The sequence below is a fragment of the Capricornis sumatraensis genome, chromosome 2, assembly GCF_032405125.1.
Source record: "Capricornis sumatraensis isolate serow.1 chromosome 2, serow.2, whole genome shotgun sequence".
NCBI classification, from domain to species: domain Eukaryota; kingdom Metazoa; phylum Chordata; class Mammalia; order Artiodactyla; family Bovidae; genus Capricornis; species Capricornis sumatraensis.
In genome coordinates, this window is record NC_091070.1 from 166,469,598 (window position 1) to 166,613,776 (window position 144,179).

The following is a 144,179-nucleotide window of genomic DNA, read 5'->3' on the forward strand; positions in this document are numbered from 1 at the left end:
TCCTTCCTGGTTATCCTCCTTTTTGATGAATATGAATTTAAGAAGTCAGTAAGCCACTTTGATTTATTCCCTCAAAAACCAAAGGATACAGAATAGCATTGATGATTGTTAGAATTTGCATTGTCTTATGGCTTACATATCTAGAATTTTCCTTAAATAGTATCTAAAATAGTAACGCTCAGAAAAGTGTCACAAATTATAAGAACAACGAGAAACTATGTTCTGCTTATCAACATCCTAGCTTCCCAAAAAGATATTAAATGATTTCAGTAAGTACAATATGCAAGAAGTTTTGTCTCTAGCTAAGACAATTTGCAAACCATTAAATAGGTTTTTATCCTGCTGTAGATCTAAACATGCTGTGGAAACAATTCAGAATGAGTTTCTCAAATGTATTTGACCAAGGACTTTTGTTTATATATCAATTAACAATCTTTGATGTGTTAACTTCTGAAGAAGTTAGTATATTCACCTAGAAATCCTAAAGGCACAGAATATCAAAGTCAGAAAGAAAACATGGATATTGTACCACAGCTTTTCCCAGTGTACAAGACAGTTTCCAGATCTCTAGGACTGATTCCTATAACAGCACCTTGCTCTCCTGCCCCAAGTGCTGACATGGTCAATTCTTTGTGATTTTTCTTTAGATAACCATCATCTGCCCCAGTGAAAGAAAGTGGTAAAAAAATTTTTTAAACTGGTGATTTATAAGCTTCTAGCATCTCGTTGTTTGCCACAGTTTGGTAATTCTCAGAATAAAGTCTTTTAACGTTCCCATTACTTTGCCAACAGAGGTCTGTAGAGTCAAATTTATGGTTTTTCCAGTAGTCTTGTACAGATGTGAAAGTTGGACTATAAAGAAGGTTGAGTGCCGAAAAAGTGATGCTTTTGAACTGTGGTGTTGGAAAAGACTCTTGATAGTCCCTTGGACTCCAAAGAGAGCAAACCAATCAATCCTAAAGGAAATCAACCCTGAATATATTCATTGGAAGAACTGATGATAAGCTGAAGCTCCAATACTCTGGCTACCTGATGTGAAGAGCCAACTCAATAGAAAAGACCCTGATGCTGGGAAACAATGAGATCAGGAGGAAAAGGGAACAGAGGATGAGATGGTTGAATGGCATCATTGACTCAATGGACATGAGTTTGAGCAAGCTCCAGGAGATGGTGAAGGACAGGGAACTATGGCGTGCTGCAGTCCATGGGGTTGCAGAGTCAGACACAACGGAGCAACTGAACAAAGTTCCCATGACAAAAATTAACTTAGATCTCACGGGGAGATTGACTATCTTTAGATTTCTCTTACCTGCCAAATATGACTTTGTTAGTGCAGTTATCCTAATAGTTTTGGGAGGTTTTGGAGGGAAGGGTACTAACATAATTCCCCACTATATTAATATTTAATAGTAATGTTATGGTATGATAAATACATAAAGCCTCTTGGAGATTTACAAAGCACTTTTTGTTTACTTCAGTTTCATTGTAAAATAGTGACAGTAATATATGTCTAACGGGGTTTTCTTATTTGTTTGCACTGCTGCACACTAACTTTCTCTAGTTGCGAGTTGGGGTACTCTTTGTTATAGAGCATTGGCTCTAGATTGCTGGCTCAGCAGTTGTGGAGCAGGGCTTAGTTGCTGCATGGTAGGTGGGATCTTCTTGGACCAGGGATTGAACCTGTGTCCCCTGCACTGGCAGGCAAATTCTTAACCCCTGTACAACCAGAGAAGTCCTCAAGGGGTTTCTTTTGAGGGCTAAAACATGTCCATCAAGTTCAACTATTGGAGTGAAGAACACTCCAAAATGTGTTTCCCACCCCTCTGTACACACACACATATATCCCCCTTTATCCGACTGCCCACTTGCAACTGGTGTAGAAGTATATGAACATCAGTAATGTCAAAGGATGTTATTAACCCTAAATTTCTAAGAGCCAATTATTAACTGGAAATGAATATTTCTTTTTTAAAAGGTACATTCATCCTGTACATAAATAGAAAGTATTTATTGTTTTTTTCTAGAAACCATAAATAAAATTTGTTTATTAAATGTACCTACAATGCAGAGTTTCAGTTTAGGAAGGTGAAGAATTTGAGAGATGGATGCTGGTGAGAGTTGCACAACAATGTGAATGTACTTAGTGCCACTGGACTGTATGGTTAAATATGATTAAAATGTTAATATTATGCTTCATATTATGTGACTACTGTAATTAAGAAAAACATTTAAAACATAGGCATAGCAGAAAAAATAGATGGTTGAATATATTTCTAGAAGAAAACAAAGAAAGTGGTAAAATAATGAACTGAATGGATCAAATTCAGATAACTGATAAGCTTATAAACCTAAAATTTCAGACAAGAGAATTTCATTTTCAGAACTTGATACAGAGGCCTCAGTTCAGTTCAGTTCAGTCGCTCAGTCGTGTCCGACTATTTGCAACCCCATGAATCACAGCACACCAGGCATCCCTGTCCATCACCAACTCCCAGAGTTCACTCAGAATCACGTCCATCGAGTCGGTGATGCCATCCAGCCATCTCATCCTCTGTCGTCCCCTTCTCCTCCTGCTCCCAATCCCTCCCAGCATCAGAGTCTTTTCCAATGAGTCAACTCTTCACATGAGGTGGCCAAAGTACTGGAGTTTCAGCTTTAGCATCAGTCCTTCCAAAGAAATCCCAGGGCTGATCTCCTTCAGAATGGACTGGTTGGATCTCCAAGGGACTCTCAAGAGTCTTCTCCAACATCACAGTTCAAAAGCATCAATTCTTCAGCGCTCAGCCTTCTTCACAGTCCAACTCTCACATCCATACATGACCACAGGAAAAACCATAGCCTTGACTAGACGGACCTTTGTTGGCAAAGTCATGTCTCTGCTTTTCAATATGCTATCTAGGTTGGTCATAACTTTTCTTCCAAAGAGTAAGCGTCTTTTAATTTCATGGCTGCAATCACCATCTGCAGTGATTTTGGAGTCCCAAAAAATAAAGTCTGACACTGCTTCCACTGTTTTCCCATCTTTTTCCCATGAAGTGATGAGACCAGATGCCACAATCTTTGTTTTCTGAATGTTGAGCTTTAAGCCAACTTTTTCACTCTCCACTTTCACTTTCATCAAGAGGCTTTTTAGTTCTTCTTCACTTTCTACCATAAGAGTGGTGTTATCTGCATATCTGAGGTTATTGATATTTCTCCCAGCAATCTTGATTCCAGCTTGTGCTTCTTCCAGCCCAGAGTTTCTCATGATAAAGAGGCCTGCTGCTGCTACTGCTAAGTCGCTTCAGTAGTGTCCGACTCTGTGCAACCCCATAAGACAGCAGCCCACCAGGCTCCCCCGTCCCTGGGATTCTCCAGGCAAGAACACTGGAATGGGTTGCCATTTCCTTCTTCAGTGCATGGAAGTGAAAAGTGAAAGTGAAGTCACTCAGTCGTGTCCAACTCTTAGCAACCGCATGGACTGCAGCCTACCATGCTCCTCCGCCCATGGGGTTTTCCAGGCAAGAGTACTGGAGTGGGGTGCCATCGCTGTGGACAAATTCAATTAGTCTCAGAGCACAAGCATAATTAGGGGCTTCCCTGGTGGGTCAGAGGTAAAGAATATGCCTGCAGGAGATGTGGGTTCAATCCCTGGGTTGGGAAGATCCCCTGGAGAAGGGATTGGCAATATATTCCAGTAGTCTTGCCTGAAAAATCCTATGAACAGAGGAGCCTGCAGGGCTATAATCCATGGGGTCACAAAGAGTTGGACACGACTGAGTATGCAGGTATTCACAAGCGTAGTTATTGATAAATACATCTGAAAAATAGGAGGGGACTCAGAAATCTCAGAGAAGGTTAGATGGTTTATTGGATTACCCAGATCTCCAGAAAGGACCCACTAAAGACAAGATAATGAAGAACTTTGTTTGTCATGCTAAGTAATTTGGACAAATTTGATAGTAATGAAGACGAAATAATTTAAAATCAGTTTGTAACTGTTGTTCAGTCACTCAGTTGTATACAACTCTTTGCAACCCCATGGCCTACAGCATGCCAGGTTTCCCTGTCCTTCACTATCTCCTGGAATTGGCTCAAACTCATGTTAGCGATGTCATCCATCCTGTTGTCCCCTTTTCCTCCTGCTCAAAGTGTTTCCCAGCATTAGGGTCTAGTCTAATGAGTCAGCCCTTCACATCACATGGCCAAAGTATTAGAGCTTCAGTTTTGGCATCAGTCCTTCCAGTGTATATTCAGGGTTGGTTTCCTTTAGGATTAGCTGGCTTGATCCCCTTGCTGTCCAACGGACCCTCAAGTCTTCTCTACCACCACAGTTTAAAAGCATCAATTCTTTGGTGCTCAGCCTTCTTCGTGGTCCAACTCTCACATCATACATGACTACTGGAAAAACCGTAGCTTTGTCTAGACAGACCTTTGTTGGCAAGGCGATATCTCTGTTTTTAATACACTGCCTAGGTTTCTCATGGCTTTTCTTCCAAGGCGCAAGCGTCTTTAAATTTCATGGCTGTAGTCACCATTTGAAGTGATTTTGGAGCCCTAGAAAATAAAGTCTGTCACTGTTTCCGTTTTTTCCCATCTATCTGCCATGAAGTGATGGGACCAGATGCCATGATCTTCGTTTTTTGAATGTTGAGTTTCAACCCAGCTTTTTCACTCTCCTCTTTATCAAGAGGCTCTTTAGTTCCTCTTCACTTTCTGCCATTAGGGTGGTGTCATCTGTATATCTGAGGTTATTAATATTTCTCCCGCCAATCTTGATTCCAGCTTGCGCTTCATCCAGTCCGGCATTTTGCATGATGTACTCTGCATATAAGTTAAATAAGCAAGGTGACGATATACAGCCTTGACGTACTTCTTTCCCAATATTTAACCAGTCTGTTTTTCCATGTCCAGTTCTAACTGTTGCCTCTTGACCTACATACAGGTTTCTCAGGAGGCAAGTAAGGTGGCCTGGTATTCCCATCTTTTTCAGAATTTTCCAGTTTTTTTTTTTTTTTTTTGTGATCCACACAGTCAAATGCTTTAGCATTGTTAATGAAGCAGAAGTATATGTTTTTCTGAAATTCTCTTGCTTTTTGCATGATCCAGTGGATACTGGCAACTTGGTCTCTGGTTCCTCTGCCTTTTCTAAATCGTTTGTACATCTGGATGTTCTTGGTTCACGTACAGTTGAATCCTATAGCGTGAAGGATTTTGAGCTTTACCTGGTAGAGATTTTCCCTAGTAGTCCAGTGGTTAAGATTTTGCCTTCCAACACAGGGAGTATAGGTTCCATCACTGGTCAGGAGATAAGATCCCACATGCCTAGCAGCCAAAAGAAACAAAACATAAAACAGAAACAATGTTGTAAAAACTTCAACAAATAAAGACCTTAATTATGGTCCACATCAAAAAAAACAAAGGTAACTAAAATAGAAATATTTTTAAAAGGAAAATTCCACATTCAATGTAAATGGTTAAAGTGGTTATTCTTTGTGAACAAAGTGGTTATAAAAAAAGTTAGGCAGACACAGATCAGGTGAAACATGATACTTGATTGCAGTGGGAATTATAATGAAGAGCAAGATTTTAAAACTTACATGTTGGGACTCAACAGCCAACTACCCTCTTACCCTCTCTTAATCATCAGAGCAAAGAATGACTTGTATTCATAAAGAAATGTGTCAATGGGCAAGTGAACGTCAAACCACACAGGCTCAGATGGTATTAATAGTCATAAATTTAATAATGAGACTCTCACTGACTTGCAAAACTTTTCAGAATTACAACTGAAATGCTGAATTTCAGGGGGTCATCATCTTATAAAGAATTACTGGCATTGCTTATGAGAGTTGAATTATTTCCAAGGGCAGTGTTGTAATATGATGGTGTATCATCATCCATTTCTCTTTTTTAAATTAACTTTTTGGAGTATAGTTGCTGTACAATGTTTATAGTTGCTGTACAATGTTTCTACTATGCAGTCTCTACTATGTATAGTATATATTCTGCTATAGTCTCTACTATATATATATATATATAATCTCCTCCCTTTTGGGCTTCTTCCCATTCAGTTCACCACAGTGCATTAAAAGTAGAATTCCCAGTAACCCACCAGGCTCCTCTGTCCATGGAAGTTTCTAGGCAATGATACTGGAGTGGGTTGCCATTCCTTTCTCCAGGGGATCTTCCTAACTCAAGGATTTGACCCGTGTCTCTTGTGTCTCCTGCATTGGCAGGCAGTTTCTTTACCATTAGCACCTTCTGGAAAGCCCAGTAGTATATATATATATATATATGTCAATCCCAATCTCCCTATTCCTCCCACCACTCCACTTTCCTTCTTGGTATCCATACATTTGTTCTCTATGTCTGTGTCTCTATTTCTGCTTTGTTATTCTTCAGATCTGCAGAAGATTTTCTTCTGAGGCTAGAGACAATAAGATAATTCTTTTCCCCTGATGCTTACTTCTCACTAATTAAAATTCCAAAAACGTTCTAAATACCTACAGGTGAATGACCGCGATGCCAGAGCATAAACTAAGAGATTGATGCAGCTTCATTAGGTCAGAATGAATTGCTGTCTCACTTCTGAACTGAATCACAACCCATGATAGGGTCTCTTGACAGGTAAAGGCAAGCTGGTCCATAATGTCTTTCTATTTTAGTCATACATAAACTGTAATGCGTTTAAATCAATAGAGGGCCAACAATTTATCATCAAAGGCAAGGAGGATGGACTAGCAATGTTTAGGGAAAAAAGCCAATTGATACCTGTTAGCGATAGCACAAAACCACGCAGATCCAAGCTGCTCTTCACCTCTTCACCTCGAGGCCTTGGCACGCAGAGTTCTTGGAACACCCTTCCCGATCACAAGTTTTTGATTAATGCAATTAATACAGGCTGGGAGATGAGTGCCGCACACCAGAAAGAGGGTAAGACGCACAGGAGCCACAGTGAGATCATCTGGAGCACGGTCCTTCATGGGAAATGCCACTGTTTCTTAAGGCGTCACTAAAAGCATCACCCAATGACAATTTTAACATCTGCTTAACCACAACTTGGGAAGCAAATAGCTATGTAGTGCTTCTAATTTTAGCTTCTTTAATTCTCAAGACCTGTTTTACTCTGTGTAGCATTTTCTTTTGAGCGTTGCTGTGAGGAAATCACTAATCTTATAAAATAAAATCATAGAGTGATGACAAATGTCACAATCTTCAGGAAACTGCATCCAGTTGCTGTTTTTCACTCTCTAAATAGTGCCATGTTTTACAGATTAGTCTATTTGGCACTGAGATTTCAGAATGATATATTTATTTAAAGAAGTGGCTACTTAAAACCTGTTTATCTGTGTTTATGTTACTTTGTAAGTCTCCCAGTAACCAATGATATATTGTTCTTCAGAGGAAGGGGATCTTCCCTGGTAGAACCTTGCATGAAAAGGCACAGCCTAGGCCTTTGCTTCTGCAGTTTTTTCCCTTTACCTTAGAAATACCATTTATTTGGTCTTGCATAAAAGACTTTGTATTTTAACGCCTTTAGAATGAGATTTTGTGTTCAAGTATTTTTATTTAGTTTTGGTCTGCTTATTGTCTATGGTTAATCTAATTTAATTAACTTGACCCCAAAGCATTAGTATTATATTTTATTTGGAAACTGAAATATTTCAGTACCCGCTGGGAAGCCAAAAACTGACTAAAGATTTATTTGACCAAAGCAGCAAATTGTTTTAAGATCAACTGATCTCAAGCAAGAGTGGAAAATGTGAGGATCAAAGAAGACTGGAAACATTGGAAGTGTAGGCAGGAAAATACAAAATTTATCCAAATAGCCTTGTACAAGGTTTCTGGTTAGGGTTATAAAGGGTAAGCCAGATTTTTGGACTACTATGGGAATTTTGCCAGTGTACAACACAAAACTTCCTTTGACACCGGTAAGAAATTTATAACCAGCTAACTGTGGCCTCTCTTATGTCTGCTTTGTCTTTTTGAATATGATTTTTACTGTCAATCTATATCATCCCATATTCTCTTAGCCTCTTTCTGCTAAGTCTGCTAAGTCACTTCAGTCGTGTCCGACTCTGTGCGACCCCATAGACGGCAGCCCACCAGGCTCCCCCGTCCCTGGGATTCTCCAGGCAAGAACACCGGAGTGGGTTGCCATTTCCTTCTCCAATGCATGAAAGTGAAAAGTGAAAGTGAAGTCACTCAGTCGTGTCTGACTCTTGGCGACCCCATGGACTGCAGCCCACCAGGCTCCTCTGTCCATGCGATTTTCCAGGCAAGAGTACTGGAGTGGGGTGCCATTGCCTTGTCCAGCCTCTTTCTAGATGGCTCTTAAATTTTTCAAGGCAAATTTTTTGGGATTGGGGCGATAACACTGTTTATGAAAGGAATTAAACTATCTGTACTAAAACAGTGATACCATTTTGCCCTTTCAAAAAGTTGTTTCTTGGTTTATTGTGAGTAGTTGATAGACCAGTGTGGTTCTCAAAGTGTGGTCCCCAGACCAGCGTTGCCTAGGGACCTTCCCCTGAATCTTGTTGCTACTGCTGCTAAGTGACTTCAGTCATGTCTGACTCTTTGTGACCCATGGACTATAGGCCAACAGTCTCCTCTGTCCATGAGACTCTCCAGGCAAGAATACTGGAGTGAGTAGGCATTCACTTTTCCAGAGGACCTTTCCAATGCAGGGATCAAACCCTTGTCTCTCTCCTGCATTGGTAGGCAGGTTCTTGTTCAGTTCAGTTCACTTGCTCAGTCATGTTCGACTCTGTGACCCCATGCACTGCAGCACACCAGGCTTCCCTGTCCATCGCCAACTCCTGGAGCTTACTCAGACTCATGTTCATCAAGTCTGTGATGCCATCCAACCATCTCCTCCTCAGTCATCCCCTTCTCCTCCTGCCTTCAATATTTCCCAGCATCAGGGTCTTTTCCAAATGAGTCAGTTCTTCACATCAGGTGGCCAAATTATTGGAGTTTCAGCTTTAGCATCAGTCCTTCCAATGAATATTCAGGACTGATTTCCTTTAGAAGGACTGGTTGGATCTCCTTGCAGTCTAAGGGACTCTCAAGAGTCTTCTCCAACACCACAGTTCAAAACCATCAATTCTTTGGCACTCAGCTTTCTTTATAGTCTGACACTCACATCCATACATGACTACTGGAAAAACCATAGCTTTGACTAGATGGACCTTTGCTGGCAAAGTAATGTCTTTGCTTTTTAATATGCTGTCTAGTCCGGTCATAGTTTTTCTTCCAAGGAGCAAGCATCTTTTTATTTAATGGCTGCAATCACCATCTGCAGTGATTTTGGAGCCCCCCAAAAATAGTCTCTCACTGTTTGCATTGTTCCCCCCATCTATTTGCCATGGAGTGATGGAACCAGATGCCATGATCTTCATTTTCCGAATGTTGAGCTTTAAGCTAACTTTTTCACTCTCCTCTTTCACTTTCATCAAGAGGCCCTTTAGTTCTTCTTTACTTTCTCCATAAAGGTGGTGTCATCTGTATATTTGAGGTTATTGATATTTCTCCCAGCAATCTTGATTCCAGCTGTGCTTCTTCCAGCCCAGCATTTCTCATGATGTACTCAGCATAGAAGTTAAATAAGCAGGGTGACAATATAAAGTCTTGACTTATTCCTTTGCTAATTTGGAACCAGTCTGTTGTTCCAGTTCTAACTGTTGCTTCTTGACCTGCATATAGATTTTTCAGGAAGCAGGTCAGGTGGTCTGGTACTCCCATCTCTTTAAGAATTTTTCACATTTTGGTGTGATCCACACAGTAAAAGGCTTTGGTGCAGTCAATAAAGCAGATTTTTTTTAAATATTCTCTTGCTTTTTTGATGATCAAACAGATGTTGACAATTTGATCTCTGTTCCTCTGGCTTTTCTAAATCCAGCTTGAACATCTGGAAGTTCACAGTTCACATACTGTTGAAGCCTGACTTGGAGAATTTCGAGTATTACTTTGCTAACATGTGAGATGAGTACAATTGTGCAGTAGTTTGAGCATTCTTTGGCATTGCCTTTCTTTGGGATTGGAATGAAAACTACCTTTTCCAGTCTGTGGCCACTGCTGAGTTTTCCAAAGTTGCTGGCATATTGAGTGCAGCACTTTCACAGCATCATCTTTTAGGATTTGAAATAGCTCAACTGGAATTCCATCACCTCCACTAGCTTTGTTCGTAGTAATGCTTCCTAAGGTCCGCTTGACTGCATTCTGGGATGTCTGGCTCTAGACCAGTGTTCACACCATTGTGGTTATCTGGGTCATGAAGATTTTTTTGTATACTTCTTCTGTGTATTCTTGCCACTTCTTTTAATATCTTCTGCTTCTGTTAGGTCCATACCATTTCTGTCCTTTATTGTGCCCATCTTTGCATGAAATGTTCACTTGGTATCTCTAATTTCCTTGAAAAGATCTCTAACCATTCCCATTCTATTGTTTTCCTCTATTTCATTGCATTGATTTCATTGCATTGATCACTGAAGAAGGCTTTCTTATCTCTTCTTGCTATTCTTTGGAACTCTGCATTCACATGGGTATATCTTTCCTTTCCTCCTTTGCCTTTTGCTTCTCTTCTTTTCTCAGCTCTTTGTAAGGCCTCCTCAGACAACCCTTTTGCCTTTTTGCATTTCTTTTTCTTGGGGACAGTCTTGATCCCTGCCTCCTGTACAATGTCATGAACCTCTATCCATAGTTCTCCAGGCACTCTATCAGATCTAATCTCTTGAATCTATGTGTCACTTCCACTGTATAATCATAAGGGATCTGATTTAGGTCATACCAGAATGGTCTAGTGGTTTTCCCTACTTTCTTCCATTTAAGTCTGTATTTGGCAATAAGAAGTTCATGATCTGAGCCACTGTCAGCTCCTGGTCTTGTTTTTGCTGACTGTATAGAGGTCCTCCATCTTTGGCTGCAAAGAATAGAATCTATCTGATTTTGATATTGACCATCTGGTGATGTCCTTGTGTATATGTTGTGGAAGATGGTGTTTGCTATGACCAGTGCATTCTCTTGGCAAAACTCTGTTAGCCTTTGACCTGTTTAATTTTATACTCCAAAGCCAAATTTGCCTGTTACTCCAGGTATCTCTTGACTTTGTACTTTTGCAATCCAGTCCCCTATAATGAAAAGGACATCTTTTGGGCATGATAGTTCTAGAAGGTCTTATAGGTTTTCATAAAACCATTCAAGTTCAGCTTCTTCAGGATTACTGGTTGGAGCATAGACTTGATTGCTGTGATATTGAATGGTTTGCCTTGGAAATGAACAGAGATCATTCTGTCGTTTTTGAGATTGCATCCAAGTACTGCATTTTGGACTCTTCTGTTGACTATAAGGCCTACTCCATTTCTTCCAAGGGATTCTTGCCCGCAGTAGTAGATATAATGGTCATCTGAGTTAAATTCACCCATTCCAGTCTATTTTAGTTCACTGATTCCTAAAATGTCAATGTCCACTCTTGCCATATCCTGTTTGACCACTTTCAATTTGCATTGATTCATGGACCTAACATTCCAGGTTCCTATGCAATATTGCTCTTTACAGTGTTGGACTTTACCTCCATCACCAGTCACATCCACAACTATGTGTTGTTTTTGCTTTGGATCCATCTCTTCATTCTTTCTGGAGTTATTTTTCCACTGATCTCCAGTAACATATTGGGCACCTCCTGACCTGGGGAATTTATCTTTCAGTGTCCCATCCTTTTGCCTTTTCATACTGTTCATGGGGTTCTCAAGGCAAGAATACTGAAGTGGTTTGTCATTCCCTTCTCCAGTGGACCACGTTTTGTCAGAACTCTCCACCATGACCTGTCTGTCTTGAGTGGCCCTACACGGCATGGCTCATAGTTTCATTAAGTTAGAACAGGCTGTGTTCCATGTGATCAGATTGGTTAGTTTTCTGTGATTGTGGTTTTCACTCTGTCTGCCCTCTGATGGAGAAGGATAAGAAGCTTATGGAAGCTTCCTGATGGAAGAGACTGACTGAGGGGGAAACTGGGTCTTGTTCTGGTGGGCAGGGCCATGCCCAGTAAATCTTTAATCCAATTTTCCGTTGATGGTTGGGGCTGTGTTCCCTGCCTGTTGTTTGACCTGAGGCCAAACTGTGGTGGAGGTAATGAAGATAATGGTTACCTCCTTCAAAAGGTCCCATGCACGCACTACTGCACTCAGTGTCCCCAGCCTGCAGGAGGCCACCACCAACCCACGCCTCCACTGGACACTGCTGGACACCCACGGGCAAGTCTGGGTCAGTCTCTTCTGGGGTCACTGCTCCTTTCTCCTGGGTCCTGGTACACACAAGCTTTTGTCTGTGCCCCCCAAGAATCTGTTTCCCCAGTCCTGTGTAAGTTCTGGTAGCTCTCTGGTGGGGTTAATGGTGACCTCCTCCAAGAGGGCTTATGCCACACCCAGGTCTACTGCACCCAGAGCCCCTCCCCTGCAGCCGTCCATTGCTGACGTGCACCTCCACAGGAGACACTCAAACACAGTGCTGGCTCAGTCTCTGTGGGGCCTCTGGGTCCTGGTGTGCACAACATTTTCTCTGAGCATCTCTGGCAGGTATGGGGTTTGATTCTAAATGTGATTTTGCCCCTTCTACCATCTTGCTGGGACTTCTCCTTTGCCCTTGGATGTGGGATATCGTTCCTTAGTGGGATCCAACATCTCCTGGCTATGGCTGTTCAGCAGCCAGTTGTAGTTTTGGAATTCTCACAGGAGAAGATGAGTGCTCATCCTTCTACTCCACCATCTTGTCACATCTTGTTAGAAATGTAAATTTGGTGGTTCCTCCCAAGACCTACTGAATCAGTCAGTGGAATAGAGTCCAGCAATCTGATTCAGCAAGATGTTCAGGTACAAAGGTCTTTCCAGGTGGCAGAGCAGTAAAGAATCCATCTGCAGTGCAGGAGGCCTGAATGCAGCCTCCATCCCTGGGTTAGAAAGATCCCCTGGAAAAGGAAATGGCAGCCCACACTAGTATTCTTGCCTGGGAAATCCCATGCGCAGAGGAGCCTGGTGGGTCATGGGGTCTCAAAAGAGTCAGACATAACATATCAATTAAACAACAGCAAGGTTAATGAGATCCCCAGGATGGGCCCTAATCCAATATTACAATATTATCCTCATCAGAAGAAGATATTAGACACAGACAAAAGACCATGTGAAGATAAAGGAAAGAGGGCGATAGGCTTCATTAGAAATCAACTTTACTGACACCTTGGTCTCAAACGTCTAGCCTCCAGAAATGTGAGGAAATACATTTCTGTTGTTTAAGCCACCTAGTCTGTGGTGCTTTATTACAGCCCCAGCAAAGTAATATACCTCCTAATTAACCCATTTAACCACCTGGAAACTATTGATGGTCATGGAATACATATGGCAAACAGGAAAAATGGTATTACATAAATATCTTTACTCAAAAAACAACTCAAAGGCTGAGTCCTACTAGTGGTAGTGGCATTGTTGAATACTAAGGGTAGTATTACTTTTATTATTGTGTGGTCTAGACCACTGTTTCCCATTCTGAGTTAATAATAGAGGCCAGGTGAGCTAAGTGCAATATTTCAAACGGCCTAGTGGAAATCTATCCAAGATAAGAGGTCACAAATATAACTTAGAAGCAAAATTCTGAAATTACTCTCATGATGTGGGATCTATTAGTTATATATCTGGGATTTAGAAAGAAAAGTTAGAGGCCCATTTCACATGACACACAAACATACATTCCATGAAAACTACACAGTTTAAAGATTAAAAACAAAACTTAAATTGTAGACAATGACATAAGGGGATATATTTACAATCTTTGAGGACAGAAAGTCTTTCTAAACAAGAAACAAAAGAAGGAATCCATTAAAGGTTAGTTCTGTCTAAGTGAAAATGTAAAATTCTTATGTGCTGAAAGACACCTTCAATGCAGAAAAAGTAGCAGCCTGGTAGAAAAGCATTTGTAGCAAACATAGAAAAGTATCAATACCTTTTATGGACACAATTGTGTCTCCCTCCCACAAAATTCCTATGTTTAAGCCCTATCTTCCAATGTAACAGTATTTAGAGATGGGGCATTTGGGAGGTAATTGTTTTTATTTTTTAATTATTTTTTATTGGAGTATAGTTGCTTTAAAATGTTGTGTTAGTTTCTACTGTACAGCAAAGTGAATCACCTATAATATACATATATCCCCTCTTTTCTGGATTTCCTTCCCATTTAGGTCACACAGACCACTGAGTTTCCTGTGCTATAACAGTAGGTTCTCATTTGATGAGGTCCTGAGGGCAAGGTCTTCATAAGGGAATTAGTGCCCTTAGAAAAAGAGCCCGGACAATTTGCTTCCTCTCTCTGCCATGTGAGGACATAGCATATAGGATATAGCAAGAAGATACCTAGAAGGAGAGCCCTTGCGAGTTAATTGTCTAACACCTTAATCTTGGGCTTTCCTGCCTCCAGAACAAGGAGAAATAAATTTGTTTAAGCCATCTAGGCTATGGTACTTTGTTAGAGAAGCCCAAGCTGACAAAGATAATATCCTTAATATACACAATCTTCCTGCAAGTCAAGAAGAAAAAATGAGCATATTAAAAATGGATAAAGGTCAGGAACAGGAAATTTACAGAGGAAGCGCAAATGACTCATAAACGTATAAAAAATTGCTCGTCTTCATTAGCAATGGAAAATGCAAGTAACCTCAAGGATGACTTAAATATAATTTATTTTTTGCCAATCAGATTGGTGCCAATAAAAAGATTACTGGAATACAAAGTAGCTAATGTCACGGATAGGGCATTTTCTCTTAAAAGAGGATGGGGGTACACATTGCACAATTTAGCAATGCATATGAACATTGAAAATGAGCAGGCCTTAAGCTAGCAATTCCACAAAACACACATACACAAAAATATAAAGTTGTGCATATAAAAATAACATCATTTTAAAAAGGGAAATAACTGAAAACAAAACCAACTTTCCCTCAATGGGAAAATTGTTAATTTAAATTATAGCATATTTATATTAAGTAATACTATTTAGCTGTTAACAGTATTCTGAATATATTGACAAGGACTACAGGAGATCAGACCAGTGAAGGAAAATCAATCCTGAATATTCACTGGAAGGACTGACCCTGAAGCTGAAGCTCCAATACTTTGGCCACTTAATGTGAAGAGCTGACTCATTCGAAAAGAACCTGATGCTGGCAAAGATTAAGGCAGGAGAAGAGGATGACAGAGAATGAGATGGTTGGATGGCATCACTGACTCAACGGACATGAGTTTGAGCACGCTCCAGAAGATAGTGAAGGACAGGGAAGCCTAGCATCCTGCAGTCCATGGGGTTGCAAAGAGTTGGACACGACTGAGCAACGAAACGACAAATTGAAATAAAAAAGTGCAGAACACAACAGCATGTCTTGTATGATCTCATTTGTTAAAACTAAAATGATGTAGGTGTGTATTAGTGTAAAACTGTCTCCTTTAACATGGGAAAGGTAGCAATATAACAACAGGTGCAGTTTGCTAATTTGGAGTTTTACCAATCAGACATTAAAAATAATTCAGATGAAATTAAACATGAAACTCTAAGATTGAGTTTACATTCAAATCCAAAGTACAGTTCCTTCAGATTTCATTAACTCTACATCTCTTTTTTATGGCTAAGATGCATATAAAACCGATGCGTAGTTTTCCTTTTCCAGCCAGGACAGAGCTGCTTGGAGGCTGGTAGGGGTGGTGAGGCCTGAAGCAGCTGCTGGAATTTCTGAGCAGCCCTGGTCAGTACAAAATGGACCCAGTAGTTTTGAGTTACATGAACTCCTGCAGCAGTCATCCCACTACTGGATCCTCCAAACTAGCTCAATGACCATTTTATTGGGTTTTCCTTGGAATACTTTGCCAACAGTCAATTTCATGACTGCTCTGACGACATCTGCTTCATCAGCCCCAAAGTTACTCAGGTCATCAAGTGGCTGTCAACCCAGCAGAGATCACCATGTTCCTTGAACCCTCGGATCTTCCCAACAAGAAAGTTGTATTTTTTATCCATCAATGATAATTCCGACCATACAGTTGGGGGAACCCACTGGAGGTTGTTGGTTTATCTGCAAGGTAAAAATGGCTTTTTTCAAAATTATGATTCTTATGGTAGCAACTCATTCCATGCAGAGCAGGTAGCAGAAAAACTAGAGGCTTTCTCAGGCAGAAAAGGAAACAAACTGGAGTTTGTGAAAGAGAAACCCCCTGCTCAACAAAAACAGCTGTGACTGTGGGATGTATGTGATAAGTAACACAGAGGCCTTGTGTCAGAGCTCCTTTAGACAACAGCCAGAATCACTATTGCAGCTAAATCTCTCCTACATACATCACAAATAAGAGAGAAGAATGGAAAGATCTCATTGCCAGACTTGCTAAAAATTAGCTGTTGAAAATATATTTGACTTTTGAAGTCTCTTTTGCCTGTCCCCATGCATTGGATGGCTGCAGTCTCAGTGCCTGAGGGAAGATGCCCAGGAAAGGAAAGCTTAGAATGTTTACTTTCCCCTGAGAGAATGTTGTCCTCTGCACTATCCTAATGGAAAGTTTCACTTTAACCCTAACTTCAGAGCAATATGTTCTGTGAAGGTGTCTTCAAAATATTCACCAAAACTGATTAATTCCCTTTTGGGCTCCCTCATCCACACTGGTTTGTTCCAAAGAAAAAAGATTGATCCGTAAAACAAATGAAGAATACATTACATCTAGAAGCAAGAAGAAAATCATAGAGCAACCAAAAACCAAAAAGCACAGCCCACATATTTCAAGAGATCAACTGGCTAGAAGCAGATTAAGACCTAAGCTAATTCAAGATCGAAGTATTATCTGTTACTCAGTTCTATGATAACTCTTCCATTCAACAAGCAAAGGCTTTCCCAGCTATAACCTTTGCCAACACTTGATAAAGATGATGTTAGCCCACAGTTGCCCATCTGATTCCTGGAGCACTTTATAAGTGTATTGAAATGTCTGTCTGTGGTGGACCTCTAGTTTTGCTTCTGAAACTTTGTTGATTTAATTTTGAGATATAAAAGAGAAAAAGTGACCTTTCTCAACTCTTTCACTTAATTCAAAATGCAGACAATGTAATTTTTGAAATGTGGAACCAAGAGTAAAGAAGAAATGCTATTCTTTCTAAATTTAAAAAAATAAAAAAGATGTTTAATTTCACTATTCTTTCATAATCTAGATGAGTAACTAAAAAGTATACTTTAGCAAACGAGATTTTTGATAATGTAAAAACCTTCCAACTATTAATACTTTTTCATAATTGCATGTCGTATCTTTATTATATTACTTTCAGTTGATATTTTTGCAGGGCAAAAAGACAGCTCTGCCAGAAATTCTTTACAATAACTTCCTATAGAATCTTTGAACAAAACATTCGGTATACATCAAGATTCCTAAGATTTCAGTTTTGCCAAGTTTCTGATTCATTTCATATTCTGTCATGTTTCGGTTCAAAATGAAGCGACTTGGTGAAAAAGAAAAGAAACATAGTTTAATCTTGTTCTAGTGCTATTATCCTACTTTGGATTTTCTAATAGTTTGATAACATTCAACAGCAAAGAGTATATTAAGGTATCAAGATATTTTAAAGAGACTGAAAATGCAAAGGTAAAAGTAAATTTCAAACATCTTCATTTATTAGAAAAACAACTATTTCAGACAATGCTGCAACTAGGCTATTCTTGGCATTGTACAGAATGTTTTACTCCCTGCATTTTTAAAAACCAATCTTTTCACTTTTTATTCTATGGTGTCATCTAAAATTTATATTAATTGTGAAAAGCTTGTGGAATATATATGGCATTCATTCTGCTTTATCTTTGTAGATTACAAGATTCTTAAATAAATGAGACCTAAATATTTGTATCCCATGATGTTTCTAAATATATATATATTTTAAAACATTTAAACCTGGTTCCAGTTTGAATGATCCTAGGAAGTCAATAACGGGGAAAAAAAAAAATTACCTAATATGGAAATCACTACTGCTATCTACCAATTTTTTTCAGCCCTCCTTTGTGATATTTCATAGTATTACACTTACCTGCCCTGCCTGAAGTTAGTGGGGCCGTTTTACTTGCTTTGGCCAGAGACATGTGAGCAAAATTAACATGTGTCACCTCTAGGTGGAAGCTCTTAGAGCCAGTGTGTGATTCATCAGGTTGTTTTTCCCTTTAGCACCACAAAAAGCAACATCTAAGATTACTGCTGCTTTGTCCCAAAGTCTCTGAGTGCTCACAGTGAGCAGAGCTCCCCTTCTGAGTGGACAGTATCCATGGCTGAGATACAAACCTTTCCAGATTAATGGCACTGAGATTTGGGGGTTGTTATTACAGGTATACTTGTGCCCCCTGTGTTTTGGAAATGATCAAATTCTGATCAGAATTATACCCTACCTATGTAAGATGAGGCACAGGAAAAAAAACAAGGCAGATGTCACAGAAAAGTAGACAGGAAAGGGATAGCAAAAGGAAAATAAGCTGAAATCCTTCATTTAGGTTTCAGGAACCTAAACCTGAAAGTTTAGGTTCCAGAGTTCCAAATTTTATATGATCTTCTTAAAAATAACCAGTCTTGATAAACACCAAAAGTTTATTTTTTAGAAATCATTTGTTTGAAGTTTTAAACTAGTCAAAGCACTAAAATGACATGAGTTGCATACTGATGGAAGACAAAAAATACACATATCACTATTTACTCTCTTATACAACTCAACAAGTATGAAGAGCATAAAATACATTTATTCACATAACACATTTCATCAACTGTTAAAATATGTCAATGACAAGTTGAAGTCCAACAATATTATTTACCAGGCAGTAGAATAGTCTGACCCCCAGTGAAGCAGGAAAATGTACATTCCCATCCTTTACAGTCTCACTTTAGACAATTATTTTTGAACAATAATGATAATATATATGTGAAGCCTGCACTAAGTTTCACAAAAAGTTCACTTCATTTACTAAATGATCTTACTTGGACTCTGAACTCAGGTTAGGCACAAAACTAAAGCAGGTTTATCGTTTTCATACTGAAAATGATCAAACAAGATCATTTGTTTTACAAGACAGATATTTCTATGTATATGTGTGTATGTATTAACTTAGTATTTTTCACTTCAGCAACAACAGATAATTAGAAGCAACTTTCTGCTTTTATTTAAAAAAATGTTTAAAGAACATATTTCTATCACCTAGTTAAACCCATCAGTAGAAAGTCCGATATTTTTGGATATACTTAAAGCTAAGTATAAAACAGCGCTATCTCACTGGACCCCTAAACACATCTGCTGGGGTTTTTTAGTCTAGTTTTTTAAAGTTCACTAACATTAGAAAAAGCCTGCTATTGTCAAGTAATCTGCCTTGAAACATATAATCCCCCAGAAATAATGTAATCAAATTGTATATGAAGTTGCTTGAAAGTGAAAGTGAAGTCGCTCAGTCGTGTCCGACTCTTTGCGACCCCTTGGACGGTAGCCCACCAGGCTCTTCCGTCCATGGGATTCTCCAGGCAAGAATACTGGAGTGTGTTGCCATTTCCTTCTCCAGGGGATCTTCCCGACCCAGGGATCGAACCCGGGTCTCCCACATTGCAGGCAGACGCTTTAACCTCTGAGCCAGGGAGTTGCTTAGATACTATTTTATCCAATGAGAAGGGAAATTCAGTTACTCTGATGGTCTAATGATAAATTTTAGAGTAGACTGTAAAACTTCAAAAGTGGTTAGCTTGCTGAACACTATTTCCAGTCATTTGAACAAATATCCTTCCCCTTTGAACAAATATATGAAAGTTATTGGTAGATGCTCTACTTTATTACTCACTGCATAATAAACTGTCAAACCACAAGGAAATACATATAATAACAGAAATAAAATTCTGAAGTCAGATATGCATATTGTTATGCTCATTTCATTTCATTTTCTGTGGACAAAAAAGCCTAACACAATGTAAGCACACATATTCTTTGACTATTTTTTTCCCCAATTTTTGGTTGTTTATTTCTTGAGTTTTAACAGCATCATGAAACCAATTTAGTTGCCCTAAACCTAAGCTCAGATAATAGAGATAACCCTTCCAGGATATGCAGAGAATGACTGCCCTGTCACTCCCCAAAATTTTGCATGCTAAGCTCATGCACTCCCATCCACGGCCATGTCACAATATCTCCTCAACACAGACACACATGGCCAGAGCGACATCACAGCAAGAGAGAAACATTTGTCATTTGTCTTCTCAAGGAGAAAAGGCCTAAAACTGAGGGTTTTCTCCTCTACAGATCTCCTAGATCAGGCTCTATGGGACTGTTCACTGAAGCATCCCAACCAGCCCGAGGAGAAAGGATGGAACTTTGATTCCTTCTACCTCAGCTCACAGAACACCAACACTCTCTCAAAGAAATGTAGGAAATACATATCTTCTCTAAACCATCTATAAATTCTTTTAGTCTTTAAGTGCCCCTAAAACATGTGAGAACATTTATGTAATATAACAGCAATCACAAATTGCAATGGCTTTTTAAAAAGTATATACACTGGAGATAGATAGATAGATCTTAAAATAACCAACATGTAGTTGTCAGCTTAAACTAAAAGTACACTAAACCTTTGCACTTCCATGCTCATTTGCACCAAGATATCCTTTCCAGTAGTTCAATTTGGCAAGTATCAAGCATCTACTATGTGCTCTATATATGTGAATGACCTAACTTGGTGTGATTCATCATTTACTGGTCATAAACTAAGAATATCATATACCAATGTGTATATGTATGTTGCCCTACTTCAAATTCATTGGGGAAAAAAACAGTTGTCTTTAAATCTTCACTGAGGCTGTTTGCTTGAGCAAACATTCTTCCAGTGTATTCATTACATTAAGCATACATTCTTTTAATGTATTCATTAGAATTTACCAACATTCACCAAAGTAAACAAGAACAAGAACTTTTAAATTACCAGTCAAAAGCAAAAATTTGTAAAAATAGTAATTTAAGTCTAATTGATCTGTACAGATTTCCTAGAGAACTAGTCAGTTTCACAAGGAAGATTAATATGAAAACAGACCCCAACTAATAAAAAAATGAGTTGTTTTTTTTTTTTTATAGAAATGAATTTCCTGACTATAAAGCAGAACTAGCTACCCTCTGCTCTGACAAACTCAGGACATTTTGAATGATTACTAAAATTCTTCGAGTTCAATTACACAAACAAGCAAAGAAAAAATTTAAAGTATTATTAGGAGATTTGGAGACAGATTTTTATCTTTTGGTTAATCATTATGAGGGTCTCAAAATGCCAGGCTAATTGCCAAACTTCCCCTTGACACTGGTAGTACAGGCTTTGGAAGATGCCATCTTACAGATTTAAGGAATTCTTTTCAACTGAAATTTCTGATGTCCTTGGTGTGTGTGAGAGTATGTGTGTGTGTATAAGTGAAAAGAAACACACTAGCTGCAGATGGTCTTTGAATATTTTTCTCTAGAGGCTGTGTTTCTTTTGTTCCCTGACACTGTGTCAATGGTGCTCAGGTAGAGCACCTTTACCAATGTTCTTTGCACCCATCACTTGGGATTGAACTTCTGCTTGTTTGCATTATCCATGGCTGAGTTCCTTAGGAACTGCTACAGTGCAAGTCACCTCTACACCTGCTCACAGAGACTTTGTTTCTCTACAAACTATTGACTATACATGAGAATTTTCAGAGGAAATGGTGATTACTTGAAAACTGTGCAAATCTATGATGTAACAAGAATATCTTCAAATAAAAACTGACCTTCATATCAATAAATGCAAGCAGTCGTATCTGTCAAATATGACAAAGAAAGGTTCATTCTAAACAAGCTCACAAGATCAGGCAACCTGACAGCCAACCACGTATGTGGAAGTCATTTATAAGAAGCCACGATCAATCCCCTGTGACATGACAACGCATGTATTAACTGAGGCTATGTAATAAGGAGTAAAACAGACCAGATCAAAAGAGGGTCCCCCATTTCACTGTGCCTGGTCTACATAGAGCAGTGACCCCCCTAAATAGCCATTTCACTGTGCAGGTAGTAGACCAAATACACGCTTCAGGCTTCAAGAGAGTCACTCATTTCAAAAGCATCAATAGCACAGATAAGGCCCAAATTGCTTTCAGTTTGACTCCTATGGCATTATTTTATCACATTTACCTCCAGTTGACAAAAGCATGTTAAAATATGTAATATACAGCTAATTTAACAAATTTAAAAGCCAAGTCTGACAAAAGTGCCCCCATACTATCTGAGTGAGGGCTGATTTTTCCAGTTAGACTTTCTCTATTTATACAATTAACTGAAGTATTGCCAACATTTTTTTAAATTTTTTCCTAGACCTACACTGATTTACCATCCTATTCAACTAGGTGCTTGTTTGCTGAGTTACTTTCTCTGTAACTGGTAAATCAGAAATAGCAGCAACCTTTAAAGAATTTTTAATGGAGCTAAGCTCCCAAACATGTAAGCTGATGACATGTACTCCACAACAGCGTCTGGTACACACATAGAGATTCCTAAGGACAGCCTTCCGTAGAAGAATATACACCCAAGGATCTAAGATTTGATTCCATGTTGCCATTCGAAGAGTAAAAAGGGTTCTTTCACAAGAATCCTTAAAATCTTGTATATTCATTCCAATGCTGGCCATTGTCACCTGCAAAATAAACAAAATAGAGAAATCACTTGGTAGACATTTCCTCAGTCCTACAGTTTTTTAACTTAACAAACTGCTACATGGTATTTATTTCACTTTCCACAAAGTGATGTTCTTTTGCAAAATGCCAAGAAAAAGAAATGATAGCAAAATAGCAGAAATAGCAGAAACATTGACATAGACATCTGAATCCTTTGAATTCAAACTGACACCAGAACTATGAAAATGACAACTTATATGGCAAGTCAAATGTGCACAAACAGAATGATCGAAGAGCAAACAAACGCTGATCCTAGGAACAGACCTTTTCTTACTTCTGGGAATAGAAAATTCAAAGCCAGCATATTTATAAATTTCAATGAAAAAACTGAAGTTTATGCAAATAGATTAAAGTATAGATAAGCTAAAGTTTATATAAACTATAGATAAGAGTTTTTAAATTTTTATTTAGAACAGCTATACACTGTCACTAAGTCATGTCTGACTCTTCGCGACCCCGTGAACTGTAGCCCTCAAGGCTTCTCTATCCATGGGATTTCCCAGGCAAGAAAACCAAAGTGAGTTGCCATTTCCTTCTCCAGGGGAATCTTCCCAACCCAGGGATGCTATCCATGTCTGTTGCATTGGCAGGCGAAATCTTTACCACTGAGGCACCAGGGAAGCCCTAGCAATAGATTAGAACTGGTCTAAGCACTGAGCCTAGCTTTAACTTCTCAATGAACATTTGCAGAACAAACAAAATGTCTTTGAAAAACACCTTGGATATAAAAACAAATAACAAATAAATGAACAAAAGGTAAAACTGAAAATTTAAGGGGGATTACACTATTATGTCAGCAGGATTAAGAGACAATGTAAAAGCCTAAAACCCAAAGGGGAAAAAAAAAATCAAGTCTTGGTCTTCTTGATGGGTCATTATCAAGAATAAAATGTTTCAATTTGGCTGGTGATACTTATAATTGAAGGAGAAATGTCCCTTACCAAAAGCCTCATTGTCTACACAACAAAATAAAAACTCCTTGTCTTCCTGATGACGCATCTGAAATCCATCTCTATAACCTCATCTCTCCTGCCAACACCCTACGCTCCAACCACAGTAAAGGCCTCAACTGTCCCACATCCACCATGCCCTTCTGAGCTTTGGCTTGTATGGCTCTCATTTGAACCTCTACTCGCCATTTCTCTGCCTGACAAACCCCTATCCATCCTTCAAGCCCCAAGTCATAATGGGCTCTTCTCCATGAAACTTTTCCCAACTTCACTGACATGAATTGGCAAGTTGTGCTGCCCCAGCACCCTGTCCCTACTCAGTTGTGTCACGTGCCACATTGCATGATAATGATGTATTATTTACTTGCAAATCTATGATAATCTCTTCTTCTTATTTTTATTTCTAATATCTGGTACAAAGTTGGTACCTAAGATGTTCTCAGTAAATGGTAAAATGAGCAAAATTATATTACTTTTTATTCATTGAGGCTGTTTCTAGAAGAACAGCATCTAACCATCAGAGAAACATCTGCTCATCCATCACAGTGGTCTGATATTTTGAGGCCTAGAATGTTTATAAAAGTAAAGGATTCCAAGGCGGTTTGTTGCCACTAAAAGGAACAAGATCTTGCAGTCCATGCAGATCTTTTGGGAAATGATTCTTTCCTTTATCGTTCCTCTTGTAGGGGAAAAAATGATCAAAGTGCAGGTCTAAAGATTCTCGAATAAAATTGACCAAGTCTCACTGCACAGATAAATTAGTCCTCAGACAACAGTATCTGGGTTAAGTCCAGATTCTTCTATCACTTCTCCCCAAGTTAGCTAACAGGATTGAAGAAATAAGCCTATATGAGCCCTGTTTCTCTTAAAAGAAAGAAGGGCCAAGGCCCAATTGGCAATTGACTTGACATACTTTCATTTTATATTTTTTCTTTACTTATCAAATATTTGTTGACTTGCTATGTGCCAGGCAATGTGCTAGGCTCGGAGGACACAGTGGCAAACGAAGCAGGTATTGCCTGTCCTTATGAAACTTACAATCTATTTGCTTCACCTTCTTTTTTTTTTTTTTTTTGGATATGGGGTGGGGAGGAGTGGGTTCAAGAATGAAAGAAGCAATAGTTCTCTTGCCTGATAAATATTAAGTGAATGCACTTCCTGTTAACGACCACATGTGTTCCTAGAGATCTCAGAGCCCAGCCAAGACATTGCTCTCTGTAGCTGGGAACAAAGATGCTTGGTGCACTTGGATGGAACAGCTGGGCCTAGTTTAGAAACATGCAAGCTTGAAATGCTTGAGTTACATGACATTTACTTCTCTGACTTTTCTCCCTCCCTTGCAAACACCAATGTGGTCTCCAGCCATGAAAAAACATTGAGTCCTCTGCTGAAGGCAGCCAGTACCCAGGGTTTTTCCAGAATACCAGGGTAGTGGCCAGACACTCCTCACTCTCCCCTTCCTATGATCCCAGCCCCAGCCTGGAAGCGAGGTTGCTCTAGAACCTAGCTTGGGAGAAGCACCAAACAGTTACCCACCAAGTGGGTGGAATATTTATGTAAAAGAAGGATCATTAGTATATTTTTGACAATAGTATATTATTGAAAATTTAGGACAACCCAAGTATGCAACAAATAATAAATTATGGTAATTTCATGTAGTGAAAGATATGCAAGCATTTATGTTTGTGATTCAGTCTTATTTTAATATTTATTTTTATTTATTTATTTGGCTGCACTGGGTCTTAGTTGCAGCATACAGGACCTTTTCTTTTTAGTTGTGGCATGAAGGATCCTCTTTAGTTGCTAACTCTCAGCTGTGGCATGTAGGATCTAGTTTTCCAATCAAGGATCTAACTAACCCAGGATCCCTGTATTAGGAACTCAGAGTCCTAGTCACTGAGCCCCCAGGTAAGTTCTCAGTTTTAATTTTTTAAGGCAAGTTACCAAATATATTGACTGCATGATCCCAATTTTGAAAAACTTTATGTAATTTTGTGCACACATAGAAAAAAAAACTAGTGTATCTCAATGATTTTCTTGGTTAACTCTAGATAGTAAAATTGCAGAGGACTTAGATTTTCTCCTGTGCTTTGTATCTAATTTAATACTTTGTTAGATTATGAATTGCTTTATAATCTGTACTTTTTTCCTCAAGTAATTTGTTGAAATATACAGGCATACCTTGTTGTATTGTGCATAGCTTTATTGTGCTATGCAGATAATGTATTTTCTTTTTTTTCTACAAATTGAAGGTTTATGGAACCTTGTGTTGTCAGATGATGGTCAACATATTTTAGTAATAAAGTATTTTTAATTAAGGTATATATATACCTTTTTTTTTAACATAATGCTATTGCAAAGTTAAGAGCTTACAGTATAGTGTAAAACATAACTGTGTTTGCCCTGGGAACCTAAAATTTCATGATTTGCTCTATTGTGATAGTCACTTTACTGTGGTGGTCTAAAACCAAACTTATGATATCTCCGAGGTTGTTGTTGTTGTGGTTTTAGTTGCTAAGTCATGTCCAACTCTTGGCAACCCATGGACTGTAGACCACCAAGGTAGGAGTCCGTGAGATTTCAGGCAAGAATACTAGAGTGGGTTGCCATTTCCTTCTCCAGGGGATCTTCCCAACCCAAGGACTGAATCTGTGTCTTTTGCACTGGCAGGTGGATTCTGTACCACTGAGCCATCAGGCGAGCCCTTGATCCCCAAAGTAGGCCTGTACTATTGCACTAAAGACTCAGAACTAATGTTGATTGTTTATGAATGTCTATGTTTATGTGAGTGGGGTTCTACAGAATTGCTGGGGAATTTCAGCCCTGATAAGCCTGATAGAAGGTTGGGAGTTGGGGTAAGAGCAGGAATGTCTACCATTTTCCCCAGGCTCCATCAACAGTCACCTCACAAACCTTGAAAGCATTCTTCTCTAGCTGGCTCATGGGAACTTGGATTCCAGAGAGTTGTGCATAGATTCTCATCACTCATGCAGTCTTTCATCTAGTTTCCAAGAGCTACTTGACACATAACTATGCTGTGTTATTTTCTAAAACATCTTCCTTTAGAGCTTGGTAGGTTATAGTCAGTCATCTTTGTTAATGATTAGAATTCTAACTGAGAGATGGAAAGGCCAAGTGTTTTGATATTCTATGGAAAAACAAATTAATTAACTTGATACTTCTCAAGACATTCAACATTAAGACAATAGAGAAATAAAGAAATCAAATGAGTATGTGGGCCAGAATGTTTGTGTTCATTGCTAATTGCAAAGAGCAAAATAGACAGATGATACAATAAGATCTCCACTTATTTGGGCCACATAGTACAATTAACTGTTAAGGTAATGACATATTTCCTAGAACTAACACGAAAAAAGATGACTTTTTCATCTTAGGGGGTGGGAATAGAAAGATAGGACATCAAGAGACACCTGGAGTAACAGGCAAGTTTGGACTTCAAATACAAAATGAAGCAGGGCAAAGGTTAACAGAGCTTTGCCAAGAGAACACACTGGTCATAGCAAACACCTTCTTCCAAAAACACCAGAGACAAATTTAGATATAGACATCACCAAATGATCAATACCAAAATCAGACTGATTATATTCTTTGCAGTCAAAGATGGAAAAGATCTATACAGTCAGCAAAAACAAGACCAGGACCTAACTGTGGCTTAGATCATCAGCTCTTTATTGCAAAATTCAGATGCATATTGAAAAAAGTAGGGAAAACCCTAGACCATTCAGGTATGACCTAAATCAAATACAGTAGAAGTGACAAATAGATTCAAGGGATTAGATCTGATAGAAAGCCTGAAGAACTATGAATAACTATTCATAACATTGTACAGGAGGTGGTAACCAAAACCATTCCCAAGAAAAAGAAATGCAAAAAGGCAAAATGGTTGTCTGAGGAGGCCTTACAAATAGCTAAGAAAAGAATAGCAGCAAAAGGCAATGGAGAAATGGAAAGATACACCCATCTGAATGCAGAGTTCTAAAGAATAGCAAGGAAAGATAAGAAAGCCATCTTAATATACAAGCAACTTATGCAGCTCAATTCCAGAAAAATAAATGACCCAATCAAAAAATGGGCCAAAGAACTAAATAGACATTTCTCCAAAGAAGACATACGGATGGCTAACAAACACATGAAAAGATGCTCAACATCACTCATTATCAGAGAAATGCAAATCAAAACCACAATGAGGTACCACTTCACACCAGTTAGAATGGCTGCGATCCAAAAATCTGCAAGCAATAAATGCTGGAGAGGGTGTGGAGAAAAGGGAACCCTCCTACACTGTTGGTGGGAATGCAAACTAGTACAGCCACTATGGAGAACAGTGTGGAGGTTCCTTAAAAATTGCAAATAGAACTGCCTTATGACCCAGCAATCCCACTGCTGGGCATACACACCGAGGAAACCAGAATTGAAAGAGACACATGTACCCCAATGTTCATCGCAGCACTGTTTATAATAGCCAGGACATGGAAACAACCTAGATGTCCATCAGCAGACGAATGGATAAGCAAGCTGTGGTACATATACACAATGGAATATTACTCAGCCGTTAAAAAGAATTCATTTGAATCAGTTCTGATGAGATGGATGAAACTGGAGCCGATTATACAGAGTGAAGTAAGCCAGAAAGAAAAACACCAATACAGTATACTAACACATATATATGGAATTTAGAAAGATGGCAATGACGACCCTGTAGGCAAGACAGGAAAAAAGACACAGCTGTGTATAATGGACTTTTGGACTCAGAGGGAGAGGGAGAGGGTGGGATGATTTAGGAGAATGGCATTCTATCATGTATACTATCATGTAAGAATTGAATCGCCAGTCTATGTCTGACGCAGGATACAGCATGCTTGGGGTTGGTGCATGGGGATGACCCACTGAGATGTTATGGGGAGGGAGGTGGGAGGGGGGTTCATGTTTGGGAACACATGTAAGAATTAAAGATTTTAAAATTTAAAAAAAATTTTTTAAAAATTAAAAAAAAAAAGGAAAGCCATCTTAAGAGAACAATGCAAAGAAACAGAGGAAAACAATACAATGGGAAAAACTAGAGATATCTTCAAGAAAAACAGAGATAACAAGGGAACATTTCATGCAAAGATGGGCTCAATAAAGGACAGAAATGGTATGGACCTAACAGAAGCAGAAGATATTAAGAAGAGGTGGCAAGAATACACAGAAGAACTGTACAAAAAAGATCTTCATGACCCGGATAATCACGATGGTGTGATCACTCATCTAGAGCCAGACATCCTAGAGTGTGAAGTCAAGTGGGCCTTAGGAAGCATCACTACGAACAAAGCTAGTGGAGGTGATGGAATTCCAGCTGAGCTATTTCAAATCTTAAAAGACCATGCTGTTAAAGTATTGCACTCAATATGCCAACAAATTTGGAAAACTTAGCAGCGGCCACAGGACTGGAAAAGGTCAATTTTCATTTTAATCCCAAAGAAAGGCAATGCCATAGAAAATTCAAACTACTGTACAATTGCATGCATTTCACATGCTAGCAAGATGATGCTCAATATCCTTCAAGTTAGACTTGAAGTACATGAACCAAGAACTTTCAAATATTCAAGCTGGATTTAGAAAAGGCAGAGGAACCAGAGATCAAATTGCCAACATCTATTGGATCATAGAAAAAGAAATAGATTTTCAGAAAAACATCTACTTCTGCTTCATTGACTACACTAAAGCCTTTGACTGTGTGGATCACAACAAACTGTGGAAAATTCTTAACGAGATGAGAATACCAGATCACCTTACCTGCCTCCTGAGAAACCTGTACACAGGTCAAGAAGCAACAATTAAAATCAGACAGGAACGATGGACTGGTTAAAAATTGGGAAAGGAGTATGTCAAGGCTGTATATTATCATCATGCCTATTTAACTTATAAGCACAGTACATCATGCAAAATGCCAGACTGGATGAATCACAAGCTGGAATCAAGATTTCTGGGAGAAATATCAGCAACATCAGATATGCAGATGATACTACCCTAATTACAGGGTATAAAGAGGAAATAAAGAGTCTTTTGATGAAGATGAAAGAGAGTGAAAAAGCTTGCTTGAAACTCAACATTCAAAAAACTAAGATCACGGCATCCAGTCCCATCACTTCATGGCAAATAGATGGGGAAAAAAATGAAAACAGTGTCAGATCTTATTTTCTTGGCCCCCAAAATCACTGTGGACAGTGACAGCAGTCATGAAATTAAAAGACACTTGCTCCTTAGAAGAAAAGCTATGACAAATCTAGACAGCATATTAAAAAGCAGAGACATGACTTGGCAGACAAAGGTCTGCACAGTCAAAGCTATGATTTTTCCAGTAGTCATGTACAGATGTGAGAGTTGGACCATAAAGAAGGCTGAACGCTGAAAAATTGATGCTTTTGAACTGTGGTGCTGGAGAAGACTCTTGAGAGCCCCTTGGACTGCAAAGAGATCAAACCAGTCAATCCTAAAGAAAATCAACCCTGACTACCCATTGCAAGGACTAATGCTAAAGGTGCAGCTCCAATACTTCGGTCTCCTGTTGTGAAGAGACAACTTACTTGGAAAAGACCCTGATGCTGGGCAAGATTGAAGGCAGGAGGAGTAAGGGGCAACGGAGGCTAAGATGGTTGGATGGCATCACCGACTCAATGGTGTTCTGTAGTCCCTGGAATCACAAACAGTCAGACACGACTTAGTGGCTGAACGACGACAACAACTGCCTATCCCGGCTTCCCTGGTGGCTCAGTGCTAAAGAATCCACCTGCCAATGCCGGAGATGTAGGTTCAATCCCTAGCTTGGGAAGATCCCTTGGAGAAGGAAATGACAACCCACTCCAGCATTCTTGCCTGGAAAATCCCATGGACAAAGGAGCCTGGCAGGCTACAGTCCATGGGATTGCAAATGAGTTGGACATGACAGAGACTAAACAACAATTCTGTATCAAACATTAAGGTCACCAAACTAATCTATCTTCCAGGCCACTCTACTCATACTCATAGAGCTCACATTCATTAGAGTTTTATTCTGGAAGTTACTCCATCATCCCCTACCCTGTCTGTTTTTCTGTTGACTGGTATCAGCATTCCAGTGGCTGCTGCTGCTGCTGCTAAGTCACTTCAGTCATGTCCGACTCTGTGTAACCCCATAGATGGCAGCCCACCAGGCTCCCCCGTCCCTGGGATTCTCCAGGCAAGAATACTGGAGTGGGTTGCCATTTCCTTCTCCAATGCATGAAAGTGAAAAGTGAAAGTGAAGTCGCTCAGTCGTGTCCGACTCTTAGCGACCCCATGGACTGTAGCCTACCAGGCTCTTCCGTCCATGGGACTTTCCAGGCAAGAGTACTGGAGTGGGGTGCCATTGCCTTCTCCGACTCCAGTGGCTATTAACAATTATAAGCAATGTTAAATAAAGAATTATGCTTTTGTTCCTCTGAGTAATCATGAAAGTAATCAATCCATTAGTGAACAGTTTCTTAGTATATACTCTGTCCAGTCCTTACAGTAGATGCTAGTGATGCAAAGAACAATAGTTAGAGAAATCTCAATATAAGATATATTTTGCTTCTTTATTTGGATTTTCTGTCTCTGCAACTAAAATATCATCTTCAAGGCACATATTTTTATCTGGTTGTCTGTTGTATACCCAGCACCTGGCATACATAGGACAGGTCAATATTAGTTGAATGAATTAAATGAATGAAATTCCTATAAGTAGAGACTGATAAGAAAGCAAACAGTTATATTATTGTAAGTAATATAATAGAGACATATAAAAGGTGCCACAGGCAGAGTTATTTGCTAGTACATGATCACAGATGCAGTCATTAAAATGGTGTGTTTTTGTAATTTTTCTAGTACATAAAAACCTCATTTATGGGAGGGGTGTTCAGGATTGGGAACTCATGTACACCTGTGGTGGATTCATGTCAATGTATGGCAAAACCAATACAGTATTGTAAAATAAAGTAAAAATAAAAATTAAAATAAATAAATAAATAAATCATTGGTAATGGAGAAAAGAAAAAAAAACCTCATTTAGTCAGACTTGAATAATTTTGCATTTATGGTGATTCTGCAGCACTTTGTATTTCTCCTTGGCACCATTTTTTTTTAAGGAAATTTAAATGAATATGTAATTAAGAACCCATTTCTGATGGAATGTTCAGCTTCTTTAGATACCAAGACATTTTTTAGAATTTTATCAACATCTGTCTTCAAATGAACAATGTCTATGATGACTACAGACAGTCTCATCTAGTCACTACAGCAGGTAGTTTCATACATAGTTATCTCATTCCAAGAAGCACACCATCCCTTCCTCCTTGCCATCATCAGAGAAGACTTAGTTCAGGGACACTTTTTTAGGGAATAAAAGCATCCAGAGAGGTACAGTCCACTGATTTTCAAGTTATTGTCCCTTATAACATTGTTATCCAAAGACTGATCTTTAGGTTTGGCACTTAAATAATCACAGAGATGAGGGCTAATTCTGATTATGCAACTACAATCCAGTCTTACCAGATGATGATAAAGGTCCATTTGGAAGTTTTTACCAAAGAACCACTTCCTTATACCTCCATGTTTAAGAAGTTCAATCAATGTGTTAATTTGGACAACTAATGATAAAGAATGATGCATAGATGAGTGATTTTTAAATGTCATAGTACCTACAAAATTTCAAAAATTAAAAACTTAATTTTCATTTTATTTCATTTATATTACCATATGGCAATTTTTATTTTTTTATTTTTTTTTAGCTGATGTAATTTTTTTTTTCTTTTTTAATATAAATTTATTTATTTTAACTGGAGGTTAATTACTTTACAATATTGTATTGGTTTTGCCATACATCAACATGAATCTGCCACAGGTATACACACGTGTTCCCCATCCTGAACCTCCTTCCCCTCCCTCCCCGTACCATCCCTCTGGGTCGTCCCAGTGTACCAGCCCCAAGCATCCAGTATCATGCATCGAACCTGGACTGGCGATTTTTAAAAGGTATATAATCACTGAGTATAATCACTGAATCTATCTCACTAGAACAGGTAACTTTTAAAGTTAAATATACTTATGGTGATTTAACTATAGCATTTATGCTCAAAAGAGAACATTTTATCTCTGCAACAGTGACTACAAGAACCTTGAGGAAAAAAAACTTAACTCTAGTTAGAAAAAACTTAACTCCTACATAATATTTTTTAAAAGTAACAAATTGAAATGTAGAAGATCTAGCAGGATATATCTTTAAATTATGAACTTTTTCCATATCTAAATTTTATAAATTTCTACACTGTTGAATATAGAAGGTAATATTTCAATAATTTCCTATTTATTGAATACTCATTAAAATTAAGACACTATTTGTACTTGGTGAATGATGCAGAGATAAGTAAAACAGAAATATTACAGTGTTGGGAGAAACAGACAAAAACATATATTATTTCTTACAACACAACTCTAGAACAGCTGTGAAATGTTGCCTACCTCCTAAGTAAACATTATGCTGCATAATACAAACACTTGTACAAATAATTTTTTTTCTGTTTGATTTGTTGATAGATTAATCAATGGTCCAATCAACAGTGCATTTTGTCTCTGTCTACAGACTCTGACAGTTTCAAAGAAATGAGAAAATAGGGCATAATGCATTAAGACAGCTCCCCTCTGGAATGGGACTGTCCTAAATTATATTATTTTACATGCATCTTTGCTCCTTCCTGACAGCTGAGGAAATGAGGTACAAAGCAAAGAGCAGGAAAAAGTTTCAACTGAACAGTATGTAGAGAAGAAAAAAAGTATAATACTTGAAAAACAAAACTATTAATCTTTCCAGATAAGGGTAATTTGTAGAATACATGTATTATCATTTTGTATTCCAGTACTTTCTGCCAGACCTGTACTTTTTTTGAGTCTATTTAGAAGGAAAATTTATGTCAGAATTTCTAGGAATAATTGTCCACGTAAGGCCCCTGCTGCTAGTCTTTACCCCCGCAAAAGTTGTAATTTTCTGACACTTTTCAAAGAATAAAATATAGTCATCCTAGAATACCAAACATAAAAAAATTATTCAATAAAATGTTTCTATATATATATATATATATATATATACACACATACATATACATGCATGCTAAGTTGTTTTCAGTTCAGTTCAGTTCAGTTCAGTCCCTCAGTCGTGTCCGACTCTTTGCGACCCCATGAATCGCAGCATGCCAGGCCTCCCTGTCCATCACCAACTCCCAGAAATCACCCAGACTCACGTCCATCGAGTCAGTGATGCCATCCAGCCATCTCATCCTCTGTCGTCCCCTTCTCCTCCTGCCCCCAATCCCTCCCAGCATCAGAGTATTTTCCAATGAGTCAACTCTTCGCATGAGGTGGCCAAAGTACTGGAGCTTCAGCTTTAGCATCATTCCTTCCAAAGAAATCCCAGGGCTGATCTCCTTCAGAATGGACTGGTTGGATCTCCTCGTCATGTCCAATTCTTTGCAACCCCATGGACCCACAGCTTGCTAGGCTCCTCTTCCATTGGATTTTCCAGGCAAGACTACTGGAGTGGGTTGCCATGCCCTCCTCCAGGGGACCTTCCTGACCCAGGGATCAAACCTGTGTCTCTGGCACCTCCTGCATTAGCAGGTGGGTTCTTTACCACTAGTGCCACTTGGGAAGCCTATATATATACACACACACACATATACATAGATATATATCACATGTGATCATTTCTCTAAGGAAGGCTATTGTTGTTGTTCAGTTGCTCAGTCATGTCTGACTCTGCGACCCATGGACTGTAGCACACTAGGCTTTCCTGTCCTTCACCATCTCCTGGAGCTTGCTCAAACTTACGTCCATTGAGTCAGTGATGCCATCCAACTATCTCATCCTCTGTCATCCCCCTCTCCTCCTGCCTTCATTCTTTCCTAGCATCAGGGTCTTTTCTAATGAATTGGCTCTTCACATCAGGTGCCCAAAGTAATGATGCTTCAGCTTCAGCATCAGTCCTTTCAATGAATATTCAGGGCTGATTTCCTTTAGGATGAACTGGTTGGATCTCCTTGCAGTCCAAGGGACTCTCAACAGTCTTCTCCAACACCACAGTTCAAAAGCATCAATTCTTCAGTGTTCAGCTTTCTTTATGGTCCAACAGTCACATCCACACATGACTACTAGAAAAACCTCAGCTTTGACTACATGGAGATTTTTCACAAGTAATGTCTCTGCTTTTTAATACACTGTCTAGGCTTGTTATAGTTTTTCTTCCAAAGAGTGAGCATCTTTTAATTTCATGGCTGCAGCCACCATCTGCAGTGATTTTGGAGCCCAAAAAAACTAGAGTCTGTCACTGTTTCCATTGTTTCCCCATCTGTATGCCATGAAGTGATGAGCTTCCCTGGTAGTTCAGCTGGTAAAGAATCCACCTGCAATGCAGCAGACCCCAGTTCAATTCCTGGGTCAGAAAGATCCCTTGGAGGAGGGCATGGCAACCCACTCCAGTATTCTTGCTGGAGAATCCCCATGGACAGAGAAGCCTGGCACACTACAGTCCGTGGGGTCCCAAAAGAGTCTGACATGACTAAGCAACTAAGCACAGTACATCTTAGGAGAAGGAAGGCTATGGATATGTGCTATGCTTAGTTGCTCATTTGTGTCCGACTCTGTGACCCCATAGACTGTAGCCTGCCAGGTTCCTCTGTCCATCAGATTTTTCAGGCAAGAATACTGGAGTGGGCTGCCCTTTCCTTTTCCGGGGGATCTTTCCAACCCAGGAATCAAACCAGTGTCTCCTGTGTCTCCTGCATTGCAAGCAGATTCTTCACTTACTGAGCCATCCAGGAAAAAAAAAACATAAGAAGTGTGAAATAAAATAAATCAAAAGATATGTTCCATGAATTAAATCGAGATTGTATTGAATTACAATGAGAGCAACTTACTCATAACTGAATGAAAACAAACTCTACAGTTAGAAGAAAATTTATTATCAATTGCAGACTCTACCACAGAACTGGACCAGCATCAAAACACATGCCAAGATCCAGTCATAGGAACTGGTCATACTGGTAGTTACGGGATCCTAATTCTCAGGAAAGACAGAAAGCCTGCTGTAAACTAGAGCAACATGCTATAGAACCTAAAGCAAGAGATACGGCCATGAATAATAACAACTAGGAAAGCTTTTATATAGTTGATCAAATAATCTTCATAATGACCCTATGACTATGTACTGTTGGCATCTACGCTTTACAGATAAGAGAACTGAGGTTCAATAAGATACGGGACCAGTCCATGTGAAGTGTTGGGCTTGAATGAAAGCATACTCAGGGGCTGTCCTTCTAATGACTACACTAGACTGCCTTGGGGGCCTGCAATTTACTTGCTCAATACTCTTGCCAAACTTCAGGAGAGTAAAGAAAGCCTCCTGGGGAGAGGGAGACACTGAGAGAGACTCTTACCTGAGGGAACAGAGCTCTCACCACAACCAGGCCTAGGGAAGGAGGCCCCTGAAATCTATTGCTCCAGCCAATGTTTCCATCCACCTTGAGGAAGTGGTGGGGATGGAAGGAGAAAGAGGTTCAGGATTGAAGTCCTGCTTGAGTTGTAAACATGCCTGAAGAAGCCCTTCTCTTTTTCCCTTCAGATTAACACAAATATATCCAACTTGCCACTGAAAGAGGTCAAGAATAAGGCAGAAGCTACAAAATAAGGTTTAGGATTGATGTCTCTGAGTCAGAGGGGTCTGAAGAACTATGTTAATGTTTTTGTGACCCAGATCCACTCATGAGTAAATGATTATGTGTTTCTGTGATCCATGTTAGCTTAGCCACTACAGCTAAGATCCATGTTCATGTTTCAAAGATAGAATTTAATTGATCCCGAGAGTAGAAAAAAACAAAATGCGCTCTATTTATTATATACACATGGAACTGTCTCCATCACTTCACCTGAAAAGAAAAAAAATCACAAAATCTTAGACAACACAGGAAAGTCTTTATCTAGTCCAGTCTTCTCCACAAAGCAGAAATTCCTTAATTAATTGTGAGAAGACTCAGCGTATTACTCATGAAAGAACCTCCTCCACTTCAACTGTGTGGATTGTTGAACATTCCCTATTATCCAAGTTAAAATTTACTCTACGTATCTTATTTTTTTGCCCTCCAAAGCATCATGGATTAAGTCCACTTACTAAATGTCAGCCTCTCACATACTTTAAAAACAACACTGGTTTACCCTAATATAAAAAAGAAATACAAAATACGAAATCTGAAAAAATAGAAAAATAACATTGGTCTTACATTTTCATCAGTTCTTCAACTACTCCTCATACAACATGGTTTGCAAACTCTTGGCTGTCTTTCTCTTATACCCTAGTCTGAATCTTCCTTTTAAAAAACTCACTAGTCAGAAATAAAAGTAATGCTCTATGTATGATCTAATAAGTACAAAGTTCAGCAGAACAATTATTTCCTGGGATCTGAATAAACTGCCCACCTGTGCCTCCAGTATTATGTCAGCTAGTTTCTCCTTCGCCTGCATAAATTGACTTTAACTCCTAGTATATCACAGGAAATTTAATTCCTCCCTGGGAATGACCCATCCTTCTACACTTCCTACTCCATCCTCACTAAGAAGCCTTACCTAAGCTGTCTACAGCTTGGTAATCTCTCATTCTAGAGTCCCATCTTGCTTGGCACCACTTCATAAGCACTGACAGACATAGTATCAGTATAATATGAAAAGATATATCACAAAGAGATAATGACTATATGTATAATAGTCCTTCCCTATATTGTAAAAGCTTTGAGTAGGAATTATACTTTCTCAAATCCTTCTCTCTAGGATACACAGGAGAATAGGGAAAAGACTCTCATAGCTTAGGTAAGAAAGATAAGAAGAAACAGGCAATTTCGAGAACAGAAGCTCAGAGATTCAAGCAGAAAGCAGGCCTGGCAACCCCAGATCCAAGTCAGGGATACAAGGTGAAAAACAACAGATGTAAAAGAAAGCTTATGTGGACTTGTATTTCAAGGATTACCTCAGATCTTTGAGACCATTAATTTCTAGTCTGCCCAAAAGTGTCTATTTACTTAAAGAGACTTGGTTAAAGTGAATTCTAAATACTTAAACTTTTTAAGGTTAGAAATCAAACATCTTCTCAGACACGTATCCTGTCCTTAGGGAAGGGTCATAATCTCAGGTCAAAACTGAGAATGATTTGGGAGGGTGAAGAGGAAAGAAATGGATCAGAGATTTCCAACTGGCCAGATTCCAGAAGGACTAAGGAGCTTGGAAATGGGAGGAGGGGACCTTGATGTGTTAACACAGACCTTGATGTGTTAACACCTTGATGCTATAACACAGACCTCTCTGTCTTACAGGTTAAAAAGCTTATGCTGATTATCATAGTAAGTGAAATAAGTCAGACAGAGAAAGAAAAATCTCATATGATATCACATGTGGAATCTAAAATAATGATACAAATGAACTTATTTACAAAACAGAAATAGAATCAGACATAGAAAACAAACTTAGTTATTAAAGGGGAAAGGGGGAGAGTTAAATTGGGAATTTGGGATTAACAGATACATAACACTATACATAAAATAGATAAACAGGGACCTACTGAATAGCACAGAGAACTAAATTCAAAACCTCACAATAAACTTACACATATATAATGAATATCTGAATCACTTTTCTGCACCCTTAAAATACTGTAAATCACTATATGTCAATTTAAATAAATAAAAGCCAAAAAACAAATACCAAGCAACAAAAAAGAAACACTGCATATCTATACAAGTAGTATATAAAAAAAAAAGATGTAGGACCCTTGACATATCCTAATGGGGCAGTCTCCATGGTACAGTGTTAAGGATAAAAGCAAGGTGCAGGACAGGGCGTTCAGCTTGGTGCTCTGTGATGACCTAGAGGGGTGGGATGGGGGTGGTGGGAGGGAGGCTCAAGAGGAAGGGGATATATGTATACATATAGCTGTTTCACACTGTGTACAGCAGAAACTAACACAACATTGTAAAGCAATTACACTCCAGTTAAAAAAAAAATTAAGAATGAAGGTTGCAGAAAAGCATTACATTTTGTATGAAGGAGAAAAAAGTTTATACATATAAATTTATGTTTGCACACATATTCATAAAATGTCTTTGGAAGAACAAATAAGAAACCAATATCAGTGGTTGCCTGTCAGGGATAGGACAAGAGTGAAACAGACTTACCTTTTTAAAGTTTTTGAACTTTGAACCAAATCAAAACATAATGCAAACAGTAATTCCAAAGAGGCAAATAAAACTGAAACCCCTCCAAAAAAAAACTTTTTAAAAACCCTGATAAAATCATTCTTACTTCATTAAGGTTAAAAAAATTGCATAATCTTTAAAAATTGGGAATCACTATACTGTATACCTGTAACATATAATATTGAACATCAACTTTGAAAAGATCTTTTTTTAAATTTTTATTTTTACTTAATTTTACTTTACAATACTGTATTGGTTTTGCCATACACTGACATGACTCCACCATGGGTGTACATGCGTTCCCAAACATGAACCCCCCTCCCCATAACATCTCTCTGGGTCATCACCGTGCACCAGCCCCAAGCATGCTGTATCCTGCGTCGGACATAGACTGGTGATTCGATTCTTACATGATAGTATACATGTTACAATGCCATTCTCCCAAATCATCCCACCCTCTCCCTCTCCCTCTGAGTCCAAAAGTCCGTTATACATATCTGTGTCTTTTTTGCTGTCTTGCATACAGGGTCATCATTCCCATCTTTCTAAATTCCATATGTATGTGTTAGTATACTGTATCGGTGTTTTTCTTTCTGGCTTACTTCACTCTGTATAATCAGCTCCAGTTTCATCCATCTCACTAGAACTGATTCAAATGTATTCTTTTTAATGGCTGAGTAATACTCCATTGTGTATATGTACCACAGCTTTCTTATCCATTCATCTGCTGATGGACATCTAGGTTGTTTCCATGTCCTGACTATTATAAACAGTGCTGCGATGAACATTGGGGTACATGTGTCTCTTTCAATTCTGGTTTCCTCGGTGTGTAGGCCCAGCAGTGGGATTGCTGGGTCATAAGGTAGTTCTATTTGCAATTTTTTAAGGACTCTCCACACTGTTCTCCATAGTGGCTGTACTAGTTTGCATTCCCACCAACAATGTAGGAGGGTTCCCTTTTCTCCACACCCTCTCCAGCATTTATTGCTTGCAGATTAATAGATGGAGAAATATACCATGTTCATTGAAAAGATTTTTAATGTCTAAAAATTATATCATTCCTTGAACAAGACTGTAGTGTTCACTACCATTAAAAAAAAAAGAGCTTGTGCTATGCACCTTCTACATAATATATTGTTAGATTCAACCACTGTTAAATCAAATTCATGAGAGTCACTTAGCTTGATTTAATTTTAGAGAAGCCACCTAGCACCGCTGGATTGGTACTAAGCCATGGGATATTCCTTTCTTCCACTGTCTGACACTTCCAGTCACAGGAGTGGAACAGGAAGATGAGATCTGCTGGGGTGGCTTGGGCATAGTAGGAATAATGGAATTCTTTTACTCCATTCTGTCTTCAATGAAGGCCAGAAAGAGAAAGGAAAAATCATATCGGCACTTGATATATATTGACAAAACTCCCAAGGAGTTTTGAAACTATTTTTATAGTCTCAAATAGTCAATAGTCTCAAAGAGTCAATAGGGACTATTTTTCTGATACTACAGATAAGAAAACCAAATCACAAAGACATTAATTTGCCTAAGTTTACTCTGCTGGTAAACAGAGAGGCAGGATTTAAATCCAAGTCTACCTGGCTTCAAAGCCCATGACCTTTCACTATACCATTCCCGGTAATGAGAGCAGTAGTGATATATTATGTTCACAAACAAGATGATAAAAAGAAAATAAATAACAGTTAGTGAATATTTATTATGTTCCAGGCATTGTTTTAATAATTTATATCTATTATCATCTATAAGCCTAACAATCCTTTGAGGAAAGCAGTATTATTCTTATATCAAGATAAAGAAACTGAGGCACTGAGAAGTTAGGTAACTTGCCTCAAGTAAAGCAACTAAAGCATGGTTGAGTCAGATTTGAGAAACTGGAGATGATGAGGAAGGATTCATCTACTATTCTCCCTGGCATTGGTATGTCTCATTTTTAAATCTCTAGGTTTCTATTTCTGTCTGCCTATGTCTAGTTGTCTTTCTAGCTGATTCTAGCACTCTCTCATCCAGTATTTCTATTAATATACTTTTACTAGTATCATTTATTTAAATCAGGAACATATGCTAATAAATGCATTGCTCCAAATCTCTTGTGCCCGAAATAACACATGCAACTGACAGGTAAGTCATATGAGTTGAGTACCACACAATTGAGGTGTTCTTCAGAAGGACGGTTGTCAAAAAGATGCAAGAGCAGAGGAGAGCTATCTATTCAGAAAGGAAAGGTATTTTTTTAGTATTAACTAAGCGAAGAAAGCTGAGTGCCGAAGAATTGATGCTTTTGAACTGTGGTGTTGGAGAAGACTCTTGAGAGTCCCTCGGACTGCAAGGAGATCCAACCAGTCCATTCTGAAGGAGATCAGCCCTGGGATTTCTTTGGAAGGAATGATGCTGAAGCTGAAACTCCAGTACTTTGGCCACCTCATGTGAAGAGCTGACTCATTGGAAAAGACTCTGATGCTGGGGATTAGGGGCAGGAGAAGGGGATGACAGAGGATGAGATGGCTGGATGGCATCACTGACTCGATGGACGTTGAGTCTGAGTGAACTCCGGGAGTTGGTGATGGCCAGGGAGGCCTGGCGTGCTGCGATTCATGGGGTTGCAAAGAATCGGACATGACTGGGTAACTGAACTGAACTGAACTAAAGAGGTGTAAAGTGACAGAACAGACAAAGTTCTGCTGTTTGCTGTGCTTAGTTGCTCATTCACGTCTGACTCTTTGCAACCCTATGGACTGTAGCCCACCAGGCTCCTCTGTCCATGGGGATTCTCCAGGCAATAATACTGGTGTAGGTTGCCATGGCCTCCTCCAGGGGATCTTTCCAACTCAGGAATCAAAGCTCAGAATCTTTTTTTTCCCTTTTTCATATCTACCCCATGATGAATGGCATGATTATTATTTTATTAGTCTCTTTCCTCTCATCCTTTTGACTGGTCTTCAAATACCATTTTGGATCTTTTTTCTTTCAATTTACTTTTTTAAAATCCACACTCCTAAATTGTTATCCTTAGTTGATTAGTTTTGTTCTTTGGCAATGATGAAAATTAAAAATTAGTAGGCAAAAATTTCAGGCCTTAGAAAAAGAAAACATCTGTATGAAAATACATATGTTTCTTTATATGTCCTACCTGTTATAAAAGTGATATAATGCATTTTACTTTGAACTATGCTATAGCAGTACTGTAAACTCTGGCTTTTTCTAGCAATGATCATCTATCTCAAACCCATAATTAGACTTTAAAAAAAGGTTATGTTCTAAACATTAGCAGTGATAGATACATAAGGTATTTTCATCCTAAGAAATGTTTATCTTAAATGTCATGACTAAAGTAATTATTAGCAAGTCACCTATGACTTAAAGGGAAAACAACTAGTCACAAATCAATTGTAGTATTGGAGGAACAAAAGACTACTTTGTTTGACTGCTGGCAACGTTTTAATAGCAAAAGCAGACTGTAGCAGTAAGGTGTTTCAGAGTGGGTTAGGGTGTTTCAGTACTCTTGCCTGGAAAATCCCATGGACGGAGGAACCTGGTAGGCTGCAGTCCATGGGGTCCCTAGGAATCAGACACGACTGAGCGACTTCACTTTCACTTTCATGCATTGGAAAAGGAAATGGCAACCCACTACAGTATTCTTGCCTGGAGAATCCCAGGGACAGAGGAGCCTGGTGGGCTGCCGTCTATGGGGTCGCACAGAGTCGGACACGACTGAAGCGACTTAGCAGCAGCAGCAGCAGGGTGTTTCAGTAAAACATCCACCCTGAAACACAATGTTTTTCCAAAGGGAAATTTACAACAGGCAAAGTTGGTTTATTAAGGCAGAAGTTTGGAAAGATTTTCTAAAGCCTCTTTTAGGCTCTAGCATAATAATTCATTATGAAGCAGGAATTTTTAATTTAATGAATGTACCTTTAAAGAGAAAAGATACCCACCATTTTTAAGAGAAAATTGGTCATTGAAAAAGCCAATCTAAACCCACAAACCAACTGCAAAGGCTCTTAACAACTTTATGGGTATGTTTGTCACATACTCTTTACAGATGAACAAACTGAGACACATAACACATAACTAGGTAGTCTGGGTCAGGATTATAACCAATGTCTATTTAACTAGAAAGCATAATATAAGTATAGTTCAAAATGAAATCAACATGTGCATCTGCTCAGGAGAAAGAAAACAGACCTTGCAGATTATCCAGTCAATTTAGTGAAAAATAATTCTGTTTCATGACAGCACTTGAGTCATGTGTCTGTCTTGGGTCTGGTTGTTTAGTCACAAAGATAAGATAAAAATGAATTATCAGTCATTTACTGATAAATATTAACAATAATGTTAATCATTGAGATTTTTTTTACTTTCTGATCTTAATTTTCTGGAGTTATATAATTACACTTTTAATTTTTCTTCAGGATATCTAAGTAGCAAACTGAAATTCATCTTCCTTAGTTGTAAGTCAGTGTATACGATAGCATTCTTTTGACAACAGGCTACGGGCCTAAATCCAATAAAATTCACTCTCTTCTATGTGATTTTCAACACTTAGCCACAAAGCTCTGTTCCAAATCCATTTCCTCTATGAAACAATCTAGTGCAATCATTATACCCCGCGTGGTTCTTTCCCTTGATACTTTGTTTTGTATTACCCAATCATCAACCATTTCAGAAGCATATACCATGGCTTCACTAAGCCATAAAGCCTGCAAAGAAAAAGACTGTCTGTCTTGTAAATCTTTATCCTTATTGCCCTGCTCAGTGTGCAATACATAATAGTGAAAGCCACTCAGTGGTATCCGACTCTTTGCAACCTCATGGACTACACAGTCCATGGAATTCTCCAGGCCAGAATACTGGAGTGGGTAGCCTTTCCCTTCTCCAGGGGATCTTCCCAACCCAGGAATCAAACCCAGGTCTCCTGCATTGCAGGCAGATGCTTTACCAGCTGAGCCACAAGGGAAGCCCAGTAAATACCAAACGGAGGAATGAATGAGAAGAAATTTCATGATCCATGGAAGCCACACAAACCATGACTCTTACTTTACACTGCACTGGGCACATAGTACTCACTAATTGTTAACTGGCACACAAACTTCTCATTAATGCTGAGAACTATCCCAGTTGGCTTCAGTGGTTGCATCAGCATCATAAATAAATGAGTAGCCAGCATTCATCAACTTTATGATACTGTTATGTTCAACATCCAATAGAAGGCAGAGTTAATGAGTTGTAGTGCTTGGGAAGAGGGGATCTTTTAAATTTTATTTTCTTTTATTGATTTTGGGCAAGAGACTAAGTTACTTGAAGTGGTAAACTTGGACCTTGAAAGTCTAGCATAAGTATGTCACTGATGTGTCTCTTTGGCATGATTTTAGGGAATGCAATTACAATGACATTTTGCATTGCATTAATCATTATTTCCCTAAGACTTCAGAAAGGCTGTCATTTACTGGTGTATTAGCATCGCCATCATCAAAAATTAAAATAAAATCTTTTGTTAGTTTAAAATACAGTTAAGATTCAGAGGCCAGCAACCATTGTCTAAAAATTTAACCGTTTTACAACAATATGAAAAATTATTGCTTTACGCCAGTAAAAAGGTTTAACCTTTTATCCCATGGCTTTCTCAAAAGTCATTAAAAAATCTAACTTTTAAATAAAAATAAAAACTTTACAATGCAGTAAATACAGTTTTTAGGTTGAGTTGATACTCTTTCTGAAAATAAAGTAAATAAAGTACTGACTGCAAGAGCTCTGTCTTTTATACAGCATTTTATCTTACCTAAAAATTCATAGCTGATATGAATTGTATGGCTTGTGGGAAAGTATAAGAAGACTTTGAGAATTTGCCAAAGCGGTCTACTAGAAAGGAAACATCCATCATGCTATTTGCTATTTGATGAACTCTTGTTCATCCTTAACAAGAGTTTCACAGCCTTGTGAGATTTGCCTTTTATGAAGCAGATTGAATCCTCTACCTATTTTATGGATAAGTTATGGTTGTCTCTACAAATCACACAAACGCATTCTATTCCTTTTAATGAGTGACTGAAGCCCATCCATTAAAAACCTCCTTGACTCACTACTGACCCCATACTTTTGCTCTTCCAGACACTTCACACCTACTACGATCACAAATCACAGTGTCTGTCGTGACTATTTCTTGCTACACAGTGACACAGGTGGTGATCTCATTCTTCTCATTTGTCCCAAATGAGAATCCATGTTTTAAAGAGTATGCAGAAATGCCGGTGACCCAACTTCATTCTGATAAAATTACTGGTGTTCTTGTCCTGCCCCTCTATTAAAACTGTTGGTGGAACTGTTTGGGACCTTGGATGTCTATGGCAAACTGGATATTAGCGCTACTCACTCACACCACACATTTTGATCATTCCTCACTGACAAATGATGCCACACAAAGCAAAAGGCAAGAGCACTAGGACACATCCAGCAGGATTCAGTCCTCTCACTTAAGATGTGTGGAAATGTATCATGCCTACAGTGGAGGTGCAGGAATGTTCCTGCCTTACCTACTCTCAGTGTGGTGTTACACTTGATGCTACACCAACGCTGCACTTCAGCAGCCTCTCAGAGAAATGTATTGGTTGTCTTCAATTTTTTATCACCACATAGGACACCACTTTGAAATAAAGATCTAGCAATAAATTTTTAGTTTTGGTGAATAACATATTGTGTATAGTTCTTGCAGTACTGGGCAGGACCTGGAATTTTTGTTTGTGTCTTGCTCTTAAAGGCATATTGCCAATCTAATATAAATAAGTCTCAGTTAGATTAAAATCAACTAGAGTACTCCTTGGTGCAAGCATTATGTAAACATTTATTGATATTATACAAGCCTGTCACTAATTTTAGAAGATTGCTTATAATTTGTAACTAGTGAATTGAAACAGTTTCAAAGATTTCTAAGCAGCAAACGAAATACTGTGATACCACCCTTGGTACTATAGTATAATAAAGAATTTGGGTGGCCATTGTCCTCTGGTTCCTGGGCAGGAGCCTCTAAGCCCTTGAAATTTCCCCAATGATAGATGTGTCTATTATTCATGGTGGGCCCCTGGAATCAGGCCTGAGTTTATGCTAATGAGGTGACGCATGGTGGTCCTGTAAATAATTTCATGATGGGGACAGGCCAGGCTGGAAAGACCATTCATGTAATTAGTGGGCTGGAGCTTTGAACCACGTGAGATCAGCCTGACCTCCTACAGGCTGACATGGTCAGTAATTCAATCAATCATGACTAGGTAATGAAATCTAATTAAAAACTCTGAACACTGAAAGCTTAGGTGAGCTTTCCTGGTTGATGCTGCACATTGATGTTTTGGGAGGGTGAAACATCTTGGAGACATGTAAACTTGATATTGTGGGACCCTCCCAGATCTTGCCCAATGGGTCTCTTCCTTTGGCTAGGCTGATATGTATACCCACCCTACAGCAAAACACTAAAGAAAATGCTTTCCTGAGTTCTATGAGTCACTCTAGAGAATTATCAAACCTGAGAAGGTAGGAGGAATGTCTGAATTTATTTTCAGTTGGTCAGAAATGCAGGTGGCCTAAGAATCTCCAAACTTGCAGTTAGTGTTTAAAGTGAGGGCAGTCTTACAGGAGACTGTGCCCTTAATCTGTAAAATCTGAAATAACTGTGACCAGTTAGCATCAGAATTGTATTACAGGTCCCTTGTTACATCTTTGCATACGTACGTGTGATAAAGGTTAAGTAAGACTGGAAATATTATAATAGTCCTGAACTGCTTCAGTTTACACATCCTGATATCGACCTTACACATGTTGGAACTGGTGATCAAGATACCATTTTCATACCTTTAAAAGGCAGTTGGAGGATATATGTGAACTAAGTCATGGTGGATACCATAGGCATCGTGCTCGTTCAGGTTCAGTCACTCAGTCACGTCCAACTCTGTGGCCCCATGGACTGTAGCTTGCCAGACTCTATCCATGGGATTTTTCAGGCAAGAATACTGGAGCAGGTTGCCATTTCCTACTCCAGGGGATCTTCTTGTCCTGGGATCAAACCAGCATCTCCTGCATCAGCTGGTAGATTCTTTACCACTGACCACCTGGGAAGCCCACCCTAGGCATAATCACTAGCAAAAATTCTTGCATTTGTTCAAAGTATACAGTTTTAGATAAAGTTATTATGATTCCCTTCTGATTGACATAAGATAAATACTTTATTAGAAAAGTATAAAGGATGGAATCAGAAAGAACCTTAAAATCATATACCTTAGCTGTTTGTTTCACAGGGAATAAAATAACTAAGGAAAAGGACATTACATGATTTGCCCAATAGCTATTTAACATCAGAGCTGGGACTAGATCTGTAATATCTCAAATCACACTGTGATATTCAAACTCCTTGTGGTGAAACATGTTCAGTTACCAAGGCAGATAAATTGTATTCTAGTTGTTTGCCAGTGAGAGAGCAAAAAATAGCTATGTGGGATACAATCACATGCTTTGTCTTTCTTCTGTTGATCATTAAAGTATCACTTTTCATAGCTTCTTTACATTTCTGCTGACTTACCTAACAAAAGAGGTAGCCAATGGAGAAATCCACTCATTTCATAAGCATTTATAAAGCATCTATTATAAATTATATATTATAAATCTGTACTAGGTACTTAGAGATGTCAAGATTAATTATCAAGCCCCTCTTTTCTAGTGAGGAGAACTTGATCCTTCATTAAAAAATAAACACAGCTGTATAAGTCCTGTGGTGAAGGCCATGAGAAAGCACAGAGAAGAAAGTTGGGGATATCATGGGTGGGTCTTCTCTGGCCAAGTAAGGAATCTGGCCATTATTCTGTAAGCCTGACAAGCCATTAAAGGGTTTTAAGCAAAACAAAACAAACAAACAAATTTTAAGAAAAAAAAGGAGGAAAAAGAAAAAACCTCCCCTATTGCATACTCCCCTATTTCATACACGGGATATGACTGCCAACTTGCTTGAAGCTCTCATTAGAAATGTTTTCTTATCTTGTTTCTTTTCTTCCCACATAGCTCAACAACCACAGTGGTTTTGCTAAAACGATGAAGTCACATATACTCTAACTTAGTATTGTTCAATCTCTATCATAGAAGTCTTATAATAAAGAAGGTAGAACCAATTCCTTGTCTGAACAGTTAAAACTCAGTTCTGTAATTCCTGGCTCAAGTGAGAATAATGATGGAATCTAAACCAGGCAGACAGTAAGGGAATCAGGTACCCCCCTGAGTATGTAAGCACATTCTAGAGCCCCTACACACCTGTGGCCCACCGAGCCTCCAAGGCACTGTCCGGGGGGAAACCAAGTAAGAGATTTTCTGGTTGTAGAAGACCTTCCAACACATAGCTCTCCAGTTCCATACGGAAAAGTGGGAGGCACGCTGCTGTTTGCAGAAACCTTGGGTAGCTCCTCAGGGTTCCAGGGACGAAGAATGATACAGTCCATCAAAACAAACACACAAGTATAAATTATTTACATGAAAAATTAATTAATTGGTTTAGAGGCCTAGCAGTTAAGACTATCCAGTTTATGATCCAGAGCTAAAGCCAAACTGAGGGACATCCTACAAACTAATGACAAGAACTCTTCAAAAGTGTCAAAGCCATAAAAGACAAGGAAGGACTAAGAAACTGTCACAAAGACCAAGGAGACATGACTAAGTAGTCACATCAGTGTAATACTGGATCTCAGATTGGACCTGGAACAGAAAACGGTCTTAAGTAGACTCCAAATAGAGTCTACACTTAAGTTAATTATATCATACCAATGTGGTTTTCTTAGTTTTGATAGTTGTTCTATGGTAAAGCAAGAGGTTAACATTAGGAGAAGCAAGGTGAAGGATATCTTTGCAACTATTAGTAAATCTATATTTTTTCAAAAAAAAAAGAAAAGCTTGTATGGTTTTTTGGGTTTCTTTGTGGTTGTTCTGTTTGGGGAGGTTTTAGCTTCTTGTTGTTGTTGTTGTGTTTTGTTTTTAAAGGAATATAGGTTTTAGAGTCAAAGTCTTGGGTTTAAAACTTAGTTCTATTTCTTACTAGCAATGTAGCCTTGGGCAACTTCCTTAATCTCCTTTAATCTCTGCCCATGGGAATGGGCTTCCCCAATGGTTCAGAAGGTAAAGAATCTGCCTGTAATGCAGGAGACCAAGAGAGGTGAGTTTCATCTTTGGGTTGGGAAGATCTGCTGGGGAAGAAAATGGCAACCCATTCCAGTATTCCTGCCAGGGAAATCCCATGGACAGAGGAACCTGGTGGGCTACAATACATAGGGTTGCAAAGGGTTGGACATAACCAAGAACACAATCTGACATTTGAAAATGGGAATAATAAAAGCATATTTATAAGTGAATAAGGTTAAATAAAATAAACACAGTATTGTGTTAGGTACATAAATTCCTACAAAGTTATATCTAGTATTTGCTAATGAACATTACCATAATTATTAAATTTACCATTATTATTGTTGTTATTATTAGGATTTTCTGGTTCTGTAGTCACTTCAAGAACTGATAAAAGGGCAGTGGTACTATAGATAGCATATATTTACTCTCTTGCTCATTCTGTAGGAGTCTGAAGGAGTAAACGGGCTCCAGTATCTTCTGGGGTAAATTAATTAATCAAGCCTAGGCTATGTACCTGGAGAAGGCAATGGCAACCCACTCCAGTACTCTTGCCTGGAAAATCCCATGGACGGAGGAGCCTGGTAGGCTGCAGTCCATGGGGTCTTGAAGAGTCGGACACGACTGAGGGACTTCACTTTCACTTTTCACATTCATGCATTGGAGAAGGAAATGGCAACCCACTCCAGTGTTCTTGCCTGGAGAATCCCAGGGACGGGGGAGCCTGGTGGGCTGCCATCTCTGGGGTCACACAGAGTCGGACACGACTGAAGCAACTTAGCAGCAGCAGCAGCAGCAGCAGCAGCAGGGTATGTACTGTTGCTGAGTGTGATGTGAAAGGGGTGGAGGTTGAAGTGGACAAGTACATGGACAGAGGTGGCTTCACCAGCCTATAACAAATGCCCTCATCAATTTATATAATTCTCTTTTAATGAACAGATTATTATCCTCAATAAGCTACTACACCAGCTGCCTGAAAGGTACCATCAAGATTAAGAAATCCACGAATTGTTGTAAACTGTCAGTTACAACCAGATCTTTGTGTTCCAAAGAGCTGATGAGATTTTGTCTTCAGAAATCTGGTATTGATATTTTTGCTGAATTGGAGGCCACTTTTAGACATACTAGGAGTACAGTTCCCAAGAGTTAAGAGTGTATCAGGACAGCATTTGAACATATGAGTGACTGAGTACTTTAAAAACCTTCTGGACCCATTCTTTCAACAACGAAACATAGACAGTCCCTGATTAACAAACTTTTGAAATATCACTCATTTATCAGTTACTTTTTAGAGTACAGAATACAGCTCACATAACAATGCAGAATCAAATTTAAAATATTTTGCACTGACACAAAATATTAACTAAAATAAAATTCAGTTGCAATGTTAGTAATCCATACACACACACAGTTATTTTATAAATTGAACTTTATATCATATCTGAGGGCTTCCCTGATTGCTCAGTTGGTAAAGAATCCACCTGCAATGCAGGAGGCCCCAGTTCAACTCCTGGGTCGGGAGGATCCACTGGAGAAGAGACAGACTACCCACTCCTGTATTCTTGGGCTTCCCCTGTGGCTCAGCTGGTAAAGATTCCACCCGCAATGTGGGAGACCTGGGTTCCATCCCTGGGTTCTGACCCTAGAGTCCTGATATTCTAGTTAATCCAAAGACACTTATACTTGTCCTTCACATTCTCCTTTTCCCCAGATGCCATTCTCCAAAGCAGAATTTTTATTCCTGACCACCTCCCCATGAGCTCTGAATTGAACTATTTCTCCTCCTTCGACTGCCTCAAGGTACTGGCCACCTTGGACTCAGTCTCTAAAGATATTAATCCCTAACTTTACAACTTTTTAAAGATGTGAGACTTCTTAGAAAAAGAGGGAAGTCTACAAACTAGTTTAATCTGTCTGTAGGACAATTTGGCAAAATACATCATATGTCTTTATAAGATATTTTCCCTTGAAACTACCTATTTTATGTCTATGAATTTATTCTAAGGGAGTAAATAGGAAGAGTGTGCAAAAATCCACAGGATTCTCACCTCAGTGGTGTTTGTAAACAGAAAGCAGCCTCTAGAAAAACAGAAGCAACCTCTAATAAGCAGTAATTTGTAAAATAGGTTATAGGATAGCTACAAAATGGGACAGTGTGCAGCCATTAAAATGATGTTGCCTAAGAATGCTTACAGAAAAGACAAAATATTTACACTGTAGTTAAGAAAATAAAGAAGATTACAAAATAGTAGCATTTTAGTTTGATTACGATAGTAATGACAATAGCTAAAATTTACTGCATAATTACTACATGCCTTCTGAAACAGGTACTACTAATAATCCCATTTTAATTACAAGGAAAAAGAGACAAATAAAATTAACTTGCCAAGGTCAAACGGTTAGTAAAGACAATCTGGCTCCCAAAATCATACCCATAATACAGCCTCTCTAATACCGGGAGAAATATCAATAACCTCAGATATGCAGATGACACCACCCTTATGGCAGAAAGTGAAGAGGAGCTAAAAAGCCTCTTGATGAAAGTGAAAGAGGAGAGTGAAAAAGTTGGCTTAAAGCTCAACATTCAGAAAACGAAGATCATGGCATCCGATCCCATCACTTCATGGGAAATAGACGGGGAAACAGTGGAAACAGTGTCAGACTTTATTTTTTGGGCTCCAAAATCACCGCAGATGGTGACTGCAGCCATGAAATTAAAAGACGCTTACTGCTTGGAAGAAAAGTTATGACCAACCTAGATAGCATATTCAAAAGCAGGGACATTACTTTGCCAACTAAGGTCTGTCTAGTCAAGGCTATGGTTTTTCCTGTGGTCATGTATGGATGTGAGAGTTGGACTGTGAAGAAGGCTGAGTGCCTAAGAATTGATGCTTTTGAACTGTGGTGTTGGAGAAGACTCTTGAGAGTCCCTTGGACTGCAAGGAGATCCAACCAGTCCATTCTGAAGGAGATAAACCCTGGGATTTCTTTGGAGGGAATGATGCTGAAGCTGAAACTCTAGTACTTTGGCCACCTCATGAGAAGAGTTGACTCATTGGAAAAGACTCTGATGCTGGGAGGGATTGGCGGCAGTAGGAGAAGGGGACGACCGAAGATGGGATGGCTGGATGGCATTATGGACTCGATGGACATGAGTCTGAGTGAACTCTGGCAGATGGTGATGGACAGGGAGGCCTGGCGTGCTGCGATTCATGGGGTCGCAAAGAGTTGGACACGACTGAGCAACTGAACTGAACTGAACTGAATACATGTTTATATGCTTTGAGAAAAGCACGGAAGAATTTAACAGAAAGATAACAGTACTTAACAGAGGTTGGGTATGTACCTGCCATAAGCAGAATTTCTAGACTGACACCTAAAGATATCCCAACCCAATCCAATGTAATGAGATGTACCTCCCATGATTATGCTATATTATAAGGTACATGGACCATATTAACACAGTGAGATTGTCCAGGTAGACCTAATAAAACCATAAGAGGTCCAATAAAAGTGTAGAACTTTCTTCAGCAGGTAGGAAAGAGTAAGCGAGACCCCAAGGATTCAGTGCACAATTTCTACTTTATTAACAGAGGGGACCACATGAGAAGGGAGGTCAGCCGCCTCTAAGACCAGAGAGCAGCCCCCAGCTGACAGCCAGGAAATAGGAACCTCAAATCTATGGCTGTAAGGAACTGGACTCTGACAACAACCGGAATCAGTTTGGCAGAGGATTCTTTCCCCAGGCCTCTAGGCTGGAGCCCAACCTCACTCTTACTTTGATGTCATTGTCAGGGTAGAGAACCCAGGTGAACCCAGACTTCTGATCTCCAGAACTGCAAGGTAATAATGTTGGCAATTTCACACTGCTAGGAAGGACTGATGTTGAAGCTGAAACTCCAATACTTTGGCCACCTGATGTGAAGACCTGACATATCTGAAAAGACCCTGATGCTGGGAAAGATTGAAGGCAGGAGGAGAAGGGGACGATAGAGGATGAGGTTGGAAGGCATCACCAACTCGATGGACATGAGTTTGGGTAAACTCCGGGAGCTGGTGACGGACAGGGAGGCCTGGCGTGCTATTGTCCATGGAGTCGCAAAGAGTCAGACACAACTGAGTGACTGAACTGAACTGAGTTCATTTCAGTTCAGTCACTCAGTCCTGTCTGATTCAGTCCATGGACTGCAGCAAATGAGTCAGTTCTTCACATCAGGTGGCCAAAGTATTGGCGCTTCAGATTCAGCATCAGTCCTTCCAATGAATATTCAGGACTGATCTCCTTCAGAATGGACTGGTTGGATCTCCTTGCAGTCCAAGGGACTCTCAAGAGTCTTCTCCAACACCACAGTTCAAAAGCATCAGTTCTTTGGCGCTCAGCTTTCTTTATAGTCCAACTGTCACATCCACACATGACTACTGGAAAACCATAGCTTTGACTAGATGGACATTTGTTGGCAAAGTAATGTCTCTGCTTTTTAAGTCACTCGGCTAAGTTTGTGTAAACTTGTTATCTAGCAATAGAAAACTAATAGAGTACTCACAAGGGACTTAGATTAGGAAACAATAAAATTTATATATTAAAAACCTACAACAGCATTATACTTGAAGGAGAAAATCAAGTACAGACACTTTGTAAGATCTGGAACAAGATAAAGACATCTGTTATCACTACCATTGCCTAACTAAGTATTGTAATTCCTGGCCAATGCTATTTTTTAAATGAGGTATATAAGAATTAGAAAAAAAGAGATCAAACTTTGTCATCTTGAAATGATTAGAATCAATAAGTGACTGGAAGCAATAAGTTTATCAAAGTTGCTGAATACACAACCAAGTCAGAAAGACAAAAAACATTTCTCTACACTGACATTACCAACCACAAAATATAAAAGAAAACTCATTCAAAACAGCATAGAAATTAGAAACTATCTAGGAATATATTTAAACAAGAAATAAACAGGCCAAATAAGGGCCCTTACATTTTTCACCTCTCCTTTTCTGTATTTTCCAAAATTTATTTAATGAACACATATGGCTTTGCTAATAAAAATACACCATGCCAATGGTGATACTCAAAATATTTAGAACATTGGTACCAATCAGAATTGCGTGGGCAATAAAGAAGTCACTCAGTCATTCAGGTATATGCCAGGTGAAGAAGAGCCTCACAACCTCTAATTGTTAATTACTATATTTCTCTCCCTGAATTGGCTGGGAAGAACAAACTTCAGCCTTACACTTTATTTGAAACTTTTCTCTCAATTAATTATTTTTTCCTGTACTCACAAAGAAAGAGAGGACAATTAAATCAATAAGGCAAGCTGGCTTACTTTAAGAACACACGAAACAAAAAAACACAGCTGGCAAAGAAGGGAAAAGGATATGTTTACATGGTTTTACATGGGATGGACAATGAAAGAGTAAGAAAGCAAAACCAGGGAATTCTCTGGCGGTCCAGTGGTCAGAACTCGGTGCTTTCACTGTAGTGGCCTGGGTTCAAGCCCTGGTCAGGAAATTAAGATCCCACGGGCTTCACGGCTCAACCAAAAAAAACAAAAAAAAGTAAATCAGCCCATGTGGCCTGCAAGTGATCAGCAAGCTGAGCATCTTATCCTGCCTGAGGGAACAGAGTCAAAACATATGGCTCAGATTACATGTCCCCATATGAATTCAGTCATTCAGAAATGCAAACAAGAGAACCTTGCTATTACTTGCCTTCAAATTATGAAATGACCAGGTTAAAAATCCTTGTAGCTTGATTTTCAGACCCCAGAGAAAGCAAAAGAGAGTAATTAAAGCATGTGAGCATATTAAGTAAGTACTTTTATCAAATCCACCAGAGTGATAAGTGTAACAAAAAGTAGCTTAAGAAGTCAAATTGGTTTTTTTTTTCTTTTTATCGCAATGCTGGTATCCCCAACAGATAGCTTGTTTGTCCTAATTCAGAATTATTTTAGAATGTCAACACATGACTTCTAAAAACATGCCATTTTAGAATTTTGCACTTACTCCTTTCCATCTTTGGATAGTTTTCAAAATATTATTCATTCACAATCAAACATCAATGGTGCCTAACAATAGTTGGCCTTGCACAAAGCCATAAAATATTTAAAACTGAGAAAATGCACATATCTACTTTACAAAACAGAAACAGACTCACAAACTTAGAGAATGAATTTACGGTTACCAGAGGGGAAGGGATAGATTGGGAGTTTGGGGTTGACATGTACACACTGCTATATTTAAGACAGATAACCAATGAGGTAAAATTGTTTTCATTTTACAAAAACATTCAAGGAGCACCAGAGAGAAACACCCTCTGTATACTTTAACAACAATTAATCACAAAGTGAAGGCAGTTTGTTGCCAAACTGCACTAATTCATATCACTCAGAAAGGTCTGGCAAGTCTGAAAATGACCACAAACGTATCAAGACTGTTCTTCCCGTAGGAGACTGTCAACAAATGCTCCGGAAATTTTGTCCTTGCACTACTATAAAATGGTGGTTCCATGCCACTCCCTTCTTCCCAGTATATAAATTCCCTGTTATTTTTTCCATCAAGCTACCAAGTTTTCTGGTATTATTTGTGAAACCAGAAAGCCAAGACCTTCCTCTGTGGCTATATAGTAGATATCTTATTCCTAAGAGGTTTTGCAAATAGTACCACAAAAATGGTCTTGCTTAAAAGAAAATATTTCCCAGAAATAAACAAGAGGAGATAAACATATGTAATCAACAAGAAATCAGGCTTTGCATTCAGGTAAGTGTTTAGATAAAGGACTGAACTAGCCTTCAGATTCCTCTGCTTGGGTTAACCAGTGAAAGATACAAGATCCAAAACCCTGACTTGCAAAGGTCCAAAATCCCAAAAGGTAAAATGGTGTCAGGTTGGCATCTTCGAGAAGAACTGACCTTATTAAACACATTCATATTAAGAAATACATCATGAAAAGAAAGGAGGCAGTACAAACTGAAAATGACATTTACAACAAGTTTATGGAAAAGAAATCAGTGTGGGGAAAAGATGAGATCATTTAACCCAAGGAAGAAAAGAAAACAAAAAGTTTATAAATCAGTGATTGAATCAAAAAACAAGAATTGCAATTCTAGTCGGGAACTCAGTCTCATGATTGGTAGTTAAGAGCCTACTTCACTAAACGTAAAGACCACCAGAGACCACATAAGCCTGAACTCAAGGGAGCTTTAGTCAAGACCTCTCTACCCTCCACTGCTAAGTGTAGACTAAATACAGATGAAGGTTCCAGCAAAGCTGCTCCTTGGAAGGTCATGGGCTCTTGTTCACAGGGTGCTTCTGAAATAGTCAGTTCTGCTCATGCCTCCCCAAATAAACCACAAATTCCTTTGAAGTTAGGATCCCATTTTATTCATGTTTATATACCCATGAAGCACACATGCAAATGCCCATAGTAGACACTTAGTGACTGTTCTTCAAATCACTACTTTACTAGAGCATCATATGGAATAATGGTCATCATAATAATCAAAACAATCCCACGGCACCTCTCACTGGATGCTTACCAGGTGTCATGTGAAGATTTACAGGTTACTTAATCAGTGATATAGTCAGTACCATTATCCATATTTTACAGAAACTAAAATTGAAGCCCACAAAGATCCTCAATAATTTGCCAAAGGAGATGTGGCTAGTCATAGGTTGGGAATGAATGCTGATCCTTTCTTCCCAGCGACTGGAGCCGAAGAATAGTTAAGCGCTTTGACTTAGAAGGCATAGTCTCTACACAAGTCAGAATTTGCTGAGGCTTTTTATGGAGGGCTTGTTCGTCTCCTCTGTCTTTAAATACTTTAAGCCCCTGTAGAAAAAGTCTATAAAATAAAATGATATGCCCTGTTGATGTTTCACACAATTTAAATAGTGGGAACTATAGTAATAAAATAAATAGTAAAATAAAAAAATGTTTCTTATTCCAGAATCAAAGCCTGAAAACCCCAAACAAGGGATCTGTTAATGCCTGTGGCTCATGGTCCATCTGACATGGAATATACACTCTCCTAGAAATACATGTACATACTCATTCTTCACACTGTAGTCACAGACACAGTAATGGTTGAATGTTTCTCTTTTGTAGTCAAATAATTAGTAGGGTGTTACAAAACTGATGTCTCTAGAGTCAAGAAACAGAAAATCACTTGTAACTAAACCATGGAGTTATGTAATTTGTGTGTATGTGTGTAGCTCTGTAAAACTAAAACCAAAAAAATAAACCATAATAAAGGGAATCAAAAAAGAGTCAGACAACCTCATCTCAAAAGCAAAACAAGATGGATAATTGCATATTTTCAGCCAAACAAATGATCATCAAAATGCCTTTTGGTAGGTCAGTAGAGAAGACATACTGAGATCACTGATCAAGTGGAACAGATAAGATACAACTAACTTTTTTCTTTAAAATTTTTGCCACACAATATAACTGCACATTAAGCCTTAGAAAGAATTGTTTTCAAAATATTACCTTTGTTACTCACAAGTTAAATAGTGATTTCTTATTTGCCTTATCTCCCAACATAAGTTCTAGAAAAGTATTCATTACACATATTTCAAATGAAATTTTTCAGACAACTTTCTGCTATATTCCTGCTCTGTTGTAATCTATCCTCTACGTTGCAGCCAAAGTTATCTTTTAAAATCATACATCAGATCATATCTTTATCTTGTTAAGAAAGCATTTCAACCAAATTTAATCCAAACTCACAGTGACCGAAAACATCCTCGACAATCAAAGGTCCTCGACAATCAAAGGTCCCCGACAATCTGACCCTTGCCTTCCTCTCCATCCTCAAATCCTGCCACCCTCATCTGTGCACCCCTTGTTTCAGTTAATGGCCTTTGCTCCGTTTCTCATTACAAGAAGCTCATCCTCACTGTTAACTTTTTTGTGCCGGTTGTCCCCACTACCCGACCACCCTGCCAGTATATCTTCTTGTGGTGGGCTCCTTTTTGTCATCCAGGGTTAACCTCATCATGAGGCCTTCCCTGACCACCCAACATAAAAGAGCCCCAGACCCACTCTGAGTAACAGCTATAACTTCTATACGAAGTTATTCTGTTAATTTCCTTGGTTACTTTTCTCTTTCTCTCTGTTTCTCTCTCTCTATCTCTCTGTCTCTGTATCTCTGTCCAAACAGTCCCTACCCCTGGCAACCACTACCGTTAGAAAAATGGAATCTCCATGAAAAAGGGAATATTGCCTGTCTTGTCCAGCACCATGGGCTTCCCTGGTAGCTCAGCTGGTAAAGAATCCTCCTTCAATGTGGGAGATCTGGGTTCAATCCCTGGGTTGAGAAGATCCCCTGGAAAAGAGAAAGTCTATCCACTCCAGTATCCTAGCCTGGAGAATCCCATGGACTGTATAGTTCACGGAGTCATAAAGAGCAGGACATGACTGAGCGACTTTCACTTCACTGTCCAGGACCACAGTCCTAGAAGACAGAACAATGCCTGACACGTGGAAGGCTCTAAGAAAAATATTTACTGAATAAATGAACATTTCTAAACATATTATATTTATTGATGCACTTTAATTGTTTTTAATAGTGAATTTTCACTAAGGCCCTATCTTCAACTGTCTAAAAATCAAGGACGATGGCTTCCTCCAACTGCAAATATGCCTGGCTATGACTGACTGCAAAACATTTGGAATAAACAGGCTGTTCAGTGAGAGATGAACACATTTTCAAGATAAAAGTTTGTTTTGTAGTAATCAAAATTCTGAAACTGGCTCCTCATGGAACCCTCTGGTTTTAATCAAGCCTCACTGGTCCCTCCAAACATTCAGCAAGGACAGTCTCCTCTGGTTTCCACTTTCAATAGTGGAAGAGGAGAAAAAAACACTTCTCAATAGGAAAACAAACAAACAAACTGTACATTATCCAGGGTACTTTGATATTTAATGCCAACTAACAGAGCTGCCATTATTTTTTAAAATTTATCCAGATAAATTAGGACGATTTAGGTTGAGGATAGCAGAGAAAGCTAAGGACATCATCAGAGAAGCAATTGTTTTTCCAATTATTGAAAGCAGACTTTAGCATATTTGTTCAAAGATTTACTCCCAGTCAGGCCTATGTCAGGATAACAGTGGAGTACCAAAATAATCCTCCTTGTTGTCCTGTTCACCTTTTTCTACAAATCACAACCTGATCAGTGTCTTTCAGCTGTCTTCATATCAGAGCTCTTATCTGTGAATCTTGACTTAATCTGAAGATATTTTAACCAAACTTTGCATTGTAACATATGTCCAATGATGTTACAACTGCTCATGATGCTAAACGCAAGTAACATCCAGCCTTATATGACTGGATTCTTTGGGGAAACCTTCTGAACATAGAGAATTATATTTTCCTTGTATGAGGAAATACTTAACTGAAAAGGCAATAGGGATTCAGTGCATTAACATCTGTAATGGCTGCCACCATGAAATTAAAAGACAATCTTGCTCCTTGGAAGGAAAGTGATGACAAACCTAGATAGCGTATTAAAAAATAGAGACACCACTTTGCCGACAAAGGTCCATATAGTCAAAGCTATGGTTTTTTTCTCAGTGGTCATGTATGGATGTGAGAGTTGGACCATAAAAAAGGTTGAGCTCTGAAGAATTGATGCTTTCGAATTGTGATGCTGAAGAAAACTCTTGAGAGTCCTTTGGACTACAAGGAGATCAAACCAGTCAATCCTAAAAGAAATTAACCCTGAATATTCATTGGAAGGACTGAAGCTGAAGCCCCAATACTTTGGCCACCTGATGCAAAGAATCAACTGCTGGAAAAGACCCTGATTCTGGGAAACACTGAAAGCAAAAGGAGAAGGGGGCAGCAAAGGATGAGATGGTTAGATAGCTTCACCAACTCAATGATCACAAATCTGAGCAAACTCTAGGAGATAGTGGAGGACAGAGGAGCCTGGCATGCTGCAGTCCACGGGGTTGCAAAGAGTCAGGCAGGACTTACAGACTGCAAAACAACAACAACAATAAACATTTGTAAAGTGCTAAGAGCATTGTCTGGCATATGTCAGGAGCTATAATGAGGAGTTTTAATTAATTAATTTTTACACTACAAAACAAAATCTCTAGGCAAAAACTTTACATTTAAAATGATCACAGTGATTACCATTTCCAGTTATATTTCATGGAGAAGGAAATGGCAACCTACTCCAGTATTCTTGCCTAGAAAATCATACAGACAGAGGAGCCTGGCTGTCGATAGTCCATGGGGTCACAAAGAGTCAGACATGACTGAGCGACTAACACTTGCACTTCAAAACTAACATTTAAAAATAAAATTCTTAGGTGACATCATATGAATTTAATAACCATCATTACAAGGATGCTGTTTCATTCACTAATTTCATTTGTGATGAAAAGATTCTAAGAGATGAGCTGCATCTTCCTTGAACCTCTGCAAGTAGTGTACCAGGCACTGCAGGATAAATAGAGTAGAAAAATACAGCCTTGACTATGTCATCAGGGGCTCCTTGTTTGTTTGCGAGATTAGACAGTCACAAGACAAGTAGTGCAAATTTACAACTATATAGAAATTTGATGCTATACTTTCCCCATAGAAAGAGAGATAAATATGGGCTATAATAATCAGAATAGGTCATGAAGAAAATTATTACAGATATAAAAAACAAATCAAGACTTCCAGAACTGTAATTCTCTAATAAAAAGAAAATCAGATTTGCATCAGTGTAACATGTTATAACAACATATTCTCCTAGAAAGATGATCTTTAGCCAACAGCCACATATACATTTGATTATACTTCATGCTAAACCATGCAATTTGGACATTTTAGTTATGAAATTTAGATTTTCTTTAATAAATTTTAGAAGGAAAATTACATTACTTAATTAACATTTGTATATGTGCATTCTGATTTGGGGCTTCCCTGCCAAAGCCTTTGACTGTGTGGATCACAATAAACCATGGAAAATTCTGAGAGAGATGGGAATACCAGAGCACCTGACCTGCCTCTTGAGAAATCTGTATGCAGGTCAGGAAGCAACAGTTAGAACTGGACATGGAACAACAGACTGGTTCCAAATAGGAAAAGGAGTGTGTCAAGGCTGTATATTGTCACCCTGCTTATTTAACTTATATACAGAGTACATCGTGAGAAACGCTGAACTGGAAGAAACACAAGCTGGAATCAAGATTGCCGGGAGAAATATCAATCACCTCAGATATGCAGATGACACCATCTTTATGGCAGAAAATGAAGAGGAACTAAAAAGCCTCTTGATAAAAGTAAAGGAGGAGAGTGAAAAAGTTGGCTTAAAGCTCAACATTCAGAAAACGAAGATCATGGCATCTGGTCCCATCACTTCATGGGAAAGAGATGGGGAAACAGTAGAAACAGTGTCAGACTTTATTTTGGGGGGGCTCCAAAATCACTGCAGATGGTGACTGCAGCCATGAAATTAAAAGACGCTTACTCCTTGGAAGAAAAGTTATGACCAACCTAGATAGCATATGCAAAAGCAGAGACATTATTTGCCGACTAAGGTCTGTCTAGTCAAGGCTATGGTTTTTCCTGTGGTCATGTATGGATGTGAGAGTTGGACTATGAAGAAGGCTGAGCACCAAAGAATTGATGCTTTTGAACTGTGGTGTTGGAGAAGACTCTTGAGAGTCCCTAGGACTGCAAGGAGATCCAACCAGTCCATTCTGAAGATCAGCCCTAGGATTTCTTTGGAGGGAATGATGCTAAAGTTGAAACTCCAGTACTTTGGCCACCTCATGCGAAGAGTTGACTCATTGGAAAAGACTTTGATGCTGGGAGGGATTGGGGGCAGGAGGAGAAGGGGACAACAGAGGATGAGATGGCTGGATGGCATCACCGACTCGATGGACGTGAGTCTGAGTGAACTCCAGGAGTTGGTGATGGACAGGGAGGCCTGGCGTGCTGTGATTCATGGGGTTGCAAAGAGTCAGACACGACTGAGCGACTGAACTGAACTGAACTGATAGCTCAGTTGGTATACAACCCGCTTGCAATGCAGGAGACCTGGTTCGATTCCTCGGTCAGGAAGATCTGCTGAAGAAGGGACAGGCTACCCACTCCAGTATTGTTGGGCTTCCCTTGTGGCTCAGCTATTAAAGAATCCACCTATAATGTGGGAGACCTGGGTTTGATCCCTGGGTAGGGAAGATCCGCTGGAAAAAGGTCCTGATTTTAATTATAAAAGCATTATTTAATGATACATATTCACCTGTTCTTAAAGTCATGCTAGCACATTAATTTCTCCCTCCCCTCCTCAAGCTGGGGATAGGTCTGTCTCTGAACAAGGAGGCCTAAGACCAAACTTCTCCCTCTACCCACTGCAAAGAAGGCTCTTGCTTCCCACAGATCCCAATGGCCTTCATGGACAGGAAAAATGAGGCTAATTCCAAAATACAGACCTTTATCCTTCAAACTGAAATATTTTTGTTTTGGCTGTGGGGGAGGGGTGAGGGGCATTGGACCAAGAAACCCCTCTGGACTCATTAGGTTCTATTACTTTGCTTAAGACATGAATATACAGGGCATCCTTCAGAAATCACTTTGATGCATGAATTTTAATTGCTTGTTTGCTTGTCTCATTATCCTGTTTAGCATATAAATAATCTCTGGACGATTTGAACTGATGTGTATTTGAGTTTTCAGCAGCTATGTAAAACAAAGCAAGAAGTCCAAGAGAAAGGTGACACCAATGCCATGGTTAAGCTTACATCATTTCATACTCAAAGCAGATATTCAAGACAAGGGCACTGACACAGGTAAACCAGGTTATTCATTCATCTTAACAGCCAAATATAAAATGGCTTGCTAAATCAACCATGAAATCCACATCAATATAAAACCACAGAAAAAAGCAGAGTAGCTTTTGCATTCCTACCATTTATCTTAGACAGACCTAAAGCAGGCAATCAGAAGGTCAACAGCACACAATGGAAGTTACACCCAGACAGACTGCTGTCTTCTCTACCATTCAGGAGAGCTTTTAGTTCTGGCATCCATAATCACAGGTCAGCCTGCTATGAGCCAAGAGAGATGTACTAAAAAGGCGAAGATCTCTTCCAAATGCCATGCATTTTAAACTGCCTAGTTTTTTTTGTTTGTTTTTGACTGAAAACAGCAATTCTTCTTTTTTTTTTTTAATTGGAGGATAATTACTTTACAATATTGTATTGGTTTTGCCACACATTGACATGAATCTGCCATGGGTGTACATGTGTTTCCCATCCTGAACCCCTCTCCCAACTCCCTCCCCATCCCATCCCTCTGGGTCATCCCAGTGCACCAGCCCTAAGCACTCTGTCTCATGCACAGAACCTGGACTGGCAATTCATTACACATATGATAATATACACATTTTAATGCCATTCTCCCAAATCAGCCCACCCTCGCCCTCTCCCACATAGTCCAAAAGACTGTTCTATACATGTGTGTCTCTTTTGCTGTCTCACATACAGGGTTATCGCTCAGTTCAGTTCAGTTGGGTCGCTCAGTCGTGTCTGACTCTTTGCGACCCCATGAATTGCAGCACACCAGGCCTCCCTGTCCATCACCAACTCCCAGAGTTCACTCAAAACTCATGTCCATCGAGTCGGTGATGCCAGCCATCTCATCCTCTGTCATCCCCTTCTCCTCCTGCTCCCAATCCCTCCCAGCATCAGAGTCTTTTCCAATGAGACAACTCTTCGCATCAGGTAGCCAAAGTATTGGAGTTTCAGATTTAGCATCAGTCCTTCCAATGAACACCCAGGACTGATCTCCTTTAGAATGGACTGGTTGGATCTCCTTGCAGTCCGAGGGACTCTCAAGAGTCTTCTCCAACACCACAGTTCAAAAGCATCAATTCTTTGGCGCTCAGCTTTCTTCACAGTCCAACTCTCACATCCATACATGACCACAGGAAAAACCATAGCCTTGACTAGACAGACCTTTGTTGGCAAAGTGCTTTTGCATATGCTATCTAGGTTGGTCATAACTTTCCTTCCAAGGAGTAAGCATCTTTTAATTTCATGGCTGCAATCACCATCTGATTTTGGAGCCCCCAAAAATAAAGTCTGACACTGTTTCCACTGTTTCCCCACCTATTTCCCATGAAGTGATGGGACCAGATGCCATGATCTTAAGTTTTCTGAATGTTGAGATCATTACCATCTTTCTAAATTCCATACATATGCATTAGTATACTGTATTGGTATTTTTCTTTCTGGCTTACTTCACTCTGTATAATCAGCTCCAGTTTCATCCATCTCATTAGAACTGATTCAAATGTATTCTTTTTAATGGCTGAGTAATACACCATTGTGTATATGTACCACAGCTTTCTTATCTATTCATCTGCTGATGGACATCTAGGTTGTTTCCAGGTCCTGGCTATTATAAACAGTGCTGCGATGAACACTGGGGTACATGTGTCTCTTTCAATTCTGGTTTCCTCAGTGTGTATGCCCAGCAGTGGGATTGCTGGGTCATATGGCAGTTCTATTTCCAGATTTTTAAGGAATCTCCACACTGTTCTCCATAGTGACTGTACTAGTTTGCATTCCCACCAACAGTGTAAGAGGGTTCCCTTTTCTCCACACCCTCTCCAGCATTTATTGCTTGTAGACTTTTGGATCACAGCCATTCTGACTGGCGTGAAATGGTACCTCACTGTGGTTTTGATTTGCATTTCTCTGATAAGTGATGCTGAGCATCTTTTCATGTGTTTGTTAGCCATCCGTATGTCTTCTTTGGAGAAATGTCTGTTTAGTTCTTTGGCCCACTGTTTGATTGGGTCGTTTATTTTTCTGGAATTGAGCTGCATAAGTTGCTTGTATATTTTTGAGATTAGTTGTTTGTCAGTTGCTTCATTTGCTATTACTTTCTCCCATTCTGAACGCTGTCTTTTCACTTTGCTTATAGTTTCCTTTGTTGTGCAGAAGTTTTTAATTTTAATTAGGTCCCATTTGTTTATTTTTGCTTTTATTTCCAATATTCTGGGAGGTGGGTCATAGAGGATCCTGCTGTGATTTATGTTGGAGAGTGTTTTGCCTATGTTCTCCTCTAGGAGTTTTATAGTTTCTGGTCTTACATTTAGATCTTTAATCCATTTTGAGTTTGTTTTTCTGTATGGTATTAGCAAGTGTTCTAGTTTCATTGTTTTACAAGTGGCTGACTAGTTTTCCCAGCACCACTTGTTAAAGAGACTGTCTTTTCTCCATTGTATACTCTTGCCTCCTTTGTCAAAGATAAGTTGTCCATAGGTGCATGGATTTATCTCTGGGCTTTCTACTTTGTTCCATTGATCTATATTTCTGTCTTTGTGTCAGTACCATACTGTCTTGTCATTGTTGAGTGTTAAGTCATGTCCGACTCTTTGCAACTCCATGGACTATAGCTCGCTAGGTTCCTCTGTACATGGAATTCTCCAGGCAAGAATACCGGAGTAGGTAGCTATTCCATTCTCCAGTGGACCGTCCCAACCCAGGGATCAAATCTGGGTGTCCCACGTTGACAGGTTGACTCTATACCATCTGAGCCTCCAAGAAAGACCCAAGGTCCACTGTAGTCTGCAGCAAATTTGTGGGATGAGGCAGAACTGACCTACTTTCTACACTGGAAATTAGCCATGCTCTTCCCTTCACTGACCTGCTCCCCTTCTGATTTAACTTCATACTCCCCAAATTATCAGAACTAAAGCATCCACCAGAATACGGACCACAGAAAATACAAAAATTTACTCCCCATGTTGTATTTTTTTCAATATCAGAACTCTAGCACCCAACCAAGAGTTATTGGAGGCATGACAGAAAGAGAAAGAAAACTTCTTATTCTGTTTGAATGTTATGATGATACTATATTCCATTAATAAGAATGGCATGAAAAGATTCTTAGACTATTCCAATAGCAAATGCACAAACGAAATCCAAAACAGTCAAAAAGTCTATTGCTATCATTGCACTAATAAAGCTCACCTTCAGTATAAGGTAAATAATTTAAAGCAAAATGTTTTTAAAGGGTGAGGGAAGATTGCTTTATATTTATAAAAGGAATAATTTAAACAAAGATATAAAGACATGAATTAACCCCTGATGACATTACACTGAAATCTAAATCTTTGAAATCCAGTGAAAACCATTAGAAATACAAACTAACAAAACATAAATATAATGAAATTCTAAGTTCTCATACATATTATTTGACAGAGCAACTAGAAAGAGAAATAAGAAAATAAGATTCTACAATAATTTGATATAATAGCTGTATATTGAAATTTGTAACAAAAAATAGTATAAATTCTTTTCAAATGCCCATGGATATTTATAAAATCTGATAATAAAAGCTTAAGTAACTTGAAAACAGTAAGATTTATAAATTGATATAAGACACTTTTAAACTATTAAACAATCCTCTGGGAAGACTAACTTAAAAAGAAAAATTTCAAATTTCAAAAAAAATTCATAAAATAAACACATATATAAATGTATATATCCAAATTTGTATATATATAATATATATATTAGTAAAGAAGAATCTTAATAAGCAAATTCTCAGTACAAAAATTTGCTACTAAATTTATACTCTCAAAAATTGATTAAATTATACTAAAATGTACCAATATTGGATCAAAAAAAGTATGAACCTCAAACCAATAGACAGAAAAAACTAAAACTTTACGAAAATAATACTGAAATGATTCCATATCATCACAAAACAGCTAACATCCAAGTTATTTCAATTATTCCAGAACACAGAAAAAATTTTTCCTACTCTTGTTGAAAACTAACATAATTCTAGTATTAAAAGCAAAAGAATAAAACAATTGAAAATTATGGACCAATAAAACTTTTATAAACACAAAAACATGCATGAAAGACCTCTCCAAAAATATATACAAATACCACCATGCACATGAATAAAGTGTTCAACATTATTAGTCTTTGTGTGTGTTAGTCGCTTAGTTGTGTCCAACTCTTTGTGACCCCAATGGACTGTAGCCCACCAGACTCCTCTGTCCATGGAATTCTCCAGCAAGAATGCTGAGGTGGGTAGCCATTCCCTTCTCCAGGGGATCTTCCCATGAGACTGAACCCATGTCTCCTGCATAGCGCTACCCAGGAAGCCCTTCATTAGCCTTTAAGGAAATGCAAATCAAAACTAGAAATGACTTACCATATCAACTAGACAGCCATAATACAAAATGTTTTAATAACATAAGTGTTGGCAAAAATGTGGAGATACTGGAACCCTCATACATTGTTGACAGGAAAGTAAAATGGTGCACCATGTGGAAAAGAGTTTACTGTTTCCTCAAAAACTTAAACATAGAATTACCATATGCCCTAGCAATTCCACTCCTAAGTATAAACTCTAAAGAACTGAAAATAAATGTTCAAACAAAAATTTGTTCACAAATGTTCACAGCAGCTCTATTCCCAACAACCGTAAAATGGAAACAATCCAAACGTCCATCGACTAATGAACGGATAAACAAAATGTGGTCCATTTATCTGAATGAAAATTATTCAGCCAAAAATGGAATAATGTATTGATACATACCGTTATGTAGAAGAACTGTGAAAAAGTTATGGTAAGTGAAATAAGCCAGATACTAAAGGTATAAGCTTCCATTTAAATAAACTATCAAGAATAGGCAAATTCATAAAGACAGAAGAGAGAGTGGTGGTTGCTAGGGATCACAAAGAATGGGAAACGGGAAAATGATTGCTTAATGGGTATTGGGTCTTTTTTAAGGGGGAAATTAAAATTTTCTGGACAAGACAGGGATAATGGTTGCAGAGTACTGTGAATGTACTAAATGTCACTGAATTGCATCTTTTAAAGTCAAAATAGTGAATTTTATACTATATGAATACTGTCACAGTAAAAATGAAAAATAAATGTATCAAGATCGGTGCTTTCTTATATAATGATATGAAAAATAAAATAAAATAATAAAACAAAAAATTGTATTATTATGATAGGAAAACATTTTAAAATCTTAGGATAAAAATGATATGAAGCACTGTTACGAAGAAACTACAGAATTATTATTCAAAACATGATTATGATCATGAAAGAAAATACTCTTATACTGTAATTGATAAACTGAACAGAAGTGTAAATAAAATGTGAAGAAAAGTTAAAGTTAGATCAGTAAGATGAAATAAGGGTACAGAATGATTCAAACACATTTAAGAATTACATATATAATAAAGGTAAAAATTTTAAACAGTTGCAGAAAGATGATTTAATAAATGATTTGGGATAACAAGCTAACCATTCAAAATGAAAAAAAAAATGTCATGCTATTAACTTGCAAATTAAACCAACATAAATTTTAAATGTATTAAAAAAAAGAAAAAAAAATGAAAATGCAAAAGTGCTAGGAGAAATGAATACCAATATCATCTTAGCCGGAGAAAATACTTCTTAACATGAAACAGAAAGCAGTAACTATAAAAAACTTATTGACTCATTCACTACTTATAATGAAAAACCAATAACCTAAGCAAAAAGCTCACTCTGTTAATCAAGGAACTTAACTAGTATGTATTCTGTTTCTGATGAGTAAAAGGATGCACCCAAGTATGCTAACAGTGTTTATCTCTGGGTAATGAAATTTGAACGATGTTTTTAAATTTTAATTTGTACTTTACTTTCTTACAATCAAATTTTATGGTTGAGGAAAACCTTGCCTTTTTTAGAATAGCTTGAGGGAATATAACACATATAAGTCAATATTCCTCAATAAGGAGAAGATGCCCATGGAAATAAAGGGAGGTCTTTTCTTTCCCACAGAGTTCCTACGACAGGAGAGCACCTCTCCACCCTCACACCCATATAAGCCAGTTTTCTGCTGCCTTCACTGCCTCTTCCCTGCTCCTCTCCCCATCCCGTATTCTGTCTCTCTCTCATTCATGTGGTTTTTATTTTCCTTGTTTTCTGGTCCTCCGTCATGAACATAAATGCAGGAAGCAAAATAAGGAAAGACGCAACCATAGTAATAACAATAACAATTACTGTTGCTGCTGCTTGAAGTGAAAGTCACTCAGTCATGTCCGACTCTTGTGACCCCATGGACTGTACTAGTCTCCAGGCCAGAATACTTGAGTGGGTAACCTTTCCCTTTTCCAGGGGATTTTCCCAACCCAGGGATCAAACCCAGGTCTCCCTCATTGCAGGAGGATTCTTTACCAGCTGCTGCTTTTAATACTAATGCACCTTTGGGCCCAGAGGCTCCTCCACTATTGCTAAAGCAATTAACCCTCTGCCGTGCTCCCAGGCAGGGCCAGAAAAATACAAATAGTTATTTTTATGTCTATTAAACAAAGAAAAAGAAGGAAAAGGAGGATGTACATAAGAGAGATTGGAGGAGCAAGTACAAAGCTCATAGATAAACTGAAGAAGCTAGAAAGTATGATTTCTAGAATTTGGCTCAGGAATATTTTCCCAGGTCGTGTCTTTATCTCCATGCTTTACTCTTCACCTAGAGAGATACCCAGCCTTTTGCTCAACAAAAAGCTGCTGAAAGAATAAATCAGTGAATAAGTTAACAAGTAGATTGAAGCATAAATGATTTAATTTCCTTCATTTATATTTATTAATGTTCACAGCAATTTGTTTTTCTTTAAGTCCCTGCTAACACTTTCTTAACCTAACTTCTTAGAAAGAGTTAATTGCCTTTGTAATGCTTTCACCAACATTTATTTCTCTTCTATAACCTGAGTCACTTTCCTTATCAAAAGATAATCTAAAAATACAAAATTGAATTATTAAGTTTTTATTATCTGATTCAATTTTTCTGCTAGACATATTTTACTTGAAAATCATCTAGCTTTTAATATTAATTTATTACTGCTGTACTCTAATCTGTACTCTAATCTTGTTCAGTACAGTAAACTGCTGTACTCTAATCTTGTTTAAGCCTGTTCCAAATACTAAAGAGTTTCTTATTTGTACACTTTTATATCTCTAGTAATTATATACATTATTATCTCATTCCTGTTTTACATTACAATTTACATCACTTGACTTTGGATCACATTTTTTCCAGTAATTTTCTTTGTAAATGATATGCTATAAGTTACCAAAACAGTCTCATCCACCACATTCATAACAGAATACCTGCTATTCTTTTTGCCATATTTTTTTTTCAAGCAAAAGCATTTATTTGGTTATCCATTTTAAATACAGCAGAGGGATAGTTAGGGGGTCCAAACTTGACTGCACCTGCTATTGTATCTGCTATTTTATTCTAACATAAAGTATAATCGAATATCTCCATATCTCAATTTCTATATATGTCCTCCATTTTCCTTTTCTATAAATACTATTAATTAAGGCCATAGATATCATTACCAATTAGATCACAGAGATTGTTATTCTGCATTTAGAATACTGCCTGGCACCTGGTAGCACTCAATAAACATTTGTCAAATAAGTAAACAAATAATTCCTTGTGGACCACCAATTTGAGGGTAACAGCTTCCTGCTATAGCACCCTTACTCATTTAACAACTAATTAAAAAGTGCCTTTGATCATCTTGTTGACAAATGATCTTTTGTTGGCTTTTACTGCTCGGCAGCATTAATATTTAACAGTAACTGCAACCATAATGATAACAGCATAGTAACTGAAGCAAATGGTATTTACTCTGCCAGGCACTATATTAACTTGGGGGTGGTTTAGTCGATAAGCCGTGTCCAACTCTTGTGACCCCATGGACTGTAACCCAACAGGCTCTTCTATCCATGGTATTTACCAGGGAAGCATAGTGGAGTGGGTTGCCATTTCCTTCTCCAGAGGATCTTCCCGACCCAGGTTCTGAACCCATGGACCCATGTCACTTGCTTTGCAGGAGGATTATTTTACCGTGGAGTCACCAGGGAAGCCCAATTATTTTAATTTACATATATTAATTTATTTAGTCCTCAAAAATAACTCAATGAAGTGATACTATTACTGTACCTATTTTACACATGAAGAAACTGAGGCACAGAGTGGTTAAGGACACATAGAAAGTGGAAGAAATAGGACTTGAACCCAGACTCTTAACCATTACATGATAATGACTCTCCAAGACCTAGTATTTTAATTTTTAGGGTGTATCTTTTACTCCAACTAAGTTATAAGTTCTTCAAGTAAAGAGCTTAATCTTTTACCTCCTGGAATCAGTCACAGCCCCAAGAGAAGTGCCTTATATGTAACAGGCTCAATAATTTTTTGCTAAGTTTAGCACTGATCAATAATGTATAAGTTAATATCTAATAAGTTATACTATAATAATAAAAATTTGAATTCAAATAAGATGGGAAAGATTAGCACGAAACCTCTTTACTTCTGGTACGGCAGTGAAATGAGGCAGAATAATCTGGTGAAATTGTCCAGGAACATTCTCTGTAACTATGAACTCCCTCTGTTCCTTTCTAATGTAACCAAATCTTCTCAACAGGGGAAAAACGGAAAACATCTGAACTAAACACAGATGATTATTTCTAATTGAGATGGGGGGTGGTAATGACAGCAAAAGATTTTTGAGGATTTGGGGATTGTGTTGAGCACACTATGTACCAATCACCATATTATGAGACTGTAAATAGGGCAGATCATACCTGATAGTACTTGTCAATAAGTACTATTATCATAATCAGTTCACAGATGTACAAAATTGTCTTAGAGTAACTACAGGTCACAGCTAAGAGATAGTAGGGTTGGGACCTGGCCTATGCTTAAGTAACTAGAGTATTCTAAAAGGAAGGTTTGACTGGGGATTATGCACCAAAATCTAAAACCACGGAACAACAGACTGGTTCCAAACTGGGAAAGGAGTACGTCAAGGCTGTATATTGTCACCTTGCTCATTTAACTTATATTCAGAGTACATCATGTGAAATGCCAGGCTGGACAAAGCACAAGCTGGAATCAAGGTTGCCGAGAGACATATCAATAACCTCAGATATGCAGATGACACAGCCCTTATGGCAGAAAGCGAAGAACAACTAAAGAGCCTCCTGATGAAAGTGAAAGAGGAGAGTGAAAAGGCTGGCTTAAAACTCAACATTCAGAAAACTAAGATCATGGCATCTGGTCCCATCACCTCATGGCAAATAGATGGGAAAACAACGGAAACAATGAGAGACTTTATTTTGGGGGGCTCCAAAATCACTGCAGATGGTGACTGCAGCCATGAAATTAAAAAACGTTTACTCCTTGAAAGAAAAGTTATGACCAACCTAGACAGCATATTAAAAAGCAGAGACATCACTTTGCCAACAAAGGTCTGTCTGGTCAAAGCTATGGTTCTTCCAGTAGTCATGCATGGATGTGAGAGCTGGACTATAAAGAAAGCTGAGCACTGAAGAATTGATGATTTTGAACTGTGGTGTAGGAGAAGACTCTTGAGAGTCCCTTGGACTGCAAGGAGATCCAACCACTCAATCCTAAAGGAAATCAGTCCTGAATAATCACAGGAAGGACTGATGCTGAAGCTGAAATTCTAATACTCTGGCCACCTGATGAGAAGAACTGACTCATTGGAAAAGACCCTGATACTGGGGAAGATTGAGGGCAGGAGGAGAAGGGGATGACAGAAGATGAGATGGTTGGATGGCATCACCAACTTGATGGTTTGCACAAATTCTGGGAGATGGAGATGGACAGGGAAGCCTGGCATGCTGCAGTCCATGGGGTCACAAAGAGTCAGACACAACTGAGTGACTGAACTGAACTGACTGACTAAAATCTAAAATGATTCCTTTTACATAATCCAATTGTCTCTGTCTCCCCTGCCATCACACCAAGCCACACTTCACTTTGGCATTTCACTGTCTGAATTTAATTTGGGGAGTGATAAAAACCACCTCCCTGTCTGGATAAAGCCACAACTGTACCAACTCCTCTGTGGCATCATCATCCTGACACCTAGCACTGACAAATTTACCCAAACTTTGAAAGGTAATATTTGCAAATATCAAAAGGCAAATTTCTCCTATTGAATGAAATTCTCTCTGAATACAGTTAAACGGCATTGACAGACCAGGTAAAGTCTGATATGGCTATGAATGTCTTCCAAAGCAAATATAAATGAAATGCATTTTATACACCTCCTGTAAGGATAAGACTAAGCAAATAGCTAGAACTGGCAACCCAAAGAGATTCAGGGCACATCAACATTGTGAACAGTGCTTCAAATGTTTTTGGGCTTAACTTAAAACTCCAAAGCATATTAAGGCAGAAGACTTTCAGATCCATGATGGTATAAATTTAATCCACATGTGTCTGATTCATTTACACTTGAAGCATTCAAGTAATGTTTTGTAAGTACTGTCTCAATGTCTATGAGATCTCTGGGCATTTTGTGTCTTTCTCCTTAAAAAACAGGAAATCATACTTTGGCAAAAGTAAATAAACTTAAAATACCAAAGTATTACAGACCACCATGCACAACTAAATCAACAGGCTTTTGTGTAAATTCTCAGTCCAGCAGTGTCTTTTTTAAATTAGATTGACTTTTGCTGGTCCAATTTTATACCATTCATCTCCATGAAGGGAGATGTTATACTCAAATATGAGTTCGATTCCAAAGGCCTATAGACAGCTCAATAGATTTACCAAATCACTCTGTAAACCTATGTGTAATATACTTTATGTTGAGATAACATGTAAATAAACAGACTTCTAGAAGAAGGTCCTAAGCCAGATTCTGTGGGAAACAGACTTTGAGACAGTGATCTGCATGCAGAAATTCTTCTGAAGGGTGTGAGGCAATGAGGAAAGCAGGATTTGGCAGAAGGAGGCGCAGAGCTGGGATGCAGTTACAAGCTCTAAAGTGCATAGGACCCTTCAGAAATGTCCCACAGGAGGCAAGGGTGTGCTTTAGGTCCCCACACCCACCTGTCACTGTACACAGAATGACCAAAGAGAGGGGGGCACAACCACGGGCAAGGCAGCTCCCTTTGGCTGAGGGTAATTTCCCTGAGGGGAAAACTCACCCCATAGGGGATCCAAGTGGGACACCAGTGTCTACTAAGCAAGGCTGTTGGAGTTTTCTGAGAATTAATCCCCTGTGAATATAAGACCTACTCAGTCTTTCAGTCTGATTAGCAATACAAATTGAGCCATATATTCACTCAGTCAGCTAGCAAAGGCTTGAGGTAAGCAAACTCATTTTTTAGACAAATGTCAACATTTACTATGGAGCTTTTATTTATGACAATGTACAACCAGTGTCTGTAGGTCTTACTCAAAGACATTTTCTCTTCCTGTGTCCTGAAATAATCCCCTCAAGGATAAAACACCAATAAAAAATACATTTTGGAGAAAAAAAATTGTGCATATAGAGAAAAAGGCAGTGTTAAAGATAATAACAGGGCAAAAATAACTTTGAAGAAGTTGTATCACCCAGCTTTTTCCCTTTGCCTTTGATAATTCACATTTGATACCTGGTTCCTTTTCATTCATTCATTCAATAAACATTGGTTATGACCTACTTCTTGTAGAAACTAAAATATAAACCAGCAAATAGCTCTTCAACACCAAGAACCATTGAGACTAACAGAGGAAACTAACATGTAAACAATGTAATAAGATAATATCAATCCCAGTTTATCTATGAACTTCTTCCAGATTGCTGATGAAATTCCTAAATCCTAGCACCAGACTCAAATTGTAGAATGTTCAGGATTCTCCAAGATGCCAATTCGAATACTCCTGGGAAACCTCTGAACACACTTTCATCTCTCGGACCTCTCCAATCCAAATCTTAATCCACAGTTTTGAAGTATTCCCAAGGCCGACCAATCAAGTCCTGACCCCATCAGCAGACAGAGTCCAAAGTGGAAATGAGAACCACTACCCACTGAGCCCTGGTTTACATTAAATTCATTTAGAAAATACTTATTCAGCCCAACTCTGTGCCAGCCATTGGTTTTAGAATTGAAGACACTCAATAAACAAGGTTCCTTCCTTCAGGGAGCTTACATGCTATAGGCAGAAGCCAAACAACAACCAAATAAGCAGATAAGTGTATCCCATGTTATCTGATACTGCTAAATGCTATGAAAGAAAATAAAGCGGAGGAATGGAATAGAGAAGAGAAGGGTTACTTTCTAAGACAGCCAGGTTAGACAACATATTTAAGAGAGAAGTCAGGGAAGAGCCACATGGATGTCAGGAGGAGAGTACTCCAGGCAAGAGAACACCAAGGCTTCAGGCTCAGGATGTGTTCCCAAATCTCTTGGAACTGCTCCTCTGCCAGCTCCTATCACTGACCTCACACCACATACCTCATGTCCACCCAAACACAAGAGCAGCCTGAATACCCGTCATAGAAACTATATTTAACTAACTCTAAAATGTGCCTTATCTTCTGGATATGAATTTTGAGCTGCATGTGTCTGAGTTGTTAAAGAATTTCATAAAAGTGGGGTTTCCCTGGTGGTCCAGCGGTTAAGAATCCACCTGCCAGTGCAGGGGATGTGGGTTAGATCCCTGGTCCTGGAAGATTCCACATGCTGAGAGGCAACTAAGCCTGTGAACGACAAGAACTGAGCCTGCACTCTGGAGCCCATGCTCTGCAACAAGAGAAGCCACCACGAGAAGTCCACACACTGCAACTAGAGAGTAGCTCCTGCCCACCACCTCTAGAGAAAGCTTGCGTGTGGCAACAAAGATCAATGCAGTCAAAAATAATAAATGAATAACTTTAAAAGAATTTCATAAAAGTAGAACCCAAGTATTATCAGTCCTTTCTCCAAACATCATCATTGCAGTTTCCACCTTCTAAACCAGGGAGCACTCCCACTTCACAAGGGAAACCAGCTAAAACAATTATCAACAATATCACCTCTAAATTAGTAGCAATGCAAGAATAGCCAAAAAGATCTGACATAAAGCTATAAAACAATCCAGTTTGTTTTTAATTTTAAAATGAAACTCATTCAAAGTCCTTTATTTGGTACAGTGAGATCCAATGATGGATTGGTTAATTATTTTTTTTAGTTTGGGAAATAATTCAAACAGGTACATATTATATATACATATATTTATACATTTCCACATTTCATTTGAAATATGTAAATGTACATCCATTCACCATCCTTTTGGTGTAGAGCCAGGTGGACAGGACACATACACAGATTGTCATTATACAGTTTTTACACATGATAATGAGGACCAGCCTCTCCAAGAAAGCAATCTTTACTAATAGTCAAAATGTTCTATTCTGTTGTGTTGCTCCACCATTTGCCACTGGCCCTGTAAGAGCTGGTCTTTATGACGCCAATACCTTTAGCAATTCAGTAGAATTCAATTAACCATTCAGTTATTTGATTTATATCTGACAAACATCTTAGTGACCAAATGTTTAACTACATGACTAGAAATACTAGCAGAAGAGTAAAAACCTTAGAAAAATTAAAGTCAAACTCTATGTATGAAGGAAAACACACTTCTTGGGTAAACTCACCTATCTAAGTTATCATTTTGCTCTTCATATACTTCCCAATTCAAAATGATCCTTCCAGTAAAAGACTGCTAAAGTTGAACTATGTCATAACTCGACAGTTGCTGACTTACGGAACAGATTAAAAATTCCATTTGGTTTCAATATCTGCTAATTAACTTACCTACAGAACTCAGAACCCACATTCTGGTAAATCATTTCCCATCTCTTGACTTCATACTACTTAAGTTACAGTCAACCAGTCAACAACTATTTATTGCTCTGCCAAACTAGTGAAATAAGTATAGGAATAATAATAAGTTCTTTTTAGGATTACATAGTCTAGAAATGGAATGTTAAAAAGACTCACTACCTGAAGAAAGACAAAAGTAAAGAATATTAAGGAAATGTTACTTAGAAGTGCTAAGTGTCTTCTTTTTCCATATCACTCTAGAAACATCAGAAAAATATCTTCAAGGTTTATTTATTAGGAAAAAGTGGTTCACCTAAGATGCATGCAAGACAATTTTATAATGGCCATTTGACTCTCAAAGATTTTTGTATTAACTTGTTGGTAAATGGAATTGTAAGTCAGTCAGTACCTATTGCATTTCCTTGCATTTTTCAGTTGGGATCGTAATTAAATGAATTTATATGAATTAACAATGTTTAAAACTATAAAATTCAGATATTGAAAAATTTTACAGACATTAACAAGTTATACTTGAAGTTAACATTATGATTATGTTTCTAAGTAACAATTCCTGAAAATACACATATACAGACACACACATACACATATATCCCTCCTTTTGTGGGGGAAAAAATAGGGGAATTTTAGGGCAGTGAAACTATTCTGTATGATACTATGATGGTGGATACATATCAATATACATTTGTTAAAACCCACACACTGTACAGCATGAGGAGAACCCTGATATAAACTACAGACTTTAGTCAATCATAATGTACCCATATTGGCTCATCAATTGTAACAAATGAACTACATCAACGTAAGATGTTTATAATAAGGATTACTGAGTGTGAATGGATGGAGACATGAGGAGGTATGTAAATTCTGTGCTGTCTACTCATTTTCCTGTAAACCTACGACTACTCAAGAAAAAGAAAATCTATTAAAAGAGATTTCTAACAAACATCATGATCATCTTACCTTTGTATTAAACTCAATCATCAAAATTAATAAAGTATCCCCTTTTTCATCAGCCACGTTTCAAAAGTTTTAGAAATTATGCCAAAACTATTGATAAGTTTTGATGCAGTAAAATCCTGCCAATCCCAGACATCAACACCTGCATTACTCACGTCCTCCTTTCAGTTTATGCATGCACCTGTACCCTTATTCCAGTTTGAGGCTTGAAAAATGACAGTGAACACAGGTCAAAGATTGTCTGCAGATGTTCATTCAAATGACAAATTCAACATTTCATCCTTATCAGGATGAGAGAAGGCACAGTGTAGAGTAGGGCACTGACCTGGAAGATGTCACAATTATAGTGCATCTGTGAGAATTCAGAAGCTCAGTTTCAGAGATATGTTTTAAACATTCAGAAGCTTCTAACATGTAGGGTGTAGAATGATGGCTCAGTCATTAACATCTATGCTGTTCCTCCTGGGCATTCAGAGGATAAAGGAAAAATGGTTCAGTAGGGAAATCAGTGTCGGGTATTACTTTGGCATTCCCAAGCCTGGATTTTTCACTCAGGTTCCATTCAGAACTGTCTGAGGGCCTTAACAAAACACGTAAGGCACTTGTTGTAAGTCACAAGTTATAAATCCTTTAGCCAAAACTTGCCATGAAGACCCAAGACTTCACAAGAGAAAGAAACTAGGAATGCAAAGAATGCTTGAAACAACTTAAAACATCAATTCAGCCTGGGGTATCTGTGATAGCCCTACCACCCATCTAATGCAGAAACAATTTTCCACACTAAAAAGCATTTTAGAAGTATTGATGCATTGGGGTCATAAGTGCAGCAATAATTCACAGTTAAATAAAACACAGACCTCAGAAAATGTTTCATAAAAATAAAATTATATTTCCACTAGGATATATATGCAAGATATTAACTAAATTGTGATATCTATTCTAGCACTTAAAAAAAAAAAAAACTTCAGGAAAAGAAATTCGAGAAAAATATATATTCAAAATATTCCTGGTGAGGATGAAACTTTGTTACCTTCTATTGCCTGACAGTAGTTAACCTAAAACTCCTATTTTTCAAAGTCAAAAGCCAAAACTAAGTAGAATTTTAAAGGTGACTTGAAAAAAAAAAAGCAAGAACCAAAACACCAGTGATTAGCCCAGTTGTCCAGGGTGACCTGTGTCTCATTAAATTCACTACTTCATGGTTTTAAGGCTTTCTCCAGAGCTTCACTTTTACATTTTCTTTAAATATTTTCAGCTACCTCTTTCCTCCTTTTCTTAGCATTCCCTTTCCAACTCTCAAATTAGTCATTTTTACTCAGACTCACTTTTTATTTTAAAAAGCTACTCTATTTCAAAGTTTAAAAGAAAAGGAGAATTATTCTAAGGGAATTCCCTTTGTCAAGTAGCATAAATTAAACTCTCCAAGAATGAACACTGAAGTGATTCCAAATGTTGACAGATTTTTCTCAGCTATTCACATTCAAACAACTAAACTATGAGCTCAGATGAGACCCCAAGTTGGGTTCACCTAAGGCCTCCTAAATTGACAATAAGCAAGCTTCAACATGTTGACTTGACATTGACAGATGTAGTCTATCCTCCACTAGATTGGGCACCTCGGATCAACACTGGAATACTGTGTAAAAAATACTTAAATGATACAATTCCAGTAGCTAAATTCAAATTGTAAGGAAATAAGAGGTATAGAAATAAAGAAATATTTTAAAAGCAAGAAATCCTTTTGCAGAATAAAATTGACTACCATAGGATCTATCTGCAGCAGCAACTCTCAAGACTTCTGTTCACCAGAACCATCAGGATTGTTTATTAAAGCTCTACTGGCAACAATTCTTAGACAATGAACCCACAGGGGCGTAGAAGAACTGCGTTAAAACAAACAAAAACAAGCACTGGCATATCACTATGCAAGGTTTGACTATGACCTTTGTGTTATGGCTACCTTTGTCTTAACTCTTTTGCCTTACCTCTACCTGAGTATCACCTGTATTACTACCTTTGAATACTAATCTGTTTCCCACTTGGTAAACAGAAAAAGGAATGGAAATAATCTTCACTGCCATCAGTAGCTACACACACAAGGATGTTTTCTCTTTCATTGTATGTTATCACCTTTTCTATCATACACTGCTGGACAAAGTTATGGCCATACTTATCAATCACAAGTATTTTTTTGTCTTCTATTTAGAAAGTCATATAAATGATTTATGTTTGTTGCTAATTCTTTACCCTTAGCCTTCATTTCCAAATAAAAATACCAAGATGTTAAATATAGATGCTGGAAAAAGAGGAAATGAAATGATAAGAGAAGATTCCTTGGCTCTCATATCCCTCCCAGCATTACTATCATCCTGGATTAATGAACTAGAGATTTCTTTACCTGATCTACCCTTCCTTGCCTGATCTACCCATTGAGGTCACCTGCACTATCCAACTATCTCAACTCGTCACTTCCCTTTGCAAACTGAAACCTGGTCATTGTGTGTTGAGAAGAAGCCAATCTATAAATTACAAGCCTACGTGATTTTCTATCAAGACTTATTGGAGTTCATTCCAATATTGTTTATAGTCATTTTTTCACATTTTAGAAACTAATCATATTCAGTATATTAAGACTGTCATTTCTGTGAAAATTACTTTATACCACACTGCAATATTTAACACTATGGTTAGAACTGTTTAGTGAGATATTTCTTTTATTTCCAGGCTTGTGGGAAAATAACCATCTGTGTCATAGTTAGCTTAATTCTAAGCCAGAGCTGAGAACTAAAGCAAATTCTGAATAGGAGTAAATTCCAGCACTCAAAAGATGAAACAGCATTGCCCATCAAGACTAACATCTTTGAAAAAGACAACAAACCTTGTATTGAATATGGATTAACTGAAAAAAGCAACAACAAAAAAAAATTGTCAAAACCATAGATCCTTACCAGAAATGGACTCCAACAAATGCAGGAAACACACATTATACCCAGAAGCTGGATGACCATTTCAAAGTGATGAGACCTGCCTTGTCTGTGCTGCTGACTTCTAAATTTAACTTTCAAAAGTGAAATTCCTGTGATGGCATTGCAAACAAATGAAACACCCAGGGCTAGGAGCCCCAGAAAAGCAAAAAGTAAAAGATAAAACCTATCTTCCCAGTCTTTGATTTGATCTGTTTTGTAGAAACACCAGGTCCTTGAAGCTTGAATTTTATAGTCACGATGCCCAAGGATGGGCAGCAAAGCTACAAAAACAGCAAAAAAGCACACCCCACTCAACATCATTTTAACATGCTTGGTTGTAATTTTTGTAGAGTGAAATATTGGTTTGGTGACTCCAATGCATCGCTCAATGGCCATCAAACTGCCTAGAAAAAGTGGGCACAGACCAGAGAACACCATGCAGATACCAAAAATACTGCAAAGGATATTTGACTTGTCAAAGTAGATCCAGTCTTTATCAGAAGCATACACAAAGACCGCTATAGTTCCATTGATGAGGTGCCCAGAGAAATCTGTGATTACTAGAGCACTAGCCAAAAGCAAAAACGATGACTTGTACTTCTGTCTAAATCTCTGGTATGCCTTCATGAGAATAGCAATGGCAAGGCTGTTCGATAAGATTCCCACTGTCATGAATATTATTGAAAAAGATATTGAAAGGTCTTCTTCCAGTTGGCAAGTTGTATTTGAAAGGAGCTCAGATGCAGGAGACACTGGCTGTATAGAATTGTTCGTGGACATTGTTGTGGAGATAAGAGCCGGCCACTCAAGTCATCTCCGTCTCAAGAGTTTAGGCTTGCAGTCCAGAGATCTGTAGCATAAAGACAGAGAAATCATGAGCCCTGGAAAACTGCTCATCTGGCATCCTAGCACCCTATGGTGGGAATCAGATTTATCCAGCCTATCAGCAGCCAGGTTGCATCATGCTGAAAACTTGGGTTCCACATCTCATTTTCAAGGTAAAGAAGCTACCAGAACTGAGACCTCTTGGTTAACTTCTGTGTCTACTCTGCCAATGAGCATCTCCTAAATCTCCTCCTGACACTTCACTGACACCCTTAAACTTCAGATTTACCAAGTCACTTAACAAGACTAGATTTAAACCCAAATGAGTTTTTAAAAGTATGATAGTCTATTCTAATAACTAAGTGACCTTCTAAACTTTTTGCTTTTTCCTCTGATGAACTTTGCCCCAAACGTGTAGATTATTCCTTTGGGAGATATGTCTGTTTGTCAGGCAGACAAAAATCATCTTCCCCAAATTTTGGAATAGAGTGCAGGGTGGAGCCACAAGCGCAGTGACGCCGCAGGGGCTTCTCTGAATAAGTTCTAAATTCGAGCTAAAACTATGTGATTTAGCTCAAATAACAGCAAACCACACATATCAGTGACCCATGGGAGGCTACCACCTGTGCAGAAATGCAGGTGGGTGACAGCAAGGGAGATGGACCACCCTCACTGTGTGTACTTCTGCCTAGATGCTGCTGATCTTAAGTTACAGCTTCAGGGCAGCAATATCAAAGGCGAATTATTCATTTGTAGCTCTTTCCCTAAGGCTTCCTTGGTAGCTCAAGACGGTAAAGAGTCTGCCTGCAATGCAGGAGATCTGGGTTTGAACCCTGAGTCAGGAAGATCCCCTGGAGAAGGACATGACAATCCATTCCAGTATTCTTGCCTGGAAAATCACATGGACGGAGGAGCCTGGCGGAAACACCCCACAGGGTCGCAGAGTTGGACACGACTGACACACAGCTCTTTCCCTAATGAGCTGAGGCCTGAGTCACAGACCCTCCATGCCCACCGCCGCCGCCACCCCGCCCCGAGCTCTTTCGGCCGGCGTTTCCCCAACAGCTTTCCCGGAGGCTAGGAATTCCGAAGCCAGCCTTTCCTGGGACCGGCCCAAGCGGGGCCGCCCCGGTCTGCCCGCTGGGCGGCCGCCTCCTCCGAGTCTTACTCACAGCGCTACTTTTGCCCGCTGCTACCCGACGCCCCCAGGCCTCTGCTTGCAACATCCTTCCCAAACCTCTTAACTGGCTGAAACTTTCTGCGATTGCTCAAACGCCAGAGGGCCGGTCTCCCTCCCACCCCGGGGGCGCCAAAGACCTGCGCTGATCCGGATGTGGGAGTCGAAGTGTCGCGGGCATGGAAGCGAGGGGCGAAAGAGGATCTTTTCGTTTACCCGTTTCCCTCCTCTTAGACCCGTTCTCCCGGGTCCCAGCCGCGCACCTCAGAATCCGGACGGGTCGGTCTTCTCTCTGAGGCTGTATCCCGAGCTGGGGGCATCTGTTCCACACTTGGCCAGCGCAGGCTCAGGTGCCCTCGGGTGCGGCTGCCTGCCGCCGCCCCGGGCGTCCGAGAGTGGGGTGGCTAAACCTCAGTCAGCTTGAGCATCCGGAGACCGACGCGTGGGAATCGAGCCGCTAGAGGGGTGGTGACCTTGGCATCCCCGGCTGCGGGCAGTGCTCTAGGCGGAGCAGAAGGGCGCGCCGGCCCGTGGGCCATCCCGCGCCCTGCTCTGCTTCGCCGCCGCGGATGCCTCTTGAGCGCAGCGCCGCGCCCGCGCCACGGCTCCCGCCCGGACTCGCTCTCGCCGCGCGTCCTTCCGCGCGCTCGCTCAGCGCGGAACCTGCCTGGTGCGCTCGGCTGGTTGGATCCTTTAGCACCTAGCAGCGCTCGCCGCCTGGGCGGGGAGGAGGGCGCGGTTGACCTCCGCCCCTTCCTCTCCGCCCCTTTCGCCTTGAGCCGGACCCGGAGAAACTTCAGCACCGTACTCAGATGCTACAGCCGCCCTGCTCAGCATCACTAAGGCCCTCTTAGCTGCCCGACCACTTAGGGAAAAGTTTTGTTTCAAACTCGCTCTCCAGCTAAAGGCGCCATCTCTACGGCTGTAAAATAGGAATCAGGAGAGCCGAGGAAAGCCCGCAGACAGCAGTCGTGACAGCTTATTGGAACTGTCAGATTGTAGTTGGCCGACAATTCATCCCAAATCCAGCTAAAAAGAACAAACCAGGTACAAAGAAAGAGGTGGTGCATTTGAGATGGTGGGCTTAGGGGCCGATACCCCCAAGAAGTGAAAAACATTCGGGCCACGTGTTTTCAATGGGAAGTCGCGGCCTTAGGATTCTCTGTCACTTACAGGACGGGACTGTTTCTAGCTTTCTAAAGAAGGTGGGAAGGGAAAGGGTGAGGCGTATTCTCGAAGGACGCATGCAGATAAAGCAATAACATTGTAATGATTTTAAAAGCCCGGTGGTGAGAGAATTTCTAGTGGTGTATTTACTCAAAGAAACTCTAATAAATTTTGCTGAAATCGTTTTATAATCAAGTAAAGAAATATCCACTATTTCATTAGGAATTGTAATTCAAGTCATTTTAATATTGTAACCACTTTTTGCTTATATTGTTTTGATCCGTACCTATTAATGTCATTTTCATAGCTTATGGAAATGTATTGCTGACTCTTTTTGTCAGTAAAATATTGCCACAACTTATGTGAAAAACCAGTGCCTCTTGGAAATAAACCCTCTTTTCTCTGTTCTAAAATCAGAAGGGGCCTCTAAACTAGAAATTAAAAAGGATCATAAAATGCTACAGTGAGATAAATAAATTAGCCATTAACTATAGAAAAGAATGATTGCAGTTTTTCTCTGTGGTAGACACAGATTTTTTTTTAAGGATATGATCATAACTTGTAAAATAAACTATTACTCAGGTAGAGTCACTTGAAAATTCTGGTTAACCAAATATTCTAGTTAGTAGAGAAACAGTATATCTGAATGACCAGTGTCCAAAAAACAACTATGTAATAAACCACATGGAAAATATGAATCACACAGAGTACTATTCTATCTTTTAGTGATTAATATCACTTGATCACATTGGATACAATTATCTAGTTACTTATGCCTCTCCCACTGAACTGCATTTCTGCAAAGGTCTTAATTATCTCTCCATCCTCACCTAGGACTATCCTCCTGGTCACTTATTAACATTGTTTGAATTCATCAGTGGTACAACCAACATTTCCAGGATCACACTTCAAGATCTTAAAAAGTCCCCATCTCTCACTGGCACATCTCACAAACAACAGCTACTTAATCTACTGGGTAAAAAAAAGAAAATTCTCATAAAAGCAGTTTTAAGTCATAATGTTTATTATGTACATTCAAAACATTATTAATTTATTTTTAAAGTGCTAGATAAATCCTATTATTTTTAAAGTATCTACTTTGAAATAAAAGTATCTACTTTGCATGTATTCTTGGAGTTCCATTTTTATTTTTTTTTTTATTTTTTTTTTAATTTTTTTTTTTTTTAATTTTAAAATCTTTAATTCTTACATGTGTTCCCAAACATGAAACCCCCTCCCACCTCCCTCCCCATAACATCTCTGTGGGTCATCCCCATGCACCAGCCCCAAGCATGCTGTATCCTGCGTCAGACATAGACTGGCGATTCAATTCTTACATGATAGTATACATGATAGAATGCCATTCTCCCAAATCATCCCGCCCTCTCCCTCTCTCTCTGAGTCCAAAAGTCCGTTATACACAGCTGTGTCTTTTTTCCTGTCTTGCATACAGGGTCGTCATTGCCATCTTTCTAAATTCCATATATATGTGTTAGTATACTGTATTGGTGTTTTTCTTTCTGGCTTACTTCACTCTGTATAATCGGCTCCAGTTTCGTCCATCTCATCAGAACTGATTCAAATGAATTCTTTTTAACGGCTGAGTAATACTCCATTGTGTACATGTACCACAGCTTTCTTATCCATTCATCTGTTGATGGACATTTAGGTTGTTTCCATGTCCTGGCTATTATAAACAGTGCTGCGATGAACATTGGGGTACATGTGTCTCTTTCAATTCTGGTTTCCTCGGTGTGTATACCCAGCAGTGGGATTGCTGGGTCATAAGGTAGTTCTATTTGCAATTTTTTAAGGAATCTCCACACTGTTCTCCATAGTGGCGAGGAGTTCCATTTTTAGAATCCATTCCTTAATCAAGATACATTTCACGTGAATCTCAATAAAAGATTCTAAAGAACCTACATCTCTTCTCAAAATAGAATATATTAGTATCAGTAGAGAAGGTACTAACTAATATGGAAGAGTAAATAATTAACTAACTACTCTTAAAAGAAAAAAATACATATCTGGCCTTATCACACCCAAATCTGACCCCTATTCAAAGTTCCCAATGGCAGCCTCTGACTGCTTATATAAGGAAGTACTAAGTCACTTCAGACGTGTCCAACTCTTTGTGACTCTATGGACTATAGCCCACCAGGCTCCTCTGTCGGGATTCTCCAGGGAAGAATACTGGAGTGGGTTGCCACACCCTTCTCCAGGGCATCTTCCAGACCAAAGGATGGAACCCGAGTCTTCTGCGGCTCCTGCATGGCAGGCGAATTCTTTACTGCTGAGCCACCGGGGGAGCTCCAGTATAAGAGCTGGCAAACCAGCAGATGGAAACAGATCAAAAATTAGTTGGTGGGTGGAGGGGGTGAGAGATGGTGAGGGGAGGAGGTGGGAAGGGGGGTAGCTGATAAAATTCCTCTGAAAAACAGTAGTTGGTATCATTACTGCTAAGAAGCGGACACACAGAAAACTCTTAACTTACATATTCATTCAGCAAATTTCTTGAGCGTCTACTTTGTGTTTCTAAGAGGCAGAAATACAGCTGTGCAGACAAAACCTCCGAGCCCCTGCTCTGGTGTGGCTTTGAGGTGAGGGAGGGCACTTACTTTTGTGGAGCCTATGTCTAAAACCTTGATGTGATTTGGTGGCTTCCCTTTAATGGCGCCAAAGCTGATGTCAGCCTGTCGACAGGAGATAACATGACAGGTGTATGCTTGGCAATCACCTTGGTTCAGGATTAGACGCAGAACCCTGTGCTCTGAGAAGTGTGCACATTATAATTAAAGTCAGAGAAACCGGGACTCAACGACACTGAGGATGAAGCAAAAACTCCATAAAAATTAACAGGCGTGTTGAAGTTGATTTTTATAGTTTTAATAAAACTGTCTAGGAAAACTTTTCTGGAATTTACCATTGACATTCATGCTAGAAACTATGTCCCAGTGTGGCAGTAATTAAAACAATAACTTCTTTTTTTTTAATTTATTATGTAACTCTTTGAAACACCAAAAGTAGCATATGTAATACATTTGTAAGTTGTGAATTAAAATATAAAATAAACACCCATGCACCTACTATCTAATTTAAGGACTGTGTGGATTTCTTAGGGCTGCTGTTACAAAGTACTACAGACTGGGCAGCTTAAAATACAGAAACATATCTTGCAGTCTGGAGTTTAGAAATCCAAAATCAAGGTGTTGGCAGGGTTAGGTCCTCCTAGGGGCTGGCACCCCACTCCAGTACTCTTGCCTGGAAAATCCCATGGACGGAGGAGCCTGGTAGGCTACAGTCCATGGGGTCTCCAAGAGTCGGACACGACTGAGCGACTTCACTTTCATGTTTCACTTTCATGCATTGGAGAAGGAAATGGCAACCCACTCCAGTATTCTTTCCTGGAGAGTCCCAGGGGCGGTGGAGCCTGGTGGGCTGCCATCTCTGGGGTCACACAGAGTCGGACACGACTGAAGCAACTTAGCAGCAGCAGCAGCAGCAGCAGCAGCAGCAGCAGCAGCAGCAGCAGCAGGGGCTGTGAGGGAAAATCTGTTTTGTATCCCTGGCGTGGCTTCTGATGACTTGCTGGCAGTCTTTATCATTCCCGGCTTTTAGACGCATCACCCCCGTCTTCATCTTCACGTGCCATTCTCTCTCTTGGTCCTCACATGGTCATCATCTTATAAGGAGACCAGTCATATTGGATTTGGGATCCACCCTACTCCAGTACGACCTGATCTTAATCGGTTACATATGCAACAACCCTATTTCCTAATACAGTCACATTCTAAGACACTGGGGGTTTGGATTTCAGCATATTTGGGGGTGTGGGGGGAAAGTCATTCAATCCACTGCAAAGGCTATACAGGAACATTACTAATATTGTTATATCTATCTTCATGTTTCTGTCTCCATTTCACTCTTCTGTATACTCCCCCGGAGATAACAGAGACAACCACGATCCTGAATTGTATGTTTGTCATCATTCTCTTGCATTGTACTGTTTTATTACATAAATATGCATATGAACCAATGTATTATTTAATTTTCCTTGTTTTGTAACTTAACCTCCTGTAACTTGTTTTTTTAACACAAGATTTATAAGATTCACAGATATTGTTGTATGCAGCAGGAGTTTACAAAATTCTACAGTCACAAAAATTTGGATATCCAAATTTTTCAAATATCATCTTGTTAATGGTTATCGGGATTATTTCCAGTTTTCTGTTCTTAGGAAATAATCTACTCTGAATAATCCTGTATGTATCACTTTGTGTAGGAGTTTCTCTAGGACATATACCTAGAGTGAAATCACTGGGTCACAGAGTTTGAGAATGTCCAACTTTCCAAGATAAGGCTGCGCCTAGGATTCTCTTTCATATTTGTGACAACACTTGGAATTGTCTGTCTCTTTAATTATTACTAACCAGATGGTTGTAAAATAATATCACATTGGGGACCTAAATTATATTTCTCTTTGCATTCCTGTCTCTTTTTCTGTGAAATATCTGTTTATCTCTTTTGTCCAAATTTTTATTGTATTCGTTGTCTTTTCACTAAGTCTTTAAGTGTTCTAGATACTAATTCTCTATCAGTTGTAGAGAAAACATCTTTTTCTAAATCACAGCTTGCCTCTTCATTTTCCTTACTCTCCTTGCTTTGCTGTCATTGTTTTACACAGTGCTTAATTTAATGTGATCACATTTCAAGATCTCAAATCTCATCTTTTATGCTGTACTTTAGCATTTTTTCTGTCACCTTTTAAAAGCCTTTCCAGAACCTGGATTATAAGATATTCTACTACATATTTTCTAAACATTTTAACATTTGTGCCTTCCACATTTAAGTCTTTAATCCTACAGATAATTATTTTTGAGTGTTTGTGGAGTAGGAATCCAGGGAGTTCCTCTATATAGATAACCAGTGTTTGTGGTGCCATTGGTAAGTAATCCCACTATTATGGTTTGCACTGTGTCCTTTAAAATTCATATATTGAAGTCCTAAACCCCAACAACTCAAAAAGTGACCTTATTTGGAGATAAGGCCTTTACAGAGGTAACCAGGTTAAAATGAGGCCATCAGGGTGAGTCCCATTCAATCTGAGTGGTGTCCTTATAAAAGAGAGAGATTCAGAGACAGAGACACATACAGAGAGAACACCATGTGAACGTGAAGACGGCACAGTTACAATACCTGCCCTGGAAAGAGGCCTAGAACAGGGTCTTCCCTCACAGCCCTCAGAACAAATCAATGCTGCCAACAGCTTCATCTTGGACTTCCAGCCTCCAGAGCTGTGAGACATTTCAGTTGTTTAAGTCACCCCATTTGTGATACTTTGTAATGGCAGCCCTAACAGATTTGTACATCCTCCCTTCCTCATGAATCTAACATTTATATCTCTCATAGACCAATATCTAATTCATGGGAAAATAATTATTCCTTGACAGACCTACCATACACATTGGGTTCCACTGGACTCCAGTTCCCCTGGAAAGTACTATTTGGGGAGTGCTATTGTTATCCTTAGGATAAACTCTGAATTCTTTAAGGTGGTTTTCAAGACTCTTCTCAATCTATGTTCCTACCTCTGCCATGAGGCTTAACTCTCCTTCCTCAGCCCTAAAACTCTTTGCCCCAGTCACACTGACATCCTCAGCTCCTATAACCTGTCCCTTGGCCTTCTGCCACTGCTATCTTTAGTAACCTTCCTTCAATCACTCACACATTGCCTGATCCCTATTCAGACTCCAATGTCCAAAAATTAGTGTGCTTTCTGTACCTCACACTAACTGCACGTCTATCATTGCCATTGTATGTCCAGCACTTTGCACATGCTGTGGAGGTGCTCAGGAAAGAAAGAATGAAGTGGACATACTTCAGAAGCAGAAATCCAAGCACAAAGAAGTAACTTGCCCGATTAGAGTGGCAACTGCACGTGACAAAACCACATCTATCTGACCAAGAAACCCACACTCTCACCAACTCTTCGTATTGCCTCCGGGTTCAATAAGACACAAAGTGCTGTCCTTCATGCAGTTTGTTGCTGCTAAGCCTACCACCAGGAGGGCAGATGCCTGCATTGTTTTTCTTTTGGTACAAGAAGTTTTGCAATAATCCATCTACACTCTTTCACAAGATCCAAGACCCACAACGCCACTATTCTAGCACTGATGCTTTTGTTAATGCTTCAAGACAGGCAAAATGGAAAATCTAGGTGGTTGAAAAGAAGGAAAAAGTTGGAAGGAAACAGAAGAGAAAGATAATATGTACTGATTTTCTGCCCTTTGCCCAGCACTGTGATGAGTTCTTAGCTGTACACATCAATATTACCAGGTGGTTTTTCTATCCTCATTGCATAGAGGAGAGATGAGGAAACTGAAGCCCAGACAAAAATAAATTCTTTGCCCAAGATCACACACCTGTGCTGAAAGTGACGTGCAAACCAAACCATAAAATACTCAGCAATTTCTGCTTCATTCAGGGATAGGGGGCCAGTGCAGATCCTCCTAAATCTCCTATCCATCCCCACATCTCCCCATTAGCCTGGACCCTGCTATTGGCTACTCCCACTGGAGCTCTGGGTGCCTATCACCATTCACTATTTATTCTACACATTTACTAGACTCAAAGTGAGCAATGTGTTATGCTAACAAATTTTGAAATGTAGGGATCAGGTAGCCCCTGTTTCTGCCCTCAAGGAGCTTAAAAATCTAGACTGGCATGCTAGTTCTTGTTAATGACCCCCTGTTTTTTTCCCTCTTCTTTCCATTTCATCTTCATCCTTTTCCAAGATTCCATTAGCCATCTTCACATCTTTCTTCCTGTCTTATCTGACTTCAATATTTCATATAGATATCTAGGATCCAACTAAGAAGCAAATTTAATCCACCCAGTAACCTATTATTTTTAAGTGGCCCCTGAGCAGGTGAGACTCAAGACATACAGTGTTTGACAAAAGTGAAGTGACAAGGACAAGTTTGCACCAGGAGAGAGAATGGACCAGACACAGCATCACAGAAATTCCTGAAGGCACTGGGGTTCACAGACAGGGGCCACAAAGGAAGATTGTTTTGCAAAGAAACTGCCACCTTCACTTTTTTCTGCATGCTTACATATGAAAAGACATAGAATTTACAGTTATTGAGGACTGACTGTGTCTCAATGCTAAACGCTTTACATATATATTAAATTAACTTTTCCAAGAACTCTATTTAAAAAAGGCAAAACCATGACCCTCACTTTGCACAGAGGTAATTGAGGCACAGAAAGATTAAGGAGTTAAACTGCTTAACACAGAGAATGAATTCAGTACCAGGTCTGCTCAACTCCTTGATCCTAACTCCTGGCCCAACTGCCTCACTGGCAGCTAAGACACCCCTGCACGCTGTGGTTTGACATGCAAGGTTTCCCAATATTGGCAGCTGTCACAGAATGTCCTTTTGTGGCTAAGTGGTTATCAGGGGTCATCTTGACTCTTTATCTGCATTCAATACTTGTCTACAATTTTCTCATGGATTTTACTTCAGTGAAGTTTCAAAACACCGACATCCAAACCCAGAGCAAATCTGAACCCACCACAAAGATCATGAGACCATCCTTGCCAAAGTAAAGAAAATTCCCCTTTAAAAAAACATTAAAAATGAGTCCCTTGCTGGAAGAAGAAAATATTGATAGATTCACTATTCCCCCAACTTGGCACAAAGGAGAAACTGCCTTCTTTGAAAGATGGAACCGTCTCAGGGGTGTAAAAAAAAATATCCAAAAGCTGAACTCGAACAGGAGTGCCTGCTTCAGCATGCAGCCAGTGCCATCTTGAAATTTCTCAATCATTTTAGCTTTGAACTGTGTATTTAAGTGAAGTCCAATGAGACAATGGAGCGTGCACCCCCAGCTGAGACCTCCAAATCCTGTACACATTCACCTCCCCAGGATGGGCCTCCCTGGGATGGGTTCTTGGCCACCCAGTCCCCTGTCCCAGACCTCAGCCAGCCTCCATCGACACCCTCACATGGTAACTGCTGCCATTCTTCACCGAGGAAGGGGCTAGCCACGAGATTGAGTAGGGTGGGCATAAGGGCCACTCTTCACCAAGGAAGAGCCCTGGCCATGAGCTTGGGTAGGTAGGGTGGGGATAAGGCATCTTGGGGCCAAGCATGGCTGCTGTACTCCCACTCCAGGTGAGCTTATCTGGGCTGGTGCAGGGCAGGCTTCTTACCCCCTCATCCAGGTACTGAGCACATCTGGGCACAGAGGTTTAAGATCTTCACATGCTCAGTGGCTCAGTCATGTCCAACCCTTGTGACCCCATGGACTGCAACCCACCAGGCTTCTCTGTCCATGAGATTTCCCAGGTAAGAATCCTGGAGTCGGTTGCCATTTCCTCAGGGGTCTCCCATCTACTATGAACTGAGGCAGTAGGCCCATGGAAATAGGGAGCCACCTGGCTTGATCCTTCTGGCCCAAGCCCCATACAGACCCTGCACATGGGTCCCTAGGTTGATGGGAGAAGGAACCCAGTAGCCATCAGGCTCAAGCAAATTCATACACACCTCAAAGACCCTTGGGTACCTGTGAGGGTTTTGTATTGACCCCTGTTCCCTGAGGGCCCCTCAGAAAGTTCCACTCTGGGGAATTTTCTCTCCAAGTCTTTCTCATTCTGTCTTGAGTTTGTCTCTTACCAGCTAGAGGCAGCCTTGAAAGACAAGCCACAAAACAGAAATTGTGTAATTTTGGTGACTCTGCACCCAAGTGAAATGTGATATTTGCATTTGAATTGGCATTGCACAATATAGAAAGGAACAAGAAAATTCATCCTAGTAATCTAACATTTTAATTTCTATTTTTTTAGAACATCAAGTAGCAAATAAACAACACCATGACAACTCCAGAGAGAGACCAAAAAAGGGAAAAAATTTATATTGTAGTATTTTTAAGTGTACTTTTCCCCTACTTTTTTATATTTCTTTCTCAGCTTCCACACATCAAACATTGGATCCAAGTTTTCTGGGTTCCTCTAAGTTACAACATACAATCAATAAACATTTGGTAAGTGAATGAATAAATTTCTATAACAATTTTCCCTTATGGCATTAAAAACTCTCTACCTGCTAAACTGACAGTGAGGCTGTGTCCTTTGTATTTTTGTATTTCCCTAAAACTCAGCATAATTCCTTTGTTGATGATCATTATAGTGTATTGAAACACCACATACACTTTTATTTTCCCTTGTCTCAGTAACTGTATCTCTGTAGACATTGTGAAGTGGAGATCAAAATTATAGGCTGAATAAATAAAAACAAAAAATACTCTCGAATTATCCAACACACAAGACAGAAAAAAAAAATTGAGAGGAAAAAGTCGTTCTCAGATGGAATTGTGCAACTCATTAGCCATCTTTTCCACAACTTGCTCCCAACCCAGGCAAAGCTGAGGCATCAATCTCATTTTCTAAAAGCCAGTTAGAACTTATGCTAACATGGTTAAAGTTGTTTCTCCTCCTATCATAAAAAATTTTTAAATCAAATTGAAAGTTGAAAGTTCTGCGTGATCATAAATTTTTTTTAGTTCAAAAAAATCTTGGCTCTCAGATGTGACTTCTCTGACAATAAGATGCTCTCATCTTGTGAAAGTGTCTGCCAGAACCAGTTATCACTAACCAGAGGGAACAATGTTGCTGTCAGAACGCTGTGTCCTTGACAAACAGAAACTTAGCTTTTCCACACATGTTGGGAGTTTGTCCTTGCACATCATCATAATTGAGAATAAATCTTTATTCTCAACAGGACAATCATCAGACAGAAATGTCTCCCTTTCCAGAGGGGAAACATTTCTCTTACACATTGAATACCTTCTGCATCTCTGCCACAGCTGATGGTCTAAGCACAACTGAATTAGGCTGGGACTTTGTTTCAAAATGTGAACATTCTCCTGATATCGCTGTTCTTTTAAATAATCCCAAGTACCCAGTGGGTCAACATTTTAGCCATTTGTGATGCCCCCTCTCTCCCTACTCCAACAATGGCTCAACATGCCAACTTAGTCATCAATTTGCTGATTATCTTGAAAAAGTCACTGGACCCTTCTGATCTTCAGATGTTTCATCTACACACTGGAGAGCAAGAGGCAAGGGAGAGAGAAAGAGACATGGCAGGGCTAGTCTTTAGGATTCTAGGTTGTTGTTCAGTCACTCAGTCATGTTCAACTCTTTTGCGACCCCATGGACTGTAGCCTGCCAGGCTCCTCTGTCCATGGGATTTCCCAGGCGAAAATCCTGGAGTGAGTTGCCATTTCCTTCTCAAGGGGATCTTCTTGACCCAGGGATCAAACCCACATCTCCTGCATTACAGGTGGATTCTTTACCACTGAGCCACCTGGAAAGCCCTAGGATTCTGGATTAGTTCTCCAGAAAAACAGAATAAATAAGGTATGTGTGTGCTTGTATGCACATTTCTGTATGTGCATATATACATTACAAATATACACAACACTCATATTCATATATACATCATGTATAAAATATACATTACATATGTATACTTAATATACTACATGAGTATTCAGCCCACAGGCAGACTCAGCAGAACCATGCTCCAGTTCAAGTCCAAAGGTAGACAGCTGGAGAATTCCCTCTCTCTTGGGGAGGCCTGCCTTTTTGTTCTATTCAGGTGTTCAATGTATATACACATACACATACAGCCTAGTGGCTCTCTTTCTCTGTGGAACCTAATACAAAATCCTAATCCTACTCTTTGACCTCTACACGAGAACAACCATTCCATATACCAGGTGGATGGTCAGGGCACAAGCACCTGGATAGCACTCCACAAAAGAAGATGAATCACCCAGGGAACTAGAGGACAGAATTAAAAAACTAAGGGGGAAAGCCATTTGTAAAGACTAGGTGAATGTAGTGGGATTAGTGGAAATGAGCTCACTGGACATGCAAGTGCCTAGGACTCATCCCACATAGTCCATGGGAAAGTGTATGCCGGGAGCCAGCATGAGGAATCCCGCCTGTGACAAGGTCATGACAAAGGAAGCCTGACAAAACGCAAGGACATGATTAGGCTTCAGGGGTTCCCCCTGGAATTTCCTGAGCATCCACCCCCCAAAAAATAAGAATCTTCCTGCTCTTCCACTCTTCTGATATTCTCCGGGAAAAGTCAAATCAGGGCTTTAGTCTTCTGCATTTGAAAGGGATGTTTCAGCTCAAACCCCGTCTGATAGCTCTCTAGCTTGCCTAACAGATTCCCCCGAACATAGGCAAAACACTCTCCGACATAAATCACAGCAGGATCCTCTATGATCCACCTCCCAGAATTCTGGAAATAAAATAAAATATTGGCTATACTCCCTGTGTTATATAATATATCCTTGCAGCCCATTTTATATCTAATAGTTTGTTAAATTAAAAATGCAAATTCAGAATTAATAATTAGGACTGGGAAAAATACCGATAAGAGAGTAGACATAAATACAAGGAAAACTTAAATATGCAGTTTATCAGCATTATAGAATTACTGCATTTAAGTCTCATATTTGGATGTAAGCTTCTTAGTAAGAACCATGTAGAAGAAGTCATGTAGTTGCTTCAGACAAAGAAAGAAGTTCTTTGGGGTGGGAGTGGGGGGGATTGCTCCTAGCATGTGAGTGAGAGAGATCATGATGGGAGATGCATAATATGATGTCACATGAAGTGTGCAAATATGACTAAGAACACTCAAATCATAAAGATCTGGCTCTGAAAAGTGGCCCCACTACTTAACCTTCTGTAAGCCTCAGTTTTCTCATCTGTTAATAGATATTTTTTAAGTACCTACTTAATAACATTATTGTAAAGATTAAATTATGCTTGTATGCTAAGCAATTTAACATGGATAGCAATATCTACTTGAAAGGACTGCTGTACAGAATAAGTAATGTAAGTGATGCAAAGTGATGCATTATTGTCAGACACAGCAACAGATGCTGTGCCAAAGGTTCAAGCAATGTAGGCTATTATTAACATCCACCAGCATTTTACATCTAAGACAAATGTCCTACCTGGAACCTAACTGGAAGCTGAAAGTTAAATGTGAGGCTCTAGTGTACTGTTTTATATAAATAACAATGGCGTGGTATTAATTTGATGATTTCCTAATGTATTGCCATCTTTGCTATTCAGTTCAGTTCAGTTGTGTCTCAGTTGTGTCTGACTCTGTAACCCGATGGACTGCAGCACACCAAGCTTCCCTGTCCATCACCAACTCCTGGAGCTTGCTCAGACTTATGTCCATTGAGTCGGTGATGCTATCCAATCATCTCATTCTCTGTCATCCCCTTCTCCTCCAGCCTTCAATCTTTCCCAGCATCAGGGTCTTTTCCAATGAGTCAGTCCTTCATACCAGGTGGCCAAGTATTGGAGTTACAGCTTTAGCATCAGTCCTTTCAATGATTATTTTGGATGGATCTCCTTTAAGATGGACTGGTTGGATCTCCTTGCAGTCCAAGGGACTCTCAAGAGTCTTCTCCAACACCACAGTTCAAAAGCATCAATTCTTTGGTGCTCAGCTTTCTGTATAATCCAACTCTCTCATTCTTAGATGACTACAGGAAAAACTATAGCTTTGACTAGATGGACTTTTGTTGGCGAAGTAGTATCTCTGCTTTTTAATATGCTGTCTAGGTTAGACATAGCTTTTCTTTCAAGGAGCAAGCATCTTTTAATCTCATGGCTGCAGTCACCATATGCAGTGATTTTGGACCCAAAAATAAATAAATAAATTCCCTCACTGTTTCCATTGATTCCCCATCTATTTGACATGAAGTGATGGGACTGAATGCCATGATCTTAGTTTTTTGAATGTTGAGTTTTAAACCAACTTTTTCACTCTCCTCTTTTACTTTCATCATCTTTGATTTCTGCCATAAGGGTAGTGTCATATGGGTATCTGAGGTTATTGATATTTCTTCCGGTAATCTTGATTCTAGCTTGTGCTTCATCCAACCCAGCCTTTCTCATGATGTACTCTGCATATAAGTTAAATAAGCAGGGTGACAATATACAGGCTTGATGTACTCCTTTCCCAATTTGGAACCAGTCTGTTATTCCATGTCCAGTTCTAACTGTTGCTTCCTGACCTGTCCCCTTGTAATCAACAAAAGAATCTGAAATTTGCTGCAAATAATGGTAATATCTGAAATTATTGAGTGCCTGCCATACAGCCAGACATTGTTCCCAGTAATTCACACAGACTATATCATTGAATCCTCACTGCAAATACTATCCTGTTCTTCATTGCACAGATAAAGAAACTAAAGTTCCAGGAGTCTAGGTAGCTTGCCTAACTATGCTCAGCAAGGAAGTAACTGATAACTCTAGTTCTCTCCAAATTTGATTGAATCCCCATCTTATAATAACACTAGACTGGAAAGTTCAATTACAGAACCTTGAATGTAACTCATTTTAAAGATGGAGAAACAAGTCCCACAAGATACTGCAGACTTGTCCAAAATTCTCAGGTAATTATCACAAAACTAACATAAGTTCTTTACTCTGTAGGGGAGAGTGGGAAAGGTGTAACCGATAACTCTGTCAGGGAGAGGTGTGGTTGGTGAGTGCATTCAAATGTATGATGAGCTCCAGTCCTGCTCTGTTACAACATACATTTGACTCTCAAAAAAAAAAAAAAGAAATTGGTGAAAAAAATTCATTAAAATTAATCAATGTTTGATTAAGTCTGATGATTCTGTCCTAGTGGCCCATTTGATCTCCTCATTAGGCAGGACCACTGTCTTATTCTCTCCACAAAATGAGTAATGAAGTGCAGTGTTGATCATCTGAGCACAGTAAACCAGGCCCCTGTTTTGCTACTTTCTTTTGAACTGCTCAGCAATTAACAACATGATTAATCTCATTCAATGGGAGCAGTCTCTTTTACTTCTCTGTCTGTCACCAGACATCTAGTAACAGTTCTCATGGAGTATCATATGCTTTGCAGATTCTTACTATTGTCTGTTTTCATAAGTAAACTTTAGGTGGTCATCTGTATGCCTTGACTTTCAAAAGTAATCAACATTTTTGAGCATTTTCTATGCTTCCAAGAATTTTCTTAAGTACTTTATTTGTATTGACCTCACTAACACATTTGTCACCCTGCTTATTTAACTTATATGCAGAGTACATCATGAGAAACGCTGGACTGGAAGAAACACAAGCTGGAATCAAGATTGCCGGGAGAAATATCACTAACCTCAGATATGCAGATGACACCACCCTTATGGCAGAAAGTGAAGAGGAACTAAAAAGCCTCTTGATGAAAGTGAAAGAGGAGAGCGAAAAAGTTGGCTTAAAGCTCAACATTCAGAAAACGAAGATCATGGTATCTAGTCCCATCACTTCATGGGAAATAGATGGGGAAACAGTGGAAACAGAGTCAGACTTTATTTTTGGGGGCTCCAAAATCACTGCAGATGGTGACTGCAGCCATGAAATTAAAAGACGCTTACTCCTTGGAAGAAAAGTTATGACCAACCTAGATAGCATATTCAAAAGCAGAGACATTACTTTGCCGACTAAGGTCCGTCTAGTCAAGGTTATGATTTTTCCTGCGGTCATGTATGGATGTGAGAGTTGGACTGTGAAGAAGGCTAAGCGCCGAAGAATTGATGCTTTTGAACTGTGGTGTTGGAGAAGACTCTTGAGAGTCCCTCGGACTGTAAGGAGATCCAACCAGTCCATTCTGAAGGAGGTCAGCCCTGGGTGTTCTTTGGAAGAAATGATGATAAAGCTGAAACTCCAGTACTTTGGCCACCTCTTGCGAAGAGCTGACTCATTGGAAAAGACTCTGATGATGGGAGGGATTGGGGGCAGGAGGACAAGGGGATGACAGAGGATGAGATGGCTGGATGGCATCACTGACTCGATGGACGTGAGTCTGAGTGAACTCCGGGAGTTGGTGATGGACAGGGAGGCCTGGCGTGCTGCGATTCATGGGGTCGCAAAGAGTCAGACACGACTGAGTGACTGAACTGAACTGAATTGAACACATTTTATCCTCAGGGCAGTACTATGAGACAGGTACTCTTACTATCCCAATTTTGGAGATGAGGTAACATACAAAGAGGATAAAGAATGTGTCCAGGATAAGGATAAGGAATGTGCTCAGGGTTTCAATGTTAGTAGGTGGTAGGCTGAGAGACAAACTCAAGCAGTAGTGATCCAGAGTCCGCAGTCTGAATCAAACTTTGCTGACTAACCCCACAGCAAAGATGCCAAAAAGAAACTGGAATATATTATTACAGTCATTTTGTTCTACAAAAACTGAAGTGATCAAAAGAGGAAAAGGCAATATGTAAGCATGGAGCTTTTCTCACTGAAGAATATGTTCATTGCCTATGCCCTGAAAGGTAGACTCATCTGCCTAGAGCACCTAAGTGCTGTGCGAGATATGGGACACAATCTTGTCCTCTTATAACTGAGGAGTCCACAAGCTAGAACACTGCTTCATGCTCACTCAGATTTTAACCCCACACACAGCAACCATGCTCTCATCCTCCCTAATAAAACCAACAAGGGATCAAGGCTAAAATAATATACGGTCAGGAAGAGTAAGAATTAAAGGATCTAGCAAAACTTGGAGCACAATTACTGCATGTTTTTATCCATTTTATGATATGCAACACCTTATGAGTTCATAGTATTTTCTCACATTACAATTTTAATGATTTAGTATATAAAATGTATATTTATAATATATGTATTTATATTTAATATACTTTATATATTTGCAACATTTCTCACATCACAAACACTTTAAAAATTATTTTCATTTCTTTTTAAATTAACCTATTTCCAGTTTAAAATGGACTTCATAGTTTTCCATACTTTTGAAAACTAAAAAAATACATACCAGACACATTTTAATGCAATTTTCTCCTTTATGGTTTCTGAAGTTCATTTCACAACCGAATTTCTTATGGATATCATTTGTGATAGAGGATCAGGCAGCTTGATATCCATTTTAGAGTTCACTTGTCTCCCTTCAACTCAATTCCTATACCGTTCATTGAGGTTTAAGATAAGCAGAATGCTAATTGTTAGAGAAATGCACACCAAAACTACAATGAGGTATCACCTCATACCAGTCAGAATGACCATCAACAAAAAGCCTACAAATAATAAATGCTGGCTAGTGTACAGGAAAAAAGGGAACCCTCTTACATTGTTGGTGGTAATATAAATTGGTGCAGCCACTATGGAAAACAGTATGGAAGTTCCTTAAAAAACTGAAAATAGAGTTACCATATGATCTAGCAATTCCACTCCTGGGCAAACATCTGGAAAAGAGTAAATGTCTAATTCAAAAAGATACATATTCATAGCAAGTACTATTTATATTAGCCAAGACATGGAAGCAACCTAAATGTTCATCAACAGTTGAACGGATAAAGATGTGGTATATACATACAATAAAATATTACTCAACCATAACAAAGAATGAAATAATGCAGCAAAATGGGTGGATTTAGAGCTTATCATATTAAGTGAGACAGAGAAAGACAAATATCATATGCTATCACTTATATGTAGAACTAAAAAATGATACAAATGAACTTACTTACAAAACAGAAACAGACTCACAGACTTAGAAAACTTATGGTTACCAATCAGGGAAGGGGGTGGGGAAGGGACAAATTAGGAGTCTGGAGTGAGCAGATACAAAATAGTATATATAAAATAAACAAAGTCCTACTCCATAGCACAGAGATCTGCATTCTATACCCATATATGGAAAAAAAAATGAAAAAGAAAACATATACATGCATATATGTGTGTGTGTGTATAAAACTGAATCACTTTGCTGTACACCTGAAACTAATACAACGCTGTAAATCAACTATACTTCAATTTTTAAAATAAATGAATAAAATGAAATTTTAAGCTTAAAAAAAGACAAGCAGCACACATCTCTCTGAAGCTGTATTACACACTAAGAGCACAGGTCCTGGCGCCAACATTCCTGTTTCAACTCCATCTTCATCATGTATTAGTTATGAAATTCAGTGAGGTACTTGATCCCTCTGTGCCTTGATTTCCTGCAAATTGGGGATAACAGTGCCACCACTAGTTCTAATATTCTTCAACATGCACCAGGATGGGAGATCTGGTTCCTTAAAACACTGAAATATTTTTATGCCAGTAGATAACTTGCTGCCATCTCAAGCATCACAGTGCCCACTCACACAGCCTCCACCTAGGCCTCACCCCCTGTGTGGCCTCTATGTCGGAAACATTAAATTTAAACCTTGAAAATCTAGTGCTCTGAACAGCAGAAATCTGAAAACCCTGATCCAGCTCTGTACCCCAAATTCATTCCAGTGGGCCAGATACCAAGCCTTATAGGTGGCTAAATGCTTTATATTACTTCTAACTACCTCATCAAGTTGTTACAAGCAGCAAATAAATTTCACACATTTTAAGAAATGCTCGAGAAAACTTTATTACCCTGATCAAAACTGTTGAGTAATAATATGTAGCAACAACTATCAGTTCAGTTCAGTTCAGTTCAGTCGCTCAGTCGTGTCCGACTCTTTGCGACCCCATGAATCGCTGCACACCAGGCCTCCCTGTCCATCACCAACTCCCGGATTTCACTCAGATTCACATCCATCTATATGCACCACTTAAAAAATGTTACTGGTAGTATTTTCTTACTTATCACATAGCCTCAATTCTTAAGGCTATTTGAAAGACAAAGCAAGTGCTTCTCAGACTTATGAAAATCAAGCAGTGAGAAGAATCCCTCTGAGAAAAGCTCAGTTGTAAATACATGTGCTTATTAATATTAATAATACAAAACAAATAGCTTTTCTTAAAAATACAGATATGAAGGGGTTAAGAGGATATCCAATAACAAGTGATGCTGCTATCTTTCTAATATAATATGATCTTTTCTAACATAATCAATGCTTATTTAAAGTGTCTTTTCTTTAGAGTCCAATACAAACTTAATGAAAAAGTAAGAACTCTTAAACAGCATTCAGTTCAGTTCAGTTCAGTCGCTCAGTCGTGTCCGACTCTTTGCGACCCCATGAATCACAGCACACCAGGCCTCCCTGTCCATCACCAACTCCCGGAGTTCACGCAAACTCACGTCCATCGAGTCAGTGATGCCATCCAGCCATCTCATCCTCTGTTGTCCCCTTCTCCTCCTGCCCCCAGTCCCTCCCAACATCAGAGTCTTTTCCAATGAGTCAACTCTTCGCATGAGGTGGCCAAAGTACTGGAGTTTCAGCTTTAGCATCATTCTCTCCAAAGAAATCCCAGGGCTGATCTTCAGAATGGACTGGTTGGATCTCCTTGCAATGCAAGGGACTCTTAAGAGTCTTCTCCAACACCACAGTTCAAAAGCATCAATTCTTCGGCACTCAGCTTTCTTCACAGTCCAACTCTCACATCCATACATGACCACAGGAAAAACCATAGCCTTGACTAGACGGACCTTTGTTGGCAAAGTAATGTCTCTGTTTTTCAATATGCTATCTAGGTTGGTCATAACTTTTCTTCTAAGGAGTAAGCATCTTTTAATTTCATGGATGCAGTCACCATCTGCAGTGATTTTGGAGCCCCCTAAAATAAAGTCTGACACAGTTTTCACTGTTTCCCCATCTATTCCCAATGAAGTGCTGGGATGAGATGCCATGATCTTCATTTTGTGAATGTTGAGCTTTAAGCCAACTTTTTCACTCTCTTCTTTCACTCTCATCAAGAAGCTTTTTAGTTCCTCTTCACTTTCTGCCATAAGGGTAGTGTCATCTGCATATCTGAGATTATTGACATTTCTCCTGGCAATCTTGATTCCAGCTTGTGCTTCTTCTAGCCCAGCGTTTCTCATGATGTACTCTGCATATAAGTTAAATAAGGAGGGTGACAATATAAAGCCTTGACATACTCCTTTTCCTATTTGGAACCAGTCTGTTGTTCCATGTCCAGTTCTAACTTTTGCTTCTTGACCTGCATACAGGTTTCTCAAGAGGCAGGTCAGTGGTCTGGTATTCGCATCTCTTTCAGAATTTTCCACAGTTTATTGTGAGCCACACAGTTTGAAATAGTTCAGAGAGGGTTTTTTAAGTATTAGAATGAATATTTGAGCAAAAAAGCAAAGTTAAATTGCATAGATCAATATTTAAAATCCCATCATTTTAAAATTATACAAAAAGCTGTGTTTATAACTTGACACCATTTTTTCTCTCCTAATGGTTCCCGGTATTTAAACACAAAAATAGAATTTGCATATGTATATGTATGTAGCAGGGTAGAGGTAGGCTGAAGCTAAAATAACCAGCTACAAATAAAAAGTAAGTACCAACTGCCTAAATGAATGCACTTTTTCTTAAACTAAATAACAATTTAGGAAAAGACTTTTAATTACTGGAGCATTAACAATCTTAACTGTGAAACTACTACTGTGCCCAACAGTATTTTCTCTCTATAAGCACTGTTAAGACAGATTTTATGATTCCTAGCTCTCAAAATTCATCCTTGGTATTTTTATGAGGTCTGAGATGATTTTATAAAAACTAAACCTCGATTCTCTGAACATTTTCCAGAAAAGAAAGGTTTAGGGTTACTATGAAAAATAATATCTACCATTCACCAGCATTTCTGGAAAACTCAGGAAAGTAGATGGAGTGATTCAAGGGGGCAGAAAGCAGAGGTCCAAAGACTATTTGGGAAGATCCTCCTATTTTAGGCTGTTTATAGCAGTTGCTGTAAACTATGACCCATGCCACGCAGGGCCACCCAAGATGGATGGGTCACAGTGGAGAGGTCTGACAAAATGTGGTCCTCTGGAGAAGGGAATAGCAAGCCACTTCAGCATTCTTGCCTTGAGAACCCCATGAACTGTGTGAAAAGGCAAAACGATATGATACAGAAAGACCAACTCCCCAGATCAGTAGGGGCCCAAAATGCTCCTGGAGAAGAGCAGACAAATAGTTACAGAAGGAAAAAAAATGCTAAGCCAAAGCAGACACAATGCCCAGCTGTGGTGAAAGTAAAGTCTGATGCTGTAAAGAGCAATATTGGAACCTGAAATGTTAGGTCCATGAATCAAGGCAAATTGGAAGTGGTCCAACAGGAGATGGCAAGAGTGAACATCGACATTTTAGGAATCAGTGAACTAAAATGACTGGAACTGGAGAATTTAATTCAGATGACCATTAAATCTACTACAGTGGGCAAGAATCCCTTAGAAGAAATGGAGTAGCCCTCATAGTCAACAAGAGAGTTCAAAATGCAGCACTTGGGTGCAATCTCAAAAATGACAGAATGATCTCTGTTCATTTCCTAGGCAAACCATTCAATATCACAGTAATCCAAGTCTATGCCCCAAACAGTGAGGCTGAAGAAGCTGAAGTTGAATGGTTCTATGAAAATCTATAAGATCTTCTAGAACTAACACCCCAAAAAAGATGTCCTTTTCAGCAAAAGGAACTGGAATGCAAAATTAGGAAGTTAAGAGATATCTGGAGTAACAGGCAAGTTTGGCCTTGGAATAGAAAATGAAGCAGGGCAAAGGCTAACAGAGTTTTGCCAAAAGAATGCACTGTTTGACTCTACACATGAACATCACCAGATTTCAATACCAAAATAAAACAGATTATATTCTTTGCAGCTGAAGATAGAGAAGCTCTATACAGTCAGTAAAACCAAGACTAGGAGCTGGCTGTGGCTCAGATCATGAACTCCTTATTGCCAAATTCAGACACAAATTGAAGAAAGCAGGGAAAACCACTAGGCCTCAGGTATGACCTAAGTCAAATCCCTTCCAATTATACAGTGGAAGTAACAAATAGATTTAATGGATTAGATCTGATGGACGGGATGCCTGAAGAATGATGAGCAGAGGTTTGTAACATTGTAGAGGAGGCAGTGATCAAAACCATCCCCAAGAAAAAGGAATGAAATAAGGCAAAATGGTTGTCTGAGGAGGCCTTACAAATAGCTAAGAAAAGAAAAGAAGCAAAAGGCAAAGCAGAAAAGGAAAGATATACCCAACAGATATATTCTTTTGGAATGCAGCATTCCAAAGGATAGCAATAAGAAATAAGAAAGCCTTCCTCAGTGATCAGTGCAAAGAAATAGAGGAAAACAATAGAATGGGAAAGACTAGAGATCTCTTCAAGGAAATTAGAGATACCAAGGGAAAATTTTATGCAAAGATGGGCTCAATAAAGGATAGAAATGGCTTGAACCTAACAGAAGCAGAAAATATTAAGAAGAGGTGGCAAGAATACACAGAAGAACTATATTAAAAAATCGTAATGACCCGGATCACCATGATGTTGTGATCACTCACCTAGAGCCAGACCTCCTGGAGTGTGAAGTCAAATGGGCTTTAGGAAGCATCACTATGAACAAAATGGAATTTCAGCTGAGCTATTTCAAGTTCTAAAAGATAATGCTGTGAAAGTGCTGTACTCAGTACACCAGCAAGTTTGGAAAACTCAGCAGAGGCCACAGGACTGGAAAAGGTCAGTTTTCGTTCAAATCTGAAAGAAAGGCAATTTCAAAGAACATTCAAACTATAGCACAGTTGCATTCATTTCACGTGCTAGCAAGGTCATGTTCAAAATCCTCCTAACTAGGCTTCAATAGTACGTTAACCAAGAATTTCTAGATGTTCAAGCTGGATTTAGAAAATGCAGAGGAACTAGAGATCAAATTGCCAACATCCATTAGATCATAGAAAAAGCTACAGAATTCCAGAACATCTACTTCTGCATCTACTTCTGACTATGCTAAAGCCTTTGACTTTGTGGATCACAATAAACTATGAAAATTTCTTCAAAAGATGGGAATTTTAGACCACCTTACCTGCTGCCTGAGAAACTTGTATGCAGACTAAGAACCAACGGTTAGAACTAAACATGGAAAAACAGATGGGTTCAAAATTGAGAAAGGAGTGTGTCAAGGCTTTATATTGTCACCCTATTTATTAAACTTATATGTAGCGTACATCATATGAAATGCAGGGCTGGATAAAGCACAAGCTGGAATCAAGATTGCCAGAAATATCAATAATCTCATATATGCAGATGACACCCCTCTTATGGCAGAAAGTGAAGAGGAACTAAAGTACCTCTTGATGAAAGTGAAAAATGAGGGTGAAAAAGCTGGCTTAAAACTCAACATTCAAAAAACTAAGATCATGGCATCTGGTCCCATCACTCCATGGCTAATAGATGGGGAAACAATGGAAACAGAGACAGATTTTATTTTTTGGGTCTCCAAAATCACTGCAAGATGGTGATTACAACCATGAAATTAAAAGACACTTGCTCCTTGGACGAAAAGCTATGACCAAACTAGATAGCATATTAAGAAGCAGAGACATCACTTTCCCAACAATGGTCTGTCTAGTTAAAGCTGTAGTTTTTCCAGTAGTCATGGATGGATGTGAGAGTTGGACCATAAAGAGGGCTGAGCACTGAGGAATTGATGCTTTTGAACTGTGGTGTTGGAGAAGACTCTTCAGAGTCCCTTGGAGTACAAGGAGATCAAACCAATCAATCCAGAAGGAAATCATCGGAAGGACTGATGCTGAAGCTGAAGCTCCAAAACTTTGGCCACCTGATGTGAAGAGCTGACTCATTTGAGAAGACCCTGATGCTGGGAAAGATTGAGGGCACTAGGAGAAGGGGGCAACAGAGGGTGAGATGGTTGGATGGCATCACCAACTCAATGGACATGAGTTTGAGTGAACTCCAGGAGTTGGTAATGGACAAAGAGGCCTAGTGTGCTGCAATTCATGGGGTCACAAAGAGTCGGACACGACTGAGTGACTGAACTGAACTGAACTGAATGGAATTTTGGGCTTCCCAGGTGGCACTAGTGGTAAAGAACCTGCCTGCCAATGCTGGAGACGTAAGAGATGCAGATCCATTCCCTTGGTTGGGAAGATCCCCTGGAGGAGGGCACGATAACCCATTCCAGTATTCTCGCCTGGAGAACCACATGGCTAGAGCAGCCTGGTGAGCTGCAGTCCAGTGGGTCCCAAAGAGTCATACATGACTGAAGTAACTTAGCATGCACACACTCAATGTAGTCTTAGACTTTAAGCTAGTCACAGTACATTTCTCTTATTATTTCTTAAGGAGAAGTTCAAAAAACTTCAAAATAAGAATGCATATTCAGGATTAGAAAATATTTCCCAAGAAATGGGAAGGTTACTGTTCAAAAGAAAAAATATGTTCGTAGAAATAATTTTTTTAATTTTTTCTATTACGTTTTAATGAATATTACAAATGTTAATATCCACACTTAAGAATAAAATATCAAATTGCAAAAATAATTCAATCACAAAATATCACTCTCCTACTTCCCTCTCCTTCCCTTTTTGAAGTGAATAAACATAGTTGTGGAAAGATTTTAAAAATATAAAGCACAACTAAAAGGTGGAATAAAAAAGAATAAGATTGTCAAGGCAGAGAGGAGTAACAGTGGACAAAAACAATTATTATTACTTGCAAATTTTTCATAATTTTGCAAGTAATAATATAAAAAATTTTATAATTTTTATATGAGAAATTGTACAACAGAAATCCACAGGCTTCCTGTCATGAGATATCATTAACAGTAAAAATTTATTAACTTAACAAATAATTTTGGAGGCATTTCATGACACTTTGAGGATGTGTGTGTGTGTGTGTGTGTGTGTGTGTGTGTGTGTGTGCATGCATGTGTGTGTGTTAGTCGGTCAGTCATGCCTGACTCTTTGCAACCCCATGGACTGTAGGCCGCCAGGCTCCTCTGTCCATGGGATTCTCCAGACAAGAATAGTGGAGTCAGGTCCCTTGCCCTCTTCCAGGGGATATTCCTGATCCAGGGATAGAAACTATGTCTCCTGCATCTCCTGTACTACAGGCAGATTCTTTACTGCTGAGCCACTGGGGAAGTCCTCAGAGGACATGGCAGTGAAAAAAACACCAAAATCCCTTCCCTTAGAAACCTTTCATTCTAATGGGAAGAGACCTGGGTCCTGGCACTAGCTGTTCCCTCTGGCGTAGCTGCTCTTACTGTTACTTCTGTCAAGTTCCTCTCATACTTCAGGCCCCCAGTTTGGAGGTAACCAGACTAACCCACGAAGGATATGATGGTGGCTTGGACCAAGCTGTGAAAATGTGAGAAGAGGTTGAACATATTTTGAGGGCAGAGTCAATAAGATTCACTGATGGATTGGACACTGAGTATAAGGAAGAGTCAAGATGCCGCCCAGATCTTGGCCAAAGCAATGAAAAGGATGAGGTTCCTAATAGCTGAGAAGAGTAAGAAGAGGTGTAGAGATGGTTTGGTGAGGTGGATAGGAATTCAGTTGCAGATGTAGTAAGTTTTAGATGCCTGTTAGAACTACAAGTAGATATGTTGAGCAGGAAATTGTATACATAAGCTTGGAGATCAAGCAGAAGATGTAAATTTGGGAATTATCAATATTTACCTATAGATGACTTTTTAAAATAGGAGACTGAATGAGATCACTGAAGGAGCAACTATAGACAGAAGAAAGAAGAGGACTCTCAGTTGAGTTCAGGCTGATGACAAAGGGATAGCAAAAAAGACTAAGAAGTAGCAGGAAGGTGGAAGGCAAATCAGATAGGTGTGATATTCTGTGGGGCAAAAGTAAAGAAAACAAGTAAAGGTAGAGGACAGGAAAGTAATCAACTAAAATGCTACCAGGAGGTCAAATAAATTCCTAAGAAGTGATGCTTAAGAAAGTGGAAATATATGGTGACTTTGACAACAAAACCAACTGAATGCTATATTAAATACTACACATGCATGCAAGATAAGTCACTTCAGTCATGTCTGACTCCTTGCAATCCTACGGACTGTAGCCCACCTGGCTTTTCTGTCTGTGGGATTTCCCAGGCAAGAGTAATGGAATGGGGCTGCCCTTTCCTTCTCCAGGAGATCTTCCAACTGAGAGATCAAACCCACATCTCCTGCATGTGCAGATTCCTTACCAAGAAATCCCTGGGAAGCCTAATATATAGCATATGTGAAAATGAAAGAAAGAGAAAGTCGCTCAATCCTGTCTGACTCTTTGCGACCCCTTGATACAGTCCATGGAATTCTCCAGGCAAGAATACTGGAGTGGGTAGCCTTTCCCTTTTCCAGGGGAATCTTCCCAACCCAGGGATCAAACCCAGGTCTCCTGCATTGCAGGCAGATTCTTTACCAGCTGAGCCATGAGGGAAGCTCAAGAATACTAGAGTAGGTAACCTATCCCTTCTCCAGTGGATCTTCCTGACCCAGAAGTTGAACCAGGATCTCCTGCATTGTAGGCAGATTCTTCACCAACTGAGCTATCATAGAAGCTCAATATAATATACAGTATACAGTTTATAGTACATAGCTTAAGGCTCAGGGGTAAAAAATCTGCCTGCCAATGCAACATATAATCCAGGGTTCAATCCCTGGATTGGGAAGATGCCCTAGAGAAGGAAATGGCAACTCACTCCAGTATTCTTGCCTGGGAAATCCCATGGACAGAGGAGCCTGGTGGGCTACAGTCCATGGGATTGCAAAAGAGTCAAACAAGAATTAGAAATTAAACAACAAATACACTATATATTTAATAAACATATATTTAATATACCAAATTCTATAATTTGGATTTGTACTGTATTATAAGAACATTTGGAAAGTGAGTTATAAAGTCAGGTCTCAGGAAAAGGTCCTCAGACCTCACCTTTATGTTTATATAATTTATATAATCTTAGTGAAAGTTAAGTCACTCAGTCATGTCGAACTCTTTGTGACCCCATGGATTGCAGCCTGCCAAACTCCTCCACCCATGGGATTTTCCAGGCAAGAATGCTGGAGTGGGTCACCATTTCCTTCTCCAGGGGAGCTTCCCAACCCAGGGATTGAACCCTGGTCTCCTGCACCACAGGCAGACTGTTTACTGTCTGAGCCACCAGGGAAGCCCTCATATAATGTAGAGATAAATCTCAGTAATATTGTGATCTGCAGGGAGTCCCTATATGACTCTTTAGGTTACTTTTTGCTCAAAGGCATCTAGCAAAGAGAGCAAGTGGGGCTGAAAGTGTGAGAATTTGCAAAGCTGGGAACACACTGTGCGCTGTTTCATAAGTTACTTTTCTCTTGTACCACATTGCAAGCATTTCTCATGTGGTCATGCTTGGACATTGTTGGCATGCAGACAGTGTTTAAAACCTAGGTAAGAGTGAAATAATCTTGGGAGAAATCAAAATAAATAAAAGAGGAAGTCCACTAGGATGCTGAGAACCAAAGAAAAAGCAACATAAATACAACATGGAGATCATTAATGAATTTAACAAAAGAGGTTTCAGTGGGGTGATGTGGTTTATAGAAGCCAGATTGGAGTTGGTTTAAGAGTGAATGGAGTGAGAAGGAAGAAAAACATATGTAAAGATGTCTTTCAAAGAGTGTTGTTTTACATGCATTAACTCAGACGCTTACTCCTTGGAAGGAAAGTTATGACCAACCTAGATAGCATATTCAAAACCAGAGACATTACTTTGCCGACTAAGGTCTGTCTAGTCAAGGCTATGGTTTTTCCTGTGGTCATGTATGGATGTGAGAGTTGGACTGTGAAGAAAGCTGAGAGCCAAAGAATTGATGCTTTTGAACTGTGGTGTTGGAGAAGACTCTTGAGAGTCCCTTGGACTGCAAGGAGATCCAACCAATCCATTCTGAAGGAGATCAGCCCTGGGTGTTCTTTGGAAGGAATGGTGCTAAAGCTGAAACTCCGGTACTTTGACCACTTCATGCGAAGAGTTAACTCATTGGAAAAGACTTTGATGCTGGGAGGGATTGGGGGCAGGAGGAGAAGGGGACGACCGAGGATGAGATGGCTGGATGGCATCAACGACTCGATGGATGTGAGTGTGAGTGAACTCCAGGAGTTGGTAATGGACAGGGAGGTCTGGCGTGCTGCACTTCATGGGGTCTCAAAGAGTCAGATACGACTGAGTGACTGAACTGAACTGAACTGAACTCATTTTATTCTCTCAACAGCCTTATGGAATAGGTACTCTTGTTATTCTCATCTTACACATAAAGTAATTTGCCCAAGGTCACACAGCTACTAAGTGCTTGAGTTGGGATTTGAACCCAGCTCACTGTAATTCTTAAGCCCATGCTCTTAACTGCTATTCAATATGGCAAGATACATAGCACAAGATAAAGTACAGATTTTGATATTCACTGATTCATTCATTTAATGTATAAGAGTTAAATCACACAATAAATTCTTAGATGTTTATCTAACCCAGAAGCAATTTTTTAATATGTGAAAAACTAGATTTTGTATTCAAAATCTGGTATTTATAATAGAGGAATGAAATGCTAATAAATTCCTCAAATATTCGCTCATCACTTCTTATGTACTTAAGATAATGGTGAGGTAACACCAAGTATAAGACTTGTCTGTTCTCAACTAGCTGAACCCACTTGGCTACTACATTGATAAAATGATGAACCAAACCATCAACACTGTGTGTAATCCAGATAGAATTTGCTGATATTAGTATGTGGGACAGTGGAAAGAGATATTTGCAAAGCTATTATAGACTCATTTTAAAATACTCAAATCTAGTTAATTTTCCAGGCACTTTTAAAACTGTGAAAGGTCAAGGTTTCAACACTCTTTATCCATTTTTCTCTTTCATAATCTGATTACATGAAAATCACATATATTAGGCATATATGTCTGGCAGGTCTGGCATATGACTTTACAGGTCATATGGTTATAAAATATGTAGTAACACAATGTTAAGAGTAAATGATTCTTATGTTTTGACTTCTCAGCGTGGATTTTAAGAGGTGTATAACTGAGTGTTTTATAACCATTCCTATGTTCTTGAGAAGAATTTCCTTCAGTATTAAGTTGTTCCAGCGATTATCACACTATAATGTGTCCTTTCTTCTACACCAATCAAAATCATAAAGTTTTTTTATTAAATAAACCTGTAAATTTTTATATTTTTCCTTGCATTCCTCTAGTGTTTTTCCAGATGATTTAATTTTATCATAGGATTTTCCATGGGTTAACTTCAGTCAAATTCTTAAGATTCATGCTTGGTTTTTATACTGCATTGCTTCCCAAATTCTCTACAAGTGATTTACAACAGGATTGACAAACTAGAAAATTCTCTATGTGTACTCATAAATAGTATCTGTAATATACAGTGTATGTGTATTCAATTCCACTTAACAGGAATTATATATAAGTATATGTAGAAATTATAGGAATTATATATATATATATCAGTATTTATGTTAGTAATAACATTATTATTATTATGAATAGCACATGTTCTCTGACACATATTTGAAAATAACAAATATTTTCAGAAAAGAATTCAATATAAAATTGATAAGAATCTAAACTCAATCAAAGTAGAACAATCCACTTATATATATAATATATATAAATGGAATATGCTATACTCCTGTTATATATAATTATATTTATTATTAAGTTATTAATTTAAATTACATGAATGCACAGTAATTCATTGTATAATTCTATATCTATGTAAATATTATTAGTGGACTAGAGCAACTGTACTGTTCTACCTTGATTTAGATTTCAGACTATTATCAATTCAATATATTGGATTATTTTCCAAGAATATTTGTTATTCCCAAATAATTTAGAGAATATGGTTCCTATATACGAACAGAATGTTGTTGAACAGCTGAAACTTGTCATCTTACTTGACTGGGAGATGCTGCCAGACTTTATCAATCAGTTGAACAGCAGTTGAGCGCCTCTTGATGCTGGAGAGCCACTCACAACAAAAGCCTCTAGCATAGCTCTATTGTCATGCTCACATCATTTCATGAACAGAATGCCCATGAGATTATGCTCACCAGATCAAGGATAATTCTGAGACTCAGCTGAGAACTGGCAAGGAATCTCAGTCATCTTTGCAACCCCAGTTCTTGGTGCACAAGGTTTTCTGCAAATGTTTGTAGAATGAAACAAGGGTAAAGAATAAGAAGGGTGGGTTAATTTAAGTGTCTCTAAAACTCCACTGTAACTCTGTACCCCTTTCCATCAACTGAATATTTGAAAGTCTGTTTCCATAATTCTTCTAACTCCTCAATCCCTTTTACCTAATCTATTGATGAATTTAACTGGTCCTACTTCCCCTATAAATCCTGACTCCATCTATTCCTCTCCTCTCCTCTTACCCACAACCTAGCCCAAGCCACACTCTAAATCTCACCTGAAATACTACAACAGCCTTCTTGCTAGGCTCCTGCTTCCACTTTGTCTACTTCCAATGTTCCATACATACCACTTCCAGAACAGTTTTCTTTTAATATAAACCAAATTAATGCCACCATCTTGCCTAACATGCACCAACAACTTTCAAATATACTTAAATGAAAGCCAATCTCTCTCCTCCAAAAGTTTTGCATAATCCAGGCCCTGTCTACTTCCCAACTGGCATCTTCTGTCATTCTTCCCCAAGTTCACACATTTCCAAGCACACAAGCCCAGTTGAGATTTTACAAACACACAAAGGTATTCAAGGTTTGCACATACACTCTTTCGACTGCCAGTTTGAAAACATAAGAGAAAAATCCTTCCCCAACAAGGGCTTGATTCTTTAATGTCAGGGAGTATACCTAGACATTTTCTGGTGAAATTTTTTAATTCCACAGGTATAAAAAAAGTGCTACATGCTTAAAAAATAATTTTTATAAGATTATCCCCAACTGAGAATCAAAAGATTTTAGATTTCTATCTTATATTATTGAGTATAGAATTTAAAAAGTAAATCTCTTAGCCACTACTAGAAAAAAAATAGAATTCTCAACAAAAGAACTGTGACCTTAGAAATATTTATTAGATCAAGGAGAGAAAAACAATAAAATAACAGAAAATTAGAATAACTTGATAAGTTTGATTTATTAACATGTAGAATTTTTGTACCCAATAAAATACTCATTCTTTTCATATATCATGGAGTTATTTTAAAATTAATAATACAGTAAACCATAAAAGAAATTATAATAAATTCCAAAAAGTAAGAATATTACAGTGTGCCTCATTAACCACACTGCTATAAAAGCAGTTATTACTAAGCAGGTATCCTCCACACTCCCACCATCCAGCTAATCATCTGTAACTTTAAAAATCTTCCTCCAAATAATTTGGGTTAAATAGAAATTGATTCTGAAATTATAGAATTTTTAAAGGGAAAGGCAATGATAATACATTGAAACTATAAGATGAAATCAAGGAGTATGGAATAAAAATAATATAACTCCAAATATATTTGTTAGAAAATAAGAAATATCAAACAGGTTATTTCATTATTCTTCTAAAGGAGCTACTGAACGAATAAGTAAATAAGCCAAAAGGGAGTCAAAAGAAGGACTCTGTTGAGACAGAAGCAGGAATTAATGAACTAGAAATGTAATATTTCTAGAAATTGTGAAATGGATTAAAAACCTTTTCTAGCACAAATAAGACAGACAAAGATCTAGCAAGTCTGAATAAAAATTTTAAAAGGGAAAGAACAAAAGATATGCAAAATTAGCAATAAGAAAGCCAATACAGTCACAGACATAGGTGAAATTTGAAAATCTAGATAAAATAGGTGATACTCTTAAAAATATATATAAATTATAAAAATCACCCCAAGAAGAGGCAGATGACCTAACAGAGCTAATTCTAAAAAATAAAATAAAAATCTGTCAAATTTGTACCATCCAAAAAGTCACCAGGCCTTCAACAGCTACCAATATTACTGTTCAACATAAGCAAGAGGGATTGTTAGCAGTTAGCACTTTCCAGGCATTATTTTGAGCACTTTATTTGTTAGGTGACTGACTACAATCTTACTTCTTTCTATAGTCAAAGAAGCAGGGACAGGCAAAGTAATTTGTCAGCTTTCACACAGCTATTGGGGGTAGACCTGGTATTGGAACACAGTTGTTCAGTTGCCAAGTCGTGTCTGACTCTTTGTGACCCCATGGACTGCAGCATGCCAGGCTACCTTGTCCATCACCAACTCCCAGAGTTTGCCCAAGACTGGAACACAGACATAAACATATACACTACATGGTATGTAGTGACCACAAAGCCTAACATCTTGACCTCTAAATTATGTGCCAGAGTGATTTCACATGAAAACAAGGTATTATTTTTAAGAGATACAGAAAAAACATTGATCATTTCAATAAAAGTAGAAAAGGTTTTGATAAAAAGTAAAAGCTATTCCTGAGTTTAAATAGAAATGTTCAACATCCTTTACAGGATAAAAAAGTATTTCTCAGAAACCACCAGCAGACACAATACTCAAAAGTGAAACAAGAGAGCAGAGATCCTTAAACTGTTATGAAGGGAGGAGATGTGCCCAGGTACGTTTAGAAAAACCATCTTTTGCAGAACAAATAAGTTGGTTTGTTTAGCTATTAAGCAAATTAAATGAGTTTCTTTTATACTGGGGCATTTCTCAGGGCTTAAATATGCTAACATGTTTGTTCCGTGACTCCTCTGGAATGGAATTTGCTGTGATGTTTCCCAAGCTTCTTAAGACTACTGAACCCTTTGTTCTCCCCACTGGGAACTAGGGTACACACCTAAACAGTTTAGAAAACACAGCTCTGAAGCCTGATAGTGCTGAAGGTATTGGCACTAAAATTACTAATAAAATAAGGATTCTCACTCTGATGCCTATTATTCGTGATTACTCCAGTAACCTAGCCAATGCATAAGAGGAAATAAACAGAGGTAGATATTGGGAAGGAAGAAAAAACAATATTTGTAAATGATATGATGACCTACATAGAAAATTCAAGAGCAAAATAGCCTATCAAATTACTGTCTTAAAATGACAATAACTTAGATATATTTTTAGATACAAAATAAGTATGTGTAGAAACTGGCCTCCACATTCAATAAATTCACAAGGCAGAATTTATAGGCAGTCAGAAAGGGATGAAAATAAGGATAAGAAAGTGGGAAAAATCATTGAACATAAAATACATCAATTAATAATTTCCCCATTTTATCTCAAGAATAGCAACAAGATTAGAGGAAAAACACATTTCCTTTGTTTTGAATTTTGTATTTAAGGAAAATTAAAACAAGCCACATGATAGTGTATAATACAATTAAAAGTAAATCTGCTTATAAATAGCTGTGTAAACTTTGGCAAGTTAACTTTCCTAGCAGAATCTCAGGATTAAGAAGAATATTACAAATCACCTAATATGGATCAAAAGCCTTATAAATACTTACCTTGATATAGCATAGCCACTTCAGAGAATTTATCATTAGAAAGAAGTCAAAAATATGCACAACGCCCAGATCACATTTTAAGAGTGCAACATCGCAAACTTCAGTGCACGCAAAAGGCTATTTTCTTAAAGAAATTACATGACATTCACACTGTGTACCTAAACTGTGTTTACTACACTGACCTTAAAAATCCCATGACCACATGAGAAATGTTTGCAAAGTGGCACAAGAGAAGAGTAACCTACAAAACAGTACACAGTCATTACCGCAACTTTGCACTTAGGGCTTCACTTGCTCTCTTTTTTTAGGCCCCTTTTAAGCAGGAAGTAACCAAAACAGCCACATAGGGATGCCCTACAGATCAAAATATTACTGGTTCTTATCTTCATGTACTAAGATTATATTAAGATGATTTGTATTTTCCTCTTAGGGTTCCCATATCTGCAAAGTCTACACAATTCTTTGTAATCAAAAAAATTTAACAAATAGCATTTTTAATTTTCTAGGTTAACCACAAAGCCTGTTCTTAGTCCACTTGAATTATACTCTTCCCGGTGCCTTCTACCATTCCATATTCAAAGGTCTCCAATGACATGACCTAAAGATTCCCGGGAAGATTTTGAAGACTTCTCAATTGTGAGAGAATTTGTTCTTGTGTTGAGCTGTAAACTGATTCCCTGTAACTTCCACTCAGTGGCCATGCAAAATAAGTTTATTCCTATTATAAGCAAGAGTTCTTCCAATGTTTTTAAGGTATCAAGCATGTAGCATTTATTCTTCTGTTCTCCAGATAACCCAATTTTTTACAACTTTTGTAATATTTCCATCAATGTGTGGAAAGATCTTTTAATATATATAGAGCGTGAAAAAAGTTAACATAGCCTTGGCCAGTTTCCCCAACCGGAATAGGCATTGTAAAAATAATAGCTGGAGTGTCACTTAATGATGTAGCATTCTTGCTACACTGCCTTTGCTAATTTAAAACAGCAAAAAAATTTTTTAAACATGTTGTCCAAATTATTAATCTATTTTTGAAAGAATCAATGCCTGCCTATCAAGTATTTAAGTGGGGGCTAGGGTATGTCATGGCCTGAAATTTGTTCAAGTAGTAAAAACTAAGACCTTTGTCATTCTGTTCTCTTGATCAAGAACTCTCAAAATGATTTCTTCTGTTGGGTAAAGAGTCACCAGAAAGAACTCTCCCACCCATTTCTATATGAGAGATGAGAGATGGAAAGAATGAGACACACTATTAATGAGAAATTTCTTAGCCCCCAAGGATTTATAAAGATTCCTCATAACAGAATATCTTAACAGAAAAGTTCCAATAAAAGCAAACAAAAGTATATAAATCATCCATGCAAGCTTGTAAAACCTACTTAGTCATACAAGCAGATTTACAGTATAAAGAAAATAGACAGGAGAAAACAGAAGTATGAAATTAAAATATGGGCTTGAGGGAAATGTGGTAACATTCAAGTATGATAAAGACCAAAGGCATTACCACAGTCACATGTCTGGACCAAAGGATGCATGAGAGCCATTGGAGGAGGAAGGAGGAAAGCATAGCTCTCCTCTCTCAACTCACCTCAAAGCCCTCGACTCTCCATCACTGAAACACTGTGGTGTATAGGGAAGATGACTCCACAAAGCAAGGTCTGGAATTGATTCAGTTTCTTGTGATAATTTTTCAACTAGAAGATTAAGACACAGGCATCTTCCCCAAACCTTATTCTGCAGTTAATTCCCATTCTGTGTTTTCAATCTTACCATCTCTATTCAACCATCCTGAAGCATTTGGACATGCTCTAAGGTCTTCCTTCCTGGACCTCACCCACCCTCAGTTATGGTCCCATATCCTTGCTCTGCTTCACAACAACGCTTAGCAAAAAGTCTCAAAGTATCCTGCCACCACTTTGTTATCTTCCATTCCCCTTCTTTTCAACATTTTTATTAATTTTTAATTAAATAAATATGCTTATTCACTGTACCTTGTAAAGAAATGCAATGGTCTAAGGATCTCTTATGTAAGGTCACAAATGTTAATAACATGGTTTATATTGATCCACATGCCCTTCCATCTATGCAAACATATATGCATTTATGAAGAAACATTGTTATCATTGTTTGTTTTAACAAACTGAAATTGCACAGCATAAAGCATTTGCCATTTGCTTTACTGATTTGAGAATTCATGATAGAATCCACTTCAATCTGGCTTCTGTCTTCCCACAACCCTGAAATTGTTTGTCAGTCTCACTGTATTACCCCTATGTTGAGGCTTCTCAGGTGGCTCAGTGGTAAAGAATCTGCCTGCCAAGCAGGAGACCCACATTCAATGCCTGGGTTGGGAAGATAACCTGGAGAAAGAAATAGCAACCCACTCCAGTATTCTTGCCTGGGAAATCCCATGAATAGAGGAGCCTAGCAGGCTACAGTCCGTGGGGTTGCAAAGACTCAGACACAACTTAGCAACTAAACCACCACCCTCACCACCCTTGTCAAGCACAACAATGTAAGTACTTGCATGTTGTCAAGTACAATGGTCACTTCTGCAATCTTCACCTTACCCTGGCTCCTGGTAGAGTGTGAGAGGTGACTACTTTCTTAAAGCTCAATCTTCACTTGGTTTTGTGATGCCCGAATTCCTTCTGTCCTTCCTATCTCTCTGGGTATCTCTGAAATCTCTTTTACTGGCCCCTCCCCTATTGACCCTTAAATGTTGGATGTCTTGGCTTTTTTTCACTCTTCTACCTCTGCAAACTTTATCTGACATCTAATAGAAATATCGTATTTCTCATGTTCAAAATTTAGTTGATTTTCATCTCCAACTACCCATTCACTCCAACAAACATCCAAGTGGGTCATTAGGAGGGTAGGTAGTTGGATATACAAGTTTGGAGATCAAGGAAGAGTTATGAGTCATAGTATAGATGATTTTAAAGCCATGGGTATGAACAAAATAACCTAAGAAGAGATTAGAGTCAGAGGCTTTCCCCAGTCCTTTGAAGAAATCGAAGAAAGGAGTGTCTTATTAATTTGAAGTTTGAGTGTATTTTAAAATCATAATGCAGCATGGTGACAACAATAGATTATTTCATAACAATGGATCAGCTCTCCAGTCCTAAATTTGAATGGTTCAGACAAGACAGCCAGGAGTTGTAGAGGTCCTACAGGACCCACACTGAGCCTGGCTGCCTCCAGCTACGGTGACACAGGCAGTGCCAGGGGCTCCTTTTCCTAATCAGCCTTCACATATAAACTTCACTCCAGTTGCACTTCTTTGTCAAAAGCCAAAGAGTAACTATCCAACCATTATTCCTTCATTATCCATAGAAAGAAGCTCATTCCTTGAATTTTCTGTTGTTTTGAGAAATGCAAAAAAACATAGAAGATTCTCTGGGCTTCTTATCTGAAAATCAGTTCCACTGCTAGAGCCAACTGAGCCAGATGCAATGCTGAAATCAAATTGCTGACCTAGAGAACACATGGGCTGAACAACAGTCACATCAAATCAATGAAATAGCCATTAATTCTTGTCTTCCATGTCAAATGAACTCAAGTCTTAAAAAAAATTTTTTGTTATCATAATCAGACTGCTCATGATAGTGATCAGCCTCTTTGAAGAAGATAATGTGATTGTGTAGCTTGAGATCTGTGACTCTCTCTGAGTTACAGAAAATTCATTTATTTTGAAGCTGAGCCTATATAACAATACTTAACCAATAATGCATCCAAACAAATGTTTAATGTCATATATTCTAAGCATCAAGAGAACAAATTACTGTTTTGAGGAAATCGAGAGTATCACCTACGAGTATTCACAGAATAAAACTATTCATAGTCTACCTTAGCAATTCATTCCAATTCATTGTCATATCAGATATCAAGTAAGTTCTGGGATAGACGATCTGCAATCTAAATGGAGACCCAAAGGAGTCACACCTCCAAAAGCAGCACTCACTCTTCCATTCGATAACCAAACACTGGTTGTCATCAACTATTTATTAGACACTCATCCCTGGAGAGACATCAGCATGACGTCCACTCCCTCAAGGCACTCACGGTCTAAGGGGAACACAGTTATGAACTCAGAATATTATATATACAATGATGGAATGTGTATGTACTATGAGGATGTGTTTTATTTAACGTCAACCCTTAGAAAGGAGCTTACAAAGGACCAGGGAACTTTAAAACACTAGTAAATTGATGATGGTGAATAAAGGGTTCACCATCACCAGCTGAAAAAATTTCAAGAAGGTCAAAAATTTAAAAGCTAATAAAAAGAGATGAACATAAAGAAAATTGCACCATGTCAGAGTGGAGAAATTTGATTTATCCTTAAGAAAACAATGCTGAGTATATGAGAAAATATCCTCCCTTTTAGAAGACAGTTCAGCAACCTAGAAATAGTGCTGAACAAAGAGAGTCTAAACACCAGAAATACAAACATCAGAAATGCAACTCATAAAATAGGGTTGAATAGCGTGAGAGCTAAGGGTAGAGCCCCAGACAGAGACCCCAGGTTTTAATTCTGAGCCCACTGTCTATTACGTTGTGTGACTTTTGGGCAAGATATCAGACCTCTCAATGCCTTATCTTCCCTTTAAAACTGTACACCTGATGCAAAGAACTGACTCATTGGAAAAGGCCTTGATGCTGGGAAAAACTGAAGTCAGGAGGAGAAGGGGATGACAGAGGATGAGATGGTTGGATGTCATCACCAACTCAACAGATCTGAGTCTGAGCAAGCTCCAAAAGTTGGTGATGGACAGGGAAGCCTGGCATGCTGCAGTCCATGGGGTTGCAAAGAGTTGGACATGACTGAGCGACTGAACTGAACTGAATAGAGTGTGTTAAAGATTTATTTTGAAGCTGAAAGTAAGTGATCTACTTAAAATACTTAGCTCAGCTCCTGGCACATAGGTAAGATCCACACAAACATTTTCTATTATTACTAGGTTTTCTGGAGAATTCGTACTTTTATTTCTCTTGTATTTATAGAGTCCAGCAAGTAGATGATACACCACCTGAGGTGTCACTGAGAAAATATTGACAAGAATCGTGTCCCAAAAGGACTTATAACTGGCAACAGAGAGAGAAATAACAGGCAATCACAGTGTAATGTGAACTCAGAAAAGGGGAGTAGGAATGTTTATAATTGTCATAAAAATAATAAAGACTAAAAAGTTTAGTTAACCACTGCATTGACTGGCCTCTGTTTCTTAAATGCCCTGAATGGTTTGGCAAATTGAATTTATCATCTATTTTAGCCTCCTAACAAAGCATACCAGTTCCCTAAGTTAACACAGAAACGGCGGGGAGAAGGCAAGTAGAATACCCTGCAACAGGAATTAGGCTGTTCAAAAGAATTGGTAGAGAGAAGGCCCCATCCTTCCTGCAAAGAAAAACAGCAAATGTGAGTTCTCTTCTCTATACGTGCTCCTCCTCTGACCTCATCTAGAACAGAAATCTGCAAATTAAAAAACTGGTAATGTGTTATGGGGAAATCGGTCCAAACAATGAACATCTGAATTAAAGAATTTTCCTTGCAGTTTTACTACTTTAAAGCATATAAAATAATGAAGCTATTTCACACACACAAGGAAGGATATATATCTTGAAAGCAAGGACATATATCTTGAAATATGTACGTAAGATATATGTGTGTGTGTGTATATATATATATATATAAAATCATAGTCCCTGCTTTCAAGATGCTCAAAATTTAGAGAAAAGAACTCAGGCTACTGTAATTGTGTCTAACTTATCTCTTTGCCTCTGTCCATGTTGCATTCCAATTCATCCAGGAGCCTGGGTAATCTTTCTAAAATCAATTTGATTGAGACGCCCCTGCTTAAATGGCTTCCCTAGTGGATCAGACACTAAAGAATCCACCCGCAATGCAGGAGACCTGGGTTTGATCCCTGGGTTGGGAAGATCTCCTGGAGAAGAGCATGACAAACCACTCCAGTATTCTTGCCTGGAGAATTCCATGAACAGAGGAGCCTGGTGGGCTACAGCCCATGGGGGTCACAAAGAGTCAGACACGATGGTGACTAACACAACTTCATAAGACACAACTCCTCTACTTAAAAGCCTGCATTGCTGTTAAAGTAAAATGCAAACAGCTGAGCATACCATAGCCAACCCTAATCTAGTTCCCACTACTTCTGCAGCTTCATCCTCTTTCATCACCTCACCATCCTTCTCCTCCTCTCTTCCTCCTATGACCTATACTCCCAGCCACATGAGTGACAGACAGTTCCTTAAAAGTGCCTGTCTTTGCTTATGTGTCTCTCTCTGCCTAGAATGCCATTGCTTCTATTCTACCTGATAAACCTCTATCTTGGAAAGCATTCCCTGCATCATCTCTTCTGTGAAAACTTTGACTGACACACACACGTGCATACACACACATGCACACATGTGCCTTTTCGCTCTTCATGGTACCCTAACCCAGTTCCACCACTGAGTCATAATACTGTGTACCACGCTGTAGTGTGTGGTGTCCAGATCCCCACTTTAGAACTGAGATGCTGAGTCTCAGCTGAATGCCCCCAGCGAAATTTGCCTAGGCCGGCTCAAATCCAGGATGAGTCAATAAAAATAGGATACAAAGCACCTCTTGCTTCAGCATGAGATGATTCTGAAGTCCATTCCTGCTCCTGAGCTCCTGGGAGGACATAATAACTGTTCAGCTCCTTTCACTGCGTGATTCTCTTCCCCCACTTCCCCACAGAGACCGACCAGTGTACTCCCCAGCTAACTCCACCTTGGAGTGTATTTCCCAGGAGCCCTAACTTAAGACACCGTTTTACACTTACTTTTTTATAGCTATTTTCACACACCAGCCGTTAAGTATTTTAAGGCATGGGCTGTATGCATTTGTGTCCCTCAGTGCAGGCTACCAATAAAGTCTCACCAAAATAATGAATAAACATTAATATGAAATGAGTTGTACAAAGATTGCCCTTGGTCAAGAGTAACAAAGACTGCATAGTGTCTCCAGTAACAATTTCCCTTCTTCTCTACTCCAAACATCTTCACATTTAACTGGACCCATGGCCACTACCCATGGCCATACAGAAAGGAAACTACATTTCTCAGCTTACCATGGACCTAGTTGTGGCCATATGACCAAGTACTGGTCAGGGGGATGTTAGAGCAAAAGTGATACTTGCAACTATTACTCCATGTCCCTATAGTAGATAAATGTCTTTGTCCCAGCTTTGTCCTCCCCACTGTGATATGAATACCATGATTATAATTTGGCCTTTCTCTGACCATTTACACAAGGCCAAAACTTTGGGATGGCAAAGCCTGGCTTCTGAATATCAAGGAGCTCCTCTATCAACATTGGGCTCAGAGTGTTAAATGAAAGAGATATCCATTTCAATCTCATTAATCTCCTGTATCTTGGAGTCTATTTATAGTATCCTGCACCCTAATTAATTAATTAATACCAATAATTGCAAATGGCTACTCTGCCTGAGGATCAATCTGCTAAATGCCTATTTGTCAAATTAACCAAATGCATCTATTAACCAAGAATTTTTTCTTAAACATTTTTATGAAGTTGTCAGAAATATATGGTCCTCTGATGAGAGACTGTGGGAAGCCAGATCTAACCTCCTTAGACCTCCAAACTCTCCCTGTCTCCATCCCCTCTGGGATCCTCTGCTCCTTAGTCTCCCACTCCAGAGAACAGACAGCTGAAACAGAGTTCAGACTGGCTCTCCTCCTTTTTTCTAGCGGAAGGTCCCTGCCTTGGCTCTTTTCATCATGGAGTTCAGAGAGAGACAAACTCAACATTCCTTTAAAAACTGTTATAAAAAAAAGAATGAAAACTCATCAACATCTAACATTGTCCAAAGTTTCTAACAATAACGAAAAGTATTAATATTATAAAGTTTTATAAATATTTTAAAGAAACAGGCATTTGGTAAAAGATAAACTAGGAAACTGGTCATTTGGTTGATTTTTTGGTGAAGAGGTTTTCAAATAATTGATTTCAGGGACTTGGATGGGTTCCTCCTTCTGGAAAACATAAACTGGCTTGTTTAAGGTCTATCCTTTTGCTGAGAACACTTTAAAAAAAAAAAAAGGACTTTTTTTTTTTTTTACTTTTTTGAAATTTATTTGTTTTTAACTGAAGGATAACTGCTGTACAATATTGTATTGGTTTCTGCCATACATCAACATGAATCAGCATAGGTATACATATGTCCTTTCCCTCTTAAACCTCCCTTCCACCTCCCACCCCATCCCATCCCTCAAGGTTGTTACAGACCCCCAGTTTGATTTCCCTGAGTCATAAGGCAAATTCCCATTGGCTATCTATCTTACATATGGTAATGTGTATGTTTCCATGTTACTCATTATTATTTTTTAAAAATCTACTTGAGGGTATCAGTAAGTTACCAGTAGTACCAGTAATGGAAGTTCAAGAGAAGGAAAACACAAAGGAATTAGTCCGAAATCTGTTCTTACTATTTCTCATGAGTCATTTACTGATTCAAAACCTGCAGCTAAAGGTCAGAAGGGACAAAAATGGAAACTCAGGACCCGTTAAGAAGGAGGGGTCTTGGAAAACAAAGCTTTCAAGTGGGTCCTTGGAAGCATGTACCTTAGAAGTGGAAGTAAAGTGGAACTACCTACAGCTGAAGAGCAGCTCCTACTCAGCTCAACCCTTGACTGAATTAAAGAGGTCTGTCCCTGTTCCAACTGCTCCCATGAAGTGAAAGTAAATTCACTCTGAAGGAAGACAACATTACCCAGAGGCTCAAATTATCCCTATCATTCTTCATAAACAGTGCTGTTATGGCTGAATTATATCCCCCAAAATATATATATGCTAAAGCCTAAACTCAGTACTTCAGACTATGACAGTATTGGGAAGTAGGGCCTTTAAAAAGCTAATTAAATTAAAACAAAGCCATGACGGTGGACCCTAATCCAATCTGATAGGCATCCTTATAAGAAAACAAGATTAAGACACAGACAGACATCACAGATGCACAAAGGAAAGACCACACGAGGACATTGTGAGAAGATAGCTGTCTTCATGCTGAGGAAACAAGTCTCAGGAAAAACCAAACCTGTTGACAGGTTTGGACTTCTATCCTCCAGAACTGTGAGGAAATAAATTTCCATTATTTAAGCCACCCAGTCTGTGGTATTTTGTTATGACAAACTTTGCAAACTAGTATACATGTCCAGAAGTTGATTTTTTTTAAAGGAACAACAACAACAAAAAAGAATTAGAATGAATACTCATCAGCTACTTCCATCTCTTTAGAGTCAGGATCTTGTCTGGGGTCTCTTCACAGACTTCATTGTCTCACAAATATATGCCTATGATCATATTTCTTTTGCCTTAAAGTGCCTTTTCTTCCCAGTTTCCTGGCAGAACTCTTTTCCATTCTCTGTGGCTTCCCCTGATCCACAGAAATCACTGTATTTTTCCATCCTTTATACACTATTGTCCCTGGTACAGGGACAGAATCACTTAGAAGAAATGGAGTAGCCATCATGGTCAACAAAAGAATCTGAAGTGCAGTACTTGGATGCAATCTCAAAAAAGACAGAATGATCTCAGTTCATTTCCAAGGCAAACCATTCAATATCACAGTAATCCAAGTCTATGCCCCAACCAGTAATGCTGAAGAAGCTGAAGTTGAATGGGTCTATGAAGACCTACAAGACCTTCTAGAACAAATACCCAAAAAGATGTTCTTTTCATTATAGGGGGCTGGAATGCAAAAGTAGGAAGTCAAGAAATACCTAGTGTAACAGGCAAATTTGGCCTTGAAGTTCAGAATGAAGCAGGCAAAGGCTAATAAAGTTTTGCCAAAAGAGCGTGCTGGTCATAGCAAACACCGTCTTCCAACAACACGAGTCTGCACATGGACATCACCAGATGGTCAATACCAAAATCAGATTGATTATATTCTCTGCAGATTGATTATACTCTTCAATACCAAAATTGATTGATTATATTCTTTATATTCTCCATCTCCAAAGATGGAGAAGCTCTGTACAGTCAGCAAAAACAAGATGGGGAGCTGACCATGGCTCAGATCATGAACTCCTTATTGCCAAATACAGACTTAAATTGAAGAAAGTAGGGGAAACCACTAAACATTCAGGTATGACCTAAATCAAATCCCTTATGATTATACAGTGGAAGTGACAAATAGATTTAAGGGATTAGATGTGATACACAGAGTTCCTGAAGAACTATGGATGAGGTTTGTGACATTGTACAGGAGGCAGGGATCAAGACATCCCCAAGCAAAATGAATGCAAAAATGCAAAATGGTTGTCTGAGGAGGCCTTACAAATATCTGTGAAAAGAACAGAAGCAAAAGGCAAAGGACAAAAGGGAAGATATATCCATTTGAATGCAAAGTTCCAAGGAATAGCAAAGAGAGATAAGAAAGCCTTTCTCAGAGATCAGTGCAAAGAAATAGAGGAAAAAAATAGAATGGGAGAGACTGGAGATCTCTTCAAGAAAATTAGAGATACCAAGGGAACATTTCATGCAAAGATGGGCACAATAAAGGACAGAAATTTTATGGACCTAACAGAAGCAGAAGATATTCAGAAGAGGTGGCAAGAATACACAGATGAACTGTACAAAAAAAGATCATGACCCAGATAATCACGATGGTGTGATCACTCACGTAGAGCCTGACATCCTGGACTGTGAGGTCAAGTGGACCTTAGGAAGCAACACTATGAACTAAGATAGTGGAGGTAATGGAATTCCAGTTGAGCTACTTTAATTTCTAAAAGATAATGCTATGAAAGTACTACACTCAATATGCCAGCAAATTTGGAAAACTCAGCAGTGGCCACAGGACTGGAAAAGGTCAGTTTTCATTCCAATCCCAAAGAAAGGCAATGGCAAAGAATGCTCAAACTACCACACAATTGTACTCATCTCAGTCAGTCAGTTCAGTCGCTCATTCGTGTCCGACTCTTTGCAACCCCATGAATCACAGCACACCAGGCCTCCCAGTCCATCACCAACTCCCAGAGTTCACTCAGACTCAATGCCCATCGAGTCAGTGATGCCATCCAGCCATCTCATTTTCTGTCGTCCCCTTCTCCTGCCCCCAATCCCTCCCGGCATCAGAGTCTTTTCCAATGAGTCAACTCTTCACATGAGGTGGCCAAAGTACTGGAGTTTCAGCTTTAGCATCATTCCTTCCAAAGAAATCCCAGGGCTGATCTCCTTCAGAGTGGATTGGTTGGATCTCCTTGTACTCATCTCACATACTAGTAAAGTAATGCTCAAATTTTTCCAAGCCAGGCTTCAACAATACATGAACCGTGAAATTCCAGATGTTCAATCTGGATTTAGAAAAGTCAGAGGAAACAGAGATCAAACTGCCAACATTCGTTGGATCATTGAAAAAGCAAGAGAGTTCCAGAAAAACATCTACTTCTGCTTTATTGACTATGCCAAAGCCTTTGACTGTGTGGATCACAACAAAGTGTGGAAAATTCTGAAAGAGAAGGGAATACCAGACCACCTGACCTGCCTCTTGAGAAATTTGTATGCAGGTCAGGAAGCAACTGACCTGTATACAGATTTCTGTCCAGTTAGAACTGGACATGGAACAACAGACTGATTCCAAATCAGGAAAGGAGTACGTCAGGCCTGTATATTGTCATCCTGCCTAGTTAACTTATATGCAGAATACATCATAAGAAACCCTGGGCTGGATGAAGCACAAGCTGGAATCAATATTGCTGGAAGAAATATCAATAACTTCAGATATGCGGATGACACACCCTTATGGCAGAAAGCAAAGAACAACTAAAGAGCCTCTTGATGAAAGTGAAAGAGAAGAGTGAAAAAGTTGGCTTAAAACTCAACATTCAGAAAACTAAGATCTTAGAGCAGTATTACATATCCTTTTTTTTCTTTATTCAACTCTACCAGTTTGTAATGCCTAATAAAATCTATATTAGAAATCCATTGTTTCAAGTAAATAATATATAAATAAGATATATCCTAATTTTCTTTATTAAGAATATTAATACTTAAATGTGAGCAAACTTTACAGTGTGTATCTTCGGGATTTTTCCCCAGCCCCTCTTTTTCCAAGTACCATGATTCCTCACATCCACCTAGCCTCATCTGCATAGTAAAAAGAATAGCTCCCAGGAGTCACAGTTTATGCATATGATTCCCATACCCTAAAATTGACTAGAGAGTAAGTACTTTAACCAAGCTTGATCAAAAAAAAATTCTGCCTCTAAAGCTTAGAATTTGGAACAAAAGAAAAATTTAGTCTTTCTTTTGATGGTCGAAATTGTTACAAGTAAATTCAGAAGCTATATGAGCCATGTTCTTCCCTGTAGCCCAGAGACATAAAAATGTGTCTGTAGGAGAGAAAAATGATACAAACTCATCCAAAGAGTAGTTAATGACAGAGTCAGGAAAGGCATGATAGCATTACATCCCCTGGTTCCAGTTGTAAGCACTATGCAATCTGTGGGCACCACAAGTTATGCATATATCCTCTTTCTACTTTATCCTAGCTCAGATGGAATTCTGCTGCTTGCACCAACAGTCATAAGAGAGATTTATTAGAAACTCTCCAACTAAAGACTAATGCCATTTTTCTTCAACGAAGTAATGTTTTTGTTGTTCAATCACTAAGTCATGTCTGACTCTGAGACCCCAGGGACTGTAGCCCACCAGGCCTCCCTGTTCCTCACTATCTCCTGGAGTTCACCCAAGTCCATGTCCATTGAATCAGTGATCCCATCCAACCATCTCGTTACCAAAGTAACCTGAGGAACTGTAATTAAATAATGCAATACATTTCTAACACCATCCATAAGGTACACTTTGATGAGAGGATGATTTGGGAACTCCACAGTGGGGGATTTAAGTAAGAGAGTGCAGGTTATGCACAGCTACAGAACACTGAACATCTGGAGAGATGCTAAGGATTATAGAAGAGCAGTAAATTTGCTGGGATGGAAGGGGACTAAGATTGACATTTGCCTACTTTGCAATTGCCAACATGGAACCAAAAATACGAATACTGAGATATACGTAAGGAAAACAATGAAATACCAAAGGAAGAGCAAGAGGAGCAGAAGGAGAAGACGAGGAAGAAGAGGAGCAGGAATCAGGAATGATCCAAGACAGATGAGGTGACCTTCAAGTTCTCTTCAAATGTTAAGAGGAAATATGAGGTATGAATGGAAGAAGCTAATTCTTCAATGTTATAGCTCAACTGCAATAATAGTGCTGCTGTAGATTTTTTTTTTTTTAATAAACAGCATGCCTGTTAAATTATTGGGCTTTCAAATTCTCACAATTCACTGGGAAAGGAAAATTTGAACTTCCTTAAAGCTTTTATACTTGAATCTTTTTTCTTTAGTAAAAGAGATAATCATCAGGCATCATCACAGTAAAAAGTTTTTAAACAATGGGCTAACGTAGGAACACTTTGGTTTTGGTGATTATTTCAAGATATTTTTCAAATATCTGTGATTTTACCAAAGCCAAAACACATTTGTGTCTTATCAAACCCAAAATAAATGTTGCCAAGAATTTTTTACATTTAACTTTTTTTTGAAATCATGCGTATTTTATGTGAAATTTAGTTCATATGTTTCTGATTTATTTATATACAAATAATCAAAATTTTGTTTTATAAGAACCATTTGATGTCCACAGAAGGATTTTATAAATAATCTAAAGTGTTTAATAATTTTAAAGCCTTTTTTTCCATAAATAGGCAATTTTTCTTTGAATTTACTTAAAGCTTCTCCTTTCGAATATGCTATCTAGGCTGGTCATAACTTTCCTTCCAATGAGTAAGCGTCTTTTAATTTCATGGCTGCAATCACCATCTGCAGTGATTTTGGAGCCCAGAAAAATAAAGTCTGACACTGTTTCCACTGTTTGCCCATCTATTTCCCATGAAGTGATGGGACCAAATGCCATAATCTTCGTTTTCTGAATGTTGAGCTTTAAGCCAACTTTTTCACTCTCCTCTCTCACTTTCATCAAGAGGATTTTTAGTTTCTCTTCACTTTCGACCATAAGGGTGGGTGTCATCTGCATATCTGAGGTTATTGATATTTCTCCCAGCAATCTTGATTCCAGCTTGCGCTTCTTCCAGCCCAGCGTTTCTCATGATATACTCTGCATATAAGTTAAATAAGGAGGGTGACAATATACAGCCTTGACATACTCTTTTTCCTATTTGGAACCAGTCTGTTGTTCCATGTCCAGTTCTAACTGTTGCTTCCTGAACTGCATATAGGTTTCGCAAGAGGAAGGAAAGTTATGACCAACCTAGATAGCATATTCAAAACCAGAGACATTACTTTGCCAACAAAGGTCCATCTAGTCAAGGCTATGGTTTTTCTAATAGTCATGTATGGATGTGATAGTTGGACTGTGAAGAAAGCTGAGCGCCGAAGAATTGATGCTTTTGAACTGTGGTGTTGAAGAAGACTCTTGAGAGTCCCTTGGACTGCAAGGAGATCCAACCAGTCCATTCTAAAGGAGATCAGTCCTGGGATTTCTTTGGAAAGACTGATGCTAAAGCTGAAGCTCCAGTATTTTGGGCACCTCATGCGAAGAGTTGACTCATTGGAAAAGACTCTGATCCTGGGAGGGATTGGGGGCAGGAGGAGAAGGGGACGACAGAGGATGAGATGGCTGGATGGCATCACTGACTCAATGCACGTGAGTCTGAGTGAACTCCAAGTGTTGGTGATGGACAGGGAGGCCTGGCCTGCTGCAATTCATGGGGTTGCAAAGAGTCAGACACAACTGAGCGACTAAACTGAACTGAAAGCTTCTCGTTATTCCCCAAACTTATGCCCCCAAAGTAATTAAAATGTTAAAGGTAGCAAATTTTTGGTTTTAATTACAAAATAAGGAAGTTCCATGCTTTCCCTAGTAACCTAAAGATAGAAACCTGGGAAGATTTTCTTGCTTATCCCTTATTCTACTTTTTCACAGTCTTTTTATTTCCTTTGTTCCACATGTTATTTGTGGAAAAAACTATGTATGCTTAATGTTTAAAGAATTTGATCTCACATTTGACTCAGTTCTAATAATGTGGATGAACCTAGAGCCTATTATAAAGAGTGAAGTGAGTCAGAAAGAGAAAAACAAATATTGTGTATTAATGCATATATATGAAACCTAAAAAGATGGTACTGGTTAATGTATTTGCAGAGCAGCAATGGAGATTCAGATATAAAGAAGAGACATGTGGACAGTGGGGGAAGGAGAGGGTGGGACAAACTGAGAGAGTAGTATTGGAACATATACGTTAACATATGTAAAATGAGATAGCCAGTGGGAAATTGCTATATGACGCAGGGAGCTCAAATCCGGAGCTCTGTGACAACCTAGAGGGGTGGGAGGGGGTGGGTTCCATGGTGGGAAGGTTTAAGATGGAGGGACATACATGTGCCTATGACTGATTCATGTTGATATATAGCAGAAACCAACACAATATTGCAAAGCAATTATCTTCCAATTAAAAATAAATACGTTTTAAAAAAAGAATTTGATCTCTGAGGAAAAGTGACAACTTTGGTAAAGTGTATGGAGCATAAACAAAGATAAACAACAATTAAATGAAGAAATAACAGCACAGCACCACATTTTCACTGATAATGCTAAAAACCAAAGAGACACTAGACTAAATCGACAAACAGCCCTTATTGATAACTAGTTCCCTGAAATAAGATGCAATCAAGGGAGCAAATTAAAATATTTTATGTATCCTTTTGCCCCTCTATTCTCTTCAGCTGCCCTATCATACAAAAGCACACATTTTTAAAATGAGACATTAAAATGTAACATTTGACATCGTGGTATGATCCTTTTTATCTTTTCTTCTGAATAATCTAGAATTAAGCAAACTATCCTTGATTGTTTGGAAAGACTGCCTCTTTATAACAGTTGTTGTTTTTCAGTCTCTAAGTCATGTCCAACTCTTTGCGATCCCATGGACTGCAACTCACCAGGCTTCCCTGTCCTTCGCCATCTCCCGGAGTTTGCTCACATTAATGTCCATTCAGTCAGTGATGCTATCCAACCATCTCATCCTCTGCTACCCCCTACTCCTTTTGTCTTCAGTCTTTCTTTCCCAGCATCAAGGTCTTTTCTAAGGAGTTGGGTTTTCACATCAGGGGGCCAAAGTATTGGAGCTTCAGCTTTGGCATCAGTCCTTCCTATGAATGAATATTCAGGACTGATTCCCTTGAGGATGAACTGGTTTGATCTCCTTTCAGGTCAAGGGACTCTCAAGAGTCTTCTCCAAAACCACAATTTGAAAGCATCAGTTCTTTGGTGTTCAGCCTTCTTTATGATCCAACACTCATATCCGTACATGACTACTGGAAAAACCATAGTTTTGACTATACAGACCTTTACCAGCAAAGTGATGTCTCTGCTTTTTAAGTCATAGCTTTTTATTTTTCCAAGAAGCAAGTGTCTTTTAATTTCATGCTGCAGTCACCACCCATAGTGATTTGGGAGCCCAAGAAAATAAAATCTGTCACTGCTTCCACTTTTACCCCTTCAAAGGAAGGGGTGACAGATTCCAGTGAAGGGGCCTGCTTAACTCAGTTAAGCTATGAGCCATGCCATACAGGGCCACCCAAGACAGACAGGTCATAGTGAAGGGTTCTGACAAAACATGGTCCACTGAAGAAGGAAATGGCAACCCACTCCAGTATTCTTGTCATGAGAACCCCATGAGCAGTATTAAAAGGCAGAGTTATGACAATGGAAGATGAGCCCCCTAAGTCTGAGGGTGTCTAATAGGCTACTGAGGAAGAGTGGAAGACAATCACTAATAGCTCGATAACATAAATACCAATAACATTAAAATTTGTACATTTAATTTGAAGATTTAAGTCTATAATATTATTTCTACTCCTACATTAATAGTTTATCCCTTTATATTAATTTCCAAAATGTACAAGCAAACCCATACAGCTCATGCTCAACATCACTAATTATTAGAGAAATGTAAATCAAAACTTCAATGTGGTATTACCTCATAACAGACAGAATGGCCATCATGAAAAAAATCTACAAACAATAAATCCTTCGAGAGGATGTTGAGTGTATATTCCTACACTGTTGGTGGGAATATAAATTGGTGCAGCCACTCTGGGAAACAGTAGGGAATTTCCTTAAAAAACTAGAAATGGAGTTATTATACAGTTCAGTGATCCCACTCACTCATGGGCATATATGTGGAAAAGACAAAAACTCTAATTCAAAAAGATACATGCACCCCAGTTTTCATTGCAGCACTATTTACAATAGCCCAACATGAAAGCAACCTAAATATCTGGACAGATGAATGGATAAAGATGTGGTACATATTCACAATGGAATATTACTCAGCCATAAAAAATGAAATAATGCCATTTGCAGCAACATGATGGACCTAGATAATATCATACTAAGTGTAGTCAGACAGAGAAAGACACTATCATATGATATCACTTATTTGAGGAATCTAAAAATAATACAAATGAACTTATTTACAAAATAAAAATAGAGTCACATAAAAAAACTTATGGTTACCAAAGGGAAAGGCTAGAAGGGAGGGAAATATTAGGAGTTTGGTATTAACCATACACAAAAATAAACTCAAAATGGATTAAAGATCTAAATGTAAGACCAGAAACTATAAAACTCCTAGAGGAAAGCATAGGCAAAACACTCTCCGACATAAATCACAGCAGGATCCTCTATGACCCACCTCCCAGAATATTGGAAATAAAAGCAAAAATAAACAAATCGGACCTAATTAAAATTAAAGCTTCTGCACAACAAAGGAAACTATAAGAAAGGTGAAAAGACAGCCTTCAGAATGGGAGAAAATAATAGCAAATGAAACAATTGACAAAGAATAAATCTCAAAAATATACAAGCAACTCCTGCAGCTCATTTCCAGAAAAATAAACGACCCAATCAAAAAATGGCCAAAGAACTAAACAGACATTTCTCCAAAGGAGACATATAGATGGCTAACAAACACATGAAAAGATGCTCAACATCACTCATTATCAGAGAAATGCAAATCAAAACCACAATGAAGTACCATTTCACACCAGTCAGAATGGCTGCGATCCAATACAAGCAATAAATGCTGGAGAGTGTGGAAAAAAGAGAACCCTCTTACACTGTTGGTGGGAATGCAAACTAGTACAGCCACTATGGAGAACAGTGTGGAGATTCCTTTAAAAATTGCAAATAGAACTGCCTTATGACCCAGCAATCCCACTGCTGGGCATACACACCGAGGAAACCAGAAGTGAAAGAGACACATGTACCCCAATGTTCATCGCAGCACTGTTATAATAGCCAGGACATGGAAGCAACCTAGAAGCCCATCAGCAGATGAGTGGATAAGAAAGCTGTGGTACATATACACAATGGAGTATTACTCAGCCATTAAAAAGAATACATTTGAATCAGTTCTAATGAGGTGGATGAAACTGGAGCCTATTATACAGAGTGAGGTAAGCCAGGAAGAAAAACACCAATACAGTATACTAATGCATATATGCAGAATTTAGAAAGATGGTAATGATAACCTTGTATGTGAGACAGCAAAAGAGGCACAGACGTATAGAACAGTCTTTTGGACTCTGTGGGAGAGGGAGAGGGTGGGATGATCCGAGAGAATAGCATTGAAACGTGTATATTATCATATGTGAAACAGATCGCCAGTCCAAGTTTGATGCATGAGACAGGGTGCTCAGGGCTGGTGTACTGGGATGACCCAGAGGGATGGGATGGGAAGGGAGGTGGGAGGGGGATTCAGGATGGGGAACACATGTAAACCCATGGCTAATTCATGTCAATATTGTAAAGTAAATAAATAAAACTGGGGGAAAAAAAGGAATTTGGTATTAATAGACACACACTACTAATGGGCTTCCTAGGTATCTCAGTGGCTAAGAATCCGCCTGTCAAGCAGGAGGTGCAGGCTCAATTCCTGGGTCAGGAAGATTAACAGGAGAAGGAAATGGCAACCCACTCTAGTATTCTTGCCTGGGAAATCACATGGATAGAGGAGCCTGGTGGGCTACAGTCCATGGGGTCATAAGAGTCAGACTTGACTTAGCAACTAAACACAGATGCACATGCATACAAAAAACAACAAGGACCCATTTATAGCACAGATACGTAATATCTTGTAATAACCTATCATGGAAAATAATCTGAAAAATAATATATATATAAAACCAAATCACTTTGCTATATATCTGAAACTAACATGTTGTAAATCAACTAGGCTTCAATAGAATTAATTAAATTTTAAAAATAGTTTATCCTTTTAATAGTTTGTTCCTCTGAGCACAATTCCTTCTATTTCTACAATACTAGAGTTCAACTTCTTAATCTTCTATCCCTTTGCTAAATATTTCATTCTTTTTTTTAAATATTATGTACTGGACATTTACTATAAACCAGGCACTCTTCTAAGTTCTAAGGTTACATATGTGGCTAAAACTGACAAAAATCTCTGTCCATATGGAATTTTTATTCCAGAATATGTTAGTATCATAAAATTAATTTGAAAGGATAGATGGTAGTCAGATAACTTAAAATTAAATGTAGTAACTAAGGATATACTTCAGTGCTTTAACAATTGGCTAACCATCACTTGTGTCATTATAAGTATTCCATCCTTAAACTCTTTACAATTCTATCTGATATTTGTGCACCTACCCCAATGTCTGCATCAAAAAATATCACAAATAGATATCAAGACTAAAAACCACAGCCCTGACAGTTCTATGAATAGCAAATTCTATTTACATTTCTGTCTGTGGTGTATACCAGTCTTTCAGATCAAGAAACTACTATTTTAAGGATTCCACCTTTGAAGACTTAGAGACATTATATTATCATCATAAGATCACAAAATTCTCAAATAAGTGTCATATACACTACCCAAAGTTTGGGATGTTAAATTTCCTCAAATTTCATCTCCATGGATACAGATTGGGAAATACGTTGCCAGTGGGAAAACAAAGCCTGCCTGCAGCACTCAGCTTACAGAGGAAATTAAGCAATTTGTTAACCGTTGTACTTCAAGAGCAGAAGAAGCAGAAAAATACACTTCTCCCAGTAACTACGAATTATTCCTCAGGATAGATTTTGTTTAACAGTCATACGATTTTGCTTGAAATTTCTGGCCCAAGATCCCTGTTATCACATGAGTCATAGACAATCACCCTAGCAAATGCACTATTTTATGGTCATATAGTGCAACAGCAGGGAGGAGAGCTAAGGGGTCGGTTCTGGATTAGAACACTATCTTGACCACTTTCTAGCAGTGTGACATTGACTGGGTCACTTTAACCTTTTCAAGATTTATAGGGTTGTTGTGAGAATCAAATGTACCAGATACTACCAGTTATGTCTCATTGAATCTTCACAACAATCCTGAAACAATTCAATAAGCTGGCATAATCGAACAGGTATTTTAGAATTGAAGAAATAGTTTAAAATGTCTGCCATAGAACCAGGCCACAAACAGTCATAAGTTAGTTCCATTCTCACAATGCATTCAAGTGCATGAAGCCCCTTGTATGCGTAACATGAATAAAATGTGTAGACATACAGTTGTTTAGTTATTTAATATTTGTCTCGGTCTTAGTAAACTCCATTCATCCTGTTTACACTCAATTCTTGGATCACTAAGAGACAGCTGTGAAGTGTAGGTCCCTCACTTTCTACTGCTTCAGACAACATTTTTCTATCCTTTCACAAGTTAAAAGCAGCAAGGCTTATTGTAAAGATGAAAGTGAGTTTAGTTACATCACATTCCAGTACTTGCCTTTCTTTTGGTATCTCAGCATTTAAGAATACTAGTCCTCATAAAGATGGGAATGGGCTTGTCTTCCTCTTTTCTCCTACCCTTTCAATAACTGTTATTGTTCATTCTGTCGAACGCATTAAGGACAACGGTTGACTATCTACATTCTTTTTCCTTTTATGTGAAAGGGAAATGTACATAGTTTGGTTGGTTAGGAACCGAAGAAAAAGCCCCAAAGAGGCGATAAAAGAATCCTCCCCTGGACACCAGACTGCAGCCTTCCTGAAAGGATCTGGGACGACACCATGAAAATGCCTTGAGTTATTTAACTGTTGCAGTTCTTACTGTTTCCTTTCACATACATCATTGAATTCTGAGTCATTGGTTCACAACATAAATGTGTCCACAGGAGAATCCTGAAGAATCAGAGTGTTAGTAACAACAACAACTCTTCACCCATTGCTGCTCTGAAGTTTCAGTCCATGGTACTACTTCCATTCTGAGCTCTGCAGCCCAGGAGAGTTACCTATTAGTTTTCCTTTTTCTTTTTCTGTAGACTTGTCTTCCTATAACTACCATATTCAAACATTAGGTTAGATGGATTTTCTGTCTATACAATTGGATTTATACTCCTGTTTGGCAACATATCTGTATACTTACAAAACTTTTCTATAAAAAGTTTTCTTAATATTTATAAAATATTTTTTTTATTTCTTAAGACCCATATTAACTTCTAATTCAATAAAATAATGCGGGTCCTCTACCTTTTTACTTAAAAATACTTGATTTCAGACTTGGTAACATTTTTTAAAGTGAATTCTCATTGACAGTGAGCAAGCTTCTGGCATACATTTTCAAGTTAACCTTCATTCAGATGTCTAAATAGTAACTGGATATATATGTATACTGAAACTCAAGAAATGTTAAACTTCTATTTATGCACAGAACTATGCCACAATTAAATATGATAGCATGTGTGAGATTTAAACCAAAGTAACTGCGACTATAACAATCCATGTTTTATTAATATCAATAATAGTAGAATCTCTTAATTCACTTAAGAATGTAAGTAATACTAATTCATATAATTTATAGAATATAATTCATATAATATAATAATTATATATAATTCATATAATAATTGTATTATATAATCATATAATTAATAATTCATATAATATAATAATTATATCATATTTAATTCATATAATAATTATTTATTCCCTATATTAATAATTTTAAACCCTTTAATAATCTAAAATTCTTTCTATTCCTGCAGTAGTTTAGTTTAACTCCTTAATAATCTATCTTTGTGTCTAGGATACAAAATTGGAGAAGGAAGTGGCAACCCACTCCAGTGTTTCTGCCTGGAGAATCCCAGGGATGGGGGAGCCTGGTGGGCTGCCGTCTATGGGGTCGCACAGAGTTGGACACAACTGAAGCAACTTAGCAGGATACAAAATAATTTGCTAAATAAAAAAGAAAAATATGAACATAATCTTATTTTTTCTAACTGGTGGCCCTATCTCCCACTTCTCTAGAATATATTATAATTACTTAATAAGTACCTGTTTTCACCATGAAGTCATACTATTTTCTTCAAGCAGCTGAATAACCTATTTTTATGCTTAACATTAAATGGTCCAACAGTTTATAGCCAATATGAAGCTCAGCCATAAAATTCACCCCATCTTCATAGCAGGGTTCAGCCGTCTGGCTAAAGAAATAACCACATTAGAACTGTGTAATTTACAGAAAACTTAATAGAGTCCTACAAATAAATAGCCTTAGCTTGTTTTACTAGATAAGTAATTTAACTTTCTAACTTGGGGGAAATACAGCAGTTAATTGCTCAATTCCCCACATCCCTTCATACAAACAAGGTCCAATTCCTCTAGCTGCACAAGGTGGGCAATGCTGTATACTGCTCACCTACCCTGGCAGAGAGTGAAAATTAATGAGTTGGTGTTGAAAAGCAAAAATTGCCTCATATAAATGTAAATACTAAGTGCCATTACATCATTAGAAAAAAAGGTCACTGAGTGAACACAGCAAATAAAAAGGAGCCCTGAGAAGCTGCCATTAGTTTTTATTCCCTCCCCCTGGAGCCAAAGTCATGCTGACTGCCCTCTCCTATGTCTCCTGGCTCAAAGGCTCTATAAAACCCTATAAGGAGAAGGGAATAGCTACCCACTCCAGTGTTCTTGTCTGGAGAATTCCATGGAATTCAGAGGAGCCTGGTGCGCTACAGTCCATGGGATCACAGAGACTAACACTTACAGATATACAAGGGCAATTAAAAAATCCAACCTCTATTCTATTGATTAAAGCATGATAATTGAATGATTGCAACAGATACCAACATCAGAGAATAGCAAGATTCTGGAAACCAAAGGATGCATTCCCCATTGGGATGCTGATGACCGAAGAGCATTCACGGAGTCTGTGATATTATGCGACATACTTTATACTCAGCTTCAATGCAGATACAGATAAATCACTGACAAAATGGCAGTTTCTTGATGCCCCAAGAGATATCACCTAACTGTGCCTAACCTAGACACAAATACTTGTTGAAATTGTCACGATCTCACTTGTCTCCTGTCCAATAGAAGTTAAAAGGGGGAAGGGGTCTTTGGAATGGAGATAAGGCAGTGATACAAATATTTATTAGCTCTTCCTTTCTACAGACGGATACATGTTGAGGATAAACGTCCTTCACATGCAGATTGATTGTCCTAAGAAACCAGGCTAAATAAAGCTTCATTTCCTGGCCCCACTCCTCCCCACTGTGTTTCTGGGTCATTCTCCCCTTAGAGTTGCTATGCAACCTTCTCACCCTCCCATAATGGAACAGGTGAAGTCAAGTCTAAGAAGTTTCCCAGCAACTCCTGAATCTACTTTTCCAGAATGACTTGGTTGAAAGAGTTATGAACCTCAGATACACCTGTACACAAACCCATGTCAAAGTTAAATAATTTTTTAAATTATCTTCCTCACTTCTCCTAAATTAACACACTCAATCATGTTCAGTAAAATAAAGAATGATTATAGAAGTCTGTCAGCTTTAGAGTCCTGGCTCAGACCCTTGCTGATCATTAGCAAGTTGATGAATCTTTACAAACCTATTTCCTGTTTTGTAAAATGGGTACGACAAGGCCCATCTATCAAGAAAATTGTTAAATAATAAACTTGAGCTCCCAACACATAATAAGTACACAATAAATATGAATCATTATTCTTTTTAACTTGCTATGAAATTATCCACAGAATCCTTATTCCTGGGTCATTTTCCTCAGAACTTGCTTGGTCAAGCCACCCACATTGTTTTCCTCCTTCATCTAATAAAAAAAGGCAGGGTGGTCCAGAGTCAGAATGCCCCTTGGCCACTTTTTATGTTCACTCTGGCAGGCCTTTGCCTGACTACTAACCAGTGCTCATCCCATGCCATTACCAAACCTATTTCTTCAGATCATCTAACAATGTCTTTCTCATTTCACAGTTTCTGCCCCACTGCATTGTCTTGAAGGCAAACTTTATAAACCAACTTTTCTTCTTACTCTTCTTTTTTCCTTCCCATTTCCTTCCTAAACAATTCAGTCTTAAAGCTTTTAGGTGGGGCTGAGCAAGGTAAGCATCAGACCGGGGACTGTGGGTGCACGGTGGCATCCCGGCTAAAAAACTGGTTGGAGCCCAAGCAGAAAGAGGAGCATGTTCACAAACTGATAGTGGCATCCAGTTAGGGGTGGGGGAGCCCTGAAATGAGTGAAGAGAATATCCTTGTCAAGAGACATCCCAGAGTGGATTGCCAAAGCCTGAGCAAGGTGAGGAAGGTTATTGATGTAGAGGGATGACCAGGTGCAGGCTGTCCAAGTGGAGTGAGAAAGGTCTCTATGCACGTGACAGCATGAGGTGTCACAGCCCAAGCAGACTGAGGTGTTTGGTTTCAAAGTCTAAGGAAGGTACACAGAGCATCAACGCAAGGGGTGTTCACAGTGGGAGACGGGTTACACACAGGAGAACTGAGCAAAAAAGAAACATATTGAGGATTTGGGAGTTAGATTTCTCACGGTTGGTGAAGGGAGTTAAAAATGTGGAAAGGAAAAAATCTAGACTGAATCTTGTGGTATTAGACTGGAACTGGAGATATCTCTGTGACCTCACAGTTTCAACATTTAGATAGAAACAGATAAATATGGATGTAAAAAATATATATTACTTTTTCTACTGCTACTCCTGGATGGGTGCTTGAGTAGACAAAACAGGGGAATATATAATTATACATACATTTATATAATAACAAATAAAGAATATATAATATTATAATTATACATTTTACATAATAATATATAATTATAATAACATATATTCCCCAGGTTTGTGCATTCAAGTGACCTGGAAGCAGTAATACTACAATAGCAGCAATGAGTTTATATAGCACCAAGATCTTGGTTTCTAAATATCATTCTATAATGAAAGGACTTAGAGATCCTTGGAGAAATGGATTAATCCAGGACTGAGGCAAGGAAAATAAAAAATGATCCCAGAACCTCTTCTTGTGCTAGAAAGCACAGATGTGTTCAAAGGATGAGCTATGTCAAAAGGACATAGGAGCCACCTTGAAGAAGATTTCCCCAATCAAATGAGTATATAATTTAAGTTCAAACTAAATAGTTATAGAAATAGATAACTGTTGAATAAACTAGGAATTCATGAGTCATGAGCAACAAAGCGCAAAATGACAGATAGGTAGGTAGATAGATAGATAGGAGGGGGGACAGAGGAAGGGAGGGAGGTAGGGATGGGGGAGGAGGAAGAAAGAAAGGAAAAAAAGAAAGAGAAAGAAGGAAAGGAAAAGAAGAAAGGGCAAACGTTTGTTTAAGAATGGAATGTCTAGCTATTCTCAAAAGACTGCTTTAAAAAAATGTTAATAGCAAAGAGTAATTACAAAGATAAACTTGTATACACCAGTTTACAGATTAATCATTTTAATCAAACAATCACAAATCATTAAATGATTGATGAACACGTTGTCAATAATGGAGCAAATAGAAATCCTGATGCATTACAAGGAGATGAACCTAGCACCACTTTTGTAATATTTCTGCCAAAGACACATAAATTTACTCTAACCAATAGAAAACAAAAATATACATTGAGGAATTTGCACAAAATAACCGCCCTATAAATTTCAAGGTCATGAAAGTCAAAATACGAGTGGAAAAGGATTGAAGGAGACTAAAGAGGCATATTTGACAGCTGAATGCAACATGTGATCTTGACATGGATCGTTCTGTTACAAAGGGTATTTTCAAGATAATTCACAAAACTCAGATGGTGTTTGAGGGTTAGATGGTAGTAAAGTGTCAGTGTTGATTTCTGAATCTAATGGTTTTACTGTGATTCGTTAGGAGAATGTTGGCAGTAGAAGGAAATACACTAAGTATGCAGGGGTTATGGGCAACTTGCTCTCAAATAGTATAGGAAAAATTTCTTTGTACTCTTCCTACAATTTTTCTGTAAATTTGAGATTGCTTCAATGGAAAATATCTTTTTTATAAACATACTGACTTAAATGCAGTGAAGTACAAGAACCTTCAACACATCATAAAAAGATAGAAGCAGAGATATCAGAACAAGGCAATGGTCTCTGCAAGCTACCTGATAAGTTTTATGCGAAGGTTTGTAAAATAAAACCTATCAATTGTTCACTGCATGGCCATTTCATTTCTGGGTGTCTGGCTTGCAATGCTGATTCTGCCACCATTTTTCAAGTGGCACACACAGAGTAGGCACTAGAGCAGAAAAGTGACTCTCTCTTTAGTAAGAACACAGTAAGTTTCCATGTCAGTTTGAAATGCTGAAATTCATCAGGGCAGCTCATGTCTTTGTTTACCTACTGCCATGGAAAACCCTTCATGCCATCATGATTTCATATCCAAGCTAATTTTTAAAAACCAGGATTGGCATTCCATAGGTCAGTTCCAGACAGCCTGTGAAATGTGTGGTTTTAAGAATGTGCCATTAAAGAGATGGCAGGTACCCTAACCAAAGTGGCTGACAAGTTGATGGCCAGAAGCAGTAAATACACAGCCTAAGTTTGTATATAATGGTCAGCAATGGTGACATTATTTATACAGTGGAAAAGCCCAAAGCGTAAACATACAAGACATACATTTCTTGGACTTAATGACTCTAGTGTTTAATCATTTGAGAGTTTTCATTAGAAGTGTTCTAAATTAATCTAATTTATAATCTGATACAAAACATTTATCAAACTAGGTTTGGACCACTCCAAATATGAATTTACAGGTAACCACTGCACAGATGTACACACACCTTTAAGTCAACTCAGAAGTTCTACTTTCAACACAGGCTCACAACTCCAGCAGGGAGCTGATAACCCATCCCAGGCATTTTCAAAATTAGTCATATTTTTCCTGTTGTGGTTTGCATCCTGTTGTGGTTTGTATCCTATCAAGCTCCCCCATACCAGGGGATATATTCATTTTATTTTTATTTAAGTGGTGTCTTTGGTCTGTTTCTTCTGCCCTTAGCAGTATATCACAATATTATAATTATTTCTCCTGTCAAGAAATTTTTTTCAGAACCAGGCTGCATAGAATTCTGCTAAAAGATGATCCTATTTTCTGACCTTGTTAGTTGATGTAGAGTTGACAAAAGCTGATGTTTTGTATATGAACCTCTGACTGTTTCCTTTACATAATTCGCTAAAAGTGAAATCACTGAGCCAAAATGTGTAAACACATTAAGGCTTTGATAGTATTAACAAGAGCTTCCCAGGTGGTGCAAGAGGTTAAAAAAAAAAAAAAAAGAAACCCCACCTGCCAATGCAGAAAACATAAGAGACCAGTTTCAATCCCTGGGTCAGGAAGATCCCCTGGAGGAGGGCATGGCAACCCACTCCAGCATTCTTACCTGGAGAATCCCATGGACAGAGGAGCCTGAAGGGCTACAGTCTATAGGGTCACAAAGAACTGGACATGACCAAAGCGACTCACACACACACACACACACACACACACACACACACACACACAGTACTAACAAATTGCCCTCCTGGAACTCTACTCAATACTCTATAATGACCTATATGGAAA

General features: G+C 38.7%; 1 protein-coding gene and 1 pseudogene across 3 annotated transcripts; one reads left to right on the top strand and one right to left on the bottom strand.

The window, feature by feature from the left end:
- Positions 1-15,774: 15,774 nt before the first annotated feature.
- On the top strand, positions 15,775-16,407 carry LOC138069965 (sentrin-specific protease 8-like; annotated as a pseudogene).
- Positions 16,408-19,722: 3,315 nt separating this feature from the next.
- Positions 19,723-81,514, bottom strand: PTGFR (prostaglandin F receptor). 3 transcript variants are annotated; one of them, XM_068965968.1, is made up of 3 exons: positions 80,717-81,514; positions 22,510-22,702; positions 19,723-19,751 (listed from the first exon to the last, which is right to left on the bottom strand). In XM_068965968.1, the coding sequence occupies exons 1-3, from the start codon at positions 81,512-81,514 to the stop codon at positions 19,723-19,725; spliced, it is 1,020 nt and encodes a 339-aa protein (XP_068822069.1). The 3 variants fall into 3 exon arrangements, with proteins under 3 accessions (XP_068822069.1, XP_068822070.1, XP_068822068.1); XM_068965969.1 differs by lacking the exon at positions 19,723-19,751 and adding an exon at positions 19,768-19,800 and having other exon boundaries at positions 22,553-22,702; XM_068965967.1 differs by lacking the exon at positions 19,723-19,751 and having other exon boundaries at positions 22,412-22,702.
- Positions 81,515-144,179: the final 62,665 nt, after the last annotated feature.

What these genes read in the sequence shown, in the direction of transcription:
- PTGFR (XM_068965967.1), bottom strand. Translation starts at nt 81,514, where the DNA reads ATGTCCACGAACAATTCTATACAGCCAGTGTCTCCTGCATCTGAGCTC. An exon ending in TTTGTTGGAGTCCATTTCTG is followed by an intron (nt 22,703 to 80,716) that starts GTAAGGATCTAT and finishes TTTATTTTGCAG; the next exon opens with GTGACAATGGCCAGCATTGG.